The sequence below is a fragment of the Haliotis rufescens genome, unplaced genomic scaffold, assembly GCF_023055435.1.
Source record: "Haliotis rufescens isolate VD_foot unplaced genomic scaffold, xgHalRufe1.0.p SCAF_18, whole genome shotgun sequence".
Lineage (NCBI taxonomy): Eukaryota > Metazoa > Mollusca > Gastropoda > Lepetellida > Haliotidae > Haliotis > Haliotis rufescens.
The window spans coordinates 26,518,167-26,662,345 of NW_025963868.1; the positions used below are offsets into that span (position 1 = coordinate 26,518,167).

The following is a 144,179-nucleotide window of genomic DNA, read 5'->3' on the forward strand; positions in this document are numbered from 1 at the left end:
TTCATATATTCAGGGGGTATACCATCCTCACCGGCTGCTTTACCCACTTTTAACCCATTTAAAGCTTGTTTAATTTCATTTTCAGTAATTTCACCTGATAAGAGCTGGTCAGTAAAAGGCATATAATTACAATGTTGACATGAATGGGAATCTAAAAAATCCTGAACTGATTTATCAAATTCATTTACATCTCTGTTAAAATCTGGATTTAATAAATTCTTAAAATATCTAAACCAAGTGTCAGGGGTTATATCACCTTGTCGTGCGTTACTTCTCAAATAGTGCTTTATAGTATTCCAGAACTCTTTACAATCACTCATATGTGCAGCCTCGGTTAATTTTTTACTCATATGTATTTTATACTCATTTTGTTTAGTTTTACACTTTTTTCTGAATTCAGTTTTTGCACATAAATAGTCTTTTAAGTTTGAGTCACACTTGAATGATCTGAAACGATTTAGTAGCATGTATTTCCTAGAGTTAAGTTGACAGCACTCTGCATCAAACCATAACGGTTGCTCTTCAGAGGTTTTATTTCTAGACCATCTACAGACTGCCCCCGCCTTTTCCCCACAGTAGATAAGTATATCAGCTAATTTCCTGACTGCAGTATTTATGTCAGTTTGCAAAACAGAAATAAAATCGTCAAACATTCGACTACTTTCTCTGCTAAAAACATATTCTTGATATGCTGGTATTCTGTCTATAGGAAGCCTATATTTAGGAACAGGAGTGAGGGTAATACCAACAGTGTTCTCTGTAACTTGCTTACTCTGTAAATCTGACGTGAAGACATGTTCCATACTACATAGAACCGACTATGCTTGTCGTAAGAGGCGACTAAATGGATCGGATGGTCAAGCTCGCTGACTTGGTTGATGCATGTCATCAATCCCATTTGCGTGGATCGATGCTCATGATGTCAGTAACTAAAATGTCTGGTCCAGACTCGATTATTTACAGACCGCCATCATGTATCTGGAATATTGCTGAGTGCTGCGTTAAACAAAAACAACAAAAACAAAAAAAAACAAAAAAAAAAACATAAGCATTTTTTTAGAATATTGATTTTTACTTTTTTGTAAGGTGACTTTCAGATTTTATCCTGGTATTTGTTTCCAATACAAGGTTGTTTTGAACGCCGATATGAGCAGGTGGTGCATGTAATTACACGTCTGGATTTCTTTTCCGTTGTGGCAGATGTCACAGCTAACAGAGCGCTTGTCACCAGCCTACATACGAAAGGTATAGCGATTACCGGGCACTTCTTTCTACAGTTGTTCACGTTAGATGAGGCAATGCATTTCATTATTCTAATTTCTCACGATACAAATAATGTCCCGTTCATTCGTTTCACGTCTGTACATTAACAAATGTCATTCACAATAGTCTTGTTTTAGTTCTGTATTACGTACTTTTTCCACTATCAATCAAGTTTATTCGTAATTCACGCCGCATTGCCCACAGTACAGTTTTAAGATAAATAACATTTTAGGATACATGTCCAGAGTATTACATCTGTTGATCTCATTTTAGATAATTTACATAAATATAAAGCTGTCAAGCGTAGTACATTATTATCACATGATTTAAATAAATTTTAAACGTAATATTACCTTTATAATATTTCTGTAATGAGCTAAAAAATTATTTCTCAAATAATATATTTCGTACATACACAAAAGCATGGTTTTCATCCTCTACTACATGAAAGTCACATTCTTTACACATATATTATGTATGAGGTATATTTAACAATGACCTTTTAAAAATAATGTAGACTCGAAAGTTGTGAAGAGATATTCGAAATTTTCACATTGCTGTAACTGATCGTTTGCCCTGAGCACTGTTATGTATAATTTGGGTTGCAGAAGAGATTTTATATTAGCATAATAATATCACAGGTTTCACTAAGAAGTAGACGACTCTGATACCTTGATGTAAGGCGTCTTCTAAATGCGGATAAAAATATGTTCTTATCACAACATCTTGGAATAACCACACATACGATACGCTATTAAATAACATTTGCCTCACATACGATGCCAAATTGACTTTTCCATTCTCTTTTATCGATTTCCATTGACTTTTGAATAAGGAAACTTTTGTAGCAATACCAGGTCGATGAAAGCGACAATATTTCAAGGAAGCAGGCAATGTAAATCTGTTGTAGCAGATGTCTCACTGATGAGGGACTGAAACTAGCACACATAATCAAGCTGAACCGACAACCACGACAACTATTTTTACAGCTGACGTTGACGTTTTCTGGCGTCTTGTGAAGCATGTGTTCATGTTTCATCCTCGGAATCTGCATACATTACCCTGCGGAGATCAGTGTCAGAGGTGGAATTCAGCAACACCCGACATTGTCATTGAGGCGACTTACGGGATCGGGGGTCCGGCTTGCTGATTGGGATGATGCATGTCATCATATCCTATAGGTAAATCGATGCTCATGATGTTAATCACTGGATTGTCCTGACCAGATTTGATTATATACAGACCTCCGTCCTGCAGCTGGAATATTGCTGAGTGCGCTTACGTTGTACCCCAACGTACAGTTTTTTGTTTGTTGTTTAGCTCTGTAGTAACTGTTCTGTTTCACCTATTGCAATAGTGTGTGAATAATTGAATAATAGACCAGACACACCAGTCGCTGATATTTTGAGCAGGGTACCATGAACCAAAGTCAACCCAGCCTGTCCCCCAACGCGGTCCTATGTCGACCTTGTACGACATGCATACATTACTCACACACCTCATTCACACACTCACACACAAACATGCACACACATACATAAACGTACACACAAACTCACACAAACACACATATACACAGACTAACACAAATACTCGCATACACACACAAACATAAACACACACAAATTCACACAAACACACACAGAGTAACATTCACACTGAAACTCACATAAAAACTTGCGCACACAAACTCAAGAACAGACACACGCACGCACGTACGTACGCACGCACGCACGCACGCATATTTATGTTGGCCATTTTAAAAGACATTTGGTATTTGGTATTCCTCGTGTCATGTTACAAATTCAAATGCAATAGTATAACAATTGTCTGCTTGAAAGTCATCAAGGATGCATCATACATTATAAATTAAACCAACATTTATATGTCGGTGCAATACTTTCAGTTGTGATACGTGTACATGTACATAAAAACAAAATCTGAAATCAAAATCTAAAAGCAGGTTGTTTTTCCTTATTGTGATGAGAGGTTATATAGAGAATCGTCATTTTTTCATAACAGCTCTGACTGTTTTAATATGCAACCCGGAAACAAAAAATTTCCACTCAACTCTGTTTCGTTTTCATCGAGAAATGTATAAAGCATTTGACCCACACGAGGAAGGCATATAACAAACGCTCAGTTGAAGTAGGTCTTCATTAGTTCATTAGGACATCGTTTCAGTAGTTACTGTGTTTGCTTCAGTCGTCAGTTCTGACACCAACATGAAGCCTTCTATGTTCGGGACCATAAGTGTCTGTATTGTATATTCGTTTCATTTTGGAATATTTCATAATTCGGAAGGTGAGTACTTGTGCAGCATATCATTATAAGCATTCATAATAGCGAAACCTCGTTTACTCATGGTGGACAAGTTAAACGTTAGTATAGATTCTCCTAGGCATTCGCCAAGGAACATCGTTTAAAGGCATATGAAATTTATGCAGTTGGAATTCACTAGATTTCCCTGAATGTCATATCAAGGGGGCACTGATCTAGCACACATTTTCCACACAAGGTGAGGGATATGAGGTCTGTAGTTTCATTTAATTACCAACATGTAGAAGGAAATAAGTATTTTCTCGTATTAATAGTTATCGTTTTTGTCAATATTATCGAACATAACTATACATATTCATTTTATCACAGGACGGTAGTTTGCTGGTTTTTCGAAAACTGTGGTTTGACAAAATTTGGACAGATAGAATATTGATTGTGTGAACGTCCAGAAAGCTAAAGCCGTTGATAAAATAAATATCAGATAAGATTTGTTATGAAACGACATATTTATCGAATGAATCGTATAATCTTGAACTGGATTAGTAAACTTTGACAACTGATAATTTTGTTTCAGCAACATCAACTGTATATGGTCGCCAAGGTCATAGCGTGACCTTGTCATGGACTCAGCACCCGCCAGGTGTCCGAAAATTCACCGTCAAGGATGAGTCCCTGAACAAACATTTACTTACCGTTACTGATTACACAACGTTAGAACACAACTTTGGAAAGAGGATACAATTCACTGGTAACCTAACGTCACAGGGAGTTGGAGTGTTCAGGTTCATTCTACATGATGTTCAGCTGACCGATGCTGGGAAGTACAGATGCTTCGGAAGTGGCTCAGGCAGAAACTGGATTCCCGAGTGTGGAGTGAATCTTGATGTCATACGTAAGCACCAGACATTAAAACAAATGATTATTTTTAACACGTTCTTGAATTACGTATATAAGCTGTATGCTATAGGACATTGTTAACAGTACATTCAGACATTCACAATTGGTTATTTTAATCACATGTCTTACCTGTTGCGATCTGAATGTTTATCTGAGATCTATAAAGGATTATAGTAAATTATATTAATTATACCGGTTGCGAAATCAAATTCTAATCTCATTCAAATCCATATGTGGAGTTCCGAGCAAGAATGGATTCCTGCACCTAAGTGGTTGTCAGAAATTGATCGGGTGGTAAGGCGGGTGGTTAGGGTGGTTAATTGTGTGTCATTGCACCCAGCCAGCGTTTCCGTTGCCCCCCATATCAATTACTGGGTTGTCTCCCAGATATAATTAATGACACTGACTGACTGAGTATGGTTTTACGCCGCTTTTAGCAATATTCCAGCAATTTCACGGCGGGGGACATCAGAAATGGGCTTCACACATTGTACCCATGTCGGGAATCGAACCCGGGTCTTCGGCGTGACGAGCGAACGCTTTAACCACTAGGCTACCCGACCGCCCCTTAATTAATGACAGGCAGATATAATAAAGCTACACTTTTGCCGATTGCGGCGTAAGTTACACCACCATTTCAATCCATTAAATAGATAATGTCAACGCAGGTTATCCGACGAAAGGACTTCCATAGGACGGTACAGGCAAAAGGATGAAAGTGATATGACTGGGTTTCTGAAAATCAGTGATGACACCAGGTGATCGCGGGCGCATGAATCTGAGCTTATGCTGACATGTCTATTCTGTCTTTCCAGAGGTTCACACACATTTCATGGTGGTCCCGGACACAGTGGCGCCAGGAAGCAGCAGTGTTCGTCTGTCATGTTACACATCCATCCTACCAAAGTACCTGCATCCAGAGATAACATTCACCTGGCGGGAGAACGAAGTAGCACTGGTGGAAGGCGAGAGGTATAAAATGGCCGCAAATATGATGATTTGGAACACATGGAAATATTTCTACAGTAATCTGACCATCACCGGTGTCGAGAAGAAGGACTGCGGACAACGATACTCGTGTCAAGCTGTATTTGAGGGTCAGATAAGGTCCAGCTGGAGCGAGGAATACGTCTTGGGAAAGGACTGTAAGTAGCTGGTTGTCGCATGCACGTGTACATAGTGTTCATTATGCTGATGTCATTAAATAAATTAGATTGAAGTGGAATTGAAAGGTAACACAACGCCCCGTTCGGCTTTGTGATTTTCTATGAAGTATTGCCTGGACAATAAGCAAATTTTTACCGCATTCACACCATTAAACTAAGTGCACCTTATTTAGAAATAATCAGCTGTGTGAGTGAATACGGTTGTACGCCGCTTTTAGACATATTTCTGCAATACACCGGAGGGGGACATCAGGGAAATCGGTGTACCAATGCAAGAATTCGAAGCCGGGCCTTTGGCGTGAAGAGCAAAGGCCAAAACCTTTGGACAAACTCACCGCCCCTGCAATTTACGGAGGCTTGAATAATAATTGTATCATTCAATGTACAGTAAACTACGTTTATGACGAACACGCTTATAACGAACTGACCGATATAACGAACTTTATTCCCGGCCATTTGTTGTATATATGTTGTGTATGTACACACATATATATATATATGAACATATATATGAATATAACGAACTACGGTTATTACGAACTAAAATTAGTGATCCTTTTGTGTTCGTTATAACCGTAGCTTACTGTATTTGATAACTAGCTATTTGTGATTTGTTGCAAATTATTGCCCTTTACCCTACATCTTTTATGTAGTTATCTACAAGAAATGAATGCATACATGTATATCCATAACAATGTCCACAATGTTAACGGTTTAAACTGGAGGTTGTTTAGCATGTACATTAATTAGTGCTTTATAGATTCCAGATCAGAGCACAAGGACGTCACATATGCTCGCGAGGGAACTAACGCCGTGATGACCTGGAACATGCCCCTGATTGTGTCAGATGTGAATATCAAGTCTCCTGCTGATGAAACCGTCATCCGTGTGAACCCTTCCAAAATCTACGCTTGGCGCAGTGACACCCTGAGATGGAGGATTGCACAAGTTGTCGCCTCCTCGTCATCTACCACCGCCCACATTGTGCTGAACAATGTTACATCCACCTACGTAGGCATGTACTACTGTACCAAGGCAGATGGAAGTCGAGTTTCTGGTTGCGGACATCGCCTCGACCTTGTTAGCACAGGTGCGTCAAAAACACAAGGGTATCCCAACTAAAACAACAATTAATTTGTAACTTCTGCTCATGATGTCAACCACTATTGGAGACTGGATAATGTACAGTATGTCGTCCTTGATTTACCTAGAATATTTCTAAGGGCATTAGTGAACATGCATTTATTCAGCTTTCAATTCAAAATTCGTGTCAAATGTCCAGGCAAAGCATAATAGTTCACTACACGTTTTTAACAGTAAATTTCGTGTCACAGCTGCTCTTTGATTCAATTCTTGCACACTATGGTTAATAAACAATACCATATCAGCTTGCTTCTCACAACCATAATGTGTGAAGCTGAAATAAAAGAGAAATGTTGTGATCTCAATGAATACATTCATGTCTACACCCAACTGTTACTTACAGAAATGTCATGGACAAACAACATCGATGATGGAAATCAGACCTGCAGCTTGAACAAAGAACCAGCTGCGAACCCTCCCAACACTGTATCACCTGCAGGTCCGTTAAACTGTAATCGTGAAGAGTATACTTTATTATATACTTCAGAGAGAAAGAGGGAGCACAGGTAAACCGGTCGTCTAAGGCGCCGCGATTCGCTGTGCAGAGTTGCGTCCCTTGGGCACGCCAGAAACCTATGATTGTGGGTTCGAATCCCGGTTCGCCCCGATTATGTTTCTAGGTTTGTCAGCACCATACCCGTGCTCATGGGTTTCACCGAAGTGGTACACGTCTCAGACCTGCATCACTTCGGGCTTTCCTCCCACATTAATCTGACACGCCGTGATATGACTTGAATACTGTTAAAAGCAGCGTTAAACCCAACTCACTCACTCACTCAGAGTGAAAGACTGAGTTTTCTGAAGTTAAGAAAAAAAAAAATTTTCATTGCAGTGAACATAACACTTGATATTCCACTGCAGTGAAAATAAGACTTTGAGGGAACTATTGTCATACAAGAGTTACCTCCCCGTTAATTGTCTCCCTTTATCGTAAGTGTCTTGCCCGTACACTCACCGTTGACGTCCTTTTGACGTTAGTTTCACGTTGACATCGCAAAATAATGACAGATGGCCATTTATGGAGTAAATATCACTTCTTTCCGTTTGTGATTCTCTCGAAAATGTGTCGTCATCAACTGTTAATTTCTCACTTAAATCGGGGGCACGTGTGGCCCAGTCGTCTAAGGCGCCGCGATTCGATGTGCAGAGTTGCGTCCCTTGGACACGCCAGAAACCTATGATTGTGGGTTCGAATCCCGGTTCGCCCCGATTATATTTCTAGGTTTGTCAGCACCATACCCGTGCTCGTGGGTTTCACCGAAGTGGTAAACGTCTGAGACCTGCATCACTCGGGCTTTCCTCCCACATTAAGCTGACACGCCGTGATATAACTGGAATACTGTTTAAAACGGCGTAAAACCCAACTCACTCACTCACTCTCACTTAACTCGTCAATCGAGACTGCAAAGCGCCATTTTTGTACGGTCTTCTAGTTTTAAAGAATATATTTTGAAGAATATACTACACGTATATTTCATCACAAATAGTTTGTTTGACCCTACATATTACATTTATAATGAAATACTTAATTTTACGGAGAGAACTAAACAAAAAGTATATAAGTAAGAGGATATTTCATGTGTGGAGTGAAATATAATGTTTTTCTCATCTCGTGACAGAGAAAAGGAAGATATTTTCATGAGTGGCGTAGCGTACACGCACTGTGTTGTTTTACCTTTGAAATATAACATGGATTTTATAGTATCTGCATAATGTGTACTATTACGTAATACGTCTTTACATGTAAGTAAAGGGTTAACGATGAAGGTGTCAGTTTCATGTTAATATTTTTTGTCTTTTTATGTTTCAGATGGACGCGTGATCTCAGTCTCAGTGTTTGTCGGATGCGGGGTTGTAACCATGTTTTCCTCCTGTGTGCTGTAAACAAAACGAACGCGCGGACACATTATGAATTCATTTTCTGTTATACTTTCCACCATGGCTGAATCATTAGAACTAAATAATGCCTAATACTGTAATACTGACTATCGAGCTATGATGATTATGTTTCATGCTGGCGTCTTGAAATCGGGAAGCAAAGACAATTGGAGTCAATTTGTTTCAGGACAGAATATAAACACATGTTCGCGTTAATCAAACTTGATAACAATATGAAGTTTTAATCTTCCAAAACAAGAAATTATGTGTTCAACAAATGTGATGTGAATACTTCCTTCTGTGCTCTATGGTGACCGCCTTGAATCAGCTAAATCGGTTCGTGTTTTACTGCACATGGCATAGTTACATATAAAACATACAAAGCCTTTGTATTTCCTTGTAACTAAACATTGGTTCCTTTTGGTTTTCTAATCCGATTTCATTTTCCGGCTTACTATAGAATCTCAGTGAATAGATCGTTAGACAACTAATGTAAAATTCGATGAATATGACTTTCACCAAATGCATTTAAATGCATCCGTTCTTGTCACACTACGTGTATATTTACAATACTATGGAATGTGCATCTTGCAAATAGAAAGGTACATATCTGCCCAAATGAACTGATTTGAATATTAGTGTCAGTCAGATCAGGGTGAGGTGAGGTGAAATTGGGTTTAACGTCGCGTCCAAGATTATTACACTTATATAGCGACGTGCATGCACGTGTGTGTGTGTGTGTGTGTGTGTGTGGCTGCTTGTACTAGTCCGGACTGATGCCGATTTATAGTGCTAGCTCACTGAGATACCATGCCGCAGTTTAACATGAATACCCCACTCAGACACAGTATACTGACTCCGAGCCGACCAGTCCTTGTTTTAGCCCCTTAATGTCGAGCGTCAGACATGGTAACAACAAGTACCATCTTTTAACGTCTTTTGGTATGACGCGGCCGGGGATCGAACCCCGGACCTTCCGCTCTCCGGGCGGACGCTCTACCACAAGACCACGGAGGCGGCGTCAGGTCAGGGGCCAGTTCTGACACGATTCAAGTTGTACAGGAATTGTTATAGTACAGTGAGTGAGTGAGTATTGTTTTACGCCGCTTTTAGCAATATTCCAGCAATATCAAGGCGGGGGACACCAGAAAGGAGCTTCTCACATTGTACCCATGTCGGGAATCGAACCCGGGTCTTTGGCGTGACGAGCGAACGCTTTAACCACTAGGCTACCCCACCGCCCCTACTGGGTAACAGATGATGTAATCAAGGGATATGTGTGTTCTTCCCAGGGATGGTCAGCACAAGTAAAGGGCGTACATGTACACGGTTTATTGATCAAGAGACGAAGAACCTCATATTAAAAAGCCAACTAGCGGAGCCCATTGTACAATTCCAACTAGATATTGAGCATGCGTTGACGAATCACTATCACATGGTGATGATATGTGTTTCGAGAAAAGCGCATCTTGCCTCACCGGTGCAAAGGCACATCCGAATGCAAGTCATGATCACTTGTTCACCTGCGAGTATGTGTGTGCGAGAGAGAGAGAGAGAGAGAACGAGAGAGAGAGAGTGAGAGAGAGAGAGAAAGAGAGAGAGAGAGAGAGAGAGAGATTATCGGGGATGTTCAGCCTTAGAGCAACCAGGAAATGAAGACGGACGGACGAGTGACTTCCTTCCATTGCTTTAATTAGGCTGTGTTTGATTTTGGTTGAATCATGGATATTCTGTTTCGTATCTCTGTGGCATATGTACAAGACTAAATATTGCAAGAAACGTAAAGAACGAAATGCCTGTGTTCGACTATTTTTTCTACTCATATAATGCCATTGCAACTAGCTGTATATATGCTCAGTAGTGACATGAATTCCATGTATAGAATAAAGTAATACTTCCTCCTTTGAAGTCTTTGTTAAACGTTTACTTCCTGATTGTGAGTAAACGCGTCTGTTAGGTTTAACGCCGCTTTGCAGAGTATTTCTGTTATATCAAGGCGTGTCTGTTTGATGTGGGAGGAAATCCCGATGTGATGAAGGAAGTGCGGGTGTTTTGCTGAAACACCGTGACAACATGATCAGGGCGAACAGGTGACTGACATCAAGAGCATCGATCTTCGCAGTTGGTATGCGTTAACATGCTTCAACCAAGTCAGCGATCCTGGCCACCCGATCCCGATAGTCTTACAAGTATTGGTTGATGATGACCAATTCTAACCCGGGTCTTCACGGTGAAGCGGAGGGTATGACCAACTAGAGGAAACACTTCATTCCTTGATCCATGGGGCTTTTGTTACAAAATGTGGTGACCGTAGATAAAGTTACATATCTTTCTTCAGAGGTTCAGGATAATATGTCAAAAATGAAAGCAAATGCCATCTGCAGGCTACTGAGAAAACAATATCGAAAAGCTAGTCTTTCTCATTGATAATATCTATGTAACCTTTGGGGGTAAGACATTTAGGCAAGACGTAGGCATCCCCATGGGTACCAATTGCGCTCCCCTTATCGCTGATCTGTTTCTTTCGGTAGATCATTGGTACAGACCAAGCATATATCAGGCTAAGCAGGTATTATTTGGTATATTTAGGTCACATTCGTTTCCTTTTGACTTGATCTTTAAGATATTTTTCCTATTTAATAATACGGTGCGGAAATATGGGGACTGAATGTTGTTAAGGAAATAGAAATTGTACATTTAGCAGCTTTGAACGATATTTAGGTATTTATTCTCTGTGCCAGCGCATGTTGTGCGAGGCGAATGTTGAAGATATCCATTGCATATTTATATCATCCATAGGTCTATGAAATATTGGTGTAAAGTATTGAAAATGTCAAATGAGCGTTTTGTCAAGAAATGTTATAAACTTATTGTACTAATGGAAAGTAGTTGTTGTAAAAGCTGGGCATCTGGCATTAAAAACACATTACAGCTCTGTGGATTCGGATTTGTTTGGCAAGAACAGATGGTTCGAAATTAAGTTTTATATAGACTAAAAGTTTCGAATCAACAAGCCTGACATTCTGCATTAGTGAAAGGCACACAGACATTTTGATACTCCTTGTTCAAAGCCATGTGTTGAACCATCGTTGTCAACTATTTGAAACTTGCTCAGTTGTTTAGATTGGGTTCTCATAAACTACGAGTAGAAACTGGTCGGTATATTGGAAAACTGGAAATGAGAGATTGTGCAATATATATATATATATTGCCATATACAGAATATGAATATCACTTCTTACTCATTTCTATAAAAATATAAAGCATTGCGACATTCATTTACAATTTTATGAGTATCCAGCAAATCTAATATGCTTATTATTATGCTATCATCAAATGCAACAACCATTTTAAAACATTTATATATATTGATAAATGTTTTAAAATGGTTGTTGCATTTGATGATAGCATATATATAAATTTATGTTAGGTAGGCAATCTTCATTGTAATTTACTTTCTCGGGATTTCTGCTCGGATCGGCAAAGTCAAAACTAATGATTTGGCCAAGTTAAACTTAAGCTCCAGGTATGTTGATCTGATACCGTTCAATGATCATCAAATAGCCAATTCTCTTCCACTGATTTACCCACCTGAACTAGAAATACAGAAGAACAGTGAGACCGCCTCATCTGTTTCATATTTAGATTATTGCATACAGATTCAGAGTGACAAAACACTACCCACTGCATGACAACAAGGATGACTTTCGCATCAGTGACAAAAATGATGTGCAGTTCTGGTGTTCACCTAAATGTGTGTGTGTGTGTGTGTGTCTGTGTGTGTGCGTGTGCGTGTGCGTGTGTGTGCGTGTGCGTGTGTGTGCGTGTGTGCGTGTGTGCGTGTGTATATATATACTCATATATATATATATATATGACAAAGGCGTTGATTGACAGAATGCTACATTTTATCACCTGAGTTGCTCTTAACATGTTATCATTTCTTCGCAGATTCTGAAGTTATAAATTGAGTAATGACATGACGTTTTTGTCTTAAAATATACCCTTTATATCTGAAAATAAATAAAAACATGGTTGTGAAGCTCATAAAAAAACTTTCACTAGATAATTATGTAATTTAATATGACAATAATTCATTCTCTATATATGTTATGGGTCATTGAAACATCAGGCGATGTCTTTTTACTATTGTGTTTCTGCTAGTGGATTTATTTCAGCTGTCAACGTTAATAAATACTTCCTAATCAGTTCAAACTTGTTTGCTCTAAAAAATATATCCTACTTGGACATGCAAATCACTCTTGCAAATATCGACTTCCTTTTTTATGTCATATGTGAGACATGTTAAGTGACAGGCGTCGGAATGAACCATTACTGGATACTGTTTTTGGGCATAACAACTGCGTGTGATATTCTATCAAGGGCTGTTGCGTGTAAGTTTAATAGTGTGTTGACAGTATTAATAGCATGTACAGATATCATTCTGTTCCCGATCCGGAGTCATAAATGATTGAGTATCATACACTGTTTCACAACATAAAGTTCGTGGAATCTACATTATATGTGGCTACACATTGGAGACTTGGCAGCCCACATAAGTAGTTCGTAGATTCGAGCTATTACTAAAGCGTCATCGGCTAAGTCGGACGCATGTTAATATATACTGATTCGTTGGCTTTCCTAATAGCCCACGCGTATCTGGAGTCACATATAGTACATACACGTATAGGTAGAGCTGGATGATCGATAAAAACACAACACAAGATTATGTTTTCAATGATAGTGTAATCTAAAGAGTGGCAACATATGATCATTGATTCACATCCTGAATGAAATAATGCCAACACACGTCATATAATTGCAAGTTGAACAATGGTGGAGTACACATTTTCAGTTTTCAACAGTCATTCGGGTTTGTCAGAATCACTACACGTTCATTCTCGACACAGTTGTCCTTCTCATTGAGAGTATAACCTCCACGTTCATCAAAACATAGTGCTGACTTCAGAATTGAAACAATAATTTAACCCAGAAACTTTTACGTAAAAGAATTCAGCGTGAAACCAACAAATAAAAAGAAAATGGTAAAAATCAACAATTGTATTATAAAATTAAATAGTCTTACAAATCAATAAAAAATACTGCACAGCAATAATAATAGCAGTACACAATAGAAGGGCAGTATGACATACAAAAACAATGGTGATAGTAATTAAGTCAGTGATAATGATATTAACCAGTATAGTTGTTTTTGCTTGTCACTGAAAATATGAATTATTTCATGTGTGCGTCTACTTTGATCAGGTTCTTGTTTTATATCATGTGACAGGAACTTTTGTTGCAGTGTATATGTATTTCTAGTATGTGCTTCGATATATATATTTTTATGCTAGACACCACACTTTTTCATTTCATGAGGCATTAGCAATTTCTTTCGGAATGTGATAATATTTGTCTTTAACATTTGTTTCCATTTGAAAACATTTTGAAACATGTTACAGCGTCCTCTTTACCTCACAAAGTAGCTCGTTCAGGGACCGGTGTAACACTCTAGATCTCCACCAGCTGCGGGAGGGAACTAACGTCTGCGAGGTCGCCTTACGGAAGGGTAATATTTAAGATGCATCATTCAATGGTCAACGGTAAAAAAAATGTACCAACGATTAAAGTTAGCGAAGTATAATATCATCTGCAAAAACTACAATCAACTTTGTAATTGTCAAGTTAAGTCAATATTACAGTCCCAGACAATCTCTCATCATATTTGGAAAGAACTTCTGATCACTTGACATGTCTGTCTCCTTTAGGCGACTATATTCTTCTACTTTTAAGCTGAAAATGCATAAAGTATGTCGGCTCCTCTGTTTCTAAGAAAGGAGGTTTTTTCAAACCCGGAAGATGTTATCCAACTTTCCAAATGAAACAACGGGCAGGGGAGTGTCCATTCTGGTACTTGTAAATAACGAGAAGTACAATGTTTCATTCATATTTAGACATCAGATGGTGCTCACAATATCGATCATTGGTCTGAGTAGTCAAGACTAAGTTTTGTACAGGCCGACGTTATGTAGCTAGAATACTGCTGATTGGGGCTTTGAACAACAATGTAAGATTATTGTCACCTTCTGGATGTTCATGTAAACACATACTTCTTACAAGCATCCCTGTTTTGTTCATAAGTTATATAAGTTATACGGAGCAGAACGATTTGTTTTGTCATTTTGTTATGTGTTAGTTAACAATACTATTTTGTTGTATTATGACAGCCTTTCACCTTTAACGATCTGCAGTGTCGGTGCTACTCTCATTTTCATCATCATGGACTTGTTCAAACTTACTAAATATGCACATTAATTCACGCCTTAAATGAAAAGGATACAACAGACCTACCACAACTCTGACAAGGCTTCAGATGCACAATACGGCAGAAAGGATGCAATGCGGAAGATAATGATTGTGAATTCACCGAACTGACTATTTGAGATAGCTAATACCTAACTCATGCAAGCTCTTTTTATAACAAAATATGTCCGGCTCACTTTGAAAAGTATGTCCTGCTGAATAACACTCGCAAATGTGATCGACTTTTGCCATATGGGAGATTATTTGGGAGCTAACAGACGTTAGGATGTATATTTGCTGGACACTGATATCTTGCTCAACAGCTTTATGCGGTGTTCTATCCAATCCTGCTGCATGTAAGTAGAATAACGTCTTCATAGAACATAGATAATTGATTCTGTCTGATACATGGCTGAGGATCATATCATTTTTCACCATAATTTCGTGGAAAAAAACGATGTCATGGCTAAAAATTGGAGACAAGGAAGTGCACATAAGTACTTCGTATTTGTTATTAGATATTCGAGTGTCGTCAGCAACATCAAACACATGTTACTATATCCTGGCGTTCCCTTAGCACGCACGTATGTTTTTGTTTATTTTTTTAATTTTCAGGAACATAGTTTTCCTTGACAAAATGGTACACTGACTTGGTTTGCCCTAGCTCACCTTTCCGCGAACATCTAGTATCGTTACTATTTGATAGTAATTCAGAAACATATGCTCATGATACAGTAGGGATCGTACAATCGAATCTGCTTTCAGCAGGGATTACTTTTGGTTTATGTAAAGGTTTACCCGCTTATTTATCTCGGCGTCTGGCCCAATAACTCTTCACTGAACACATCTCAAACGCGGAACTAAAATGGCACCTGAACCCTGAACATGTCCATGATTCCTGATGGAACATCATCTCTGTAATCTGTGTATTGATTGAGAACTAACTAAATTGTAGTATTAGTTAGGATCGTGTTTCCTAGGTAAATCGTGTATATAATTCACTAATGCTTTCAATGTGTTTTCGCATGTAAGGTCGTCTTGTTTTATATTCGTTTTCTTTGGAAGACCTGAGTCTTCTCACTTCTGACAATAATACTCCATAAGAATGATTAAGTATAGCGACCAAACTGACAAGTCAGATGACTCTACGTCAACCAACCTACTGTCATAGTGGTCTGTTGAGGTTTATTTCCCTTTTCCCAGCTCATATGCAGGAACCTTACATCGTTTCCAAACATGGTGTACACGATGGGGATGCTATCCTGACCTGTTATGTGCTTCCAAATGGAGAGTATGTGAATTCCAAGTCCTTCAATATCACGTGGAGGGAAAATGGCAGAGTGCTGAAGAATGGACAGAGGTATAAGATAACTTCAGGTGGTGGGACATTTCGTCAAACGGAATATTTCAACAGTACACTGGCGATCAGAGATGGGAACAGTAGGGAAGCAGGAAACAGATACATGTGTCATGTTGATGTGGGAGTTGGAATGAACATGGAAACCATGAGGAGTGAGGAGTATGTTCTGGGCACTTCGTGTAAGTTGATTACGACATTTTGTATCTATGAGGAGATGAGTAAAATGTGAATACATGCATAATATACATGCATTTAAGTGACAATCATCTTTATTATATCACATGTATAGTATTAACATGTAAATTAATACATAATTATAATTTATGAAATGGCACGATCTATATTTATTATTGCCCAAATTTGAAGCATCTTTCACGGCAGTATTACCTGTATGACATTGGCATTGGCAGAGGGGTCGGTCGGGTAGCCTAGTGGTTAAAGCGTTCGCTCGTCACGCTGAAGACCCGGGTTCGATTCCCGACATGGGTACAATGTGTGAAGCCCATTTCTGGTGTCCCCCGCCGTGATGTTGCTGGAGTATTGCTAAAAGCGGCGTAAAACCATACTCACTCATTTTCAGGGACAACGTTATATGTGCTATAAACGAGAACTTGAAGGTTAATAAGGCTCGAGACAAACTAGTATCAATTAATTTCATTTGATTTATATCGGGCATGTACACTTAGGCTACATTAACACGGAAGGTTATCTGTTTTACTGAACATGTAGTCAGGGAACTATAAATGGCATTACCTCTCATTTAATATGTAAACCAGAGGTAGTATTTGTCTTTTAAAAAGTCTCTGCCATTGATTAATTTGTTAAACGTGTTGCAGCGCCCCCTCCATCTTACAAAGTGGCTCGTTCGAGCGCCAGTGTTGCACTGTCCATCAGCTGTGGGAAGGAACCAACGTCTGCGAGGTCGCCTTACGGAAGGGTCATATTTAAGACGCACCATTCAATGGTTTACGTTCAACAAGAGAATCTATCAAAGATTAAAATTGGCAGTGTATTAATATCATCTGCAAAAACCACAGTTAACTTTGTAATTCACAACACAAGTGATGAGGATGCTGGTCAATATTACTGTGGTATGAACAATCCGGGACAATCTCTCATCATATTTGGTAAGACCCTGTTGATGTCTGTCTCCTTTTGGTGACTATATTCTTCTGTTTTTGACAGTAAATGCATTAAGCATGTCGGCGGGTCTTTATTCGGGATAGTAAATATTTTCTAACTATAGGTCATTTTGACAACAAAACTGATGATTTAGTCCATTTTTCCCACTGACGAGGGGATGGGTAAGTTTCTGCTTAGCTGGTGGTGCTTATAACGTGCGCGTGAAATTTACTGTTTACTACTGAGGCAAATAAAGATATAATTCAAGATCTTGACACAATACTTTATTGCATTTAACATTGCACAATGTTTGAACTACGTACGGAGACAACGTTCATCTATAAGAGACAATCTAGCATGACGCCAATTAGATCCGTGAAGATTCGGAATAAAATTGGTCTTAGCAACCCATGCTTGTCATAAGAGTCGACTAACGGGATCGGGTGGTCAGACTCGCTGACTTGGTTGATGCATGTCATCGTATCATGTTGCGTGGATTGATGCTCATGATGTCAATCACTGAATTGTCAGGTCTAGTTTCGATTATTTACAGTCCGCCGTCATATAGCTGGAATATTGCTGAGTGCTGCGTTAAACAACAAACAAACTAATTCGTCACTGTATGAGGTCAGGTATAGTGACAAAACAGCTAAAAGAACGATGCTACTTACATTCATTACTAGCGTACGCGAATCATGCCCTGTCGTGAATTCAATTTATTCACTTGTTTGTACATATCGCCAACTTTCGCCAATTTTTTATGTCTGTTATTCACGGCTTAAACTCTTCCAGTAGCCATCCTTAAGACTGTCTGTATACATTCCTATTGATACAGATCTTCAGAATCCTTACATCGTCTCTCAGCATCATGGTAAACACGATGCTAATCTGACATGTTTGGCCTACCCCCGGATCTTTCCAGATGTCCCGTTCCTGAACATATCCATGACATGGAGGACAAGTGACACCACCATTGAAAGACAAGCAAACCTTTCGGTCACATCACGATCACGTGAGGACTGGTTATCGAACGGTGTTACAATACGTAAGGAACAAACACTGTTTAGAGATACATTTTCCTGTCGAGTAGAAGTGGAACATGGTCTTCTATCAGAATGGAGTGAACCATACATTTTGAACACCAATTGTAAGTAACTCCATCCTTCGTGTTAGATTGCGCTTTGACATAAAAACGTTCACCTGATCAGTATAATGCCAGCTTTGTTTGTCCGACACAGTGCATTCTTTAATGCTTTGGTTGGCGATGCTTAAATCAAATAATGCGAAAAATGAGGTGTAATGTGTGTAATTCTTTTGATTCTTCTTTGTTTCAGTTTCAACCAAAGAGTCATCCACGGCAAGTGGAGGGCATGAAGTGGAAATAAGATGGAAACTGCCTCCTTTGCGTGACGCTGTCCAATTGATTAAGAATTCCTTTGGTCAAGAAATAGTTGTCATTGAGGATGTAAGAGTTAAGGTCTCATCTCAGTATGTCGCACGGATTAGGCTTTGGCCTATCATTTCCTTCTCTAAGTATGATATACTGAGTTTTACTTTGTATAACATCACAGCAGCTGAGGCCGGGACGATGACTTGTTACATAACGAGTCTTTTGTCAACTGACAATGTATCATACAGCGATGGATATCTACTGGTTTTGTTCGGTATGTATTATCACTAACCCCCATGAGGATTCCATGTTAGAATAGGTTTCTGCCAACCATGCTGGTTGTAAGAGGCGACCAAATGTATCAGGGGAAATGGGGTCAAGTTTCAATGACATGATAGATCGCGTGGCGTCGTATCCCGACTGCGTGGGTCGTTTTTTACAGCATCACTGACTCCATTATTCACAGGAGGCCCTCACAAAGCAGGGAATTATGCCGAGTGTGGCATTAGACAACAAACACAAATAAGAAAAGGATTGTCAGTTACATCTCCTTTCCTGGGCCCACTTGCACAAAGCGATCCTAGCGCTAAGACTTTCGTAAGCCTAGGTTAAAGTATGGGATCATCTTAGCGCTAAGATCGCTTTGTGCAAGTGGGCCCTGATATGTCTGACTGTTGAACTATGTTTATATTTGCAACCTTACAACATAATGCATGGACACAATTTATTTCAAGTCTGCCAATACCTAGGTATGCATGACATTTCCCTCTAGACGAATTCAAGTCTTATTTATCATCATAATATTATGTACGTTATTATGAATGCTTTCCGTTCTTCTCCTTATAGCTACAGCAGGTCAAATGGTAGCAACAACAAATGGAACAATCATTGTCACTAATACAGAGCCACAAGGTATAAATGTGTGAGTGTGTGTGTGAGTGTGAGTGATTGTGTGTGTGTGTGTGTGTGCAAACATGCATGTCAATGGGAACACAGGTCTCATAAAAGTGTCACTGAGAGTGTCAGCCTTTTCGACTTATGTTTACTAAAAATATACCTGATGGACGTATTAATTCTACAATTCTATATTATGTTGATAATACATATTAAATTTGAAAACGTTGATCACAACCTCTAAAATGAAATTAAATATACAACATTTAAACATTATAACGATAACATTATAATAATTATTTTTTATTCTTTTTTTTCAGATGGCTATGCACTCCCAGTCGTCACTGGGGTATCGGTTGTGTCTTTGGTGATCGTCATTGGAATATCCCTGTCTGTGTTCAATGTGCGACGACGAAATGCGGAAAATCGGAACACGGTGTATTACAATGGTCGTATTTACTTCGTTTAAACACTTACATATTGTGATAGATACGATATTTCAAGTAACAAGCTGTGTCCATTTAGAAAAGGGGGCACGGGTGGCCCAGTCGTCTAAGGCGCCGCGATTCGCTTTGCAGAGTTGCGGCCCTTGGGCACGCCAGAAACCTATGATTGTGGGCTCGAATCCCGGTTCACCCCAATTATGTTTCTAGGTTTGTCAGCACCATACCCGTGCTCGTGGGTTTCACCGAAGTGGTAAACGTCTGAGACCTGCATCACTTCGGGCTTTCCACCCACATGAAGCTGACACGCCGTGATATGACTGGACTACTGTTAAAAGCGGCGTTAAACCCAACTCACTCGCTCCATTTAGAAAAAGCAGAATGATTTTCAAACGTTAACATCATCGTTTATATTGTATATACACTATGAAATGTATATTTGTCATGTGTCACTTACTTAATGATGTATCAAATGTTAAATTGAAACACGTACAGCCAATATACTATATTAGCCTCAGGAACGGAAACCATTCTCCGTTTTACATCGTTTACAAAAGACTAAAGTCTAAATCTCAAGAATACATATCAATGAAGAACATTCAAGAATACCTGGTGTCTCAAGTCAATGATGGGGGATAATTATCAATTTTAATGCATTTATGTCTAATTGCTGACTTTCACAAAAGTATGGTTAATGTCATATAAAGTGTACTTTGATTTTTTGGTGTATTCTGTTAATAAATAACAAGTTCAATATCCATTGTAATATGTACAGTTAGTATTCTACGTTCGCCTCAGAGGAAACCATTCTCTGATAAAAACATAGAAATTTAGATCTGCGTTTGTACATAATAAGTTACATTTTCTTAACTAATGCTTGACAACTGTATACTGTACTAAAGGTATTAAAGACGTGTGCTTTTTCCTATCTACAAAGGGAGGTCGGTGGTTCGAGCCCCCTGGCAGCCTCGAACCAAAAGACGTTAAAAGATGGTCTTGATTTTATCTTGCCAGGCGCGCGGCGTTACTGGGGTCAAATGTACTGGTCAGCTTGGAGTGAGTACAATGTGTATGGATGGGGTATCCATAATTGCGGCACTACCAGCACAATAAAATCGGTATATATATTACAAGTACAAGAAGCCACACACACGTGCATCCACGTCCGTAGTTAGATGCCACTACGAAGTTTATATCACGTATATACCTATATACAATCAACTGATGTCAATAGATCAATTGATGTTCACAATCACTATTTGACAATCACCTTACTCCAAATTGGCACTTCTGCCGTCGCAGTGTATCACTGTTACCCTATTTGGCATCCCACTCTTCAAGGTCATGATAAAGCTTTTAATGGCTTCTCCTCTTCAATCCAATTGATGTCTATGTTCCGATCACATAAACAGATAAACTATCCCTAAAATACTGCCGGGCAAACAAAAAACATACACATCGATGTTTGATGGTGGCTAAAACTAAAACAAACACGATGTAATAATTCGACGGTGAGGTATTTCATACGAGTATCAACCGTGTTGTTTTGACCCTTACGTTTGCAGTGTTTCGGTGACTGTTTTCAGCCTCGTAGCGCTTTCTAACCTTTCTTACTGTTCGGTCAAATCCTATTTTCAAGTGTATGCTTTCCTTTGCCCTGCAGGGGCGGTCGGGTAGCCTAGTGGTTAAAGCGTTCGCTCGTAACGCCGAAGACCCGGGTTCGAATCCCGACATGGGTACAATGTGTGAAGCCCATTTCTTGTGTCCCCCGCCGTGATATTGCTGGAATATTGCTAAAAGCGGCGTAAAACCAAAACTCACTCACTCACTCACTCCTTTGCCCTGAAGTTTAGTAACATGAATTTCAGTCACTGAATTGATGACAGATTAGACGTCGTCTCCAAATGCCGTCAGAAACAGTGTACTTTTTATCTAACAGTTTCATGACTTCATACCTTACCTGACAATCAACGACTGAATAGCGTATGAATATATGCCAATTCCTTCGCCATCTTTACCTACGACTGTTATTTTTATAACGTCAAATCCAGGTAAAGATCAGCCTCCAATATCTGCCGAAAAACTACAAGTTTCTCTGTGATGACACCATATGAAAAACTACAAGTTTCTCTGTGATGACACCATATGAAAAACTACAAGTTTCTCTGTGATGACACCATACGATAAACTACAAGTTTCTCTTTGATGACACCATATGAAAAACTACAAGTTTCTCTGTGATGACACCATATGAAAAACTACAAGTTTCTCTGTGATGACACCATATGAAAAACTACAAGTTTCTCTGTGATGACACCATATGAAAAACTACACGTTTCTCTGTGATGACACATATGAAAAACTACGCGTTTCTCTGTGATGACACCCTATGAAAAACTACAAGTTTCTCTGTGATGACACCATACGATAAACTACAAGTTTCTCTTTGATGACACCATATGAAAAACTACAAGTTTCTCTGTGATGACACCTTATGAAAAACTAACAGTTTCTCTGTGATGACACCATATGAAAAACTACAAGTTTCTCTGTGATGACACCATATGAAAAACTACAAGTTTCTCTGTGATGACACCATATGAAAAACTACAAGTTTCTCCGTGATGACACCATATGAAAAACTACAAGTTTCTCTGTGATCAAACATGTGTATTTCTAGACAACAGAAAACATTATTTTCTTGCATTACAGAAAATGTTGAAATTGCAGACATAAATGGTGAGACAATAGGGTAAGTAAAAATATTTATGATTGCTGTCCATCTCAAACTGATGTTCATCAAGCAATAGGACATACTGAGCATACGATTTGCTCATCTGGTAATGACAAACCAAGCTTACCCTATAGTGTACTGACATAACACATCCATATATAAGCTTTGGAATGATTATGATCAGTGAGGCACTACTCATTAAACTCATTTTCAAAGTTTAAATTTGTCTGTTTCACATTACTTCCATCTGAATAAAAAACTTCATCGATATTGTTGTGGTGTTCAGTTGCATTATTTTCTTCACAAATAAGCATACCCTTGGCTTCATTCCACGGCAAGTAACCAGCTGCGTCTGTTTGAGGGCGTTTTGTATTCTCTGAAGCATTGTAATATGTATGCGCTTGAGGAGTGAGGGGATCCCTAATAACTGTGATTGACCCGGAAGTGAAATCCGCCTCATTAAGGTCCATGACGTCACAAATGTGTGAGTAGTTTGGTCCACCATTTTCCTCACGTATAAGCAGCCCCTTAGCTTCATTCCACGGTAAGTAACCCGCTGCATCTGTTTGGGGGCGCCTGTCCTTCACAGACGTGGTGTAGTAGACATGTGATTGAGACATCGATGGATCATCAATAACTCTATCAAGGGAATCGCCTTGTCCGCCGTCATCAGATGACGGTTCCTTTTGGTCAGAGCTGCCCACATCAGACTGATTTGGGATGGGAGTGATTTGATCAACACGACTTCCTACATCGATCATTTCATAGGTATTGACTTCAACATCGTCGACAGAAATCCCCGTGTCTGCCACAGGTGTTATGTAATTATCAACAGATCTGAAAATGCAACGAATCAATATTTAACACAAATGTACACAAATATAAATCATTTATATCTAATTTCAAGATCTACGTAGTTCCAAATCATAACTACAGTCTGTTTGGTTCCAATAAAAACGATGAATTGCAACATTACTCAAAATTGGAAATAGTCTATTAAATACCAGTACGGCACACTGGCAGCGTTAACGTTACAAATATCGTCAACGACATATTCAAGATACTGGTCACGTGATGGACTTCAGCAAGCAACAGTCCCAACAACGGTTGTGACCATCACTGCTGGGAATAAAAATAACAAATAGCCGATATTGTTGGGTATCGCACTGGCATTCAATATTCTATTCCCGATTATCAGTTATGTTGCAATTCGTCGTTCTCATTTGGAGCCAAACAAACTGTAGGCGACACTAGGTTACCTCAGTTCAAGAACTGGACTTTTCCAGGTATAAAAGTCCAAGTACAAATGTCTAAACATTTCTTCGTTCACTTAATTTGACTTCAATTCATAAACAGGCTTCATTCATGTGTATGTTGTTACCTTTCGGGACATTGGCGTATTGAGGAATGTGTCCTGCTACTGAATTATTACAGTTTCAACCAAGAGTGTTTCAAGGATTACTTACAAAGATGCATGAACACAAATCATTTGCTTTGTCTATGATACTTATTAATAAAGCACTGTGTTACGTACTAACTGCGCGATAAGGAAAATGTTATTCTATTCAAGTAAGTCAATATATGTCATGAAGTAAGACGAGTTCTATGGATGAACAACTTCTTTATTACAATTAGTGCGACGTTCCGGTGTAGATCCTGACACCTTCATCAATCACTTGCTTGATAAAGGTGTTAGGATCTACACCGAAACGTCGCACTAATTGTAATAAAGAAGTTGTTCATCCATAAAACTCGTCTTACTTCATCACACCAACTTCTAAATGCCACTGAAAGAAAATATATGTCATGACAAAGCAATCAAACCTTAGTAAAAAATATTGCCCAAATACGTTTACGTTTTAAATCTTGGCAAAGGAACAGCACCCTATAAGGTAGTCAAAATCTACTACTTATTGACATCTGTCAGAGAATCAGTCTTGGAGATACGACATGTGCCTAATGTTCTCAAAGTCCAGAGTGTGGAAACAGTGTGGAAACAGTGTGGAAATACTTACGTTGAGTGAAAGGAGTCTGCAAAATGGTGAAACAAAACATTATTTGTTTTTACCAAAAGATGCACAATGCGATGTAATTGTGAGAAAAAAACACACATTCATGTAAATTGTATTTGCATATTGACGCATGCTAAAAACATATTTACGTCCTGCTTACGCCCTGTCCACAATTAAAACAAAGTTCTAAGTTACAATTAGCTCTCTTTTTGCAAATGTGCACTTTTGTCAATATATATCCTATAATAATAACCCCGAGGCAACTGTCTTACCTTTTAGTACGTTGTAAGCATGGCAAAAGGTGGCAACAGTGACTGTGACAAGCACCAGCACGGCAACACAGGAGCCTAATATCACAAATATCACCGTTGCTCCTGTATCTGTTGAGGAATAATGAACTCGAGTGATTAAGGTGTAAGCAAACACAAGGTAGCAACCGATCATTTGTGAATGAATGAAGTTTATCGTTTAATACCCCAAATATATCACAATGTCCTGTAAACACACGTGTCTTGGCTAATTGTGGCCATCTTGAGATGATAACACACGATTGGCTTGGCCAAACATTATAACGACGTTTGTTAATACTACCCACACTTTGTGACACTCGTATGTGTCAGACTAACTGATCAATTCTTAATTGACCGAGTGTGACCGAGTCATTTGTGAATGTTTATCATGTTTTAAAACACACTTTGTCATCCAATGGGTGAAACAATTTTGTCTCCAAAGAGGGACACGTCGATTCATGTTTATATGAGCGACAGACTATGGAAATTCTGAAGTGTGGTGAAATGCGGTTTTACGTTGCGTTCGCAAATATTGCTCTCATATGTTCCATGTCTGTTTGGTTGATTGTGCTGGTCCGGACTTCTGCCGGTGTTCGTTGCAGAGTTGCGTCCTTTGGGCACGCCAGAAACCTATGATTGTGGGTTCGAATTTCGGTTCGCCCCGATTATGTCTCTAGGTTTGTGAGCACCATACCCGTGCTCGTGGGTTTCACCGGTGGTAAACGTCTGAGAACTGCATCACTTTGGGCTTTCCTCCCACTTTAAGCTGACACGCCGTGATATAAATGGAACACTGTTAAAAGCGGCGTTAGACCCAACTTACTCACTCACTCTGCCGGTGTTATAGTGCTAGCCCACTCAGATACCATGCCCAGATCTAGATGTACATAGATACCCCATAGATTCAGACACAGTATACTGCCGCCCAACCGCCCACTAGTTCTTGTTTTATCCCCTTAATGCCGTGAACCAGGCAGGGTAAAGAAGACAAGTACATGAGGTGAGGTGAGATGAAATGGGGTTTAACGTCGCGTCCAAGATTATTGCACTTATATAGCGACGTGAATGCACGTGTGTGTGTGGCTGCTTGTACTAGTCCGGACTGATGCCGATTTATAGTGCTAGCTCACTGAGATACCATGCCGCAGTTTAACATGAATACCCCACTCAGACACAGTATACTGACTCCGAGCCGACGAGTCCTTGTTTTGGACACTTAATGCCGAGCGCCAGAGAGAACCATCTTTTAACGTATTTTGGTATGACGCTCTACCACTAGACCACGGAGGCGGTCAGGCGTCAGTAAGAACGGGAAATAAATGTATACATACAAGTTTCTTCCACGGCGTATTCAGCGCTCCAGTTTGAAACCTCATCCAAATCGTTGGCCTGGCACGAGTACCTGCCTCTGTAGTGCCATTCGTCCTGGAAAGCGCCGATGATGAGAGTAGAACCTGTATAATGGTATTTGTTTGTACTTTCGAGCAGGAGGCTGTTTCTCCTCCAAGTGTAAGACATTCTTTGACCATGATCCACTGGCAGACTCTTTGATAGCGTTGAACACATCAACATCAGCGGTTTCCCTGCGATCACAGATCCACTGCTGTATATATGCGGGTCCTCTGGCTTACCTGTAATGGTTGTATATTATACATATGTTTCTATTATGAAGGCAAAACATTTTGCTTGGATGGGTTAAAGAACTGGAAATAGAGAAAAACAACATTTATGGAGTCGTTTATACCCAAAAGAAAGTGTTTCAGCAGATATTCGGGACGGATTTTTTTCAGGCGTTCACTTTAAACTTTACACCTAAGGGACAACAAGAAATCCATAAACTGTTTTTGCCACGTACTAGGTTGTTGTGTGATGTGTAAACTAGAAACGTAGCGCTAACACAAAGAATCTCTCAAATAACCATACTATATTTGCCAACATTTTCACCAGTAACATAACACACCCGTGAGCATCCGGGGAGGATTGGGCCTCAGCAACCCATGCTTGTCATAAAAAAGGCGACTGTGCTTGTCGTATGAGGCGACTTACATGATCGGGCGGTCAGGCTCGCTGACTTTGTTGATGCATCTCATTGTATCCGAATTATGTGGATCGATGCTCATGATGTCAATCACTGGATTGTCTGGTCCAGACTCGACTATATAGAACGCAGTAGTTGGTACGTGACTACAGGGCTACTTTTGACATTTTACCTCTGATGACGTCATCAGGTCACGACCTCAAGGTCACTTCCGGTTCCGGTGGCGTGCCTCCAACATTGCGTCACGTCCGGTTCCGGTGGTGCGTGCGCATTTAAGATCGCGGCATGTCCGTTTCGGGGAGGCGTGCGCAGCTCCAAGAGGGCGGCCCATCCGTTTCCTGGGAGGAGGGGGACCCTAAGAAGCGCTCGTACAATAAGAAAATATCAAAATTGAAAGAAGCGCCTGTAAAATACAAAAAAAAAGAAGAAAAGAAGTGGTGGTGGTGGTGGTGAAGGTGGTGGTGGTGGAGGGAGTTGGAGGTGGTGGTGGTTGTGGTGGTGGTGGGTTCTTTGTTTTAGTTTGAGGGTCCAATCAGAACCCTGGGTTTTCGACCAATCAGAGGCCGCATTTGCCATGGGCAGCCCTCTGATTGGTCGAAACGAGGTTGTGCTTTTCTCTCCCATGGTAAAATCCATTTCCTATGGAAAAGACACACAAGGGTCGGTCCAGTTTGGAAAAATTGAGGCTCAGACCAGGGACCGGTACGGACCAATCAGGAAGCAAGGTGTCAGTGTCTTAAAACTGACAGACGCTCTCCGGTCATCACTTTTCACTGAACGGTCCAAGCAACAACATCGTCCCTCTGATTGATGTTCCTCACGTTGTGTTGCCTGTTGGCGTTTTTATCTGGAAGAAACACGTGTTTGGAGAGAGTACCATCAAGTGTTGACATTCATCCGTGAAGACTTGGAAAGAAACAACGAACAGAAAATCCGGACAACATCATGTCGAAACTAATGAATGCACGGAGCGACATAAAGGGAAAGGGTGGTAAAGGGAGTGGAGATGGGAACGGTGAAATGACCACTGAACTGTGGGGTGAAATGTACGACGTGAAGTGTGCGAAGATAAAGGCCGACGACGTGTACGCCAAGTTACGTGCGAAGGCCGACGAAGTGATGTGCGACATGATACGTTCGAAGATGAGGAAACTGACTGAACCCAAGAAAGTAGCACCGAAGAAGACGATAAAGAAGACCCAGAAGAAAAAAACAAACAAACCAGCAGCAGTATCAACAACAGCAGCAGCAGCAACCACAGCAGCTGCCACCACCGCAGCTGCCACCACAGCAGCAGCCACCACCACAGCAACAGACAACGAAACGAAAGAGACATCCTTTTTGAAACTTGCAACACCTGCAAAAAGACGACCACGAAGAAATTGTCTCTGAAGACAGCTGTAAGTACCATGCTATTCTTTGGGATGTGTATGCCGTTATGATGATGATGATAGCGCAGTCCGTGTTAGAACAGTGGTGGGAACAAATCCCTCGGGAGCCAACCTATTCGCCGATGGCGCCTGTGATGATGACCAGTGACGGTGATGATCATGAAGCGCTCAAGCTGACAGCCCTCCCTTCCATGGATCTTGACACACCCTGCCTGCTTGATGCTTCTTGGTCACCAGCATCACCAGAGGATGTCTTCTTCTCAGGTATGCCCATAGTTTGCAACGATGACGACAACGATGGCCAGGATCCTTATGGAGAAGCTCAACTCACTTCACTACAACGTGAATGTAGTGCCTGTCGGCACAACAATATACTGAGATACATAAGCTGCAACAGTGGTCAAGTGATGTGTCATGTCTGTTTCAGGGAGGCCATAGACTTTACCTGTGTTACTGATGGGTCCCTAACATGGTTGGGACCTGTTTGGGACAGTATGATGGAGGACCACATCTTATGGTGACCCCATCTTCACTCGAAGAGCTTGAAGATGGAAGATGTAAAGATTTCGCGTTGTTGTTGTTGCGACATGCAAAGCAGTCCCTCCTCAGTTGCCTTTTCATATTTCCTATGTATCTGGTTGTTGTTGTTGTTGATTGAACTGACTCTTTGTGTCTTGATTGATCTCAACTCCAATAGGGTGCCGGACACCGTCACCTATGAGACCTGTGACATCACCGCCACCACCTCCACCCCCGCCGCTGCCGTGTGTCAGTCACACCGAACACAGGATGACGTCACATGGTGATGATGATGATGATGATGACGAAGATGATGAAGAGGTCGTGACCTCCCCTTTGACCCTACGTCATCGTTTTTCGATGTTCATTGTGGGACCCACGGGATCAGGAAAAAGTTCCTTTGTGAAATCATGTATGGAGCAGATGCATTGCCCCGAGGTGTTGGATACGCCACCCCATCGCATCGTGTGGGTGTACAGCGAATGACAACCTCTTCATAATGAGCTGGAAGTGATGGCAGACAGCTTAGGGGTCGCTCTTGAGTTTGTGCACAGCATGAAAGAAGCGGATCGTGCCTTGCCCGAAAAAGGGGTGGCCCCGCATTGGCTGGTCATCAATGATTTGCTGGGGGACAATACGAAAGAAGAAGAAACGGAAGTGCTGCGATGGTTCACCAAGAAAAGTCATCACCGAAGTACATCCTTGCTGTATCTCACTCAGAACTTGTTTGCTCAATCGCCGCAATATCGCACTATCAGTCTGAATGCTCACTACATGGTCCTCTTTAAAAATCCGAGAGATGCATCGCAGATCGACAGTCTGGCTCGCCAGGTGTTTCCAGGCAAAGTTCCTTTTCGTCGTGAAGCCTACGAAGACGCTACCCGAGAGCCTTACACTTACCTGTTCTTGGACTTGAAGCCCACCACATTGCAAGACCATCGCGTACGCGCCCGCCTGTTTTCGAGATCCGAATTACCCCTCGTGTATGTGTCGATCCTATGGGATGGAGAGACTTTCATAAAAGCAGGCGAACCCCCAGACCTTCCTTCAGTTGAGCCACAGTCATCATAGGACAAAGACGATCTATGAATGCCATGCCATCATCCCGAGATGTCCCCGATACCAAGGGGGTGTCTGAAAAGGTGAGAGAAGAAGCAAGAAAACGCAAACTCTTTATGGAGGACACACTCTTGATGGACGACACATGGCGAATCAGTGACATTCTGGAGGGACCTTTTCCTTCTTACACCTTGTGTCATCCTTCTCATCCTAACTATGATTCATTTCAAGAACGTCTGAGGTCTTTTCAAACGTGGCCTAAACAGATGACCCAGACCCCTTATGACATGGTCATGGCTGGCTATTTCTATCAAGGACGAAGTGACCGTGTTATCTGTTATTGCTGCGGTGTGAAACGCCAAAGTCCCCTGCGAATACTTGTGTGTGTTTTGTCCTGATGGAGAAGTGAACGAAAAATACAGACGTTTGGTGTCCCAAGAAGCACGGAAGAGAAGAGTCGAATTTTTTGTTCACCCCTAGTGACAAAGTTTCTTTTTTCCAAAGTTTACAGACGTTCATACCCTCGTGGTCACCCTAGTGTTCACAAAAATCACAGGGACGCCCCTAATCCTGTGACTTTTGTTTTGTTGTGTTGGTTCATGAGAGCGGGGGAATTAAAAAGTTGAACAAACATAAATGTAATGTTGTCTGTAGGATAGAGAAAAAACAAAACAGGGTCGAAAGGCACACACACACCCCAAAAAACAGATCGAAATCTGACCAATCAGAAGCCTGGGTTTTTGACCAATGAGAGGCCTACTTTGCCCTGGGCAGACCAGGCGCCGGAACGAACCAATCGGGGGCGCTGCGTGGCCAATCAATCAGGAAGCAGGGTGTCAGTCCCTTTCCTATAAAAACAAGAGCGAACTCACACACCTTGCATTCTATGAAATCAACCATGTCGTCTCGATACAGCTGCATGAAGTGTCAGACCGACAGTCATAGTTACCTGTACTTCCCTGAAGTGACATGTACCGAGTGCCACAATCAAGGTCTCCGCCACTATGTCTGTCCGAAGATAAGCAATCAAGATAAGTAGAAGTCTCCCCAGGGCCCATGTTCAAACTGTCAAGTCGTGGGTCATTTCGCTGCAGATTGTCCAGAACCCAGTCGAAAGAAAACTTCAGCAGCGCCGTCCATGTCGACACCAGTGACACCAGTGACACCAGTGACAAAAGTGCTTCATCTCATAGCCATGCATATCGAAGTCTGTGCCATAAAAGCATGCATCACACAACTCCATGCGGGCAACACACCACGTATAGGGAAAAGAAAATGGGACAGAAGCCCCTCAAGAAAACACCCTTCAAAGCGTCGACGACGTCATCAGTCCGAGGAAGAGGAGGAGGAAGAAGATGAAGACAGATCATCTGGGCAAAGTGACTAACGCATCGGACATGCTGCTCCATTGTTTTTCCAGTTTCCAGTTTTTCCAGTGTTCCTACAGTATCCTGTCGTTTCCAGTTTCCAGTTTGTTTCTGAACGGCCCTTTTCAGGGCCACCCATCTCTCCCGAAAGAATGCTTTCATCCATGGCTTTGACGACCCTCAAACCAAAACAAAGAACCTACCACCACCACCACCGCGGAAACGAACATGCCGCCATCTTGGATGCGCACGCCACCGGAAACGAATGTGCCGCCATCTTCGATGCGCACGCACCATCGGAACCGGACGTGACGCCATGTTGGAGGCACGCCACCGGAAACGGAAGTGACCTTGAGGTCGTGACCTGATGACGCCATCAGAGGTCAAAGGTCAAAAGTGGTCCTGTAGTCATGCTACCAACTACTGACCGCCGTCATAATGCTCGAATATTGTTGAGTGCGGCGTTTAACAACTAAACAAACAAACAAACAAACTAGAAAAATAGATTGTAGTGTTTAAATCTGTACATAGTGTGAACGAGTGAATTAGATTGCAGTGAACACATGTTCGAGACATGATGATTATGCTTAAACAGGTTCTGAGTGATTGAATTTGGTCTAATTTCGCTTTTGAAAAAGTACTTCAGTCATGTCCTGGCGCGTCCTCATAATGTGGAAGGAAAGCCCGAAGCAGGACTCATACATTTTCCGCTATCATAAGACAAAAGACAAAGTGTATGGTGGGGAGAAACCTCGAAACATAATCAGGGATTCGAACTCACGCACATTGGTTTCTTGTACGTTTAAGGGACGTTGTTCACCATGCAAAACTGCGGTGCCTTAGGCACCTTGGCCACAAATGTCCATAAATTATACCTACGTGCGAGAATCAGCATGTGGTGCCAGTCTGGAAGAATGTGCCACTCTTTGTGGTATACCCTGCAGTCAAGCTTGCCGGCATCAGATGATGTAACGTTGTAAAGAGTAAACTGCACAATGAGAGAATGCGATGTAGTCGATACGTCTGATATCTTGATTCGCGACCAATATTTGTCCATAATATAAATCATAGTCTCGTTCACGTGCAATATAAGATCCCCGGAGTGATGGCAGACATAGAAATCGTAGTCGTGTCTGGGAATGTTCCAAGTTACATTGACGTTATCCGTTTCCTTCATCACTGTGGTGCTTGGAAAATCAGTCAGGGCCGCTGAAATAGATCAACATAATTAAGGCAATATGCAATTGCAAAACAAAAGAGGTGTTGTGATATTCATATAATGAAAGGAAGAGAAGGACACAGCGAGAGCTTGCTCGTTTGTTGACGGCGGTCTGTAAATAATCGAGTCTGGGCCAGACAATTAGGTGATTGACATCATGAGCATCGATCTACGCATTTGGGATATGATGACAAAATTGAAAAAGTCAACGAACCTGACCACCCGATCCCGTTAGTCGCCTTTTACAAGGAGAATGGGTTGCTGAAGACCTATTCGCAATCCGGATCTTAGACACAACGAGAGAGAGAGAGAGAGAGGGAGAGAGAGAGAGAGGGGGGGGGGGGGGGGGGGGGGGGGGGGCTAAGGTAGTCACAGATAAGAGTGGGGAAGCGGCAACAGGGAGACAGAAATACAGAGACAGATTGAGAGAGCGGAGAGGGAGAAAGAGGGGGGTGGGGGGAGAGATGCACGGAGACAAACGCAGATGTTGAGGGAAAAGAAAGAGAGTCAGAGAGACAAACAGGGAAACACTTCCGTGTTGAATGAGAGTGAGTTTCAATTATAATAAGGCGTGTCAGCTGGGAGTAACGTACGATGTTATATGTTGAGAGAAAGAGAGCGTGATGAACAGAGAGATAAAGAGGGATATGACTGTAATACTACTCACGGGTCGTCCGGAAGGTTTTCTCCTCACTCAGTACAGTCACCATCAACTTGTCGACTGTAGCTTGACACAAGTATCTGTCTCCCATCTCGCTCTCCCTCACGTCGCGGACAGCAAGTGTACTGACATGATAGTATTCCCAGTTGTACGATCTACCATCATATGACGTGATGTCATACTTCCTTCCACTCTCCAACGGCAAATTGTTCTTCCGCCAACTATGGGACGTGGTCAGGGAACCCTCGCCGCTCATGACTGTGAAGGAGTAGCAGGTAAGACTCCTTCTGTATTGAACAGTATCTGTTGCCACTATATACGGGTCCACGACATCTGTGAACATATAGGAAGCAATAACATTCATCAAACAACAGTAAGGATTCAGTTATTCGATTTGTTTGTTTGTTGTTTAACGCCACACTCAGCAATATTCCAGCCATATGACGGAGGTCCGTAAAAAATGGAATCTAGACCTGGCAATCCAGTGATTGATATCATGAGCATCGATCTACGCAATTGGGATACGATGACATACGTCAACAAAGTCAACGAACCTGATCACCCGATCCCGTTAGTCGCCTCTTACGACAAGTATAGTCGCCTGTTACGGCAAGCAAGGGTTGGCAGTAATACGAATAGCAACCGTGACGTTTATGAGATAGAGATATTTTAAGGAAATGCAAAATTGAGAACCTCTTTGATCAGCATTTAGAAGTTGGAGTACTAAGTAAGGATAGGATTTATGGATGAACAACTTCTTTATTACAATTACGAGCGACGTTTTGGTGTAGGTTCTAACACCGTTATCAAACAAGCGATCCAAGGTGAAGGACTTGGTCTTGCGATGGTGGCGTATCCGTTCTATGACGAGATGTTGTGAGGCTTTCTGGAGGATGGTGCGTGCTGCTGGTGAGTTGACAGGGCTTCTCAGCTGTAGGCCTTTAAGAACGAGAGATTGTTACCCCGCTGAGAAAAGGAGTCATGTGAATTCTATTAAGTCTGTCCATAGAATATTTTGATCAGCGAAGAGCTACGTGACATTAATAAAAATACGAACATGACACAAACATGAAACTGAATAAGTACTCACGCGTGACAACAAGTGGACAACTCTGAACCTCTCTACCGGCAGTGTTTGGTGAGCCGGTGAACACGCTGTAGGTACCTCCATCAGACATACCGATATCCGTTAAAAGGAAGGAAAACACTCTTTCTGATCCTCCCATAACCGCGACATCACGTATTCGACTCTCATAGGTCTCATTAACAAGTGTTGGTTGGGAAAAGGTAATTACGTGTTGTCTCTGCATCGCATCAAGAACGTAAGGTGGTTGGATGAGTGGATGTACTTGTCCACAATGCAGCTGAGTCGGTTGATGGTCGAGATTGCCACGTCTCCATGAAGACGACAAATAACTTCTTTGATAGGCATTTAGAAGTGAGACCCTCGATAACGGTGTTAGAACCTACACCGAAACGTCGCTCCTAATTGTAATAAAGACGTTGTTCATCCATAAATCCTATCCTAACAAAATTGAGATGACTCGTCAGACCCTTGGTCAGTTCTATCTGGATTCACATTCGTAAATATCATTGTCAATGCAAGAGAATAATCAGTCCAGATTATCCGCCGAAACAAATTCCATTTGGCGTAAAGGACAAAATTGATTTGTAAATTATATGGATGGACCACTGAAAATCAGTGATGACACCAGGTGTTCGCGAAGAGGGTAGGTCCTGCCCTGCCAGTAGCACCGGTAAAACAACTGTGTCAGGAATACGATTTGGAGAAACTATGTAAAGTGGTGCAGTTTTAGTTTGTCTTTCTCAAATATGCAAAATAATATACTTGTCGACCAAACGTGAGGACAACTTTTGTTTCATGAATCGTCTTACAAAATATTCACCCTTACTCAGTTACCTTGCACTCGTTGCGTGTTGTAAGATGCGACTAAATTGGATTGTGTGATCAGGCTCGGTGACATTGGGTTGATTTTGTAGACTCATACCTCGACGGCGCTATGTTGGTTATTTGGTTGGTTGTTTAACGCCGCACTCAGCAATATTCCAGCTATATGACGGCGGTCTGTAAATAATCGAGTCTGGACCAGACAATCCAGTGATTGACATCATGAGCATCGAGCCACGCAATTGGGATCGATGACATGCATCAACCAAGTCAGGGAGCCTGATCACCCGATCCCGTTAGTCGCCTTTTTACGACAAGCACAGTCACCTTTACGGCAAGCATGGGTTCCTGAAGACCAATTCTACCCCGGAATCTTCACGGGTCCGACGTTATGAAGTAAATCACAGGTTTGTCCTGTCGCCAGGTATTACATGCTTATAGTTGGAATATTGATGTGTAAAACAATAATCTCTAATATATAATTCCAAATGTCTTCTACTTAGATTGTTACCACGCTGAGAAAAGGAGTCATGTGAATTCTATTAGGTCTGTCCATAGAATATTTTGATCAGCGAAGAGCTACGTGACATTAATACAAATACGAACATGACACAAACATGAAACTGAAAAAGTACTCACGCGTGACAACAAGTGGACAACTCTGAACCTCTCTACCGGCAGTGTTTGGTGAGCCGGTGAACACGCTGTAGGTACCTCCATCAGACATACTGACATCCGTTAATAGGAAGGAAAACACTCTTTCTGATCCTCCCATAACCGTGACATCATGCACTCGACTCCCATAGGTCTCATTAACAAGTGTTGGTTGGGAAAAGTTAATTACGTGAAATATACTGTTGAACATGGAAGGACCCCTTACTGTGAACTCATTCGATAACACTAGGGGTAAGTTCCAGAACAAAGTGATATTCCCTCCATCCCGTACGTATTTAGTATCTGAAAGAAATTTAAATGGCCATTCGTCACTGTGCAGAATTATATATAAGGCGGTTGAACAGGCCAGTGGTTCAAGTCGTTGCTCGTCACAAAAATCCGGGTTCGTTGGTCAACTTAGGCTCAATGTGGTCACGTAATCCTGGTGCCCCATCTCATAAGGGATGAAGGGATATTAATATTGACGTAAGTTAGCAAATAATCGAGCCTGGACCGCAAAATCCAGTGACTGACGTCATGAGCATCGATGACATGGGGTACGATGACATGCATCAATCAAGTTCCGCTGATCCCTTCAGTCGCCTCTTACGACAAGCATGTGTTGCTGATGGCCGATTCTAGCCCGGTTCTCGTTTATTTCAATCGCAGCCACTATAAAACATTTCTGAATTCTTTCTTTTGCCTGTCACGTTACAGAGATAGTCGGAAACAATACTATTAAATCTGTTCTGTAATGTGTGTGTTCACAGGATAGATTAATTTACAGCTAAATTATTATTATATATATAGCCAATCAAGTACTAAAGCAGATGTTATGTAGGGCGGAATGTACGAGTAACTCTTCATTGCTTAAAAATAATGGAATTGAGAGTTCTGAGGATATCCCCTACTTAAAACACATCCCTACTTTTACGCTTTGATAAAACATTCTAAAGAACCATCAAACATGTGTTGTAAAGATCAGCTCGCGAAGGAGCACGAGCAACAGCGGTAGAGAACACAATCAACTCTCCATTCATTAAAAACACACCTTCCCGAGGCACGAGAGTTAACTGACTTCAAAAGTTCAGTTTCCGACCTTGCCGAAGTAGACTGGTATTATGGAGCTACATTTTGGTTGGGCTAACGAGTCTATGCATAGTCCAATCAAAATCGCACAACGAAATCGAAATCCGGTTCGTAAAATGTCGTGCAGATTTCGGTTGATTGCAGGATTTGCAAAGCATGTGTACCGCCAACTCTTTGTCAACAGACATTTTTCAAATCTTTTCATGATTTTAAACAAGGTGCTCACGTGATTTGATGCACTTTGCGATGTAAGACCCGTTTTATCACAATATAGATCTTGATTATCGCCTTGACTGGGCGCCGCTAATTTGTTTGAATCAAATGCCAGTGATACAGAGAGTAGGAATCTGATTGGTCCAGAGGAGAGGTTTAGAAGGGACATAAATCGTAATAACCACTGGTGGCGCTACGATCGAGGCCAGGAATTCCAGCCTCGGCAAGGGTGGAAACTGGACTTTTAAAGTCAGTTCACTCTCTTTCCTCGGAAAGATTTTAAAAACATAGAGCGCTCACTCAATAGAATGACGTCACAGATGAGTTTTAATTGCAGTAAAACATTGAGAGTTTAAGATGGCAGAGAAATTATCACGATCCGTTTTTGTTACTGAGGTCTTTTGTTCTGCAAGTTAGGGATTTTGCTTCACTGACTTTCAGTATTATCCCTTCAATATATCATGAGATGGTACACCAGGAGTAAGTTCATCACATTTTAGCAATATTCTAACTATATCACGGTGGGTGACCCAGCCAAAGGCTTCACACATGATACCCATGTGGCGAATCGAACCCGGGCCTTTGCCGTGACGAGTGAACGCTTCAACCACTAGGCTACCCTACTGCCCCTTTTTCACAGAACAGACTGGGAATATGAACATGAAATTTACGGATACCATCATACTAGAACTGACGTTTGTTCATTAAATACACTTAACAACTAAACAGAAATATATATGAAATTGAAAAATAATTGTCATCTCTAAAAGTACATGTTCTCATTAGCTTTAAGAGGTTATTTACAACTAAAACAACATAGAATATTAGTACAGCTAACTGATATGCCGAGGCTAACATTATTTACTGGAGTGAATGAGTGATCACATAAGCATGATCTATAATTCTACAATGGGTTTGTGATTAATAATGTTACTGGGTGAGGTGAAATTAGGTTTAACGTCGCGTCCAAGATTATTGCACTTATGTAGCGACGCGCATGCACGACTGATGCCGTGTTATAGTGCTAGCCCTCTGAGATACCATGCCACAGTTTAACATGAATACCCCACTCAGACACAGTATACTGACTCCCAGCCGTTCAGTCCTTGTTTTAGCCCCTTAATGCCGAGCTCCAGACAGGGTAACAACAAATACCATCTTTTAACGTTTTTTGGTATTACGCGGCCGGGGATCGAACCCCGGACCTTCCTCTCTCCGGGCGGACGCTCTACCTCTAGACCACGAAGGCGGTGTAATTATGTTACTGTATATGCTTTCATTACTCCCAAGAAGTCCAGTCCCCTTTAACGCGTTGAGAACGCGTGTAACACGCACGTGATACGGGTGCTCAACGGGTTGCACACAAGTTGAGCACTCGTTGAACAAGCGTGTGCAGCGCGTTTGGAACCCGTTAATCACGCGTGTGCAGTGCGTGTATTGCGGGACCAGGTTTGGTTGAATTTGACAAATAGATCAAATGAATAGTGAACAGAACAATGAGTTAATGAGCGTCCATTGACCTGTGTTCACCAGACCATAAACACAGTTTCGGCACGTCTTATTTAGCGTTCGGTTGCTGGACTTATATGCGTGAGGCGTTGCACTAGGGTCCAGTCTGACCATTGTGACCAGCCGTACATTACTGTGTTATTACTCAGGACTAGTATACGTTTGCAGGTTCTGTCTAACAGTTGACGGCCTCCGTGGTCTTGTGGTAGAGCGTCCGCCCGGAGAGCGGAAGGTCCAGGGTTCGATCCCGGGCCGCGTCATACAAAAAGACGTTAAAAGATGGTACTTGTTGTTACCCTGTCTGGCGCTCGGCATTAAGGGGCTAAAACAAGGACTGGTCGGCTCGGAATCAGTATACTGTGTCTGAGTGGGGTATTCATGTTAAACTGCGGCATGGTATCTCAGTGAGCTAGCACTATAAATCGGCAACAGTCCGGACTAGTACAAGCAGCCACACACACACATACACGTGCATGCACGTCGCTATATAAGTGCAATAATCTTGGACGCGACGTTAAACCCAATTTCACCTCACCTCACCTCTGTATAACAGTTAAATATGCCTGAGTGCAATTGATTTGTTAATCACTTACCTTGAAGGGGTGGATATCCCTGCGACTGTACAATATGTACAATACTTAGCATCCAACATAATATCGTGCTTGTTGTAACGTCCATTGTCCCGCGCTATCAAAGTGGACTTGAGAAAGGCCACAGCTAGGCTTATATCATCCTGTTTCCGATGAACAGATCCGGTGGTGGAGTAAGTCGTACCACCCTTGTCACTGAGTTAGTCACAGGAGTCATGATCACGAGTTAATCTGTACTGCAGATGTGACGGTGTGTTGTGTCATTGTGAACTTAAATAACTTATCACTAGATATATAGACATGTTTATTTACAAGGATAACGAGGCATGCGAGTTTGACGGAGCAGAGTCACGTGATTAGGCCTGGCAGAAACCAGTGATCGTGGGTTCGAATAATAATAATAATAATAATAATAATAATAATAATAATAATAATAATAATAATAATAATACATTATCGTAAGCAACATGATGGGGTGGCTCGATCATTTTATTACCGTCTTCGACATGCTTGTGGTTTTGTCACAGGGGTCCACCCATGGTACAACCCTGATTATGATAAGGGCGTCATGGAAAATTTAAAATACAAAATGCAAAATCCTTTGGAATAGGCCCGTATACAGCCTTAGACATATCCAGGCCAACAAACCTGATCTTGTCCCTTTTGATAAACCGAATGAAATCATTTATAATCATTGAATTTTCTGTCCCTTTTGACAGCAATGTGATTGACAAGATTGAGGAAAAACATGGTAAATATGCAGACCTCGCTTTCGAAATGTCACGCTTGCATCCCAAGTACCAAGTTGTCCGACTCCCCATTGTTCTCGGTGCCTTCGGTTTGGTACCACCCAAATTGTTGACTGACATTGGGAGAGTACCCGGGTTTGCTACCAGGATACAGCCCTTCTGACAATCTGGGTACTGCAGAAGGCTGCATTGTTGGGGAGTTTTCACATTCTCGAAAAAGTTCTGGGTGGATTTGACTAGGCAGCACTACCTGGGAGAAGTCCCATTCGCTGTCTGGGCTGCGTGTAGAGGGGCCAAGGGCCCTGAGCTGATGATGAGCCTAACCAGCCTGACTGTGCCAGGATCACCCAAACCCTCTTTGCTTCATGTTTTAAATTTTAATCTGTAAATAATAAAAATAATAAAAATAATAATAATAATAATAATAATAATAGGTCATTATGTTGCGCACATTTCCACTCAGGGGCATGCTCAAGGCGCCATTATTATCCCTGTCACTGGATCAGTGTGCACTCAAGACTCATTCTCAGCTCCATATGGAGTATACAACCCAGGCTGCCGTTTTGGTGCTAGAAAGTTAAGAAATTATGATATTAACATATTATGTCTTGTGCATTGTCAGTATCACAGTGACGGATCTGAAAGTGAGAGGGTTGCATCATTTAATTGAAACGCCTCCGTGGTTAAGTGTAGGTCCGGGTTCGATACCCGTAAGCGTGATACCAAAAGACGTTACAATATGGTACTTTGTGTTTCCCTGTCTGGCGCTCATCATTAAGAGGCTGAAAAAGGACTGGTCGGCTCGGAGTCAGTATACTGTGTCTGAGTCGGACGTTCATGTTAAACGTCGCTATATCAGTGCAATAATCTTGGACATGACGTTAAACTCGAATTCACCTCACCTAATTTAATTCAACCTGTTGTACATGTGTATGCTGCAATACAAGTCTCTATATGCATGATTTATCACTGCATTAGGCTTCATTACACATTCAGGGTCTGTAGTGGTAAGTGGTTACTTCCTGGTTCTAATAAGGCGTGGTTTAAACCGGAAAAAGTGCAAGATCCGCGTTATAGCGAGTGCGCTATAAGGAGGCAGAAGGGCATGAGTCCGGGTAAGACTTGATCATTCATCTTTCAAACTTTACTTTTGGGAGATTTAAGCGTGAACGCTCTAAACCGCTTCCTGCTTCTCACTTCCGAAATTAATTGTTTTAGATGGAAGTTTTTATGCTTTGATATATAGCTCACTTGCAGTATCGGCAATCAATAGATTACCCTTTATGTAAAACAGAATACAAATTTCCGAACAAACCTAGTCCTAAAACGGGTAAATAAACAATTAATTCATGTGCGCTATACCACTTTTTCTGTATCTGTTTTTGGCGGATGATCTTTACGTACTGGACAAAAACACATCCATCTGACTGTGTGTCATTAGTCAAAATAATATATTAACGTTGATATCCCCATAAGCGTGATACCAAAAGACGTTACAAAATGGTACTTGGTGTTACCCTGTCTGGCGCTCGTTATACTGTGTGGGGTATTCATCTTAAATTGCGGCATGGTATCTCAGTGAGCTAGCAATATAAAATCGACATAAGTCCGGACTCGTACAAGCAGCCACACACACACACACACACACACACACACACACACACACACACACACACACACACACACACACACACACACACACACACACGTCGCTATATCAGTGCAATAATCTTGGACATCAATCTTAGTAATCAAGGGGCGCACGGGTTGCCCAGTCGTCTAAGGCGCCGTGATTCGCTGTGCAGAGTTGCGTCCCTTGGGCACGCCAGAAACCTATGATTGTTGGCTCGAATCCCGATTCGCCCCGATTATGTTTCTAGGTTTGTCAGCACCATACCCGTCCTCGTGGGTTTCATCGAAGTGGTAAGCGTCCGAGACCTGCATCACTTCGGGTTTTCCTCCGACATTAAGCTGACAGGCCGCGATATAAAAGTGGCGTTAAACCCAACTCACTCACTCATTCATACTTATCAAAGTCTAGTCCCTGTCTTCCCTTGAAAAATATGAAAAATATATTTTCCTTGGTGACCCCAGGGACACCTTCTGTGAGAGCCTTTTTCAACCGAGTATCCACACAAGGGTAACTTACAACTTACTGCTTGCGAGTCATCATCTTGAACATCCTTGAGAATAACAGGCACGACCTCATGTTTGTGTCCTTGAATAGACTCCACCAACGCTGATGTGATGTGACATAACGATATTAATCCTGTAGTTGCAATCCCTTTAGTTGTTACCACAGATCGTAAATTGGTCGTTATTATAAATATTCTCATTTTTACATTTTGTTTTCCCAGGTGTGGATTATCCTTTCTTTCCGCCTCTTCTGCTACATGGACGTATCTGACTTCTCCTGGCTATCCTTCGAACTATTTCAAGAAGGTACCTACACTCTTAACAGATCAGTAATGGTTAGCCAGTTAGCACTACTCAATTAACAAGTAGTACTCGACACGTGACTTGAATTAACACTGCACACGTGACAGTGAAGTAGCACTACACACATGACTGGTTATGTCATGTCATGTCATGTCATGTCATGTCATGTCATGTCATGTCATGTTACTTGTAAGCTTGGACACTATTTTCTTACCAACTGACCTGTGTTGGTGTCTGATCAATATATGTTTTTTAAGTTTTCACCATGAATCTGAAATAATTCGTGTTCACTGTATTTACGTTTACACCCCAAAACATACGACATCAGCAAGCCTATGACCATAGTGCAGACTATTTAAGCGCCTCAGCTGCTATTAGATACAATGACAGCTCGTGTAAGAAGGGATCATGAGTGACTAACACATAATATATTTATTCAAGGTTACTTTTGATTTATTTCTGATCATTCATCAGTATTATAAGCCTCAAGTTGTCTTGAATACTAACATGTATACATGAAAGTGTATGCCTCTAAACCGACAACATGAGTGGGTAAATATATTTATTCAATGTTATACTGAAAAAATATAACATTCTTTTTTGTTTTTTTGTTTATATAGAGAGAACAAATGTGCTTAACTGTGGAAGTTAACTGGAGATATTTGTCTCCTGGCTATCCCTACAACGACTGCAACAAGTACATCGATGCAACATATTTGGTTCATGCGCCTTATTGATTAATGGCAGGTTAATATTATGACACCTTCTTGCCACAAAGTGTTCGATACTTAAAACTACCCTTCCTTCCAGGAGGGGGCGAGGCCATGACACAATAGCCTTATTGGCGTTGCAGTTCTGGATCGTGCCTGGATCCTATGATCGTGTTTTCAAATCCTAGATTCTCCCTGCCCATTATCCTAGACTTTTCTTATCACAATCGTGCCCGTAGGTGTAAACGATGCACATCATTTAGAGACTTTGCCTCGCATTTAAGGAAACCATCGAGCTACACCCTTAGGCTGGAGTGAGTGAGCGAGTATGGTTTTACGCAGCTTTTAGCAATATTCCAGCAATATGACGGCGGGGGACACCAGAAATGTCTTAGGCTGGAAAGCCTAGCATAACACATGACCATAATACATAAGCACACCTTGGCAATAACGTGACTCTCTCCACCAATATGTACGGGTAAGTAATCGAAATCATTGAGAAATTATAGCTTGTGGTTTAAGTAGCGTGGAACATCCTCATTCAGTAACGACTACGTGGCTCATCAACTGCGTTTCAAATACCAGATACTGTTACTGCCTTGGGCGGTAGGGCAGTGAGTAAGTTGCCGTCGCCTTCAGCAATATTCATACAAAATCACAGTAAACAGTCGTTCTAAGTGTAATCCAAATATGAAGCACATACATCGAAGTGTTCTGATTACTAATGCAATATATTTCGTGTCGTTGTACTTATTTCAGAAAAAAAACCATTTGACTATTAAGAGTAAGCGATTTAGTGAATGTTTTTTTCTACATCCGTCAGCAACATCCCAACAACAACACCACCATATCCTGCACATGTTGGCGACATGTCGATGGATGACAGCAAGGGCGAGGTCGGGACACGATGACACACAACGAACCAGTGTAACCGTCTTGATCTCAGTGGTCACTGGTACAACAAACATGAGGTCCTGGAACTCATTCTGCCCTGAAATACCGACACATCCTATCATTATGATACTATTATTCCAATATATCTTTGCATACATCATCCTACATGTAACATGTTTATGATTATTATCAAATGAAACATGTTAGCGTACAGTTTCCCCTGTCACGTCACAGCTGTTATTGCCCGTTCCTGCAGACCCAGCAAACGTAATGAGGACAAATAGAGGAATACGTCCATGCTGTGATCAAACCAAAATGACCAAGTGGCATTTAGAAGCTGCATTATCCACGTTGTATTGATATACAAAGACATCGAAATGCATGTCAATGTTGTCAGAATTGAAGCAATGTGTGTATAGTGGCTGCACAAATTATTCTGTGTCTTGAAAACTAGAGATAGATTACTTGTAGATTTAACCTCGCTAAATTGAATTTGGAACAGACAAGGTTGCGTGAGATTTCAAATATTAAATTTAGCGAGGTTAAATCTGCAGGTAGCCTAGCTCTACATTGAAAACACATAATGTTTATCTACCTTCTACCATGACTAAATAAAACGGAAACTCTTGGTGTTAGAAAAATATATTGATCGAAGCGGCATGGGTTGGATCTATTGTTTTGAGTCGGTTGTTGGTCGGAATTACATGAATCACTGTCAACAGCCTTTAAACAAAACATGGCACTCGTTTTGCTCTCGCAGTTTGTTTTAAACGTAATATACTTCAATCTAACTTAAGACAGGCATTGAAAGCATGTAGCTAGCACGTCAACTTCGTAAGCTACAATGAAGAGGGCACCCCCAAAGAAAACTATGCAAACCGTGCTAAGGTTTCGTTCCACACCATTTTCCGTCATCATTTGGATATTGTTGTAGCAGCAACTGTGCATTTTGTAGCCTATAATTGTACACATAATTATTTGAATATGCCCACTGACAATGACTGTACGAGAAGTATTATTCTTAAAATATTAGGTTCACCGGTGACGCGGCTGTCAAGTCAACTGTTTCACTCAGTTTATTATGATTTGAAACCTCTGATTGACCGATCAAAATCGAGTATTTTCCCAATTCCTGGGAGAATACAGAATGTTACTCGTATAACCCCTGTTTGGTGAAAAAGCAGCTATGACTAGTGAGACGATGATTTATTTCTGTCAGAGATAATAGATGTCGCGGTATGTGGTAGAACACATTAATGTCCACACATTTATGTTTTTAGGGCATGTATGGTCAAATGGACCGTGGCGCCGATAATATCAGTTCCCCGTTCCGTCCCTTGGCTGTCCGTATCAGCTCATTATGGGTTCGACTACATGTTGCATGTTAGTAATGCTATTGGGTCGGTGAGCACCTGGTGTTCCTGTGTCTGTTACGGTTGTCTTGATTTTGTATTGAGCTTGAGATTACAACATAACACTGAACACAGATGTTGTTTACTTTGATGGAATCCACGAGTATAGGTTTTCAAGAATCAAATTCATGGCAAATATTCTGCTGAAGGTTTCGCTGGATCTCCCATTGTCATTGACTGCATGGAAGAAATACCACGGTATACATAGAAATGGTTTTGATGTTCCGACCGTTGACATCCGAGCACATACTGAACAACACAGCTTGCTACAACAACTTCAGGTTCCTGGCTTCCCTCCTGGGCATCTGTATCTCTTTTTATGGACATAGAAGATTATCAATGTGAGTTAGTCCTCAGAGACAATATATTCATTTCACGAAGGCGAGACAACAGTTGGCATGTTGTGTTCTTTGCATATTGCAGGTGAGATTAGTTGAAATGGGGTTTAACGTCGCGTCCAAGTTTTATTGCCCTTATGCACGCATGCACGTGTGTGTGTGTGTGTGTGGCTGCTTGTACTAGTCCGGACTATTGCCGTTTTAATAGTGCTGGCCCACTGACATACCAAGTCGCAGTTTAGGATTATTACACTTATGTACACATGCACTTGTATGTGTTAGTGGCTGCTTGTACTAGTTCGGACTATTGCCGTTTTAATAGTGCTGGCCCACTGACATACCAAGTCGCAGTTTAGGATTATTACACTTATGTATACATGCACTTGTATGTGTGTGTGTGGCTGCTTGTACTAGTCCGGACTATTGCCGTTTTTAATAGTGCTGGCCCACTGACATACCATGTCGCAGTCTAGGATTATTACATTTATGTACGCATGCACGTGTGTGTGTGTGTGTGTGGCTGCTTGTACTAGTCCGGACTATTGCCGTTTTAATAGTGCTGGCTCACTGACATACCAAGTCGCAGTTTAGGATTATTACACTTATGTATACATGCACTTGTATGTGTTAGTGGCTGCTTGTACTAGTTCGGACTATTGCCGTTTTAATAGTGCTGGCCCACTGACATACCAAGTCGCAGTTTAGGATTATTACACTTATGTACGCATGCACTTGTATGTGATAGTGGCTGCTTGTACTAGTCCGGATTATTGCCGTTTTAATAGTGCTGGCCCACTGACATACAATGTCGCAGTCCAGGATTATTACACCTATGTACGCATGCACGTGTGTGTGTGTGTGTGTGTGCGTGTGGCTGCTTGTACTAGTCCGGACTATTGCCGTTTTAGTAGTGCTGGCCCACTGACATACCAAGTCGCAGTTTAGGATTATTACACTTATGTACGCATGCACTTGTATGTGTTAGTGGCTGCTTGTACTAGTCCGGACTATTGCCGTTTTAATAGTGCTGGCCCACTGACATACCAAGTCGCAGTTTAGGATTATTACACTTATGTATACATGCACTTGTATGTGTGTGTGTGGCTGCTTGTACTAGTCCGGACTATTGCCGTTTTTAATAGTGCTGGCCCACTGACATACCATGTCGCAGTCTAGGATTATTACATTTATGTACGCATGCACGTGTGTGTGTGTGTATGTGGCTGCTTGTACTAGTCCGGACTATTGCCGTTTTAATAGTGCTGGCTCACTGACATACCAAGTCGCAGTTTAGGATTATTACACTTATGTATACATGCACTTGTATGTGTTAGTGGCTGCTTGTACTAGTTCGGACTATTGCCGTTTTAATAGTGCTGGCCCACTGACATACCAAGTCGCAGTTTAGGATTATTACACTTATGTACGCATGCACTTGTATGTGATAGTGGCTGCTTGTACTAGTCCGGATTATTGCCGTTTTAATAGTGCTGGCCCACTGACATACAATGTCGCAGTCCAGGATTATTACACCTATGTACGCATGCACGTGTGTGTGTGTGTGTGTGTGTGTGTGGCTGCTTGTACTAGTCCGGACTATTGCCGTTTTAATAGTGCTGGCCCACTGACATACTAAGTCGCGGTTTAGGATTATTACACTTATGTACACATGCACTTGTATGTGTTAGTGGCTGCTTGTACTAGTCCGGACTATTGCCGTTTTAATAGTGCTGGCCCACTGACATACCAAGTCACAGTTTAGGATTATTACACTTATGTACACATGCACTTGTATGTGTTAGTGGCTGCTTGTACTAGTCCGGACTATTGCCGTTTTAATAGTGCAGGCCCACTGACAAACCAAGTCGCAGTTTAGGATTATTACACTTATGTATGCATGCACGTGTGTGTGTGTGTGTGTGTGGCTGCTTGTACTAGTCCGGACTATTGCCGTTTTAATAGTGCTGGCCCACTGACATACCAAGTCGCAGTTTCGGATTATTACACTTATGTAAGCATGCACTTGTATGTGTTAGTGGCTGCTTGTACTAGTCCGGACTATTGCCGTTTTAATAGTGCAGGCCCACTGACAAACCAAGTCGCAGTTTAGGATTATTACACTTATGTATGCATGCACGTGTGTGTGTGTGTGTGTGTGGCTGCTTGTACTAGTCCGGACTATTGCCGTTTTAATAGTGCTGGCCCACTGACATACCATGTCGCAGTCTAGGATTATTACACCTATGTACGCATGCACGTGTGTGTGTGTGTGTGTGTGTGTGTGTGTGTGTGTGTGGCTGCTTGTACTAGTCCGGATTATTGCCGTTTTAATAGTGCTGGCCCACTGACATACCAAGTCGCAGTTTAGGATTATTACACTTATGTATACATGCACTTGTATGTGATAGTGGCTGCTTGTACTAGTTCGGACTATTGCCGTTTTAATAGTGCAGGCCCACTGACATACAATGTCGCAGTCCAGGATTATTACACTTATGTACGCATGCACGTGTGTGTGTGTGTGTGTGTGTGTGCGTGTGTGTGTGGCTGCTTGTACTAGTCCGGACTATTGCCGTACTAATAGTGCTGGATCATTGACATACCAAGTCGCAGTTTAGGATTATTACACTTATGTACACATGCACTTGTGTGTGTGTGTGGCTGCTTGTACTAGCCCGGATTATTGCCGTTTTAATAGTGCTGGCCCACTGACATACCAAGTCGCAGTTTAGGATTATTACACTTATGTACACATGCACTTGTGTGTGTGTGTGGCTGCTTGTACTAGTACGGATTATTGCCGTTTTAATAGTGCTGGCCCACTGACATACCAAGTCGGAGTCTAGGATTATTACACCTATGTACGCATGCACGTGTGTGTGTGTGTGTGTGTGTCTGTTGCTGCTTGTACTAGTCCGGATCATTGCCGTTTTAATAGTGCTGGCCCACTGACATACCAAGTCGCAGTTTAGGATTATGACACTTATGTACGCATGCACTTGTATGTGTTAGTGGCTGCTTGTACTAGTCCGGACTATTGCCGTTTTAATAGTGCTGGCCCACTGACATACCATGTCGCAGTTTAGGATTTCTACACTTATGTACGCATGCACGTGTGTGTGTGTGTGTGTGTGTGTGTGTGTGTGGCTGCTTGTACTAGTCCTGACTATTGCTGTTTTAATAGTGCTGGCCCACTGACATAACATGTCGCAGTCTAGGTTTATTACACCTATGTACGCATGCACGTGTTTGTGTGTATGGCTGCTTGTACTAGTCCGGACTATTGCCGTTTTAATAGTGCTGGCTCACTGACATACCAAGTCGCAGTTTAGAATTATTACACTTATGTACGCATGCACTTGTATGTGTTAGTGGCTGCTTGTACTAGTCCGGACTATTGCCGTTTTAATAGTGCTGGCCCACTGACATACCATGTCGCAGTCTAGGATTATTACACCTATGTACGCATGCACGTGTATGTGTTTATGGCTGCTTGTACTAGTCCGGACTATTGCCGTTTTAATAGTGCTGGCCCACTGACATACCAAGTCGCAGTTTAGGATTATTACACTTATGTATACATGCACTTGTATGTGTGTGTGGCTGCTTGTACTAGTCCGGACTATTGCCGTTTTTAATAGTGCTGGCCCACTGACATACCAAGTCGCAGTTTCGGATTATTACACTTATGTAAGCATGCACTTGTATGTGTTAGTGGCTGCTTGTACTAGTCCGGACTATTGCCGTTTTAATAGTGCTGGCCCACTGACATACCATGTCGCAGTCTAGGATTATTACACCTATGTACGCATGCACGTGTGTGTGTGTGTGTGTGTGTGTGTGTGTGGCTGCTTGTACTAGTCCGGATTATTGCCGTTTTAATAGTGCTGGCCCATTGACATACCAAGTCGCAGTTTAGGATTATTACACTTATGTATACATGCACTTGTATGTGTGTTTGTGGCTGCTTGTACTAGTCCGGACTATTGCCGTTTTTAATAGTGCTGGCCCACTGACATACCAAGTCGCAGTCTAGGATTATTACACTTATGTACGCATGCACGTGTGTGTGTGTGTGTGTGTGTGTGTGTGTGTGTGTGTGTGTGTGTGTGTGTGTGTGTGTGTGTGTGTGTGGCTGCTTGTACTAGTCCCGACTATTGTCGTTTTAATAGTGCTGGCTCACTGACATAACATGTCGCAGTCTAGGATTATTACACCTATGTACGCATGCACTTGTATGTGTTTATGGCTGCTTGTACTAGTCCGGACTATTGCCGTTTTAATAGTGCTGGCCCACTGACATACCAAGTCGCAGTTTAGAATTATTACACTTATGTACGCATGCACTTGTATGTGCTATTGGCTGCTTGTACTAGTCCAGACTATTGCCGTTTTAATAGTGCTTGCCCACTGACATACCAAGTCGCAGTTTAGGATTATTACACTTATGTATACATGCACTTGTATGTGTGTGTGTGGCTGCTTGTACTAGTCCGGACTATTGCCGTTTTTAATAGTGCTGGCCCACTGACATACCATGTCGCAGTCTAGGATTATTACACTCATGTATACATGCACTTGTATGTGTTAGTGGCTGCTTGTACTAGTCCGGACTATTGCCGTTTTAATAGTGCTGGCTCACTGACATACCAAGTCGCAGTTTAGGATTATTACACTTATGTATACATGCACTTGTATGTGTTAGTGGCTGCTTGTACTAGTTCGGACTATTGCCGTTTTAATAGTGCTGGCACACTGACATACCAAGTCGCAGTTTAGGATTATTACACTTATGTACGCATGCACTTGTGTGTGATAGTGGCTGCTTGTACTAGTTCGGACTATTGCCGTTTTAATAGTGCAGGCCCACTGACATACAATGTCGCAGTCCAGGATTATTACACCTATGTACGCATGCACGTGTGTGTGTGTGTGTGTGTGCGTGTGTGTGTGGCTGCTTGTACTAGTCCGGACTATTGCCGTACTAATAGTGCTGGACCACTGACATACCAAGTCGCAGTTTAGGATTATTACACCTATTTACACATGCACTTGTGTGTGTGTGTGGCTGCTTGTACTAGCCCGGATTATTGCCGTTTTAATAGTGCTGGCCCACTGACATACCAAGTCGCAATTTAGGATTATTACACTTATGTACGCATGCACTTGTATGTGTTAGTGGCTGCTTGTACTAGTCCGGACTATTGCCGTTTTAATAGTGCTGGCCCACTGACATACCATGTCGCAGTTTAGGATTTCTACACTTATGTACGCATGCACGTGTGTGTGTGTGTGTGTGTGTGTGTGGCTGCTTGTACTAGTCCTGACTATTGCTGTTTTAATAGTGCTGGCCCACTGACATAACATGTCGCAGTCTAGGATTATTACACCTATGTACGCATGCACGTGTTTGTGTGTATGGCTGCCTGTACTAGTCCGGACTATTGCCGTTTTAATAGTGCTGGCCCACTGACATACCAAGTCGCAGTTTAGAATTATTACACTTATGTACGCATGCACTTGTATGTGTTAGTGGCTGCTTGTACTAGTCCGGACTATTGCCTTTTAATAGTGCTGGCCCACTGACATACCAAGTCGCAGTTTAGGATTATTACACCTATGTACGCATGCACTTGTATGTGTGTATGGCTGCTTGTACTAGTCCGGACTATTGCCGTTTTAATAGTGCTGGCCCACTGACATACCAAGTCGCAGTTTAGGATTATTACACTTATGTATACATGCACTTGTATGTGTGTGTGGCTGCTTGTACTAGTCCGGACTATTGCCGTTTTTAATAGTGCTGGCCCACTGACATACCAAGTCGCAGTTTAGGATTATTACACTTATGTAAGCATGCACTTGTATGTGTTAGTGGCTGCTTGTACTAGTCCGGACTATTGCCGTTTTAATAGTGCTGGCCCACTGACATACCATGTCGCAGTCTAGGATTATTACACCTATGTACGCATGCACGTGTGTGTGTGTGTGTGTGTGTGTGTGTGTGTGTGTGTGTGTGTGTATGGCTGCTTGTACTAGTCCGGATTATTGCCGTTTTAATAGTGCTGGCCCACTGACATACCAAGTCGCAGTTTAGGATTATTACACTTATGTATACATGCACTTGTATGTGTGTTTGTGGCTGCTTGTACTAGTCCGGACTATTGCCGTTTTAATAGTGCTGGCTCACTGACATAACATGTCGCAGTCTAGGATTATTACACCTATGTACGCATGCACGTGTATGTGTTTATGGCTGCTTGTACTAGTCCGGACTATTGCCGTTTTAATAGTGCTGGCCCACTGACATACCAAGTCGCAGTTTAGAATTATTACACTTATGTACGCATGCACTTGTATGTGTTATTGGCTGCTTGTACCAGTCCAGACTATTGCCGTTTTAATAGTGCTTGCCCACTGACATACCAAGTCGCAGTTTAGGATTATTACACTTATGTATACATGCACTTGTATGTGTGTGTGTGGCTGCTTGTACTAGTCCGGACTATTGCCGTTTTTAATAGTGCTGGCCCACTGACATACCAAGTCGCAGTTTAGGATTATTACACTTATGTACGCATGCACTTGTATGTGTTAGTGGCTGCTTGTACTAGTCCGGACTATTGCCGTTTTAATAGTGCTGGCCCACTGACATACCATGTCGCAGTCTAGGATTATTACACCTATGTACGCATGCACGTGTGTGTGTGTGTGTGTGTGTTGCTGCTTGTACTAGTCCGGACTATTGCCGTTTTAATAGTGCTGGCCCACTGACATACCATGTCGTAGTCTAGGATTATTACACCTATGTACGCATGCACGTGTGTGTGTGTGTGTGTGTGTGTGGCTGCTTGTACTAGTCCTGATTATTGCCGTTTTAATAGTGCTGGCCCACTGACATACCAAGTCGCAGTTTAGGATTATTACACTTATGTACGCATGCACTTGTATGTGTGTGTGGCTGCTTGTACTACTCGGGACTATTGCCGTTTTAATAGTGCTGGCCCACTGACATACCAAGTCGCAGTTTAGGATTATTACACCTATGTACGCATGCACGTGTGTGTGTGTGTGTGTGTGTGGCTGCTTGTACTAGTCCGGACTATTGCCGTTTTAATAGTGTTGGCCCACTGACATACCATGTCGCAGTTTAGGATTATTACACCTATGTACGGATGCACGTGTGTGTGTGTGTGTGTGTGTGTGTGTGTGGCTGCTTGTACTAGTCCGGACTATTGCCGTTTTAATAGTGTTGGCCCACTGACATACCATATCGCAGTTTAGGATTATTACACTTATGTACGTATGCACTTGTGTATGTGTATGTGGCTGCTTGTGCTTGTCTGAACTAATGCTGTTTTAATAGTGGTAGGCTACTGAGATACCATGTCACAGTTTAAGATGAATATCCAACTCAGTGTTTTGGTCTTACGCGGCATACAATTGAAAGCCCAACCTTCCGCTCTCCGGGCGGACGATCTACCTGTAGACCACTCTATGGAGGCGGGCGGATATTACAGAAGAAGCCATGGTTCTTTTACGACAGAGCCTGAAATGTTTTGAATCCGATGGATGGTATACATTCGTATTTTATCTTTAACTTACTAAATTTAAACGAGAGTGGGTGGCATTGGGTTGAACAAGGTACCTGCAATATTTTCGTTCCTCATGTTCCACGATTGGTATGGTGCTCGCCAACCCAATAGCATTACCCAGATGCAACCTGCAGTCGAACCCATAATGAGCCGATACCGGAACCCAGTGACGGAACGGAGAACTGATATTATCGGCGCCACGGTCCATCTGACCATACATGCCCTGACAAAACCATAAAGATATGGACATTGATATAATAGACCCAAACCATGTCGCTTCGATCAATATATTTCTCTAACACTAAAGAGTTTCCAGTTTTTTTAGTCATGGTAGAAGGGAGATACGCATAATGTGTTTTCAATGTAGAGCTAGGCTACCGGCAGATTTAACCTCGTTCAATTTAAGATTTGAAATCTCATACAACGCATGCGGTTCCAAATTCAATTTAGCGAGGTGAAATCTACAAGTAACCTGTCTCCAGTTTTGAAGACACAGAGTGTTTATCTTCTAATTTATGCATTCGCTAAACACACATTGCTTCAATTCAGACACCACTGGGTTTGGATCTTTTTGGATAATCAGCACATTTTGTCCGTGAATAATGAAGCTTCTAAATGCCAGTTTACGATTTATAACAGCATAAAGGTTTTCAGTTTGTAGATGAGTCATTGATTATTGTCTTTTCAGTTAATAGATACATGTATGGTTAACGGGGATTACCTCCCTTAGACCGTTACTCTCACCGTCGTGCGCTGGTAAATCGTATTATCTAACTTTGTATTGGAGTCATTGATTATCGTCTTTTCAGGTAACAGATACATGTATGGTTAACGGGGATTGCCTCCCTTAGACCGTTACGCGCTCGTCTCTTCGCCATGCGCTGGTAAATCGTATTATCTGACTTTGCTGCAACTTTATACACATGGTATTTAATTAAAGATGTGATTTAGATGTGGTCGTGAATTGTGATATATATTGGATGCACTGGATTCTATGACGAAATATGTACAATTTTAGATAAATCCCATATTTAGGTTTCTAATACAGTTCTTAGACAGAAAATACAGAACCTTCTGTGAAAAAAATATAGACTTAGATATACAGTGATATTGTTTACACATAATGTTTTGCAGTCGTTACATGTAAACACATATATCATCAGTCTAATAACAGTTCTTGCTGGCACATGTAAGACATGGAGTATCACCTGCTGGAGCACTGGAGTGGCACCTGGGTTGCCAGGAACGATTCGGCTTGACCATGCGTTCAGCCGGAGTAAGATGACCATTTGCTGGCCTTTATCGCTGGATTTGATTGTTCAGTTCAATGGTCATTAGCTGACAAGCTGAGCCTCGGAAACATATTCTATGTCGTCAGGTTGCAACCATGTGGCCATTTCAGTTGTCTGGTTTGTGGGAGAATATGATGCAATAAGATCGTTTTCAGACGTTTTCAGTTTTTCGAGAAGTTATCTTTGTAGGGATTTGAATGAAGTCCAACTTTGGCTTGATTGTTTGATACCAAAAAAGTGGCGGCAGGTTTTTCTCAATTGTATAAAACCAAGTCCAAGAGGCCAGTCAGTAGAATCATGGTCTCCTATTTTAATTTTAGAAGTGTGAACTGTGCTCGACAAGCAGCACTAATGCTGATAGACATGCAGTCCAAGGTATGGATGTGCAGGATGTCCATTACTATTTAAAACTCAAAGATGATAAAGTACTATCCGAGTCAGGGATGTCCTTGAATTTTATATTGTAACAGTCACAATGTTTTATTTGAACGATTTCATAATGTTTAAAGAAGTTATTCCTAGATCGACGAATGTGACCTTATCTGCGAAACAACTGTCGTTCTATCACTGCAATGACTCACCGTAAAACAAAACGTTATCTAAGCCGGTAACGCCGGGTTGTACGGGTTGACACAGTCGTTCCAAGGCGCGGGAATGCAGTTTGCGGAGTTGCACCCCTACAATGTTAGGTTAAACATGGCATATATTCCTGAAATAGGGGCATTTACATATTGCGTCACAATGTTAGTGATTTTCCTTTGAGTGTGCTGCCGAGAAACATTCCCATTTTATCATACCTACTTATATCAGTTATATTGCTTTGTATAAAAAATACATCTTTGTATATAACACAACATGAATAGGTGCACAACACAGACCGAACACTGATGTCATGGGCGTGACAGTGTATTGACAATGCACTCGTTTATCAAACAGGACTTATCACACTACCTGGTAAGCGTATCCAGGTGTCGCTGGGGACTATTACAGTCGAGGCCTTATCTTTATGTTGAAATAGGTCACATTGGGACGTGTATGTTGCAATGAATTGATAGTCTTTTCATGCAAGTGTCGCCATACACTCCAGGCAGACCACCGTGTACACAGGGCTGAGCTATTTCTCAATCTTGTGGTGCAGGTACATTGTGGTGGGATATAGTAATAACTGTCTTCAGGGAGAGCGGTTGGCGACGACAGGACGCCATTATGATCATTTCTTGTTTTATTGGAGTATGTGTGCTGTTGTTTGGGCCGCTGGTCTCAAGTGAGTGTTACATATATTGGTCATAACATAGTGTTTATGTGTGAAATTGTAACTTGTAAAATGCATTTAAACAGGTTGTACATATAAACAGTATTGATTCCGTTACTTAGCACAAATTACATTGTTGTTCTGTCAATCGCATCAATGTAGTGTTTATATTTAGTATCATAATTTGCACGTACCATCAGTTCGGGTGATGTGATTATTTAAATCATAATAAGACACACCGTATGTATCTTCAGTTGGTGAATGTTTCTGAAAATGCATTGTATGCGATAGTCTCCTCTGTTCACTATCGGGTTTGTAAGCTGCATATCGGAGACACGGCCGGTCGGCTGTTTAAACAAGATGGCGGACTCCGCTATTGCGTAATGTTTACTTCCAACCCCCTAGCTGCAAGTTTTATTCTAATCTGTAAATAATAAACATAATAAACACAATAAACATAATAATAATATTTTATTTGTTTATGTTAATATGAATAACTACTACTACTACTACTACTACTACTACTACTACTACTACTACTAATACTACTAATACTACTTCTACCATTACCACCACCACCACTACTACTACTACTACAACTATTGCTACTACTACTACTACTACTACAACTACTACTACTACTACTACTACTACTAATGATAATAATAAATGCCGAATCATTGTGGATGTTATTCCTCCAAAGTCGTAAGAAAGCAAATAACACCTAATATTTAATTAACACCAGCCACTATATAAATAAAAAGAAATGAATACTGTGATATACGTTTCTTACAAAGAACATCGTGGTAAACCCTATCGTCAGTGCGTGCTCACTGGTGAGACAGGAATGCGTTAAACAATAATCCCAGGTGGTGTAAGGTAATGTGTTTCTTGGCATACATCCTTCGTAACTCTCATAAAGATTATCAGTGCAGCCACCATGTTCGACCTCGTGATCAGAACAAGTCACAACTAAATCCTGCAAACTATGACCTCAGTTGATAAAGACAGATTACAGAATGGGCTCAGGATGTATATTTGCTTTTGATTGATGTTGTTGACGTGTGCACTTGTCGAGTAATAAATACCGTTGTTAAGCAAACAACAATCCCAGGGTCGCGTACATGTGTTGAAAGGAGATTTCAACAGCGTTACCCATCCTGTTAGCGTCGGCGGCTTCCCGGTTGCATGACAGACAGACGGACGGACGGACGGACGGACAGACAGACTTATCACAACACTGTTACATAATAAAATACCTATATGAGATTCTTCTAAAAGATATTCACATTTTAAGCATAGATAATAAGGACAGAAGCTGACTAGGATTTTTCCTTTTTTTGTAAAATGCCATTGCAGGTTTAGGCGGTAAGAGGACACATAATATTATATTTTGTACGTCACACTTTTTTAAGAGACTACGTCGCTCAACATTATACACAGGACAATTTAAAATGACATTGCATTCATTTTCAACAACGTCAAGGCACTGAACGGCATGTTAATATACCGTCCTAATTCAATTTGGATAGGAGCTGTGTCACATTAAAATTTAGCCAAAGCGCTTCTGTGGGCACGGGGTATAGGGCGGATGACATACTCATCAGCAGTATAGTCATGCTTTAAACAATAGGTATAATCTAAGTTTATAACCTCCCGTGCGCGATGGACCAACAGGGTGTCAAATGGCTTTTTTCCATTAAATTGTATGTGAATTAAAAACCAATCGTTTAACAATAAACCCTGATCTAAACAATTGCCTGGGGGAATAAAATGTCCCAAGTCCAGATCTATTAGTTAACAATGGGTGCGGAAGTAAAGATTCTTCTTTATTCTGGTTGCTCCGAGATTACTCCATAGACATATTTTAAGAACGATACGATCTTGGTTTATATTGCAAAGACGTTTCTATTGTCGAACCACACTTCCCCATTGGCGTACTACTGGTGGGGTCCATGCCTTGCCGCCGCTTACACCTAAGTTTGGGACATACTTTGTCACACCTAGACCAGAACGCATTGCACGATTCTGTACAGCATTAATATACGGCATATCATTCATTCCCCATATACAAGATCCATATTCTAAAACCGAGCACACATCGTGTCATTTAACGTTGTAAATGTATGGTGTTGCATAATACCATTTATTTACGAAGTAAGGAAAATAATTTATGGATGAAAAACTTCTTTATTACAATTAAGAGCAACGTTTCGGTGTAGGCTCTAACACTGTTATCAAGTAAGTGAGTATCACAACTGTCACTTGTTTGATAACGGTGTAAGAACCTACACCGAAACGTCGCTCTTAATAGTAATAAAGAAGTTGTTCATCCATAAATTATTATCCTTACTTTGTACTCCAACTTCTAAATGCCTATCAAAGAAGATATATTTGATAGTTTGAGATCAGTCAACCAAGCGCTCTGCTAGCTGAGCTAGCAGCTGCTTTGCCATACGTGTATGGTCCAGATATTCTGTCAACAATACCCCTAAATAGAAGTAACTTTCCAATATGTGTAAAATCTGTAAAAGTAAATGCGGAGTTCGTCTTCAAGACTGATTGCGGTCTAAAATGTATGTTCTTTGACTACAAATATTTTTGTTTTGTTATTACACCAGTCACCAAGACAGTCAAGCATAATGTTAATGTAATAAAATTATGACTGATCGTTTGTTGGTACATGGCTCGCCTGTTACGGGATTATCGAATTGCCAAGAACGCTTGTTCAGTTGACTCATGAACATGTCCTAAAGCTTCATTGTACATGGGTGACATTTCAAACAACATGTATCCGACAGAATGTGTATTTTGTTTCCATTTGCATACAGGTAATATCAGTATGATGTGAATTATGTCACTATAATCTCATAGAAAGCAGATCCATTACAACGGATATTTTTTGTCACACATAAGAAAACTTGCAAAAAATTTTCCATGCACTTCTTACTGTCGACATGTAGAGGCACGCAACTATGAAGAAAACGTTGTTCCAATTCTATACAGTACTGCACATCTGATCTCAGTTTGAATGGTTTTATATAAAACAATCAACTTTATATCTGTAAGAGTATTATTAATTTACCTTAACCGTTTTTCACTGCTTTCTTTAATAACACATACTGCATTATCAAAGGGACCAGTGTCAAGTAAGGAAATCTCTCATTACAATCCTACCATGTTCTTGAACTAGAGTGATGATAAAAATAATGTATACAATTGCATATATATAAACGGTAAACGTTTCCTTACAGGCGCGTGTAACGTTACGCTCTACGCTCAAGGGGAACCGCTGAATTTCACATCTCCTAACTACCCAGGCAACTACACGAGGTATGTAACGGGATATTCCTGTTCAATATAATTGTTATTCTTGATACGTCAGAATTAAATACAAACAGGTTGATGTTGCGTTGGTTCCAAACAAGCATTCTGTTTTTTTTCTGCAGCAATGACAACTGCTATTGGGACATCTACCCTCAAACAAGAGGGTACAGCGTTATACTCGACATGGTGTTCTCCGATATCGAAAGCTCATCCCGATCCAACTGTCCATATGACGCCCTTACCATATACGTAAAAAATAATGGTAAAATAGTTAGTTTGTACATTGAAAACCTCATTTGTCTTAAATTGTCTCAGAAATAATTATTATTGTTATAAGTAACTATGTTCAAGAATAAAAGCAATAAGAATCGTTTGATTATATGTGGATTGGTGAAAAATGCTTTGAAAAAGTCAATCGCCTATTGGTTATTACATGTCATTGCAATAGTTTTTCATCAATCGTTTTCTGCTTATGTTTTCTTAATTTGTTAGTTACTCCGTCAAAGTACAACATTAACGCGTTCTTGTTTCATGATGTCTGTAGGACATTTAGGAAGGCAGCTCATTGATATTCGCCCAATGTTGATTTTGTCATTCCACGTTTTGTTAATTTGCAATTCTATTTGAACTATTTCCAAGCATACTAAAATACATTAATGTTCGTAACTAGAAATTACTGATTATTGACAAATAATTTTTTTCCACCCTAGGTGATCAAAGAATAGGCGAGTCAAAAAGAATTTGTGGACAAAGCAGATTAAATATTATTACCCGTGAAGACCAACATATTCATGCAGTATTCGAGACTGATGGCAGTGTAACCAGAGGCGGTTTCCTTATTAGATATTATGAAACAGACGGTGAGTAAAACCATGACCTTGTTTGTAGCTCCGGTAACCATATGACCATCATGTTTCATTCATACCATGATAGCTCAGGAAGAGGCTTTCGCTTGCAGGACTCATCTGGAGTATATTTCGTGCAAATAATTTTGATATTTTACAAAAGTCAACATGTTGGTGTTTCATGTTGGTCAAATTCTAGTTCTTGTCCTCCTTAAAGTTTGAAAAATATATTTTCCTTGATGACCGCAAAGACCCATTCTGTGAGAGACTTTTTCCTTATTTAACAGGGTACCCACCACGGAGTAACTTACACCTTACAATTTGTCAGGCATCAGATTAAACATCCTTGAGAATAACAGGCACGATCTCATCTGTGTTTGCGTAAACAGACTTCACAAGCCGTAATGGGATTTTTACGACGAACGACGTTAATCCCCTCAGTTTTAATCACTGTAGCTGTCAAATCGTCAAATTCTCGTTTTGTTTAATTCTGAATTATTTTAAATATGCTCGTTATTACATTTTGTTTTCCTTTATGTTAATGGAAGGTCACTCTTGTGGATTATCAGATCTTTCCGCCTCTTCTGTTGCATGGACGAACTTGACTTCTCCTGGCTATCCTTCAAACTATTCCAAGTAGGTACCTACTCGCGTAACAAATGAGTAATAATTAGTCAGTCAGTTAGTATCTCTACTCAACTGACAAATAACACTGCAAGGGTGGCAAATAGCACCATACATGTAACGTGAAGGTAGCACTACACATTTGGCAAGTTAGTAGCACCACACACGTGACGTGAAGGTAGCACTAGACACGTAACCTGAAGGTAGCACTACACATGTGTCAAGTAAGTAGCACCACACACGTGACCTAAAGGTAGCGCTACACATGTGACAAGTACGAAGCACCACACATGTGACGTGAAGGTACCACTGCACATGTGACACGTAAGTAGGACTACACAAGCGACTTGAACGTAGCACTGCGCACGTGACAGGGAAGTAGCAATCTACACATAAATTGTAAGCTAGAATAAAAAGTGTGTGTGTGTGTGTCTGTGTGTGTGTGTGTGTGTGTGTGTGTGTGTGTGTGTGTGTGTGTGTGTGTGTGTGTGTGTGTGTGTGTGTGTGTGTGTGTGTGTGTGTGTGTGTGTGTGTGTGTGTGTGTGTGTGTGTGTGTGTGTGTGTGTTTTGTGTTTGTATGTATGTATGTAAAGCTGAATGTAGCTAGTTCTATTTGCAGCAACCTGAACTGCCAATGGACAATTTCTGCATCGGTTGGATATGAAATTAAAGTCGAAGTTGTGTACTTTAATGTGGAATACTCGACAGCTTGTTCAAGTGATTACCTTCTCTTCAGTGACGGTTAGCATACTGTACATATTTTTTAAAAATATTTCAAGTATATATAATCATAACTGTGTATTGCTGTATTGGTGTTTAACAAGTTCTGATCAATATCTGTAATATCAGTCCAAATTACACGAATCCGAAATAATTCAAGTTCACTTAATTTACGCTTATGCCACAAACCATACGACATGAGCAAGCCTATGCTCATCGTAAGGACAACTTAAGCCCCTCAGCTGGTTTCAGATACAAGGATTCATAATTATTAGTGTAATAAGTACTCATGAGAGATGATTGGCACAGAATATATTTATTCAAGGTTACGTTTGTATTGAGTTTTGATCAATAACTTATAATATTAGCCTCAAGATGATTCGATTACTAAGATGTAATATAAGTGTCTAAATCGATGACATGAGTGAGTAAATATATTGATTTATTTATTCAAGGTTCCACGTCTTTCGCTGCTCAGTTGGGAAAATATTGTGGTCGTAGTTACATCACCAGGGTAGTCGTTAGTTCCAGAAACTACATGACCATCACCTTCCACACCGACGACTCTGACACAGCACTAGGATTTAATCTGAAATACAAAGCTGGAACGTTCCTAACTACTACTACAGGTACAAGTATTGTGTGTTGACGACCGGCTAATAAATAATCGGAGTCATGGTGTAAGGGATGTGGGGATGGTAGAATTAGATTATTTACTAGGCCACTGCTTCTAGACACACTTGAATCACATGGGACACAGCATAGTGTTACGTCTACAATGGGTGTTTGTGAAAACAATATAATTGATATTTGTATAAATATAACGATACATTTAGTGACAAAAAATAAACCTTTTCTCGTTTCTAAACTATGATGTCGTCATTAAAGTTTACATAATGTTTGCTGACTAGTTATATATGTGAATTTAGAAGAACAACAGGTTAATTTACTTTTTCAATTGAAATATGTTCTACCGCTTTATAACCTTTAAAAAAAGAACAATTGTCCTTTCACTCTAGCTGTCTTTTTTGTTTCTATAGAAATAACAAATGGGCTTAATTGTGGCAGTCGTTTGCTCAGAGCCTCTACGTCCACCTGGGGACATTTGTCGTCTCCTGGTTACCCCAACCACAACTACAGGGAGTAAGTACATGCATATATGGACATCTTTCGTTGAAACCCCTTATTGATAAATGACATGTTAATATAATGACACCTTCGTGCCATAAGCTGACCAATACATTCAACTACCCTTCCAACCACGATTTTTTCCCGGTGTAATTTCCTGTACAGAGTTGCGGACCTACAAAAGCATGCCTGGATCCTATGATGGTAGTTTCAAATCCTAGATTCTCCCTGACTATTATCCTTGATTTGTCCGCATCATAATCGTGCCTGTGAGTGTAACCTTGTGGTAAAAGTCTTAGATGCACATTATTTAAATCTTTCGCCTGGCATTTGAGGAAGCAGCCGACCTATATCCTAAGGCCGGAAGGCCTAACATAAAACATGACCATAATACATCACAACTGAACTGCACACATTGATAATATCCTGTAGTGTTTAAGAGCACCTCACCGAAGGACGTTAAATTGAACAATACTGCATTGAGATTAAGCAGCGTTTGTACATAACGCTTGATGGCTACCTTTAACTTACCTTCATCGCCGAAGATAAGGTGGTATTGTGTTAACCGTGAAAGACTGGAACAGATATGTTTAGTTTTGATGATGATATTTACCTTGGTGATTTCTATTTGCCCCCAGAATACATCCAAAGAAATGTTGTTGTTTTTGGAATTAGAGAGACCACTGATTGAAGGGTTTTCAATTTCCGAAAACTATTTTCAAAGGTGATTTTAATACCCGAACCAGTAGCCTATTTGACTACTGTATTTTGGATCTGCATATCGGGAATAAACTGTCTAATGACTTTAACCCAGATACTGTACTTATGAAACTAAACTTACCATTATAGCGAACTTATGAAGCTGAAAAAAGTGTCAATAATTACGGATATAATTTGATTTATATGTGTACATAAAATAATGTATTCATTTCTGCCGGCTTTCTGGGAAATGATCTACATTTTGGTCAATTCACATGCAAAGATTTGAGAGAGATTGATTATGTTCGCAGTCAGTTTTCTGTGTCTGAAGTGGGGTATTCGTGTTAAACTGCGGCATGGAATCTCAGTGGCCTCGCACTCTAAAATTGGCATTCTTCAGGACAAGTTCAGGCAGCCACACATGGTGGATGCACGTCGCTATATAAGTGCAATAATCTTGACTGCATCCGGTCATTGCACGCTACGGTTTTAAGGTGCCATCAAGCAGACACCTTGAAATGATGATGAACTATTGTTGAGACAATACCATCACATTTTATTCCTTTTTGGACAAAGATCCTGCATAATTTGAACCTCTACCCTTGCAGATACCTGTTCCCTGGTCAGAGATGGCTTCGAAATTTCCACACTTTGAATCACGTTCAGGTCACTTTCGTTTTCGCTTGAAGACTGCTTTGAATAATTGGGAGCATCATCACGATAAACACCAGCCATACGGTGGACAAGGGATGCATTCATAATCTTCTCTTAGGAGAAACGTTACATTGATTTGGTGTTTTGCTCTGGTCATGTTCATGGCTTCAAAATGTCAAAATAATTACACATAATTACCAGGAAGAACCACGTTGCTACGGACGGAAGAGTGGTGTCAAGGAAATTGCTTTCCAGATAGCCCAGACTTATATTGCTGTCTAAGGTTTTCGTGTCTTATTCTATTGTGCGTTTATGCGTTTGATCTGATTTGTACGTTTAATGATTACAATACATATTTCTTTGTAGCAACATGGACTGCAGGTGGACAGTTTCTGCACCTGCTGGATATAAAATAAAAGTTGAAATTATAGTGCTTTCTGTGGAATTTGAAGCCACCTGTGCATTTGACTATCTCCTCTTCAGTGACGGTAAGCAAAATGTTCAACGTTGTAAAAGTGCTTAAACATCATCATATTGCACTTTGTGTTGAATTGGTTTGCAAGTAATATGCTCATTAATAAGTATCATTAGACTCAAGTTGACTTCATTACAGTATGTTAACGTGTATGTCTTTATTCTTTATTAATATATTTATTCAAGGCTCATCGTCTTTCGCTACTCGGTTGGGTAAATACTGTTATGGCACCAGAAACGTGGTCAGCTCCAGCAACGCCATGACCATCACCTTCCACACTGACGGTTCTAGAACGGACAGAGGATTTTCTTTGAAATACATGGCGAGGACGTCAGGTACCTATCTATATTGTTGTTTAAATGATTCCTCTATAACATTCAACTGACACTTCATAAAACACAAATTAACTCTCTTGTTTTGAAATTGACTATAAAGGTTCCAAACACGCTGAAATATAATTTGGTTCCTGTCAAGGTTTACAAAACAATGGTGGATATGTTGGATGTCCTGAGCAAAATATGAGTGAAAAAGGAAACTGATTTTCTCCCTCTAACCAAATGATAAATGTTGAAGCAATCACTGTCTCTGATAAAATCCCCGTATATTTCTTGTTTTATATGCATACGTTTTAGGCTTTCGTTTTGTGTAGCCTAAACAGGAAACCAGCAAGGGATAATAACACAGTCAACCTACCATGTGTATTCATGACTACAATGTGTGTGGGGTTGGGGTGTTTGTTGGGGTGGGACTGTTTTGGGCATGGCCATATCAAATGGTGCTTTGGGCTGGAATTGATGGTAGAGATAGATTATTTACTTAGCCCCTACGTCTACAATGATTGCTGCGAAACAACACAAAATCACATTGTTATACATTTAGTGACACGAGTAAACCATTTCACGTTTCTAAATTATTCAGATGCCGTGGGTTTAACACGGCCCTCGGAATGGATCGATTTTGAATAAAGATTAAATGTATTTATTGCAGTAAACAGTAAACTACGGTTATAACGAACTCAAGCGGACCACACATTTAGTTCGGTAGACCCGTAGTTCGTTATAAACATATATACAACAAATGGCCAGGACAAAAAAAAACAGTTCGTTATATCCGCCAGTTCGTTATAAGCGTGTTCGTTATAAACGTAGTTTAGTGTAGTTGCATAAGTGAACTTAAATGAACAACAGGTTGATTAATTTTTCCAGTATAATATGTTCTACCGCTTACAGGGGCGGTCAGGGTAGCCTAGTGGTTAATGCGTTCGCTCTTCACGCCGAAGGTCAAGGTTCCATTCCCGACATGTGTACAATGTATGAAGCCCATTTCTGGTGTCCCCCGCAATGGTGCGGCAATATTGCAATGGTGCTGCAATATTGCTAAAAGCGGCGTAAAACCATACTCACTCACACACTCTACCGCTTATAACCTTGAAACGATTTAACAATTATCTTTTCACTGTTGCTTTCTATCCCTTTATATAGGTGCGAGTGGGGTTAATTGTGGAAGTTCTTTGCTCAGCGCCTCTACGTCCACCTGGACATATTTGTCGTCTCCTGGCTACCCCAACTACAACAAGTTAGTACATATATACATCTTGGTTGATGCCCCTTATTGATAAATGGCATGTTAATATAACATAATGACATCTTCGTGCTGCAAGGCGACCAATACATTCAACTACCCTTCCTACCACGAGGGATCGAACGCGTGACCCAATAGTTTTTGTCGTTGCAATTTGCTGTGCAGAAAAACATGCCTGAATCCTATGATCGTGGTTTTAAATCCTAGATTTTCCATGACTATTATCCTTGACTTGACTGGCCTAACATAACACATGACCATAATACATCACAAATGAATTGCACACATCAATAGTATCATGTAGTGTTTATACACCTCACCGAAGGACGCTTAATCAGGAGAATACTCTGTTGATATTAAGCAGCGCTTGTATATATCTTGATGGCTACCTTTAAGCTTGCACAGCATGGCTCTCTCCAACTACATGTACGGTAAGTAAACATATTCATAGGTCATGTTGGCAGTAAAGTATTACTCGAATGTAGACTTGTCAATATGTTGGGATTTCGTGTTCATGATGCAAAGAGGTGTACATCGAATAGCATGTCCTATGATCGTAGGTCATTAATTCACCGTTGTCAGGAAGCTGAGTTTCTACGACTAGGTTGTTAATAAAAGTAAATATCGAAATGAGAGACAATAGATTGGATAATATTATTAACCCATCACAAGCATAGTTAATGTTTTGGTAAATATTAAGATATCAGATCATTTTCCGAGTTATACTGCGTTCGATAAGTGGAAAATATATCCCGATATAATTTCTCAATTCATCTAAATGATCATGAGACATTTCTAAATGAATGGCAGTGTAATAGCTGTTGATTAGTTAACGATGATAATACTTTTCTATATGTTAAATTATTTCTTCTGCTTTATGGTGATGATACTGTACTTTTCTGCGAAAGTTTTATTCCTTGCAATCTATAAAAGTATATTAAACATGAAAGATTATGCAAGCTCGCAAAATATGCAACCGTATACTAGATATGATGACTAAATAAATAACACTCTAACAGCACACACTGACAGCTGTCATGGGGGTTTAATTAATTCTGCACTTTTACATGAGTGAGTAACCTAGGCTTGAAATGGACACTGTGGACCTGTGCCTAAGATATATATGTCTCGTGGAAACGAAATGATAGGAGAATATGCTCAAATAAAGATATCAGGTCTTAAAGACAAAGGTGCCCTGGACTAAAAAGGAAATACTTGACTTCCAGAATATACCAGTACATGAACTTCAGAACTTCTTGAGTTTCAACAATAAATAGGTGCTTGACCCAAGCTACAGAACCCCGAGGAAATTAGTTTTCTTGCTTGCCTCAATGATGTCATTATTGGCATACGTGATTATAATTTTAGGAGACAAGTAGTGCATCCAATAAAATAGATGCCCTTGCCTGTTGATGTTTGAGTGCGGAGGGTGTTCCCATTGCATAGACACGTGTGTTGTTTCAGGATCCAGTATGTGCATCCCTGATCATCACCGGCTATTCCGGATAACGAAAATTATCTCTGTCCTCAAAAACAACAGTGACTTGACTGCATCCAGTCACTGCACACTAAGATTGTAAGGTGCTATCCACAGCAGACACCTGAAATGATGATGAATTATTGTTGAGAGACTACATGACATATTGTACACTGTTTGAACATTTCATATTGGGACAGAGATTCTGCATCGTTTGAACCTCTACCCTAGCATTCTACCTCTTCCTTAGTCATTGATGCCTTCAGGTAATCCAAACTTTAAGTATTGCAGCTTTTGAATAATTGGGAACACCTTCACGATAAAGGAATGTAATTCTTTACCTTCCCTGGGGAGAAACGTTATGTTGGTTTCATATTTTGCTCTGGTCATATTCATGGTTTCAAAATATCAAGGTGACATACAATTATCAACATTTTATATTCATTCCCTTTGAATCTCATCTGTGCTTGCGTTTAAAGAGTACACCACATCATTCTTTGTAGCAATATGGATTGCAAGTGGACAATTTCTGCACCTGCTGGATATAAAATAAAAGCCGAAATTATAGCTCTTTCTTTGGAATATGAAGCCACCTGTGCAAGAGACTATCTCCTCTTCAGTGACGGTAAGCACAATTTTCAATTTTATGAAAGTGCTTTAATGAATGAAGTCATATTGCTCTTTTTGTTGATTTAGTTTGCAAAAATATGCCTAATAATTAATTTATTAACCTCAACTTGACTTCAACTCTCGTATCTTAACGTTTATGCCTGGACGACATGGGTTATTCAATGTATATATTCAAGGCTCCTCGCCTTACGACACTAAGCTGGGTAAATACTGTACTGGCACCAGGGACGTGGTCAGCTCCAGTAACGCCATGACTATCACCTTCCACACTGACGGCTCTGTGACAGGAAGAGGATTTTCTTTGAAATACATGGCCCGGACGTCAGGTACTTTCTGTCTCTGATTAAAATGACGATTATCTTGTCCCACTGGTTAACCGCATGAGTTATCCATATGTCCTAGCATTAAAACTGCAACATCATTTATAATAATAACAGAACCAAGGAGGGTGGTACAAGAAGACGCATTGTTGCTCTGTTAAAATGCCAGATAAAGTTAATGTTATGTTTTCAACATGGAGTTATTGAAAAGAACAAAACTCTAATTATCTTTCTTGTTAACACATTTCACCACGTCGATAACGTTGATGAAGGTATTTCATATTTGTAAAACATAAGCGGTAATACTTAACAGCTATGGAAAGTCATAGCCTCATCCCTTCTTTGTTTTGCCTCTCAATGTGAACAGTCCTGTTTCTCCTTGGACATCCTCATCATCAAACAATCAAAACTCTACTCATGAATCAATCCAATGCTGTGTAACTATTCAAAGTTTCAGGTTGTGGCACAGACGAAGAGATAAACGAATATGAAACGAAATATATTGAATCACCCAATTACCCTCTGCAGTATCCAAGGTGAGTATACACAACGCGGATTACGATTATCACGGCCACAAAGAGGTACATCAAAATTCCCCGAGCAGTAGGTCAACTACGAATTTATCTCAGCACCGTGTTTATCATTTACTACAATTTTAAACATGCGATACGAATCTCTAGTCTACATGGAAATGAATCCAAATGTCACCGACCAATAGAATTCAAGTATTCTACGTGTAAAGCAACATAAGGTAAAGCTGATTGAAGGCATATCATTGGAGAAACACAGCTGAGTTAGAAGCTCAGATGGTGTCTTTTGTATAGTTTGCACAGTTTACCATTTCTTTAGACATATTTCTCACAAAAACAAACCGACTACCGAATATTTCCGTTGTTTGGTTTAAGTCAGGCATGTTTCATAGCAAGTGATGGATATGCAACATAGGTAGACCCATGTCTGCACCTTACCTGCGAAGATCCGGGGTAGAATAGGTCTTCAGCAACCCATGCTTGCCGCAAAAGGTGATAGGCTCGCTGACTTGGTTGATGCTTGTCATCGCACCCCAATTGCGTTGATCCATGCTCATGATGTTGGTCGCAGGGTTGTCTGGTCGAGACTCGATTATTTTCAGTGCGGCTTTAAACAACGAACAAACAAACATGCCTGCACCACAAGAAATGAATGTGAAATAAACCACGCCTGTACTTCCTTCTTCTTTGCAATGTATGTCGCGGCTATCTTATAATCATAATAGCTCAGATTGTAAGTTTGGTAATCTGAATGTGCAAAAAGATCATCAATATTGATAGCGTTTTACATTAGCTACTCGAAATAGGGTTGGAACAAACATTAATAATATACCGTCGGAAAAGAAATAAACTGATTTTTGTCCTTTTTAATATAGAGTTTACAAAACATGTTTTTTTATCATTAATTATACAACAAAAGTTGCAGTACCTATGGTTTTAACTGCATCGATATAGGCAACGGGAAAACGGGGGAATTTAAAGTAGGATTGTGGGTTCCAACTGGATAAACCTGCAAAAATTCTAACACAAAACAAACGAGATAAGTTCACCAAGGTATGTGAAATATGTTTTATTTTTAACCCACATGAATTAACGTAATGACGTTTGTCATGTTCCACTGTTTTAACGGCATGAATTATCCATATGTCCCAACATTCACAAAACTTCTGCTAAGACTCGTTTCATGAGTACAGATTGATGTATATAGGTATTTAGTGTTCAAGAGTGACTTGGGATGGGCTCAAGTTAACGACGACATGGTATTAACCGTACCAGGAAATCAATATATCACCAGTTAAGCACTGACACTCTATTCGCAAATAAAACAAACCAATTTGGGTCCTTGTAAACAGCAAAACTTTGGAGAAACCATTAAACTTGACCCTCCTTTTCTTGCATTTCAATTGCATTTTTACCATATGTGTATTGACTTATAACATAGTATTATGCATGGAGACTTCTCACCTCAACCCCATGATAATCATTTTCGCCATTCATAATATTGTATTCAGCAGTGTGACACCTGGTATAGAATTAACCAAATCTGTTGTTATCGCAAAAGATTGTCAGTCGTTCTTGAACCTATATATTCGACAATTTAACATATGGCCAGCAAACAAAACGTAAATAAGAGCATAGTATTTGTTCATTGAATGTAGTGATCTTTAAGAAAGTCAACAGAAACAACAGAAACTTCCATGAGGGTTGTGTTGCAATTCACGTAATACTGTGGCGAATTTGCAAAACTGTGGCGTTGCGTCATGAACAACACACAGATCTTGCTACAATTCGAATTTTGTAAAATATTGTACAATATATAATGTATTATTTAATTTTAGCAATGCAAATTGTTCATGGACAATCAGCAACCGCCTTGAAGGATATGTAATCCATGTCCAAGTGGTGGATTTCAACCTGGAGCCACACAACCCGTGTTCCTATGATTATGTGCAGCTCTATGACGGTAATGACTTTATGACTTACACCAATTTAGGGTTTTCCTAGAATTGAGTAAGAGAGACAGTATGTGTTATGCACACGAAATAGCGTCTCTATGTCGACGAGTGTAAATGTTTTTGTAAGACAAGTGTCATTTTATCATTGCAATAAAACGATGTTAATCCAGGTTATACCTTGTCGTTTGAACTGCAGATTAGGCCATGTCATCGACCAGAATCACATAGGGTTTTTACTACCACTTTACACTAAAAATTAAAATAAAATGGTCATGTGGAATAATTGAATATCATTCCCAAATATATGTTAAAAATAATGCCTGTCTTAACACAGCTATCGTCCTAGCATGTGTATGTGATTTGTTGTCAGTATAACAATATCTTCATAATATCACACACATGTTCTATTCTTGCAATAGTCACTGGCACATATGAACGCTCGCTTGGTCGATGGTGTGGATTGAATGGACCAGATACACAGAGTACAGGGATGAGTATGAAGGTTCGATTCCTCTCCGATAGTTCGAACACCTTAACAGGATTTAAATTGGCCTTCACGGCTGTCGAGCCAACATCTTCCTGTAAGTTTTTAAGTTGTATGCATTCATTTCAAAATACATCGAATCTGTTAAGACAGGACGAATAAGATGCATCAGTCGGCACCCCTGCTATAACGTAGGGGTCTCAGTCATTGTACTTTTCCATTGTATACGTGTTGATTAACATCTGCAGCGTATTTTGCACCAAACAGTATATCAACTACCTTGAGCAGAACATTTGGGCTTTGGGTGTTTAGATGACTAAGGAATATCTTGAGGGTAGGGGTTGACCATGGAGGTGGAGGGGCGGGGCACGGTGGCCAGGATGACTAAACTGTCACTTATTCGCCCTGGTTATGTTTACGAGACCAGCGTCCATTCATTTCACATTGCATCAAGATGCCTAATCTGCACATGGCTGAACTAGTTACAGAGCGGCCTTAATCTAAACAGTTATAAACTGTTTCATCGTTTGTGAATAATGTGTCACGGGTTGTAGAGGGGGTAGTTGTCTATTAATTATTATTGCCCTTTGTAGTTGAACAATTGGCAGTTGACACCTATACCATGCTGGTATCAATGGCTCGATAAATGTAATACAATGACAAATATGCGTGTATTATTACCTTCTGTGCAAACGTTTCCCCAGCATAAGAACCAGCAAGAAAAACATGAGAACCGCTAGATCTCCCTTTAACATTAACTTCTCAAGCAATCTAGAACCTTGGAAACATCAGACAGGTTAGGTTTGACATTATGAGGACGCTGTTGGAAGGTATAGATGCGTGGCATGCTGTAACAGAACGCAATAGAATTATGAAACCACAATACTTTTGCAATAATGTAATTGTTGTAAAACGTTCAGGAATCTATTTCAAAACAATATTTAACGCACATTCTACCAGAGTTCTTATAAAGTCATGTAATACACATGTCTGTGACAGTCGTTCTTTCGGCAAGCTATAATATAAAAAAATCACCTTGAACGAGAATATAATTATCATTCAGCTTCTGTGTCCAGAAACTTTGGAACAATACCATTCAATGAACTTGATAAGTTCGATACTCGTCTTTATTGTAAAGTTCCTTTTCGTGTTGTTTATTTTGCACAGCGTCTGTTTCACCGAACCTTGGAGGCATAATTGGAGGGGTATTCGGCGGCATTGTGGGCGTTGCAATTGTAACGTGTTGCTGCTGTGGAATTTGCTCCAGGAAAAAATCCACAACCAATGATCAGTCGCAAGGGAACATATCACGTGAAGTCAACCTGAACACCGTCTACACTGTCCGAGTCTCAAACTACCCACCAACTACGGCAACTACCCTGCCGGCCATGTTTACTCCACCTCCAGCTTACAGTGAAGTCGTGAAGGACGACCCTCCACCCTACTGTCAGGCAGTGCCACTATCAGATATACTACCTGTTGTGACGTCGTCCTCTAATGGCGCATCTTCATATCAAGGGATAGATAACCCAGCAGGCCCTAGTTGAGTGACAGCTGCACATGATGTCCACGTTTTGTATTGCTGGAGTAAATAGAAAGGACACATACATGGATACTCCTTCACACAAATTAGCGTCTTCATCCATTTTAACATATTTGATTAAGAAAAATCTAATCTCCCTCCACAGCAAATAATAGCAACGTTAACAAATGTCCTGAAAACAAACCAAAGAGGTATAATTTGTATCATATTTTAAAAAAATGCAATTACCTGTATTCTCACATTATCTACTTCCCGATTTTTTGGGGTCATGTGTGATGTTGATTGTTCAACTGTGCATAACCAAGGATCAGAAGTCGCGTTTTACAAGTTAACGAACATTCATCAACTGATCGATTTTACATATGCCCACCAGTTGAGTGACAGTTTCACATGATGTACATGTTTTTGCATTGCTGGACACATACATTGATACTCCTTCACACAAAACAACATATATTTTAATGAAATCCCTAAACTCCCTCGACAGCAAAAACTGTTCCAAAGAGGTATAATTTATATCATCGAAGGCCATAAGAAAACGCAGTTACCTGTGTTCTTACATTATCTTGTTTCCCATCTATTTGGGTCATGTGTGATGTTGATTGTTGAGCTGTGGATAACCAAGGTACGGATGTCATGTTTTACGAGGGAAAGAACATTCACCAACTGATCAGTATTCAAGAAAGACTATCACACTCATGCCACAAGCATGTCACAGTTATGAATGGAAGATAACACAATGACCACGATGAGAAACTTTGGAAATTCATCTTTGTTGTCGCAGAATATACTTTTAATTGTTTTTGTTTTTTGTTATAAAATTTTTAATTTTGTATATCAAATGATGCTTAGTGTTGATGTTATGTTTATGTTAATTAGAACATGAAAGCTTGTTACAAATCATATACATATTTTACAGTCAACGTGCATGTGCGCGTGCGTGTGCGTGTTCCTGTATCTGTCATGGGTGTATGTGCATATTGAACACAGATGTTTTTCACTTTCATGGAATCCACGAGAACAGGTATTCAAGAATCGAATTCATGGCAAATATTTGGCTAAAGGTTTCGCTGGATCACCCATTGTCATCGATTGCATGGAAGAACTACCGCGGAGTAACACAGAAGTGGTTTTGCTGTTCCGACCGTTGACATCCGACCACGTATTGAACAACACATCTTGCTCCAACAACGACAGGTTCCTGGATTCCCTGGTGGGCATCAGCATGTCCATCTGCATCTCTTTATTATAGAGATTTGTTGTTTAATGTCATTTTGGAATCATCTTATTTCCCTGAATCATGGAGTACAGGTACCATAATCCCTTTGTATAAGTCAGGTGACAAATCTGATGCTCATAATTATAGAGTTACATGTATTTCCCTTTTAAGCACTTGAAGTAAACTTTATACATTAGTTCTTAATGCAAGATTAGTATTTTGGGCAAATTCGTACGACAAATTAGCGAGTCGCAAGCGGGATTTCGAAAAGGATATAGCACAACAGATAATATTTTCATTTTACATCTATTATTCGACACTACCTTTCAAAAAAGCGTGGTAAGGTTTATGTCGACTTTTTCAAACAGATCTAAATTATGGTTTATATTAAAAAACAGGGGAGTTTCATCCAAGATGTTGAATGCACTTGAATCTAACTATAGTTGTGTGAATTGGTGTGTTAATTCAAATAACATATTATCTGAAAGTTTCGATTGCCCTTCAGGCTTCAGGCAAGGCTGCGTGTTGAGCCCCTTTTTGTTTTCTATTTTTATAAATGAACTTGCTTAACAAATAGATCTTCATGTGCGCCAGGGGTGCAGCTTCATCCTGATATCATACAGGTATTTTTGCTGTAATTTGCAGATGATATCGTTCTTTTTGCAGATACTGTCTATGGGCTACAAAATCGAATTAATGTTTTATGTTGTTTTTGTGATAAATACCACTTGTCTGTTAACTCATCTAAAACTAAAACCGTTGTTTTTAAAAATGGTATAAATTAATCAAGAGTCGAAAAGTGGTATTTTAACTTGAATGTGTTTCGTGTTACAAATACTTGGGATTATTATTCTCCAGATCACTACTGTGTTCTGCTCATGTTAATAGTTAATCAACTTAGGCAAAAGAGGTTCGGTGTGGAATTATTAAAACAGTATATATGTTAAATCCATCACCTCATGATCTATTTTTAAAAATCTTTGATTCCCAAATCAGCCCAATTCTATTGTATGGCTCTGAAGTTTGGGGTGTTCATAATTACGAAGAAATAGAAGTTGTACAAGTGTTTGCCTGTAAGAGATGTTTATGTGTTAAGCAGTCACCCGCAAACCACGTTGTTAGAGGAGAATACCCAATATACCCAATATACATATTTGCATTTAGACGTGTTGTTAAGTATTGGTGGAAAATAATTAGTATGCCTGAATCACGTTTGGTAAAGAAATGTTATAACTTATTATTGTTAGGCTGTAGTAATGGTAAAACTAACTGGGCATCAAAAGTAAAACACATCCTATTCTCTGCTGGTTTTTGTTACATATGGGACCAACAATTCATAAGTAATATCTCCAGCTTCTGCCGGAAATTTTACTCTGTCTAAAATTATCTTATGAACAAATTGGCACGCAGCTCTTTCATCAAGCTCAAAATCAACTCTTTACAGTTTATTCAAAATAAATATCGGCTTAGAAACATATTTAAAAGAATTACCACTTGTTAAATACAGACGTGCCCTTGCGCTACGTAGATGCTGTTTCCATCAGCTCCGAATTGAGACTTGGAGGTAAAAAAAAAGAGTTAAAATCTGAAAGGTTGTGTCTGGCTTGCACTCAAAATCAAATTGAAGATGAATTTCATTTTATAATAATTTGTGATCCATATGTACATTTAAGACGAAAATGTATACCCAAAATGTTTTACCTGTACCCCTCCATACATACGTTTAACATTTTAATGGCATCAAATGATGTATTAATCATTCAAAATCTATCCTATTCATCTACAAAGCAATGAAACTACGTCTTGTACAAATCACCTAAAATTTACTTTTGTATTATAATGTTTCTCTCTCACTGTATACTCTGTAATGTATAATGGTCATCTGGCCTAAAATACCTAATGAATAAAGACTATATAATATAGAGATGGAAGGTTATCAATGTGAGTTAGTCCTCAGAGAAAATATATTCATTTAACGAGAGCAAAACAACGGCAGGCATGTTGTGTTCTTTGCATGTGAGAACAGATGAAATGGGGTTTAACGTCGCGTCGAAGATTATTGCACTTATGTACCCATGCACTTGTATGTGTATGGGGCTGCTTGTACTAGTCCGGACTGTTGCCGCTTTGATAGTGCTGGCCTACTGAGGTACCATGTCTCAGTTTAAGATAAATACCCCACTCAGTGTTTGGGTCTTACGCCTGGATACAATTGAAAGCCCTACCTTCCGCTCTCCGGGCGGACGATCTACCTGAAGACCACTCTATGAAGGCGGCCGGGTATTACAGAAGAAGACTTGGTTCTTTTACGACATAGCCCGAAATATTTTGAAACTGATGGATGGTATACATTCGGTTTTTTATCTTTAACGTTCTAGATTTAAGCGAGAGTGAGTGGCATTGGGTTGAACACGGCTTCTTGCCCAACCCAATAGCATTACCAAGATGCAACCTGCTGTCGAGCCCATAATGAGCTGATGCGGGCAGCCAAGGGACGGAAGGAAGAACTGATATTATCGGCGCCACGGTCAATCTGACCATACATGCCCTGACAAAACCATAAAGATGTGGACATTGACATATTCTACCTCCTCCCGAGACATCTATCATCTCAGACAGAAATCAATCAACGTCTCACTAGTCATAGCTGTTTTATCACCAAACAGTGGTGAGGTGAGGTGAAATGGGGTTTAACGTCGCGTCAAAGGTTATTGCACTTATATAGCGATATAGTGCATGTGTGTGTGTGTGTGTGTGTGTGTGTGTGTGTGTGTGTGTGTGTGTGTGTGTGTGTGTGTGTGTGTGTGACTCCGAGCCGACCAGTCCTTGTTTTGGCCCCTTAATGCTGAGCGCCAGACAGTGTAACCAAACAGTGGTAGTACGAGTAACATTCTGAATTCCCCCAGGCATGTGGAAAATACTCGATTTTGATCGGTCAATCAAAGGTTTCAAATCATAATAAACTAAGTGAAACAGCCGATTTGACAGCCGGGTCACTGGGGAACCTGATACTTTTAGAATAATTCTTCGCTATACACATATTGCTTTAATTCAGACAGCACTGGGTTTGGATCTCTTTGGATAATCAATGCATTTTGTCCGTGGATAATGCAGCTTCTAAATGCCAGTTTACGATTTTGGTTTTATCACAGCATAAAGGATTTCCTCTATTTGTCCTCATTACGTTTGCCGGGTCTGCAGGACATGTCACAGCTGTAACATGAAAGGAGAAGATGTGTACGGCTAACATATTTCATTTCATTATATCATACGTTTGCTACATGTAGGATGTATGCAAAGATATATTGGAATAATATTATCATAATGATAGGCTGTGTCGGATGATAGAGCAGAATCAGGTCCAGGACCTCGTGTTTGTTGTACCAGTGACCACTGAGATCAAGATGTTACTGTGGTGGCTCACCTTGTCCCGACCTAATTCTTGCTGTCATCCGTCGATGTGAAGCCAATAGTGATATAGCTGGGCTATAGCTGACATAGTTTTAAAACAACATTCACTCATTCACTCACTCACTCTAAATAGTTATAAGTCAAATGGTTGCCTGAAATAAATAAAAATTCACTTTTAATATATTGCATCAGTAATTAGGAACAGCTCGATGTATATGCTTCGAATTACGATTACACTCAGAACGGTTGTTTAATCCCGAAGTCCAATATAAACACAAGGCAGTAAGGTTGATTCAAGTGCGTTGCTTCACTACATTGTGGGGCGGTCGGGTAGCCTAGTGGTTTAAGCGTTCGCTCGTCACGCCAAAGACCCAGGTTCCATTCCCGACATGGGTACAATGTGTAAAGCCCATTTCTGGTGTCCCCCGCCGTGATATTGCTGGAATATTACTAAGAGCGGCGTAAAATCATACTCACTCACTCACTGTACTCATTGAGTATGGATGTATGTATGTATGTATGTATGTATGTATGTATGTATGTATGTATGTATGTATGTATGTATGTATGTATGTATGTATGTATCTATGTATGTATGTATTCGCGATACATGTATGAAAAACAGTTTCTAGATGTGTCATTGATTATAGTCTCTTCCGTTAACAGATACATGTATGGTTAGCGAGGGTTGCCTCCCTTAGACCGTTAAACGTTACTCTCGTCGTCATGCGCTGGTAAATCGTATTATCAAAACTTGTTGGGACTGTATACACATGGTATTTCATTATAGATGTGATTTAAATGTGGTCGTGAATTGTGATATATATTGGATGCACTGGATTCCATGACGAAATGTGTACAATTTTAGATAAATCCCATATTTAGGTTTCTTATACAGTTCTGTTACAGAAAATATAGAATCTACTGTGAACAATTGTAGACTTAGATATACAGTGATATTGTTTACACATAATCTTTTGCAGTCATTAAATGTAAATACATATATTATCAGTCTAAATTTTAACAGTTCTTGCTGGCACATGTAAGACATGGGGGTTGTCAGGAACGACTACGCTTGACCATGCGTTCATTCTGTGCAAGTTGACCATTTGCTGGTATTTTTCGCTGGACTTGGATGTTCAGTTCAATGGTCCTTAGCTGACAAGCTGAGTCTCGGAAACGTATTCGATCTCGTCAGATTGCAACCATGTGGCCATTTCAGTTGTCTAGTTTGTGGGAGAATAGGCTGCAATAAAATCGTTTTGAGACACCATTCTCTCGAGAAGTGATCTTGGTAGGGATTTGGACGAAGTCCAACTTTGGCTTCAGTACCAAAAAAGGCGTTGTATGGTGATTGTTTGATACCAAAAAAGTGGCTGGAGGTTTTTCTTAATTGTATAAAACCAAGTCCCAGAGGCCAGTCAGTTGAATCATTATCTCTTATTTTAATTTTAGAAGTGTGAACTGTGCATGAACAAGCAGCACTACTGTTGATAGACATGCAGTCCAGGGTGAGGATGCGCAGGATGTCCATGTCTATTTACAACTCCAAGATGGTAAAGCACTATCCGAGTCAGGGATGTCCTGGAATATTATACTGTAACAGCCACAATGTTTTATTTGAACGATTTCATAATGTTTAAACAAGTTATTCCCAGATCGGCAAATGTGACCTTATTTGCCAAACAACTGTCGTTCTGTTACTGCAATGACACACCGTAAATCCGAACGTTATTTTAGCCCGTTAAGCCGGGTTGTACGGTTGACTAGGCACAGGTTAAACATTGCTCATTTACCCGGAATATGGGCATTAACATATTGCGTCACAATGTCAGTGATTTTCCTTTCGGTGTGTCCTGCCGAGAAACATTCCCATTTTATCATACATACTTCTATCAGTTATATTGCTTTGTATAAAAAATACATCTTTGTATATAACACAACATGAATAGGTGCACAACACAGACCGAACACTGATGTCATGGGCGTGACAGTGTGGTGACAGTGAACTCGTTTATCAAACAGGATTCATCACATTACCCGGTAAGCGTATCCGGGAGTCGATGGGGATTATTACAGTCGAGGCCTTATTTTGATGTTGAAATGAGTCACATCGGGACCTGTATGTTGCAATAAATTGATATTCTTTTCATACGAGTGTCGCTGAACACTCCAGGCAGAACACCGTGTACACAGGGCTGAGGTATTTCTGAATCTTGTGGTGCAGGTACATTGTGGTGGGATATAGTAATCACTGTCTTCAGGGAGAGCGGTTGGCGACGACAGGACGCCATTATGATCATTTCTTGTTTCATTGGAGTATGTGTGCTGTTGTTTGGGCCGCTGGTCTCAAGTGAGTGTTACATATATTGGTCATAACATAGTGTTTATGTGTGAAATTGTAACTTGTAAAATGCATTTAAACAGGTTGTACATATAATTCTAGCATTGATTCCGTTACTTAGCACAAATTACATTGTTGTTCTGCCAATCGCATCAATGTAGTGTTTATATTTAGTATCAAAATTTGCACGTACCATCAATTCGGGTGATCTGATTATTTAAATCATAATAAGACACACCGTATATATCTTCAATTTGTGAATGTGTCTGAAAATGTTTTGTATGCGATAGTCTCCTCTGTTCACTATCGGGTTTGGAAGCTGCATATCGGAGACACGGCCGGTCGGCTGTTTAAACAAGATGGCGGACTCCGCTATTGCGTAATGTTTACTTCCAGACCTGGACCAGGTGTCCAGGCTCAGTCAACATAAACACCTAAAAAATGTAAAATGACATGGCACAAAGCAACCATCGCCTTACATCTACGTGTATATAGATATATATAGGCAACAGTGCAGTTTACCAGGCGCAGCCCAAGCTCTACCCTCCAGTCAAATACAGCGCTATAGTGCTACTGCTGTCTCGCTATACCGTTACCGTGCTTCACGATCCAACACCCGTTTTCGGTCTTAGGGACCTTACACGTCTTTACGATCCAGCACCCGGTTTCGGTCTTAGGGAAACTTACACGTCTTTACGATCCAACACCCGTTTTCGCTCTTAGCGAAACTTACACGTCTTAACGATCTAACACCCGTTTTCGCTCTTAGGGAAACGTACACGTTTTTACGATCCAACACCCGTTTTCGCTCTAAGGGACCTTACACGTCTTTACGATCCAATACCCGTTTTCGGTCTTAGGGAAACTTACACGTCTTTACGATCCAACACCCGTTTTCGCTCTTAGCGAAACTTACACGTCTTTACGATCCAACACCCGTTTTCGGGCCTTAGGGTTAGCTTGCTTTGGGCAAGGGTAAGCCATAATGTCTTACCTTTTCAAGCGTTATTCCAGTTAATCCGATTGGTGGGTCATGTTGACATAAACAATGGCGGGTGTGGTTTCAAGAAAAGATGAATGGGAGAGCGGACGGTGACGTCACACGCATGCGCAATTCATTGTTTTCCGAATTACGCATGCTTGTATGACCGATTAAACGAGCACTGATTACATGTGATAGCGCTCGTGGTCAATTGGTAGAGCCGGCGAAGCGCGTTCGAGCCCCTACAGCGCTAGTTGGATCTGGAAAAGTGCCCCTGGTAAAGTGCGCTACTCCCAATAATAATAATATATATGAATGAATGCCCAGCTTTGGCACAGACACAGTATCTTAAGCGACATGATGGGGTGGCTCGATCATTTTATTACCGTTTTTGCCATGCTTGTGGTTTTGACACAGAGGTCCATCCATGGTACGACCCGGAATATGTAGAGGGCGTCATAGAAAATGATCAATACAAAATCCTTTGGAATAGGCCCGTATACAGCCTAAGACATATCCAGGCCAACAACCCTGACCATGTCCCTTTTGATAAATCCAATGAACTCATTTATATCAGTGAATTGTCGGCCCCTTTTGACAGTAAGGCGAAACCGCATTATCAGTGGTTCATATTGGGAAAGGGAGGTCACTCTAATTTCAAACGGGAGCTATCTCCGTTGTTTTCGTATTTGCGAGAAATGGCGTCACCCACGCTGCACGTTGTTGGTCCAGCTATTAAATGCCCAGCTTATTAAAACGTAAGGTAATTAAATGTTTGAATGCATTATATATTTATGTTTCCATCAGTACATCTTCTAAGATTGGTTTAGTGGTGATAACCATTTTCCAAAATGTGGGCCCACATTTTTCCCGTCATCTATGGTGATCGAAACAAGTGGGCCCACATTTGTATTTCGCCTAGCTTCGTGAGGTTGTTTCGTTAGTTCTGATAATCAATCCCTAAATGTTGGCAGACGTTCTTCCGTCATATTGATTGCAACAGGAGGGACCTCATTTATTAATCGCGAAATTCTACTTAAATATTGATAATCATTTTCTCAAATGTGGGCCCACATTGTTCCCGTCATATATGGTGATCGAAACAAGTGGGCCCACATTTGTATATCGCCTAGTGGGTAGACGTTCTTCCGTCATAGTGATTGCAAAAGGAGGGACCACATTAAAAAAATCGCTAGCTTCATTAGCTTTGCTTACTTATAACCATTTTCTAAAATGTGGGCCCACATTGTTCCCGTCTTATAGTGATCGAAACAGGTGGGCCCACATTTTTAAATCGCTGGGTTTCTTAAGGTTGACGAAGTCATTTAGGCTATTGGGCTCACGTTTGTCATTATGTGACATTTTATATTATTCATATTTTGTAATATTGATGGGAAATATCTTTATAAATCATTTCGTGTGACATTAATTCCATAAAAGGCACAAAAGTCTTTGAAGTTTGAATAACTGCGTCATAGCTGACCACACTAGTTTTACAAAAATAGCTACCAAGCAAGAAACATAAATCTACTTCAAATTAAAATTACAGAGGCAATACCACTCATTCTACCTTTTCCAGTATAACACATCAATCTAATCATAAGTATTGGTGGCGATATAAGCCTGAACATATGTCTACACTTGAATTGATCTCGGACATGATACAAGCCTCAGACGTTTCCGAGAACTTGTTCCATAAAAGGAATAACTCATGAATATTAATAACCCCACGACCTAGTTTGGCGATGTTCGTAGAAGTGAGTTCTGCTGTATTGCCATCTTATTTGTACATTTTAATCCAATTATATTTTAAATAGACAAATTATGAGTTCGTTATGCGGGTTTGTTTACGTAGTATATATTCTCAACAACAAGTGCGTTTAGTTTCGAATGTGGGCCCACCTCGAACATTCGATTAGGCAAACGGAGTTAGCTCCCTTCTCGAACCACCGATAATGCGGTCTTGTGATTGACAAGATTGAGGAAAAACCTGGCAAATATGCAGACCCCGCTTTCGAAATGTCACGCTTGCATCCCAAGTACCACGTTGTCCCATTGTTCTCGGTGCCTTAGATGTGGTACCTCCCAATCTGTTGACTGACATTGGGAGAGCACCCGGGTTTGCAACCAGGAATACAGCCCTTCCGGCAATCTGGGTAATGCAGAAGGCTGCAGTGTTGGGGAGTCTTCACATTCTCCGAAAAAGTTACCTGGAAGAAGTCCCATTCGGTGTCTGGGCTGCGTGTAGAGGGGGCAAGGGCCCTGAGCTGACGATGAGCCTAACCAGCCTCACTGTGCCAGGATCACCCAAACCCACATAGCTGCAACTTTTATGTTAATCTGTAAATAATAATAATAATGATAATAATAATATTTTATTTGTTTATGTTAATATGAATAACTCTACTACTACTACTACTACTACTACTACTACTACTACTACTACTACTACTACTACAATTACGACTTCTACTACTATTACTACCACCACCACTACTACTGCTACTACTACTACTACTACTACTACTACTACTACTACTGCTGCTGCTGCTGCTGCTGCTACTACTACTACTACTACTACTACTACTACTACTACTACTAATGACAATAATAAATGCCGAATCAGTGTGGATGTTATTCCTCCAAAGTCGTAAGAAAGCAAATAACACCTAATGTTTAATTAACACCAGCCACTATATAAATAAAAAGAAATGAGTACTGTGATAAACGTTTCTTACAAAGAACATCGTTGTAAACCCTACCGTCAGTGCGTGCTCACTGGTGAGACAAGAATGCGTTAAACAATAATCCCAGGTGGTGTAAGGTAATGTGTTTCTTGGCATACATCCTTCTTTCCACTGGAAGTAACTCTCATAAAGATTATCAGTGCAGCCACCATGTTCGACCTCGTGATCAGAACAAGTCACAACTAAATCTTGCAAACTATGACCTCAGTTGATAAAGACAGATTACAGAATGGGCTCAGGATGTAAATTTGCTTTTGATTGATGTTGTTGACGTGTGCACTTGTCGAGTAATAAATACCGTTGTTAAGCAAACAACCATCCCAGGGTCGCGTACATGTGTTGAAAGGAGATTTCAACAGCGTTACCCATCCTGTTAGCGTCGGCGGCTTCCCGGTTGCATGACAGACAGACGGACGGACGGACGGACGGAGGGACGGACGGACGGACGGACGGACACACAGACCGACAGACAGACTTATCACAACACTGTTACATAATAAAATACCTATATGAGATTCTTCTAAAAGATATTCACATTTTAAGCACAGATAATAAGGACAGAAGCTGACTAGGATTTTTCCTTTTTTGTAAAATGCCATTGCAGGTTTTGGCGGTAACAGAACACATAATATTATATTTTGTACGTCACACTTGTTTAGGAGACTACGTCGCTCAACATTATACACAGGACAATTTAAAATGACATTGCATTCATTTTCAACAACGGCAAGACACTGAAAACACTTCCTGTCTTCTAACGGCATGTTAATATACCGTCCTAATTCAATTTGGATAGGCGCGGTGGCACATTAAAATTTAGCCAAAGCGCTTCTGTGGGCACGGGGCATAGGGCGGATGACATACTCATCAGCAGTATAGTCATGCTTTGAGCAATAGGTATAATCTAAGTTTATAACCTCCCGTGCGCGATGGACCAACAGGGTGTCAAATGGCATTTTTCCATTAAATTTTATGTGAATCAAAAACCAAACGTTTAACAATAAACCCTGATCTAAAACAATTGCCTGGGGGAATAAAATCTCCCAAGTCCAGATCTATTAATTTACAATGGGTGCGGAAGTAAAGATTCTTCTTTATTCTGGTTGCTCCGAGATTACTCCATAGACATATTTTACGAACGATACGAACTTGGTTTATATTGCAAAGACGTTTCTATTGTCGAACCACACTTCCCCATTGGCGTACTACTGGTGGGGTCCATGCCATGACGCTGCTTACACCTACGTTTGGGACATACTTTGTCACAGCGAGAACAGAACGCATTGCACGATTCTGTACAGCATTAATATACGGCATATCATTCATTCCCCATATACAAGATCCATATTCTAAAACCGAGCACACATCGTGTCATTTAACGTTGTAAATGTACGGTATTGCATAACACCATTTTTTTACGAAGTAACGGAAAGAATTTATGGATGAACAACTTCTTTAGTACTATTAAGAGCGACGTTTCGGTGTAGGCTCTAACACTGTTATCAAGTAAGTGAGTATCACAAGTGTCACTTGTTTAATAACGGTGTAAGAACCTACACCGAAACGTCGCTCTTAATAGTACTAAAGAAGTTGTTCATCCATAAATTCTTATCCTTTCTTTGTACTCCAACTTCTAAATGCCTATCAAAGAAGATATATTTGATAGTTTGAGATCAGTTAACCAAACGCTCTGCTTTGCCATACGTGTATGGTCCAGATATTCTGTTAACAATACCCCTAAATAGAAGTAACTTTCCAATATGTGTAAAATCTGTTCACCACAAGTAAATGCGGAGTTCGTCTTCAAGACTGATTGCGGTCTAAAATGTATGTTCTTTGACTACAAATATTTTTGTTTTGTTATAACACCAGTCACCAAGATAGTCAAGCATAATGTTAATGTAATAAAAGTATGACTGGTCGTTTGTTGGTACATGGCTCGCCTGTTACGGGATTATCGAATTGCCAAGAACGCTTGTTCAGTTGACTCATGAACATGTCCTAAAGCTTCATTGTACATGGGTGACATTTCAAACAACATGTATCCGACAGAATGTGTATTTTGTTTCCATTTGCATACAGGTAATATCAGTATGATGTGAATTATGTCCCTATAATCTCATTGAAAGCAGATCCTAACAAAGGATATTTTTGGTCACATATCAGAAAACTTGCGAAATAATTCCATGCACTGCTAACTGTCGACATGTAGAGGCACGAAACTGTGAAGAAAACGTTGTTCCAATTCTGTACGGTACTGGTTTTATATACAACTGTCAGCTATATATCTGTAAGAGTATTATTAATTTACCTTAACCGTTTTTCACTGCGTTCTTTAATAACACATACTTCATTATCAAAGGAACCATTGTCAAGTAAGGAAATCTCTCATTACAATCCTTCCATGTTCTTGAACTAGAGTGATGATAAAAATAATGTATACAATTGCATATATATAAACGGTAAACGTTTCCTTACAGGCGCGTGTAACGTTACGCTCTACGCTCAAGGGGAACCGCTGAATTTCACATCTCCTAACTACCCAGGCAACTACATGAGGTATGTAACGGGATATTCCTGTTTAATATAATTGTTATTCTTGATACGTCCGAATTTAATACAAACAGGTTGATGTTGCTTCGGTTCCAAACAAGCATTCTGTTTTTTTCTGCAGCAATGACAACTGCTATTGGGACATCTACCCTCAAACCAGAGGGTACAACGTTATACTCGACATGGTGTTCTCCGATATCCAAGGCTCATCCGGATCCAACTGTCCATATGACGCCCTTACCATATACGTAAAAAATAATGGTAAAATAGTTAGTTTGTACATTGAAAACCTCATTTGTCTTAAATTGTCTCAGAAATACATTATTATTGTTATAAGTAAAAGCAATAAGAATCGTTTGATTATATGTGGATTGGTGAAAGATGCTTTGAAAAAGTCAATCGCCTATTGGTTATTACATGTCATTGCAATAGTTTCTCATCAATCGTTTTCTGCTTATGTTTTCTTAATTTGTTAGTTACTCCGTCAAAGTACAACATTAACACGTTCTTGTTTCATGATGTCTGTAGGACATTTAGGAAGGCAGCTCATTGATATTCGCTAAATTTTTATTTTTGACATTCCACGTTTTGTTAATTTGCAATTTTATTTAAGCTATTTCCAAGCATACTAAGATCCATTAATGTTTGTTACTAGAAATTACTGATAACTGACAATTACATTTTTTCCACCATAGGTGATCAAAGAATAGGCGAGTCAAAAAGAATTTGTGGACAAAGCAGATTAAATCTTTTTACCCGTGAAGACCAACATATTCATGCAATGTTCGAGACTGATAATAGTGTAACCAGAGGCGGTTTCTTAATTAAATATTATGAAACAGACGGTGAGTAAAACCATGACCTTGTTTGTAGCTCCAGTAACCACATGACCATCATGTTTCATTCATACCATAATAGCTCAGGAAGAGGCTTTCGCTTGCAGGACTCATCTGGAGTATATTTCGTGCAAATAATTTTGATATTTTACAAAAGTCAACATGTTGGTGTTTCATGTTGGTCAAATTCTAGTTCTTGTCCTCCTTAAAGTTTGAAAAATATATTTTCCTTGATGACCGCAAAGACCCATTCTATGAGAGACTTTTTCCTTATTTAACAGGGTACCCACCACGGAGTAACTTACACCTTACAATTTGTCAGGCATCAGATTAAACATCCTTGAGAATAACAGGCACGATCTCATCTGTGTTTGCGTAAACAGACTTCACAAACCCCAATGGGATTTTTACGACGAACGACGTTAATCCCCTTAGTTTTATTCACTGTAGCTGTCAAATCGTCAAATTCTCGTTTTGTTTAATTGTGAATTATTTTAAATATGCTCGTTATTACATTTTGTTTTCCTTTATGTTAATTGAAGGTCACTCTTGTGGATTATCAGATCTTTCCGCCTCTTCTGTTGCATGGACGAACTTGACTTCTCCTGGCTATCCTTCAAACTATTCCAAGTAGGTACCTACTCGCGTAACAAATGAGTAATAGTTAGTCAGTGAGTTAGTAGCTCTACTCAATTGACAAATAACACTGCAAGGGTGGCAAATAGCACAATACATGTAACGTGAAGGTAGCACTACACATGTGGCAAATAAATAGCACCACACACGTGACGTGAAGGTAGCACTACACACGTGACCTAAAGGTAGCACCACACATGTGACAAGTAGTAGCACCACACATGTGAAGTGAAGGTACCACTGCCAGGGAAGTAGTAGCATTACACACGCGACTTGAACGTAGCACTGCACACGTGCCAGGGAAGTAGCAATCCACACATAAATTGTAGGTAGAGTGTGTCTGTGTGTGTGTCTGAGTGTGTGTCTGAGTGTGTGTGTGTGTGTGTGTGTTGTGTGTGTTGTGTGTGTTGTGTGTGTGTTGTGTGTGTGTGCGTGTGTGGTTGTATGTATGCATGTAAAGCTGAATGTAGCAAGTTCTATTTGCAGCAACCTGAACTGCCAATGGACAATTTCTGCACCGGTTGGATATGAAATTAAAGTCGAAGTTGTGTACTTTAATGTGGAATACTCGACAGCTTGTTCAAGTGATTACCTTCTCTTCAGTGACGGTAAGCACACTGTACATATTTTTTTTAAATATTTCAAGTATATATAATCATAACTGTGTATTGCTGTATTGGTGTTTAACAAGTTCTGATCAATATCTGTAATATCAGTCCAAATTACACCACGAATCCGAAATAATTCAAGTTCACTTAATTTACGCTTATGCCACAAACCATACGACATGAGCAAGCCTATGCTTATCGTGTGGACAACTTAAGCCCCTCAGCTGGTTTCAGATACAAGGATTCATAATTATTAGTGTAATAAGTACTCATGAGAGATGATTGGCACAGAATATAAATATTCAAGCTTATGTTTGTATTGAGTTTTGATCAATAACTTATAATATTAGCCTCAAGATGATTCGATTACTAAGGTGTAATATAAGTGTCTAAATCGATGACATGAGTGAGTAAATATATTTATTTGTTTATTCAAGGTTCCACGTCTTTAGGAAAATATTGTGGTCGTAGTAACATCACAAGGGTAGACGTCAGTTCCAGAAACTACATGACCATCACCTTCCACACCGACGGCTCTGACACAGCACTAGGATTTAATCTGAAATACAAAGCTGGAACGTTCCTAACTACTACTACAGGTACAAGTATTGTGTGTTGACGGCTGGCTATTTAATAATCGGGGTCATGGTGTAAGGGATGTGGGGATGGTAGAATTAGATTATTTACTTGGTCACTGCTTCTAGACACACTTGAATCACATGGGACACAGCATAGTGTTACGTCTACAATGGGTGTTTGTGAAACAAAATATAATTGATATTTGTATAAATATAACGATACATTTAGTGACAAAAAATAAACCTTTTCTCGTTTCTAAACTATGATGTTGTTATAAAATTTATAAGTATTTGTACATGATGTTTGCTGACTAGTTATATATGTGAATTTAGTAGAAAAACAGGTTAATTTACCTTTTCAATTGAAATATGTTCTACCGCTTTATGACCTTTAAACATGAACAATTGTCCTTTCACTCTAGCTGTCTTTTTTGTTTCTATAGAAATAACAAATGGGCTTAATTGTGGCAGTCCTTTGCTCAGAGCCTCTTCGTCCACCTGGACATATTTGTCGTCTCCTGGCTACCCCAACATCAATTACAACAAGTAAGTACATATATACATCTTGGGTTGATGCCCCTTTTTGATAAATGGCATGTCAATATAATGACACCTTTGTGCCATAAAATGACCAATACATTCAACTACCCTTCCAACCACGATTTTTCCCGTTGTAATTTGCTGTACAGAGTTGGGGACCTACAAAAACATGCTTGGTTCCTATGATCGTGGTTTTAAATCCGAGATACTCTCTGACAATAATCCTTGACTTGTTTGTATCATAATCGTGCCCGTGGGTATTAGTCTTAGATGCACATCATTTAAATCTTTCGCCTCGCATATAAGGAAGCTGCCGATCTACATCCAAAGCCTGGAAGGCCTAACATAACACATGGCCATAATACATCACAACTGAACTGCACACATCAATAGTATCTTACAGTGTTTCAGAGCACCTCACCGAAGGACATTGAATTGAACAATACTGTATTGAGATTAAGCAGCGTTTGTACATAACGCTTGATGGCTACCTTTAACTTACCTTCATCGCCGAAGATAAGGTGGTATTGTGTTAGCCGTGAAATACTGGAACAGATATGTTTAGTTTTGATGATGATATTTACCTTGGTGATTTTTATTTGCCCCCTGAATACATCCAAAGAAATGTTGTTGTTTTTCGAATTAGAGAGACCACTGATTGAAGGGTTTTCAATTTCCGAAAACTATTTTCCAAAGGTGATTTTAATACCCGAACCAGTAGCCTATTTGACTACTGTATTTTGGATCTGCATATCGGGAATGAACTGTCTAATGACTTTAACCCAGATACTGTACTTATGAAACTAAACTAACCATTATCGTGAACTTATGAAGCTGACAAAAGTGTCAATAATTACGAATATAATTTGATTTATATGTGTACATAAAAAAATGTATTCATTTCTGACGGCTTTCTGGGAAATGATCTACATTTTGGTCAATGCACATTCAAAGATTTGAGAGAGATTGATTATGTTCGCAGTCAGTTTTCTGTGTCTGAAGTGGGGTATTCGTGTTAAACTGCGGCATGGAATCTCAGTGGCCTCGCACTCTAAAATTGGCATTCTTCAGGACAAGTTCAGGCAGCCACACATGGTGGATGCACGTCGCTATATAAGTGCAATAATCTTGACTGCATCCGGTCATTGCACACTACGGTGGTTTTAAGGTGCCATCAAGCAGACACCTTGAAATGATGATGAACTATTGTTGAGACACTACCATGACATTTTATTCCTTTTTGGACAAAGATCCTGCATAATTTGAACCTCTACCCTTGTAAATACCTGTTCCCTAGTCACAGATGACTTCGAAATTCCACACTTTGAATCATGTTCAGGTCACTTTCGTTTTCGCTTGAAGGCTGCTTTGAATAATTGGGAGCATCATCACGATAAACACCAGCCATACAGTGGACAAGGGATGCATTAATAATCTTCTCTTAGGAGAAACGTTACATTGATTTGGTGTTTTGCTCTGGTCATGTTCATGGCTTCAAAATGTCAGAATAATTACAGATAATTACCAGGAAGAACCACGTTGCTACGGACGTAAGAGTGGTGTCAAGGAAATTGCTTTCCAGCTAGCCCAGACTTATATTGCTTTCTAAGATTTCGTGTCTTATTCTATTGTGCGTTTATGCGTTTGATCTGATTTGTACGTTTAATGATTACAATACATATTTCTTTGTAGCAACATGGACTGCAGGTGGACAGTTTCTGCACCTGCTGGATATAAAATAAAAGTTGAAATTATAGTGTTTTCTGTGGAATTTGAAGCCACCTGTGCATTTGACTATCTCCTCTTCAGTGACGGTAAGCAAAATGTTCAACGTTATGAAAGTGCTTAAACATCATCATGTTGCACTTTGTGTTTAATTGGTTTGCAAGTGATATGCTCATTAATTTGTTTCATTGGACTCAAGTTGACTTCATTACAGTATGTTAACGTGTATGTCTTTATTCTTTATTAATATATTTATTCAAGGCTCATCGTCTTTCGCTACTCAGTTGGGTAAATACTGTTATGGCCCCAGGAACGTGGTCAGCTCCAGCAGCGCCATGACCATCACCTTCCACACTGACGGCTCTACAACGGACAGAGGATTTTCTTTGAAATACATGGCGAGGACGTCAGGTACTTCTCTATATTGTTGTTTAAATGATTCCTCTATAACATTGAACTTACACTTCATAAAACACAAATTTACTCTCTTGTTTTGAAATTGACTATAAAGGTTCCAAACACGCTGAAATATAATTTGGTTCCTGTCTAGGTTTACAAAACAATGGTGGATATGTTGGATGTCCTGAGCAAAATATGAGTGAAAAAGGAAACTGATTTTCTCCCTCTAACCAAATGATAAATGTTGAAGCAATCACTGTCTCTGATAAAATCCCCGTATATTTCTTGTTTTATATGCATACGTTTTAGGCTTTCGTTTTGTGTAGCCTAAAAAGGAAACCAGCAAGGGATAATAACACAGTCAACCTACCATGTGTATTCATGACTACAATGTGTGTGGGGTTGGGGTGTGTGTGGGGGTGGGACTGTTTTGGGCATGGCCATATTTAATGGTGCTTTGGGCTGGAATTGATGGTAGAGATAGATTATTTACTTAGCCTTACGTCTACAATGATTGCTGCGAAACAACACAAAATCACATTGTTATACATTTAGTGACACGAGTAAACCATTTCACGTTTCTAAATTATTCAGATGCCGTGGGTTTAACACGGCACTCGGAATTGATCGATTTTGAATAAAGATTAAATGTATTTATTGCATGATCTTTACTAACAACAGTAAACTACGGTTATAACGAACTCAAAGGGACCACACATTTAGTTCGGTATACCCGTAGTTTGTTATAAACATATATACAACAAATGGCCAGGACCAAAAAAACAGTTCGTTATATCCGCCAGTTCGTTATAAGCGTGTTCGTTATAAACGTAGTTTAGTGTAGTTGCATAAGTGAACTGAAATGAACAACAGGTTCATTAAATTTTCCAGTATAATATGTTCTACCGCTTATAGGGGCGGTCAGGGTAACCTAGTGGTTAAAGCGTTCGCTCGTCACGCCGAAGGTCAAGGTTCCATTCCCGACATGTGTACAATGTATGAAGCCTATTTCTGGTGTCCCCCGCCGTGATGTTGCTGCAATATTGCTAAAAGCGGCGTAAAACCATACTCACTCACACACTCTACCGCTTATAACCTTGAAAGGTTTTAACAATTATCCTTTCACTGTTGCTTTTCATCCCTTTATATAGGTGCGAATGGGTTTAATTGTGGAAGTTCTTTGCTCAGCGCCTCTACATCCACCTGGAGATATTTGTCGTCTCCTGGCTACCCCAACTACAACTACAACAAGTAAGTACATATATACATCTTTGGTTGATGCCCCTTATTGATAAATGGCATGTTAATATAATATAATGACACCTTCGTGCTGCAAGGCGAACAATACATACAACTACCCTTCCTACCACGAGGGATCGAACGCGTGACCCAATAGGTTTTGTCGTTGCAATTTGCTGTGCAGAAAAACATGCCTGAATCCTATGATCGTGGTTTCAAATCCTAGATTTTCCATGACTATTATCCTTGACTTGACTTGCCTAATATAACACATGACCATAATACATCACAACTGAATTGCACACATCAAAAGTATCATATAGTGTTTATACACCCTAAATCAGGAGAATACTCTGTTGAGATTAAGCAGCGCTTGTATATATCTCGATGGCTACCTTTAAGCTTGCACAGCGTGGCTCTCTCCAACTACATGTAAGGTAAGTAAACATATTCATAGGTCATGTTGACAGTTAAGTATTACTCGAATGTAGACTTGTCAATATGTTGGGATTTCGTGTTCATGATGCAAAGAGGTGTACATCGTATAGCATGTCCTAGGATCGTAGGTCATTAATTCACCGCTGAGATCCTACGACTAGGTTGTTAATAAAAGTAAATATCGAAATGAGAGACAATAGATTGGATAATCTTATTAACCCATCGCAAGTATGGTTAATGTTATGGCTAATGTTAATATATCAGATCATTTTCCGAGTTATACTGCATACGATAAGTGGAAAATATATCCCGATATAATTTCTCAATTTATCTAAATGATCATGAGACATTTCTAAATGAATGGCAGTGTAATGGCTGTTTATTAGTTAACGATGATAATACTTTCCTATATGTTAAATTATTTCTTCTGCTGTATGGTGATGATACTGTACTTTTCTGCGAGAGTCTTGATTCCTTGCAGGTTTCCACTGACGCTATGCACAATTACTGCATTGATCGGAAATTATCAGAGTAATTAGAGTAAAATTGTTATAGTTGGTCAAGGGCTTCTAAATGTAAAATTCTGACATTTGTATGCTGTGAAAACTAATTTAATTCCATCCGCGATTTCAATTACCTTGGAGTTTCGGAGGTTTCACAGGAACCAGCGTCTATTAAGTGCAATTAAAGGTTTGTCAGAAAATGGTTCCAAAGCGATGTCTTCCTTACTCAAAAAAGCAAGAAATATAAATCTACCACAAAACTGTTTGTTTTTAGCCTTCAATGTATTGGTAACACACATTCTCCTCCATGACTGCGAAATATGGGGACACGGATATTCCGAAATGATTGAGAAATTATATCTTTTTTTAAATGACAACAAGTCTTATATCAACAGTGCCCAAAACTTCATGATTCATGGCGAATTTGGAAAATGAGAATTATAAACTCCTGGCATTAAACAGGAACAGGTAATCAGAAGCACTCACACTCCGTTTAAAACTATGTTTATCACGATACAAGAAGTAATGGAAATAATGTAAAACTAATATATTAAACTCTTGTGGTTTATATAACATGATGGATAAACCTTATTCAGTAACGACTAATAAGTGTCTCATATAAACAGTGTTGAAAAAACAGTTTCATCAAGGATGGCGATGCAATATCATATCTAGTTCAAAAGACAATCTATAAAAGTATATTAAACATGAAAGATTTTGCAAGCTCGCTAAACATGCAACCGTATACTAGATATGATGACTATTTATTCTGCACTTTTACATGAGTGAGTAACCTAGGCTTGAAATGGACACTGTGGACCTATGCCTAAGTTATATATGTCTCGTGGAAACGAAATGATAGAAGAATATGTTCAAATAAAGATATCAAGTCTTATAGACGAAGGTGCCCTGGACTAAAAAGTAAATACTTGACTTCCAGAATATAACAGCACATGAACTTCAGAACTTCTTGAGTTTCAACAATAAATAGGTGCTTGACCAAAGCTACAGCACCCCGAGGAAATTAGTTTTCTTGCTTGCCTCAATTCTGTCATTGTTGGCATACGTGATTATAATTTTAGGAGACAAGTTGTGCATCCAATAAAAGAGATGCCCTTGCCTGTTGATGTTTGAGTGCGGAGGGTGTTCCCATTGCATAGACACGTGTGTTGTTTCAGGATCCAGTATGTGCATCCGTGATCATCACCTGCTATTCCGGATAACGAAAATTATCTCTGTCCTCAAAAACAACAGTGACTTGACTGCATCCAGTCACTGCACACTAAGATTGTAAGGTGCCATCCACAGCAGACACCTGAAATGATGATGAATTATTGTTGAGAGACTACATGACATATTGTACACTGTTTGAACATTTCATATTGGGACAGAGATTCTGCATTGTTTGAACCTCTACCCTAGCATTCTACCTCTTCCTTAGTCATTGATGCCTTCGGATAATCCAGACTTTAAATCAGGTTTAGAGGTCTCTCGTTTATGCTTAAAGACTATCTTGCAGCTTTTGAATAATTGGGAACACCATCATGATAAAGGAATGTAATTCTTTACCTTCCCTGGGGAGAGAGGTTATGTTGGTTATATATTTTGCTCTGGTCATATTCATGGTTTAAAGATGTCAAGGTAACATACACTTATCAATATTATATATTCAATCCTTTTGAATCTCATCTGTGCTTACGTTTAAAGAGTACACCACATCATTCTTTGTAGCAATATGGAGTGCAAGTGGACAATTTCTGCACCTGCTGGATATAAAATAAAAGCCGAAATTATAGCTCTTTCTTTGGAATATGAAGCCACCTGTGCAAGAGACTATCTCCTCTTCAGTGACGGTAAGCACAATTTTCAATTTTATGAAAGTGCTTAAGTGAATAAAGTCATATTGCTCTTTTTGTTGATTTAGTTTGCAAAGATATGCCTAATAATTAATTTATTAACCTCAACTTGACTTCAATTCTAGTATCTTAACGTGTATGCCTCGACGACATGGGTTATTCAATGTATATATTTAAGGCTCCTCGTCTTAAGGCACTAAGCTGGGTAAATACTGTAATGGCACCAGGTACGTGGTCAGCTCCAGTAACGCCATGACTATCACCTTCCACACTGACGGCTCTGTGACAGGAAGAGGATTTTCTTTGAAATACATGACCCGAACGTCAGGTACTTTCTGTCTCTGATTGAAATGACGACTGTCTTGTTCCACTGGTTATCCATATGTCCTAGCATTAAAACTGCAACATCAGATAAAGTTAATGTTATGAATGTTTTTTAACATGGATTTATTGAAAAGATTAAAAATCTAATTATCTTTCTTGTTTATACATTTCACCACGTCGATAACGTTTGATGAAGGTATTTCATATTTGTGAAACATAAGCGGTAATACTAGATATTTAACAGCTATGGAAAGTCATTACCGCATCCTTTCTTTGTTGTACCTCTCAATGTGAGCAGTCCCGTTTCTCCTTGGACATCCTCATCATCACACAATCAAAACTCTACTCATGAATCAATCCAATGCTGTGTAACTATTCAAAATTTCAGGTTGTGGCACAGACGAAGAGATAAACGAATATGAAACGAAATATATTGAATCACCCAATTACCCTCTGCAGTATCCAAGGTAAGTATACACAGCGCGGGTTACGATTATCACGGCCACAAAGAGGTACATCACAATTCCCCGAGCGATAGGTCAAATACGAATTTATCTCAGCACCGTGTTTATCATTTACTACAATTTTAAACATGCTATACGAATCTGTAGCCTACATGGAAATGAATCCAAACGTCACTGACCAATAAAATTCAAGACCAAAGAACAAACGAGATTAGTTCACCAAGATATGTGAAATACGTTTTATTTTTAACCCACATGAATTAACGTAACGGCGATTGTCATGTTCCACTGTCGTAACCGCATGAATTATCCATATGTCCCAACATTCACAAAACACTTTGCTATGACTTGTTTCATGAGTACAGATTAATGTATATAGGTACTTAGTGTCCGAGAGTGACTTGGGAAGGGCTCAAGTTAACGACGACATGGTATTAACCGTACCAGGAAATCAGTATAGCACCAGTAAAGCACTGACACTCTATTCGCAAATGAAACAAACCAATTTGGGTCCTTGTAAACAGCAAAACTTTGGAGAAACCATTTAACTTGACCCTCCTTTTCGAACCTTTCAATTGCATTTTTACCACATGTGTTTTGACTTATAACATAGTATTATGCATGGAGACTTCTCACCTCAAACCCATGATAATCATTTTCGCCATTCATAATAATGTATTCAGCAGTGTGACACCGGGTATAGAATTAACCATATCTTTAGTTATTGCAAGAGATTGTCAGTCGTTCTTGAACCTATATGTTTGACAATTTAACATATGGTCAACAAACAAAACGTAAATAAGAGCATAGTATTTGTTCATTGAATGTAGTAATCTTTAAGAAAGTCAACGGAAACACCAGAAACTTCCATGAAGGTTGTCTCGCAATTAACCTAATCCTGTGGCGAATTTTCAAAACTGTGGCGTTGCGTCATGAACAACACTCAAATCTTGCTACAATTCGAATTTTGTAAAATATTTTACAATATATAATGTATTATTAAATTTCAGCAATGCAGATTGTTCATGGACAATCAGCACCCGCCTTGAAGGATATGTAATCCATGTTGAAGTGGTTGATTTCTACCTTGAGCGAGACAACACGTGTTCCTATGATTATGTGAAGATCTATGACGGTAATGACTCTATGACTTACACCCATTTGGGGTTTTCCTAGAATTGAGTAGGTAGGACAGTGTGTTATGCACACGGATAAGCGTCTCTATGTCGACGAGTGTTTTTTTAACTCCCACTTTACACTAAAAAAATAAAAATAAAATAGTCATGTGGAATATTTGAATATCATTCTCAAATATATGTTAAAAGTAATGCCTGTCTTAACACAGCTAGCATCCTAGCATGTGTATGTGATTTGTTGTCAGTATAACAATATCTTCATGATATCACACACTTGTTCTATTCTTGCAATAGTCACTGGAACATATGAACGCTCGCTTGGTCGATGGTGTGGATCGGATGGACCAGATACACAGAGTACAGGGATGAGTATGAAGGTTCGATTCCTCTCCGATAGTTCGAACACCTTCAAAGGTTTTAAATTGGCCTTCACTGCCTGCGAGCCAACATCTTCCTGTAAGTTTTTAAGTTGTATGCATTCATTTCAAAATACATCGAATCTGTCAAGACAGGACGAATGAAATGCATCAATCGGCACCCCTACTATAACGTTTATGTCACGTCTCAGTCATTGTACTTTTCCATTGTATGCGTGTTGACTAACACCTGCAGCGCATTTTGCACTATACAGTATACTTGTACCTTGTGCAGAACATTTGGGGTTAAACATTATACATACCACGTGTTTAGATTACTAAGTTATTGTTATACATTTAGTGACACGAGTAAACAATTTCACGTTTCTAAATTATTCAGATGCCGTTGGTTTAACACGCCCCTCGGAATTGATCGATCTTGAATAAAGATTAAAAGTATTCATTGCATGATCTTTACTAACAACAGTAAACTACGGTTATAACGAACTCAAGGGGACCACAAATTTTAGTTTGGTATACCCGTAGTTCTTTATAATCATTTATGCAGCAAATAGCCGGTACCAAAGAAACAGTTCGTTATATCCGCCAGTTCGTTATAAGCGTGTTCGTTATAAACGTACTGTAGTTGCATATGTGAACATATGTGAACAACAGGTTCATTAAATTTTCCATTATAATATATTTCACCGCTTATAGGGGCGGTCAGTTTAGCCTAGTGGTTAAAGCGTTCGCTCGTCACGCCGAAGGTCGAGGTTCCTTTTCCCGACATGTGTATAATGTATGAAGCCAATTTCTGGTGTCCCCCGCCGTGATATTGCTGCAATATTGCTAAAAGCGGCGTAAAACCATTCCACTTACACCCTCTACAGCTTATAACCTTGAAAGGATTTAACAATTATCCTTTCACTGTTGCTTTCTATCCCTTTATAAAGGTGCGAGAGGGCTTAATTGTGGAAGTTCTTTGCCGAGCGCCTCTACATCCACCTGGAGATATTTGTCGTCTCCTGGCTACCCCAACTACAACAAGTAAGTAACTATATACATCTTTGGTTGATGCCCCTTATTGATAAATGGCATGTTAATATAATATAATGACACCTTCGTGCTGCAAGGTGACCAATACATACTACCCTTCCTACCACGAGGGATCGAACGCGTGACCCAATAGTTTTTATCGTTGCAATTTGCTGTGCAGAAAAACATGCCTGAATCCCATGGTCGTGGTTTCAAATCCTAGTTTTTCCATGACTATTATCCTTGACTTGACTGGCCTAACATAACACATTACCATAATACATCACAATTGAATTGCACACATCAATAGTACCATGTAGTGTTTATACACCTCACCGAAGGACGCTTAATCAGGAGAATACTCTGTTGAGATTAAGCAGCGCTTGTATATATCTCGATGGCTACCTTTAAGCTTGCACAGCATGGCTCTCTCCAACTACATGTACGGTAAGTAAACATATTCATAGGTCATGTTGGCAGTAAAGTATTACTCGAATGTAGACTTGTTAATATGTTGGGATTTCGTGTTCATGATGCAAAGAGGTGTACATCGAATAGCATGTCCTATGATCGTAGGTCATTAATTCACCGTTGTCAGGGAGCTGAGTTCCTACGACTAGTTTGTTAATAAAAGTAAATATCGAAATGAGAGACAATAGATTGGATAATCTTATTAACCCATCGCAAGCATGGTTAATGTTATGGCTAATGTTAAGATATCAGATCATTTTCCGAGTTATACTGCATACGATAAGTGGAAAATGTATCCCGATATAATTTCTCAATTTATCTAAATGATCATGAGACATTTCTAAATGAATGGCAGTGTAATGGCTGTTTATTAGTTAACGATGATAATACTTTTCTATATGTTAATTTTGTTCTTCTGCTGTATGGTGATGATACTGTACTTTTCTGCGAGAGTTTTGATTCCATGCTTGTGTCCACTGACGCTGTGCACAATTACTGCATTGATTGGTAATTATCAGTCAAATTAGAGTAAAATTGTTATAGTTGGGTCGAGGGCTTCTAAATGTAAAATTATGACATTTGTATGCGGTGGAAATTAATTTAATTTCATGTCTTCCTCGCTCAAAAAAGCAAGAAATATAAATCTGCCACTAAACTGTTTGTTTTTAGCCTTCAATGTATTGGTAACACACATTCTCCTACATGGCTGCGAAATATGGGGACACGGAAAATTCGAAATGATTGAGAAATTATAACTTTTTTTAAATGACAACAAGACTTATATCAACAGTGCCCAAAACTTCTTGATTCATGGTGAATTTGGAAAATGAGATTTATAAACAACTGGCATAAAACAGGAACAGATAATCAGAAGCACTCACACTCAGATTAGAACTATGTTGATCATGATACAAGAAGTAATGGAAATAATGTATAACTAATATGTTAAACTCTTGTGGTTTATATAACAAGATGGATAATCTTTATTCAGTAACGACTAATAAGTGGCTCATAAACCTTGTTGAAAAAAACCCAGTTTCATCAAGGAAGTCGATGCACTGTCATATCTAGTTCCAAAGGCAATCTATAAAAGTATATTAAACATAAAAGATTATGCAAGCTCGCTAAATATGCAACCGTATACTAGATATGATGACTAAATAAATAACACTCTAACAAAACACAAACAGCTGTCATGGGGGTTTAATTAATAATTCTGCACTTTTACATGAGTGAGTAACCTAGGCTTGAAATGGACACTGTGGACCTATGCCTAAGATATATATGTCTCGTGGAAACTAAATGATAGAAGAATATGCTCAAATAAAGATATTAAGTCTTATAGACAAAAAGCCCTGCTCTAAAAAGGAAATACTTGACTTCCAGAATATACAAGCACATGACCTTCAGAACTTCTTGAGTTTCAACAATAAATAGGTGCTTGACCAAAGCTACAGAACCCCGAGGAAATTAGTTTTCTTGCTTGCCTCAATACTGTCATTATTGGCATTCGTGATTATAATTTTAGGAGACAAGTAGTGCATCCAATAAAATAGATGCCCTTGCCTGTTGATGTTTGAGTGCGGAGGGTGTTTCCCATTGCATAGACACGTGTCTTGTTTCAGGATCCAGTATGTGCATCCGTGACCATCACCTGCTATTCTGGATAACGAAAATTATCTCTGTCCTCAAAAACAACAGTGACTTGACTGCATCCAGTCACTGCACACTAAGATTGTAAGGTGTCATCCACAGCAGACACCTGAAATGATGATGAATTATTGTTGAGAGACTACATGACATTGTACACTGTTTGAACATTTCATATTGGGACAGAGATTCTGCATTGTTTGAACCTCTACCCTAGCATTCTACCTCTTCCTTAGTCATTGATGCCTTCAGATAATCCAAACTTTAAGTATTGCAGCTTTTGAATAATTGGGAACACCTTCACGACAAAGGAATGTAATTCTTTACCTTCCCTGGGGAGAAACGTTATGTTGGTTTTATATTTTGCTCTGGTCATATTCATGGTTTCAAAATGTCAAGGTGACATACAATTATCAACATTTTATATTCATTCCTTTTGAATCTCATCTGTGCTTACGTTTAAAGAGTACACCACATCGTTCTTTGTAGCAATATGGAGTGCAAGTGGACAATTTCTGCACCTGCTGGATATAAAATAAAAGCCGAAATTATAGCTCTTTCTTTGGAATATGAAGCCACCTGTGCAAGAGACTATCTCCGCTTCAGTGACGGTAAGCACAATTTTCAATTTTATGAAAGTGCTTTAATGAATGAAGTCATATTGCTCTTTTTGTTGATTTAGTTTGCAAAAATATGCCTAATAATTAATTTATTAACCTCAACTTGACTTCAACTCTCGTATCTTAACGTTTATGCCTGGACGACATGGGTTATTCAATGTATATATTCAAGGCTCCTCGTCCTACGACACTAAGCTGGGTAAATACTGTAATGGCACCAGGGACGTGGTCAGCTCCAGTAACGTGATGACGATCACCTTCCACACTGACGGCTCTGTGACAGGAAGAGGATTTTCTTTGAAATACATGGCAAGGACGTCAGGTATTTTCTGTCTCTGATTAAAATGACAATTATCTTGTCCCACTGGTTAACTGCATGAGTTATCCATATGTCCTAGCATTAAAACTGCAACATCATTTATAATAATAACTGAACCAAGGAGGGTGGTGAAAGAAGACCCATTGTTGCTCTGTTAAAATGCCAGATAAAGTTAATGTTATGTTTTCAACATGGAGTTATTGAAAAGAACAAAACTCTAATTATCTTTCTTGTTAACACATTTCACCACGTCGATAACGTTGATGAAGGTATTTCATATTTGTAAAACATAAGCGGTAATACTAGATATTTAACAGCTATGGAAAGTCATTGCCTCATCCCTTCATTGTTGTGCCTCTCAATGTGAACAGTCCTGTTTCTCCTTGGACATCCTCATCATCACACAATCTAAACTCTACTCATAAATCAATCCAATGCTGTGTAACTATTCAATGTTTCAGGTTGTGGCACAGACGAAGAGATAAACGAATATGAAACGAATTATATTGAATCACCCAATTACCCTCTGCAGTATCCCAGGTGAGTATACACAACGCGGGTTACGATAATCACGGCCACAAAGAGGTACATCAAAATTCCCCGAGCGATAGGGCAACTACGAATTTACCTCAGCACCGTGTTTATCATTTACTACAATTTTAAACATGCGATACGAATCTGTAGTCTACATGGAAATGAATTCAAGAATTCAAGTATTCTACGTGTAAAGCAACATAAAGTAGAGCTGATTGAAAGCATATCATTGGAGAAACACAGCTGAGTTAGAAGCTCAGGTGGTGTCTTTTGTATAGTTTGCACAGTTGACCATTTCATCTGACATATTTCTCACAAAAACAAACGACTATCGAATATTTCCGTTCTTTGGTTTAAGTCAGGCATGTTTCATAGCAACTGATGGATATGCAACATAGATAGACCCACGTCAACACATTACCTGCAAAGATCCGGGGTAGAATAGGTCTTCAGCAACCCATGCTTGCCGTAAAAGGCGACAGGCTCGCTGACTTGGTTAATGCTTGTCATCGCACCCCAATTGCGTTGATCAACGCTCATGATGTTAATCACAGTATTCTCTGGTCGATCCTCGATTATTTTCAGTGCGGCTTTAAACAACGAACAAACAAACAAACATGCCTGCACCACAAGAAATGAATGTGAAATAAACCACGCCTGTACTTTATTGTTCTTTGCAATTTATGTCGTGGCTATCTTATATTCACAATAGCTCAGATTGTAAGTTTGGTAATCTGAATGTGCAAAAAGATCATCAATATTGAAAGCGTTTTACATAAGATACTCGAAATAGAGTTGGAACAAATATTGATAATATACTGTCGGAAAAAGAAATAAGCTGATTTTTGCCCTTTTTAATATTGATTTTACAAAACATGTTTTTTTATCATTAATTATACAACAAAAGTTGCAGTACCTATGGTTTTAACTGCATCGATATAGGCAACGGGAAAACGGGGAAATTTAAAGTAGGATTGTGGGTTCCAATTGGATTACCTGCAAAAAATTTCTAGCAAAAAACAAACGAGATTAGTTCACAAAGATATGTGAAATATGTTTTATTTTTAACCCACATGAATTAACGTAATGGCGATTGTCATGTTCCATTTTTATAACGGCATGACTTATCCATATGTCCCAACATTCACAAAACACTTAGCTAAGACTCGTTTCATGAGTACAGATTGATGTATATAGGTATTTAGTGTTCGAGAGTGACTTGGGATGGGCTCAAGTTAACGACGACATGGTATTAACAGCACCAGGAAATCAGAATAGCACCAGTAAAGCACGTACACTCTATTCGCAAATAAAACAAATCAATTTGGGTCCTTGTAAACAGCAAAATTTCGGAGAAACCATTAAACTTGACCCGCCTTTTCGTACATTTCAATTGCCTTTTTTTCCATATGTGTATTAACTTATAACATAGTATTATGCATGGAGACTTCTAACCTCAACCTCATGCTAATCATTTTCGCCATTCATAATATTGTATTCAGCAGTGTGACACTGGGCATAGAGTTAACCATATCTTTTGTTATCGCGAAAGATTGTCAGTCGTTCTTGAACCTATATGTTCGACAATTTAACATATGGTCAACAAACAAAACGTAAATAAGAGCATAGTATTTGTTCATTAAATGTAGTACTCTTTAAGAAAGTCAACAGAAACACCAGAAACTTCCATGAGGGTTGTGTTGCAATTCACGGAATACTGTGGCGAATTTGCAAAACTGTGGCGTTGCGTCATGAACAACACACAGATCTTGCTACAATTCGAATTTTGTAAAATATTTTACAATAGATAATTTATTTTTAATTTTAGCAATGCAGATTGTTCATGGACAATTAGCACCCGCCTTGAAGGATATGTAATCCATGTCGAAGTGGTGGATTTCTACCTGGAGCCACACAGCTCGTGTTCCTATGATTATGTGCAGCTCTATGACGGTAATGACTTTATGACTTACACCCATTTAGGGTTTTCCTAGAATTGAGTAAGAGAGACAGAGTGTTATGCACACGAATAAGCGTCTCTATGTCGATGCGTGTAACTGTTTTTGTAAGACAAGTGTCATTTTTTCATTGCAATAAATTGATGTTAATCCTGGTTATACCTCGTCGTTTGAGTTGCAGAGTAGAAAATGTCATCCACAAGAATCACATCGGGTTTTTACTCCCACTTTACACTAAAAAATGAAAATAAAATAGTCATGTGGAATAATTGAATATCATTCCCAAATATATGTTAAAAGTAATGCCTGTCTTAACACAGCTAGCATCCTAGCATGTGTATGTGATTTGTTGTCAGTATAACAATATCTTCATGATATCACATACATGTTCTATTCTTGCAATAGTCACTGGAACAGATGAACGCTCGCTTGGTCGATGGTGTGGATCGAATGGACCAGATACACAGAGTACAGGGATGAGTATGAAGGTTCGATTCCTCTCCGATAGTTCGAACACCTTGAAAGGATTTAAATTGGCCTTCACTGCTGTCGAGCCAACATCTTCCCGTAAGTTTTTAAGTTGTATGCATTCGTTTTAAAAAACATCATCAAATCTGTTAAGACAGGACGAATGAGATGCATCTATCGGCACTCCTACTATAACGTTTATGTCACGTCTCAGTCATTGTACATTTCCATTGTATCCGTGTTGATTAACACCTGCAGCGTATTATGCACCATACAGTATACTAAGTACCTTGTGCAGAAAATTTTGGGTTAAACATTATACATACCACGTGTTTAGATGTCTAAGGAGTATCTTGAGGGTAGGGGTTGACTATGGAAGTGGAGGGGCGGGGCACGGTGGTCAGGATGACCACACTGTCACATATTCGCCCTGGTTATGTTTACGAGACCAGTGTCCATTCATTTCACATTGCATCAAGATGCCTAATCTGTACATGGCTAAACTAGTTACAAAAGGGCCTTAATCTAAACAGTTATAAACTGTTTCATCGTTTGTGAATAATGTGTCACGGGTTGATGATAACGTTTGATGAAGGTATTTCATATTTGTGAAACATAAGCGGTAATACTAGATATTTAACAGCTATGGAAAGTCATTACCGCATCCTTTCTTTGTTGTGCCTCTCAATGTGAACAGTCCTGTTTCTCCTTGGACATCCTCATCATCAAACAATCAAAACTCTACTCATGAATCAATCCAATGCTGTGTAACTATTCAACGTTTCAGGTTGTGGCACAGACGAAAAGATAAACGAATATGAAACGAAATATATTGAATCACCCAATTACCCTCTGCAGTATCCCAGGTGAGAATACACAACGCGGGTTACGATTATCACGGCCACAAAGAGGTACATCAAAATTCCCCGAGCGATAGGGCAACTACGAATTTATCTCAGCACCGTGTTTATCATTTACTACAATTTTAAACATGCGATACGAATCTGTAGTATACATGGAAATGAATCCAAACGTCACTGACCAATAGAATTCAAGTATTCTACGTGTAAAGCAACATCAGGTTAAGCTGATTGAAAGCTTATCGTTGGAGATACACAGATGAGTTAGAAGCTCAGATGGTGTCTTTTGTATAGTTTGCGCAGTTTACCATTTCATCTGACATATTTCTTACAAAAACAAACGACTACCGAATATTTCCGTTCTTTGGTTTAAGTCAGGCATGTTTCATAGCAACTGATGGATATGCAACATAGGTAGACCCATGTCTACACCTTACCTGCAAAGATCCGGGGTAGAATAGGTCTTCAGCAACCCATGCTTGCCGTAAAAGGCGACAGGCTCGCTGACTTGGTTGATGCTTGTCATGGCACCCCAATTGCGTTGATCGATGCTCATGATGTTAATCACAGGATTGTCTGGTCGAGACTCGATTATTTTTTAGTGCGGGTTTAAACAACGAACAAACAAACAAACACACCTGCACCACAAGAAATGAATGTGAAATAAACCACGCCTGTACTTCCTGGTTCTTTGCAATTTATGTCGCGGCTGGCTTATATTCATAATAGCTCAGATTGTAAGTTTAGTAATCTGAATGTGCAAAAAGATCATCAGTATTGATAGCGTTTAACATTAGCTACTCGAAATAGGGTTGGAACAAACATTAATAATATACTGTCGGAAATAGAAATAAACTGATTTTTGTCCTTTTTTATATAGATTTTACAAAACATGTTTTTTTTATCATTAATTATACAAACACGTCCAATTTTAATTCTGGAAACACAAAAGTCCAGAAACTCTACGGTCTTTGCCCAGTCTCGGTTAAAGGTATTTACAAAATTAAACATGCCGTTTTCATGGGAACATACCAAGGAAGAAAAAATGAAAAAAAAATTGTTTAGAAACTCAATATTTAGACTATGTCGCCCATGGGCGAAGTCTGGCCCATGGGTAGGCCCATGGGCAGGCCCATGGGCGAGAATATGTTCCTTGTCTTAAAACTCATGTTTTTGTTTCGCAAATACATTTAATGTATTCATCCAAGTATCATGACACAAAATTTAATTCATTTTAACTTAATTCAACGATTTTATAACGATATTGAAATATTTCGCCCATGGGCGAGAAAAAGGTTTGGCCCATGGGCGAGAATATGTTCCTTTACTTAAAACTCATGTTTTTGTTTCGCAAATACATTTAATGTATTCATTCAAGTATCATGACACAAAATTTACCTCATTTTAACTTAATTCAACGATTTTATAGCGATATTGAAATATTTCGCCCATGGGCGAGAAAAAGGTTTGGCCCATGGGTAGGCCCATGGGCAGGCCCATGGGCGAGAATATGTTCCTTTACTTAAAACTCATGTTTTTGTTTCGCAAATACATTTAATGTATTCATTCAAGTATCATGACACAAAATTTAACTCATTTTAACTTAATTCAACGATTTTATAGCGATGTTGAAATATTTCGCCCATGGGCGAGAAAAAGGTTTGGCCCATGGGCGAGAATATATGTTCCTTTACTTAAAACTCATGATTTTGTTTCGCAAATACATTAAATGTATTTATTGAAGTATCATGACACAAAATTTACCTCATTTTAACTTATTTCAACTATTTTATAGCGATATTGAAATATTTCGCCCATGGGCGAGAAAAAGGTTTGGCCCATGGGTAGGCCCATGGGCAGGCCCATGGGCGAGAATATGTTCCTTTACTTAAAACTCATGTTTTTGTTTCGCAAATACATTTAATGTATTCATTCAAGTATCATGACACAAAATTTAACTCATTTTAACTTAATTCAACGATTTTATAGCGATATTGAAATATTTCGCCCATGGGCGAGAAAAAGGTTTGGCCCATGGGCGAGTATATGTTCCTTTACTCAAAACTCATGTTTTTGTTTAGCAAATACATTAAATGTACTTATTCAAGTATCATGACACAAAATTTAACTAATTTTTACTTAATTCAACTATTTTACGGCGTTATTAAAATATTTCGCCCATGTTTTCGTCAGTCCCTTTCAAGCATCAACTAACTGTTTGCAAAGTATATTGTATCATGTGAAATATACTTTATATTATATCATTACATTACTATTTAAAAAGGGCATTTGGTTGGATGTTTCCTTTAGTTCTACAAATTTCACCTGTTTTACATATTGTAGCGATCTTTAATGAACCCGGCCTTACCTCTTAAAACGTTTTGACAGTTTATCATACGGATTCATGTGCGTGTACTCCAATTCATTGGAGTTATTTTCCACAACATTAAATTTTAGTTAGTTTCTATTTCATTTCCCATTTAATGTCCCGTTGATACATCACACTGGGCAATTACGTGTCACCAGGTATGCAATATACAGGTACGCGTGCGCGTATTTTAATGAAAAAAACTATTCGTCTTTTATTGCATAACGTTTGGCTGAATATCTTACATTCTAGCGAAATCTCGAAATAATTATTTAATTACATGCGGTTTCGAACTGACCAGTAGGAATTATGTTTCAATGCGATTGAGGAAAACGTGAGTGAATATTGTGACACTTAAGCAACTTTTAACTGCATTGTCACTTTTGGTATGAAAATGGTAACAGTTCAGAAAAAACAACAGCCTTCTTATGATAATTCTCATTAGTACGTTGTATCTAATTACAGTGTCGGCCTTATTTACAGGTGATTTTACAATACCTGCTCTCGGTCAATTACGATCTACCACCCCACCCACGCGTGAATAAACAGTTATGCAGGTGTTGCTGTGGGCAAATACCTAGCCTGAAAATGTTTTTTTTTTTTAGGATACATGTTTTACAAATGTTCGTTGATATGTGGATATATTAAGCACAAAGACATAAAAATGTTTATGAAAGATGAATTAGTGCCTTGATATATTCATCGAGATGTGTATCATCGTTTAATGGGGTCATTCAATAAACGTATGTTTGGAGGAGATATCAAAGGAGCCGCCCAATATACACAGTGTCGTCCGGTGAACTACCACCCCACCCTGTCCATTAGAGTTATGTAATCGGTACACAAATATATTTGATGCGGTGTCAGTGCGGAAGGAGTTACGTCCGCCAGTTGTCACAGAAATCCTCAAAGTATAGAAACAATAAACAAGGTCAATCCGTACTAATTACCTAGTGACGCACGTAACAACGACTGTCAATAGGGAAAATGGTGAAAACAAATTGAAATAGATTTTAATAAAACATCATTGTACTACATAACTCGCAAAAGCGGTGCCTAAAATTGTTTGACCGTGTTATGTGTGTTGTACACTGACGAATAGCAAGTAATTGTCATGCTGTACGCATGGTTCCATATACAAATTCAGTTATACAACCGGTATGAAACTGAGAACTGAGATACCAAGTACAACCTGCATTCACACACGGAAGCAATATACTAGTGTGTATGCCCTCTCCTCTAAAAAATGTATCACTAAAGTATTTGCATTGTAATAAATATAGTAATGATAAAACTTGGTAATATTTGGTAGGTCTCCAACAGATATGATTTTCAGTTTTTTTACACCTTTGATTGATACGGATTACGTACCTGTAGTCTAGTCACTGTCTCTAATGTATCTGCTTGTTAGAAATTTCAAATGTCTTGTTATAGCACTGTTCCTAAAATAAGGCAGTTGCTTTTATCGGGTATAAATAGTTGATTCGTCTTGTCACGCAGTCATTTTTACTTGATCGAATGATTTCCACAAAAAATACGGCAGAGAGTTTTGTATTTTATTATATTTTTAGAAGATTTTAGAAGATGCTTACTTCACTGTATCTCAGAACGTAAAACTGATAACATTCAAACATGTAATTAGTACACAGTTAATTGTTACATATAATTTCCTGCATATTCCTTTTTGAACAAAAAGCCTACATGTATACTGATATCGGTGTCCACTGTTTAAAGGGTATTAGTGCAGTCAGCCATGGTAAATGGAGAGACAATAATAAGGTGATTAATTATAGTCTGTTGCAGAATATGCGGTATAAGTGTAGTCATTGATACATATACACATTACACATATACAGATGAAATACACGATATGATGCAGTGCAAGAACAAATTAAGATACGGTTTCTATTAAAAATAATTATACGATTTTGGATTTAATTAGCATGTTTAAATTTTCAGGCCAACATGGCTGAGATACAGCATCGGCATACTCAACTGGAGTTGTTTTCTGCCGGTCGTAAGTTCATTGTTTGACTGAGCACACTCGTGTCGGGGTTGCGATATTTTCTTCTCTTTGTTGGAAGCCTGCCACCGGTCTGAATTTTGAGAAAGGTCTCAGCATGGGACTGTTAATTACTTCTTAATGATGTCTACAAGCTTACAAACTTGTAGATGTTTGGTGCGGTTAGGACCAAACTTTTTCAGCTCAGAGTGTTAGTGGTCCTGGAACCCATAGTGTCAAACAGGTTCTGCACAAAACGTCCATCAGATTCTACTGTTCAGCAACATTGTCACTGAATTTCAGAACTCTGGCATGATATAATAATCAAGGATTTCGAAGGTGAACGAGGGGAAAGGCAGACGCACGTGGATTTACCCTCAGGTTATTATTGTCTGGAGTTCACATTTTGGGGCATTTCATATACTAATTGAACAGAGTTCACCTGCACATGTCCACTTTAGTGATACAGACTGTAACCAAAAATGCAATGAGCCGTAGCTCTTAATCCCTTATAACAACGGTAACAACAACCAGGGTGAGGACACAGTAAGGTTAAACCGTGTCCAACAGACAATCTGAGGTGGCTATCTCCCATCAAGTCAGCTCTGTTTTTAAGCGCATAGTTATGTTTTTACATATTGAAATAAAAGGAATTTAAAAAATTATATTTAACAAACCTACACATTACCAAATAGAAAACTTTATAACCCTCTCTAGACTTCGTGCCAATTAACCTGGATCATTCAACACGCTCGCGAAGGTCGTATGCGACTTTAAAGTGAATACGTCTACAGTGTACAAGTAACTTTTAACTGTATCATATATACTCATGATAAGCAATTATTTTCGTTCCTTATTCGAATGAGCACATTCCGAGGCTAAATCTGCAAAAGGACAGATAAAATATTTCTTTGTACAATGCAAACGATACAAACGTAGCGGCTGATAATAGAGACAATGATTTAAAAATCTGCAATATATCAAGTGTTCTCGTTCAATCTATTGTACATATTAAAGTGATTGTAAAGTTTCAAGGAGTACTAAAATGTTGTGGTATTATGAATGTATTTAGAATATGAATAGCGAAAAACAGTCACCATATCGGATGTACATGTATAACTTGTCTTCCAACACCACGCTTGTGCCGAGGCCCATGGTCATAAAACTAATCGGTCCCAGATACTTCTTGCTATGGTTCACTCACAATTGTCAGACGACCTAATCATCGGTCAGACCAGTCAAGTGTGACCAGCGTACCTGCCTGGTTTTGGCTCCTAATTACTGAACTGTCCAATACTTTCATACTGTGGGCAAAGTAAGCGGCCTCGTTGAGTGATACAGACTAACCAGATTATGATTGTGTTTGTAAGTTGCGTTTAATCTGTGTCGGGCTGCAGTTGTTTTATTAGTCAAGACGAGGGGTAGTTTTTTCAATGAAACCTTTTAGCCGTTGAGTTTGTTTTGTATTCATTTCATTAAATACATTGTTAGGTAGAATAATAACACGTTATATGGATAAAACATCTCCCTAATCTGAGTATAATCTCACATGTACTCTAAGTACCGTACTATATTACTTTGCGGAGACACTGAGTATACTTTTTTAGTTGGCATTGTATGCTGTCTGAATGACTTTACACAAATCCCTGCATTCAATAGACCCGTGAAGATCTTCAACAAACCATTCTTGGCGTAAAAGGGCGACAACACTTGTCGTAAGAAGCGACTACCGGGATCGGGTGGTCAGGCTCGCTGACTTGGTTGATGCATGTCATCGTATCCCAATTGCGTGGATCGATGCACATGATGTCAATCACTGGATTGTCTGGTCCAGACTCGATTATTTACAGACCGCCGTCATACAGCTGAAATATTGCTAAGTGTGGCGTTATACAACTAACAAACAAACAAAACACAAAAAGAGAAAGTGTATGAGTACTAAAACTTGCAATAGATATGCGTACCCTACGTACACACATGAGTCCCATTCGACAGTCTACAACACACGAATAACTGTCAAATAAGTTTGGGTACCCCTTCTGTTCAGGCAAGTTATTTAGTTCGATAATTTTGTATTAAAATCCTTTTCAATTTGTTTTCATCCTTTTTCCCTATTCCATGCATGTTTATGTTGCTACATCTTATTGCTCATGTTTCCAAGTATTGTAAAACACTTTAATGTTTCTCCTGCTTAATCTAACGTTATAACATTTCCGGTCATTGCCATCATCTAATACACAAGAGATGATACCAAGACATATTTTATTCGGTTTTGTGGTCTATGCGGTCTTACAATTGATTTTATTAGTCTTTAAATCTTATGTCTAGTAAATATTTTCACAAACAGGGCTGTTAACTGATAAAAGGGATGTAACATCCAGTTGAGGACTGAATACGACGTACGTTAGTCTGGTAACGACATTTCTACAATTAATATTTTGAATAAGCCGTTAATACGCCAGTTGTGACAGGGATGATGGTATGGTAGATGTAGCAGACATATTGACAGCCGTTGTTACGCGAGTCACTAGGTTATTAGTACGGCATTGGCCTTGTTGATTGGTACTATACTTTCTGTGGCCACTGGCGGACGTAATTCAAACTCCTTCCACACTGACATCGCACCAAATATATTTGTGTACCGATTACATAACTCTTACTGACAGGGTAGGGTGGTAGTTCACGCGAAACGGACGACGCTGTGTATATTGAGCGGCTCCTTTGATATCGCCTCACAACATACTTTTAATGAATGACCAATTAAACGATGATACACATCAGGATCGCGGAGAAAATACAAGCTTCGTTCGCGTTGAATATATATATCAAGGCACAAATTCATCTTTCATAAACTTTTTGTGTCTTGGTGCTTAATATATCCACATATCAACGAAAATATGTAATACATGTATCCACAAAAATATACATGTACAGGCTAGGTATTTGCCCACAGCAACACCTGCATAACTGTTTATTCACGCGTGGTGTGGCAGATTGTAATTGACCGACAACAAGTATTGTAGAATCACCTGTAAATAAGGCCGACACTGTAATTAGACACAACGTACTAATGAGAATTATCATAAGAAGGCTGTTGTTTTTTCTGGACTGTTACCATTTTCATACCAAAAGTGACAATGCAGTTAAAAGTTGCTTTAGTGTCACAATATTCACTCACGTTTTCCTCAATCGCATTGAAACATAATTCCTACTGGTCAGTTCGACACTGCTTGTAATTAAATAATTATTTCGAGATTTCGTTAGAATGTAAGATATTCAGCCAAACGTTATGCAATAAAAGACGAATAGTTTCTTTCCATTAAAATACGCGCACGCGTACCTGTCACGTAATTGCACAGTGGGATGTATCAACGGGTCATAAAATGGGAAATGAAATAGAAACTAACTAAAATCTAATGTTGTACACGCACATGAATTCGTATGATAAACTGCCAAAACGTTTTGAGAGATAAGGCCGGGTTCATTGAAGATGTTGGGTGCGGTTAGGACCAAACTTTTTCAGCTCAGAGTGTTAGTGGTCCTGGAACCCATAGTGTCAAACAGGTTCTGCACAATACGTCAATCAGATTCTACAGCATTGTCACTGAATTTCAGAACTCTGGCATGATATAATAATCAAGGATTTCGAAGGCAAAACCTTTTCTCGCCCATGGGCGAAATATTTCAATAAATCTGTAAAATAGCTGAATTGAGTAAAATTGAGTTACATTATGTGCCATGAAAATAGTAAGAACACCTGCATGTATTTGCGAAACAAAAACATAAGTTTTAAGTAAAGGAAAATATTCTCGCCCATGGGCCAAACCTTTTTCTCGCCCATGGGCGAAATATGTCAATATCGCTATAAAATCGTTGAATTAAGTTAAAATGAGTTACATTTTGTGTCATGATACTTAAATAAATACATTTAATGTATTCGCGAAACAAAAACATGAGTTTTAAGTAAAGGAACATATTCTCGCCCATGGGCCTGCCCATGGGCCTACCCATGGGCCAAACCTTTTTCTCGCCCATGGGCGAAATATGTCAATATCGCTATAAAATCGTTGAATTAAGTTAAAAAGAGGTAAATTTTGTGTCATGATACTTAAATGAATACATTAAATGTATTTGCGAAACAAAAACATGAGTTTTAAGTAAAGGAACATATTCTCGCCCATGGGCCTGCCCATGGGCCAAACCTTTTTCTCGCCCATGGGCGAAATATTTCAATATCGCTATAAAATCGTTGAATTAAGTTAAAATGAGTTAAATTTTGTGTCATGATACTTGAATGAATACATTAAATGTATTTGCGAAACAAAAACATGAGTTTTAAGTAAAGGAACATATTCTCGCCCATGGGCCAAACCTTTTTCTCGCCCATGGGCGAAATATTTCAATATCGCTATAAAATCGTTGAATTAAGTTAAAATGAGTTAAATTTTGTGTCATGATACTTGAATGAATACATTAAATGTATTTGCGAAACAAAATCATGAGTTTTAAGTACAGGAACATATTCTCGCCCACGGGCCAAACCTTTTTCTCGCCCATGGGCGAAATATTTCAATATCGCTATAAAATCGTTGAATTAAGTTAAAATGAGTTAAATATTGTGTTATGATACTTGAATGAATACATTAAATGTGTTTGCGAAACAAAAACATGAGTTTTAAGTAAAGGAACATATTCTCGCCCATGGGCCTGCCCATGGGCCTACCCATGGGCCACACTTCGCCCATGGGCAGGCCCATGGGCGACATAGTCTAAATATTGAGTTTTTAAACAATTTTTTTTTATTTTTTTATTCCTTGGTATGTTCCCATGAAAACGGCATGTTTAATTTTGTAAATACCTTTAACCGAGACTGGGCAAAGAGCGTAGAGTTTCTGGACTTTTGGGTTTCCAGAATTAAAATGGGACGTGTTTACAACAATAGTTGCAGTACCTATGGTTTTAACTGCATCGATATAGGCAACGGGAAAACGGGGGAATTGAAAGTATGATTGTGGGTTCCAACTGGATTACCTGCAAAAATTCTAACACAAAACAAACGAGATAAGTTCTCCAAGATATGTGAAATAAGTTTAATTTTTAACCAACATGAATTAATGTAATGACGATTGTCATGTTTTACTGTTTTAACCGCATGAATTATCCATATGTCCCAACATTCACAAAACACTTTGCTATGACTCGTTTCATGAGTACAGATTGATGTATATAGGTATAAAGTGTTCGAGAGTGACTTGTGAAGAGCTCAAGTTAACGACGACATGGTTTTAACCGTACCAGTATAGCACCAGTAAAGCACTGGCACTCTATTCGCAAATACAACAAACCAATTTGGGTCCTTGTAAACAGCAAAACTTTGGAGAAACCATTAAACGTGACCCTCCTTTACGTGCATTTCAATTGCATTTTTACCATATGTGTATTGACTTATAACATAGTATTATGCATGGAGACTTCTTACCTCAACCTCATGCTAATCATTTTCGTCATTCATAATATTGTATTCAGCAGTGTGACACCGGGTATAGAATTAACAATATCTTTATTTATCGCAAGAGATTGTCAGTCGTTCTTGAACCTATATGTTCGACAATTTAACATATGGTCAACAAACAAAACGTAAATAAGAGCATAGTATTTGTTCATTGAATGTAGTAATCTTGAAGAAAGTCAACAGAAACACCAGAAACTTCCATGAGGGTTGTGTTCCAATTAACGTCATCCTGTGGCGAATTGCAAATCTGTGGCGTTGCGTCATGAACAACACTCAGATCTTGCTACAATTTGAATATTGTAAAATATTTTACAACATATAATGTATTTTTTTAATTTTAGCAATGCAAATTGTTCATGGACAATCAGCACCCGCCTTGAAGGATATGTAATCCAGGTCCAAGTGGTGGATTTCTACCTGGAGCCACACAGCTCGTGTTTCTATGATTATGTGCAGCTCTATTACGGTAATGACTTTATGATTTACAACCATTAAGGGCTTTCCTATAATTGAGTAAGAGAGACAGTGTGTTATGCACACGAATAAGCGTCTCTATGTTGACGAGTGTAACTGTTTTTGTAAGAGAAGTGTCATTTTATCATTGCAATAAAACGATGTTAATCCAGGTTATACCTCGTCGTTTGAGCTGCAGAGTAGGAAATGTCATCGACAAGAATCACATCGGGTTTTAACTCCCACTTTATACTGAAAAATAAACATAAAATCATGTGGAATAATTGAATATCATTCCCAAATATATGTTAAAAGTAATGCCTGTCTTAACACAGCTAGCATCCTAGCATGTGTATGTGATTCGTTGTCAGTATAACAATATCTTCATAATATCATACACATGTTCTATTCTTGCAATAGTCACTGGAACATATGAACGCTCGCTTGGTCGATGGTGTGGATTGGATGGACCAGATCCACAGAGTGCAGGGATGAGTATGAAGGTTCGATTCCACTCCGATAGTTCGAGCACCTTCAAAGGATTTAAATTGGCCTTCACTGCCTGCGAGCCAACATCTTCCTGTAAGTTTTTAAGTTGTATGCATTCATTTCAAAATACATCGAATCTGTTAAGACAGGACGAATAAGATGCATCGATCGGCACCCCTACTATAATGTTTATGTCACGTCTCTGTCATTGTACTTTTCCATTGTATCCGTGTTGATTAACATCTGCAGCGTATTTTGCACCATACAGTATATTAACTACCTTGAGCAGAACATTTGGGCTTAAACCGTGATTATACATACCACGTGTTTAGATGACTAAGGAATATCTTGAGGGTAGGGGTTGACCATGGAGGTGGAGGGAGGGGGCACAGTGGCCAGGATGACTAAACTGTCACTTATTCACACTTTTTATGTTTACGAGACCAGCGTCCATTCATTTCACATTGCATCAAGATGCCTAATCTGTACATGGCTAAACTAGTTACAGAGCGGCCTTAATCTAAACAGTTATAAACTGTTTCATCGTTTGTGAATAATGTGTCACGGGTTGTAGAGGGGGTAGTTGTCTATTAATTATTATTGCCCTTTGTAGTTGAACAATTGGCAGTTGACACCTATGCCATGCTGTTATCAATGGCTCGATAAATGTAATACAATGACAAATATGCGTGTATTATTACCTTCTGTGAAAACGTTTCCCCAGCATAAGAACCAGCAAGAAAAACATGAGAACCGCTAGATCTCCCTTTAACATTAACTTCTCAAGCAATCTAGAACCTTGGAAACATCAGACAGGTTATGTTTGACATTATGAGGACGCTGTTGGAAGGTATAGATGCGTGGCATGCTGTAACAGAACGCAATAGAGTTATGAAACCACAATACTTTTGCAATAATTTAATTGTTGTGAAACGTTCAGGAATCTATTTCAAAACAATATTTAACGCACATTCTACCAGAGTTCTTATAAAGTCATGTAATACACATGTCTGTGACAGTCGTTCTTTCGGCAAGCTATAATATAAAAAATCACCTTAAACGAGAATATAATTATTATTCAGCTTCTGTGTCCAGAAACTTTGGAACAATACCATTCAATGAACTTAATAAGTGCGATACTCGTCTTTTTATAAAGTTCCTTTTCGTGTTGTTTATTTTGTACAGCGTCTGTTTCACCGAACCTTGGAGGCATAATTGGAGGGGTATTCGGCGGCATTGTGGGCGTTGCAATTGTAACGTGTTGCTGCTGTGGAATTTGCTCCAGGAAAAAATCCACAACCAATGACCAGTCGCAAGGGAACAGATCACGTGAAGTCAACCTGAACACCGTCTACACTGTCCCAGTCTCAAACTACCCACCAACTACGGCAACTACCCAGCCGGCCATGTTTACTCCACCTCCAGCTTACAGTGAAGTCGTGAAGGACGACCCTCCACCGTACTGTCAGGCAGTTCCACTATCAGATATACTACCTCTTGTGACGTCGTCCCCTAATGGCGCATCTTCATATCAAGGGACAGATAACCCAGCAGGCCCTAGTTGAGTGACAGCTGCACATGATGTCCACGTTTTGAATTGCTGGAGTAAATAGAAAATGACACATACATGGATACTCCTTCACACAAATTAGCGTCTTCATCCATTTTAGCATATTTATTATGACAAATCAAATTATGACAAATGACAGCAAATAATAGCAACTTTAACAATTGTTCTGAAAACAAACCTAAGAGGTATACTTTCTATTATATCTGGTTTTTAATGCAATTACCTGTATTTTCACATTATCTACATCCCGATCTATTTGGGTCATGTGGGATGTTGATTGTAGAACTGTGCATAACCAAGGATCAGAAGTCAACTGATCGGTATTCAATAAAGACTATCACAATCATGCAACAAGCATGTCACAATTATGAATGGATGATAACACAATTACCACGATGAGAAACGTCTTGGTCGCGCAGCATATACTTGTAATTGTTTTTGTTTTTTTGTTATTAAACTATTTTGTATATCAAATGATGCTTGGTGTTAGTGTTAAGTTTATGTTAATTTGAACATGAAAGCTTGTTACAAATCATATACATATTTTACATATGGGCATGAAGTCCACGTGCATATGCGCGTGCGTGTGCGCGTTCCTATGTCTGTCACAGGTGTCTTAATACAGTATTGAACCTGAAAGTACAACATAACACTGAACACAGATGGAATCCACGATCATAGGTAATCAAGAATCAAATTAAATGGCGAATCTTTTCCAAAAGGGACGCTGGATCTGCCATTGTCAATGAAAGCATGGACCCCGTGAGGGCCCGGGGTAGAATGTGCCCCCCTGTACCCCATTGGTGATCGTAAGAGGCGACCAAATTGGTCAACTTGTTTGACATGTGTTGCGTGCCTATTTAGGCAGAGGAAGGGAGTCTGGTGGCTGAGGGCGTTGGGCTGTCAATTTGTGTTTCTCAGTCCAAAGCACCACTTCGACCCTAACTTTGCCTAGACGGGTGTAGAATTGGCACGATTATATCAATCAATATATCAATGTTCATACTCTATTTCCCACAAACGTTTGATATTGTAACATAAATTTATTCTAAATGTCTATTATATATGTATCAGTCTATGAACTTGCTTAGAGCCCTTGGACCAGAAGTGACTCAAAGGCCAACCTGGTGATGTTGAACTCCGAATTCTGTACGTCTCCAATTAAATTTCATGGCCCGAACCAGCCTGCCCTTAAGTTTGGTAGATAGCTATAGCTCTCGTGGCAAATTCGATGGAGCAAAACACCGCCTTATCCTCGCTCTTTGCAGCTTGGAGATCTGCTGCAGCATAAGACTGTCCTTGTTGACATCCATGGTGGGTGGGAGAGGGGCGCTGAACCATTTCTCTTTCGACATGGCTTCCCTTCACCTGGTGCAAAACGAAGATATATAGAATCTGACCATTCATCTGGCGAACATACCCCCAACAAATCCGACTTTTGGACACGTTCTTTTATTATTCTCATGTAATAATTGTCCGCGACAGAGTTCGCTGCCTGTCCAGCATGACCGAAGATGGAATAGTCCAAGAACATGTCCAGCAGTCTGTCAGGATGCTTTGGTTGAACACATACGTCTTCACTGTTACCCTTTCGATAATTCCACTATCTATCAAAGGTGGTTATTGTAGCACTGGAATGGAGGTGTACATCCCCAATCCGGTGCTACACCTGCCAGGCATTTAGACATGGATCCAAGTCCTGCCATGCCCCTTCTGTTTGTTACCACTGCGGTGACAAGCACGAGAACACTGACTGCAGGAACTTCATTGGTAACCACATGTCCTCTTCTAAATCCTGCCCTGTGTGGCAACGTGAATTACAGATAACGAAAATCAATATTGAACTAAATCTCTCCTACCATGAAACTAAGAAGAGATTGTAGGTTTTACTGCAACCACCTCTACCATTTCATACTCTGCTGCCTGCACCTCCTGTAGCCAGCGCCACTATCGACTGCCAGACTGATTTGACATGGGCAAGTATGTTCAATTTCTTCCCCCTGATTTACTGCAAAAATAAGATGCGACACCTTCGTCAGTGACACCTCCAAACAAAAACTGTTAAAAGATTCGAGTCTCAGACTCCTAAATCAGCAAGTGAACCAGGAACAGAAATTGTTGATCTTTCAAAGAAAGAACGAAAATTATTAAAGCAAAATCAGCAAACAATCCTGTAAATCCTGTGGGGTACCATGCAGGAAGCAGATGTCCCGTAAGTCATCATGCTCCCTACAATGGTGGCCTAACTATGGTTGCTGGTGATCCATTTGTATGGTAACATACTAGTTTTAAATCTATCTCTGTGAAAATCTAGTGCTGTAACTTTCCTTCATCGACAGGTGTTATAGTCTATAATTATCTGTTACTACTATACAACTCGATATAGTCACGATATGGCTGAAATATTGCCAATGTGACTATAAATCTTAACTCACTTACTCACACACTCCACACGATCGCGTGACATGTCTCCTGTGGAAGCACCACCATGAATCCACAAAACATAACATTGGAATTGCAGAGGTCTTACGAAGACGTTTAATGAAATACAGCTTTTAATTCATGATTTTAAACCGTCAGCTTTTCGTCTCCAAGAAACGTACTTAGAGAACACAGATCAATTTGATATCCGTCAATACAGTTCTGTCCACTCATGTTCCCCTCCTGGTGATAAAGCTAAAGAAGGTTCTTCTATCCAGGCGATGCAAGGCATAATCCATACACTAATCTTCAAACTGTTGCTGTCTGTGTTACATTGTGGTCAGTGTGTCTTCCACCTTCCTCAACTGTCCGCCACTCAGATCTTCAAACTTTGTATGATCAGCTCCCGAACACTGTATCATCATGGGTGATTTAAACGGTACTGATACAAATAGCAAGGGAAGAGTCCCTGAAGACTTTATTATCTCAAGCAATGATCTATGCATCTTCAATGATGGATCTAAAACTGCATCCTACCCCTGGCACATACTCTGCCCTTGACATTTCACTGACAGATTCAAATATTTTAAACGAATTTGAATGGTCCGTCAATGATGGCCTTTGTGGAAGTGACCACTTTCCAACACTACTTACAACTATCACTCCCGCTGACGAACCACCTTAAAAAGGTGGAAGTTGGCAAAAATCTAACACCTGACAATTTCAGGAATGTTCCTGATCATACACAACTATATTCATATCAATTAAATGCCACTGGAGACGAAATCATTCCTAAGTCCTCTTCAAACAGTCATAAACGTAAACCATGGTTTGAAAATGATTGTAAAAAAGCTAGTTAACCTAAAAAATAATGTTACAATCATGAGCGCCAAAGCGAGAGATACTTTTAAACAGAATAAATGTCAATCCAGGAGGAACTAAGTATCTAAAATCAGTTCCTGCATACACATGTGTATCATATGGAACATGATTTAAAAGATTAAGGGCAAAGGGTCAAAATCTCGAGTTCACATCTCAAAGATGATAAGACACTATTCACAACTAAATCTGAAATTGCACACTTGGTGAAACTTCGGCAAATCATTCCTCCTCTTCAAATTATAACTCTCAATTTCAGAGGTTTTAAAATACAACAGGAAAACAAAAAAAAGTAAATTGTTACTCTGATAATGATGAGAACTACAATGAAACACTTTCACTCTGTGAATTGCATACTGCCCAGGGGAAAGCTCATGACACTACAGCAGGAGTTGACAACATTCATTATCACCTCCTGAAACACATGCCCAGTTCATGTTTGGAAACTCTACTTAATATATTTGATGAAATATGGACAACCGGAAATTACCCTCCTTCGTGGCACAATGCTGTTATTATTCCTATACCAAAGCCTCTGGCCAGGATCATACAGATATATCCAATTACAGTTCAGTATTATTAACTAGCTGTGTTTGTTCATGCCTGTCTGATCATTTCGATCAAGATCAGGGCGTCCCTCAAGGCAGCATCCCATCTGTCACACGTTTTCACATCAAAATTAACAGTCTCACAAAGACCTTAAACAATAGTGTTGATGGTTCACACTTTGTGGACGATTTCAACATTTATTGTTGTGGTAAGAATTTGCATACAAATAGGCCTAAGACTCTGTGTTGGAGCTTTTTAGACCTCGTCTCGTGGACAGCTTGTATGTGGAAGCTGATGAACCTTCCCACGAACAAAGCTCCATTGAACTATCACTGATATACATCTCTAAATTGCAATAAAATCAAACAAACCCAGCATGCAATTGTGTTTTCAACCCTCGGAGTGAAAACCTATTTCGATATTTGTCCAACCTGGTTCCACCACTTGGAAATAGAATTCAACCACACATAACGGCAGCTCAAATATATCCAAATATCATATCTCCATACTGACATCTGTCTACTCTTCCCTGGCAGATGGTGAAGCCAGAGGTAGACCTCACTCTAACCCAGCTAAAAAACTGAAACAAATCCTTTGGTTTATCAACAAGCATATAACCAATTACGAACAAAATATAATACTCACAGATCTATTTTTGCAGACGGGTCCATGGATAGTGGCACGATGCCAGTGCAACCATCAGTGGATCCAGAACTGTATTCTCAAGAATCCCAGGTAATAGTTCAATCTTCATTGCTGGGGTCAAAGCTATCTTAAGAGCTTTGGCCCATATTAAACAACAAAACCAATCTAAAAATGTTATCATCATCTCAGATTCTTTGTCTTGCCTTCAGGCACTGTAAAGTGTCTTCTCAAATCATCATATACTCCTAGACATTTTAGAACTTTTCAATGATCATTCTACTGACCAATGTGACATCGTCTTTAGCTGGTTGCCAAGTCACGTAGGCATAACAAGTAATTCAAAAGCCGATGCTGCAGCTAAAGCAGCTCGTGACAAACCGTTGTCTCCACTACATATCCCGTACAGTGATTCCAAAACATTGATCAATTCTCGGGATCTCATGCAAAAAAGAATGGACAACCTTTTCGGAATCAATAAAATACATGAATTTAAACCAACAATCGGTCATACCTACCTGGGTTGTCAGTCAAGACATGCTGAGGTCGTTTTACGATTATAGCCACAGTAGGTTCACCCACGGATATCTGCTTAAAACAGATGAGGACGAACCTGGTTAGTGTATTCCTTGTGATGAAGGTTCACCGTCAAGCATATATCAATATGCTGCTTCGATAAATATATTTTTCTAGCACTAAAAAACTCAGGCATGGCAGAATAGAGATAAACCTACTGTGTTTTCAATGTAGAACTAGAATACCTGCTACGTATACCTCGCTAAATTTAATGTTTGAAATATCACGCAACGCGTTCTGTCTAAATTCGAATAAGGGAGTTTAAATCTACAAGTAACCTATCTCTAGTTTTGAAGACACAGTATAATTTGTGCAACCACTATACATATATTGCTTCTATTCTGACAACATTGACATGCATTGTATAATCAATACATTCGTGGATAATGCAGCTTCTAAATGCCACTTGGTCATTTTGGTTTTATCACAGCATGGACGTATTCCTCTATTTGTCCGGGGCCTGCAGGAACGAACAATAACAGCTGTGATGTGACAGGGGATACTGTACGGCTACATGTTTTATTTCATAATTATCATAAACATGTTACATGTAGGATGATGTATGCGGCGATATATTGGAATAATATCATCATAATGATTGGCTGTGTCGGTATTTCGGGGCAGAATCAGTTCCAGAATCTCATGTTTGTTGTACCAGTAACCACTGAGATCAAGACGGTTACATTGGTTCGTTGTGTATCATCGTGTCCCGACCTCGCCCTTGCTGTCATCCGTCGACATGTCGCCAACATGTGCAGGATATGGTGGTGGTGTTGGGATGTTGCTGACAGAGGCATAACAACATTCACTAAATCACTTACTCCTGATAGTCAAATGGTTTTCTGAAGTAAGTACAAAGACACGAAATATATTGCATTAGTAATCAGGAACACTTCGATGTATATGCATCAAGATATGATCACACTCACAACGTCTGTTTAATCTCAAAGTTTTATGTAAACATAAGGGAGTGAGCTTCATTTAAGTGCGTTTCTTCATTGGAGTATGGAGGTTTAATTGAGTGAAATGTGGTCAGTTGAAGAATGTGTACCCTTATTGTGTTTTGTTAAAAGAGATTAAGTTAAGGAATCTTATTCATTTCAGTCAATCTGTCTAAAATCTCCTTTCTCAGGCAACAGTGTATAGACTGAAAATTTAAGTGAGTATGTACATTGCATGCTCATTACTCTCAACAAATCAAAGTATAACCAGAAGGAGTGTCACACTGACTGGCGATACTGAGAGTAGTTAACAGGTAGGGTATCACATTCCCTGCCATTACTCTAGCGATGCAAACTCAATGCAATAACAACCAGTGAAATGCATTTGGCCGCGGACTCCCCGCCAATTTATACAATAAAAAACACCTGTGATGATGTCAGAATGAAACAAAATACTTATATGTATAAAGCATTACCCAAACCAGGTAATCTGCAGCTGCTGACCTGAAATGTTCATCCTTATATCTGGTTGCCACACCGAGCCCCAGTGGGTTTTGCTGTACAAGTCAGAATGTCATTGTATATACCTCCGCACACATCCTGCTATCCCTTTTACATCGCTTTGATAGACCTGATACACAATAATCGTTGGCAACAGAGATGGTCATCAGGACCGCGTTGAAACGTAAATAAAATACAGAAAGCAATAATGCTAGATAATGCAAGATAATCATCAACTAATATCAGCGTGGGCGGGTGGGAATTGAATTGTACTTAGCACAGTGACAACATCGGCAAGAAGAGACAAAACCGCAGCCTGAATGCTTATATGTAGTCATTGTTACCAAAGAAGGGTGTTTCACAGGCCTCAGTATAAGTTGTAGCAGAATCACGAAGATCACATTGGGTTTAATCGTCCCGCGTTAGGTTTTATTACACAAGCCGGAGTGATCCTGCTACAACGGATTATCATGTTGTTTTATTAAAAATGTTCCTTCTTGTTTGTGAATTCATCTTCACTCAAACTACCCATATATCAATATCTGGAGTATAATACTGAATTTGGAAGCATACCTTCCTGACACCCGGTTTTAAGATGATGAAAGATTGAACAGAAAGTCTTACACTGCTACCATTCGTTATTTGAAGGATTAATGAGCCACCTCCATTTATGTTTAGGGGCAGTATACATGTATCATATACACGTGTTTTTTGCCTGACATCATTTTTTAAAACCATGTGTCATAAAATAAATGACTGCTATGTACAACTTTACAATTGTATAATCTGTAACAATTATTGAGTAAGTAGGTTTAACGACCCTGGAAGGTTCCAGCATTATCAGGGCTTCACACATCGCACTCATAAATTGAGCATAGCGAGTGAGCGTTTTCACCACTAGCATACTCTTCTGTCCCAAGTAACAAGCTACATCATGATCAGGTGTTAAGTACTGTCAGTGGGGAATGGTGGGGTAGCTCGGCGGCGAAAGCTTTCTCTCGTCATGCTGAAGACCTGGGTTCGATTCTCAACATTGGTACAATTTGAGAAGCCCATTTCTCGTGTACCGTGATTTTGATGGAATATTGGTGAAGGCGACGGCAAACCAAACTTACTCACTGCCCTACCGCTCCAAGGCAGTAACAGTGTCTGTTATTTGAAACGCGGTTGATGAGCCACGTAGTCGTTACTGAATAAGGATTCTCCAAGCTACATAAACCACAAGCTATAATTTCCCAATGATTTCGATAACTAACCGGTACATGTAGGTGGAGAGAGCCACGTTATTTCCAAGGTTTGCTTAAATCATAATTTTGGCGAGTTTTGTCCTGTTTTAGCGTCCTTCAGGGAGGTGATTATCAACAATATGTATGTATGATATCATTGATGTATGCAATTCAGTTGTCATGTATTATGGTCATGTGTTATGCCTGGCCTTCCAGGCGATCCAGAACTGCAACGCCAATAAGGCTATTGTGTCATGGCCTCGCCCACTCCTGGTAGGAAGGGTAGTTTTAAGTATCGAACACTTTGTGGCAGGAAGGTGTCATAATATTAGCCTGCCATTAATCAATAAGGCGCATGAACCAAAGATGTTGCATCGATTTACTTACTTGATGTAGTCGGTATGGTATAGCCAGGAGACGACAAATATCTCCAGGTGGACGTTGAGGCGTTGAGCAATTGCAATGAACTTCCACAGTTGAGCACATTTGTTCTCTCTATATAAACCCAAAAGAGATATTTTGCTTCGCAACATCCATTGTGAACGTAAGGCAAATTAAACTGTGTGTCTTGAAGCAGGACCAAGTAAATATCTCCACCGTCAATACCAGACCAAAGCACATTCATTGCAATAATACCTAACCGTAACTGAATGCCCCCAACCACAACACCAAGCCCATCCCAACCCGATTATTAAATGGCCATTGGAGACGGAATCATTCCTAAGTCCTCTTCAAACAGTCATAAACGTAAACCATGGTTTGATAATGATTGTAAAAAAGCTGAATAATGTTTCAATCACTAGCGCCAAAGCGAGAGGTACTTTTAAACAAAATAAACGTCAATCCAGGAGGAACTAGGTATCTAAAATCAATTCCCGCATACACATGTGAATCATGTGGAACATGATTTAAAAGATTAAGGGCAAAGGGTCAAAATCTGGAGTTCACATCTCAAAGATGATAAGACACTATTAACAACTAAATCTGAAATTCCACACTTGGTAAATCATTACTCCTTTTCAAATTATAACTCTCAATTTCAGAGGTTTCAAATTACAACAGGAAAAGAAAAAAAGTAAATTGTTACTCTGATAATGGTGACAACTACAATGAAACACTCTCACTCTGTAAATTGCATACTGCCCAGGGGAAAGCTCATGACACCGCAGCTGACAACATTCATTATCACCAATAAGGCTATTGAAGTCATGGCCTCGCCCACTCCTGGTAGGAAGGGTAGTTTTAAGTATCGAACACTTTGTGGCACTTTGATGTAGTCGGTATGGTATAGCCAGGAGACGACAAATATATCCAGGTGGACGTTGAGGCGTTGAGCAATGAACTTCCACAGTTAAGCACATTTGTTCTCTCTATATAGCCCTTAACAGACACTCATTGTACCTGTAGTAGTTGTTAAGAAAGTTCCAGCTTTGTGTTTCAGATTAAATCCTAGTGCTGTGTCAGAGCTGTCGGTGTTGAAGGTGAAGGCCATGTAGCCCTGGAGCTAATGACTTCCCTGTTGTTGTAACTACGACCACAATATTTACACAGCCCAGCAGCGTATGACGTGGAACCTTGAAAAAATCTATTTAACCACTGATGTCGTCGGTTTAGAGGCATACTCTTGCATGTAAACATGTTAGTATTCAAGACAACTTGAGGCTAATAATACTGATGATTGATCAGAAATAAATCAAAAGTAATCTTGAATAAATATGTTATGTGCTCGTCACTCGTGATCCCTTCTTAAACTAGCTGTCATTGTATCTAATAGCAGCTGAGTCGCTTAAGTAGTCTGCACCTTGGTCATAGGCTTGCTGATGTCGTATGTTTTGGGGTGTAAGCGTAAATACAGTGAACATGAATTATTTCAGATTCATGGTGAAAACTATTAAAACATACATGTATATTGAAATAGAACTTGCTCCATCAGGTTAACACACAGACACACACACACAGACACACACAGACACAGATACACACACACACACAAGCACGCACGCACGCACGCACGCACACACACACACACACACACATTGCGACAGTTAACAGTTTGCAAGGGTGTATGAAGAACGCCCCAAACCAGGTCGCCCCGAATAGCATTCTTGGGTAGTCAGCACCATACCGTGCTCGTTGGTTTCACCAAAGTGGACCTGCATCACTTAGGGCCTTCCTACTTCATCAAGTTCAAATTGCTTTCTTAAGCTCGGTTTTAAACAGTTATTCCATGACATTGCGGGTGTGTGGTGTGTGTGTGTGTGTCATGATTGCATGTTGAATTTTGTCACCATAAGGGGCAATTTAACAGGGTACATCCGGGACGTTTTCAGGCCAGTGACTTCACACACACACACATTGCGACAGTTAACAGTTTGCAAGGGTGTATGAAGCACGCCCCAAACCAGTTCGCCCCGAATAGCATTCTTGGGTAGTCAGCACCATACCGTGCTCGTTGGTTTCACCAAAGTGGACCTGCATCACTTAGGGCCTTCCTACTTCATCAAGTTCAAATTGCTTTCTTAAGCTCGGTTTTAAACAGTTATTCCATGACATTGCGGGTGTGTGGTGTGTGTGTGTGTGTGTCATGATTGCATGTTGAATTTTGTCACCATAAGGGGCAATTTAACAGGGTACATCCGGGACGTTTTCAGGCCAGTGACTTCACACACACACACATTGCGACAGTTAACAGTTTGCAAGGGTGTATGAAGCACGCCCCAAACCAGGTCGCCCCGAATAGCATTCTTGGGTAGTCAGCACCATACCGTGCTCGTTGGTTTCACCAAAGTGGACCTGCATCACTTAGGGCCTTCCTACTTCATCAGGTTCAAATTGCTTTCTTAAGCTCGGTTTTAAACAGTTATTCCATGACATTGCGGGTGTGTGGTGTGTGTGTGTGTGTCATGATTGCATGTTGAATTTTGTACATCCGGGACGTTTTCAGGCCAGTCGTCGTTCCTCATTTTGACAACCACCCTCTTGCTACTCGACCTCTATACATGGATGACAATGCCAGGCCTCATCGTTCGCATGCAATCGTGGATTACATGCAGATGCGTGCGTGATAACATGATGTTCATCAAGATGGCGTGCGTGCGTGCGTGCGTGCGTGCGTGCGTGCGTGTGTGAATATATACAGATGCGTGCGTGATAACATGATGTTCATCCATATGGTGTGCGTGCGTGCGTGTGTGCGTGCATGCGTGCGACGCATGGAGATTTGTGTCTTTGAATACCGGTGTGTGTGTTAGAGACATTATAAATGTGCGTAGATGTACATTTCCCGTTTCTCTCAATCAAACACTTACACACATACGTCTTACTGCAGCAGGGGCGGTCGGATAGCCTAGTGTTTGAAGCGTTCGCTCGTCACGCCGAAGACCCGGGTTCGATTCTCGACATGGGTACAATGTGTGAAGCCCATTTCTGGTGTCCCCCGCCGTGATATTGCTGGAATATTGCTAAAAGCGGCGTAAAACCAAAACTCACTCACTCACTTACTGCAGCAGCTTTAAGAAACAATCTATTGAATTCTGTACGTTGAAAAAATATCATACCTATTTTGAAACAGAGTTGATTCCCCTGGCCTGTGCGCGCTGATGATATATAACAAAAACAACGGGTTAAATGTGGACATGTGAGTAACGTCCCCCTCACAATGAAACGCAAAAGAAAAAACGAAACACGTTTCTAACATTAGTTAATCCGGAAATAAATCCTCTTTCATTCACAATATTGATACGACTCAGTTTCCGTTTTGCTTTAAAATATTCAGACGTCCTATATTTAATATTTAGCCATTTGGGTTGCTTTTTCGATGCAGTTTAGTTTTCACGTCAGCACCGTTAACCTCATGTCTCCTGTAGCTACAATAGCTTGAATACAGGTGATATTGTAGGACTTTCAGCACTTCGTACGAATTGTATGTGTATAATACGTATTTATTCGAGTGATGTACAGTTTTTGAATAGTGAGGGGCGGTCGGGTAGGATGGTAATTAAAGCGTTCGCTTGTCACGTCGAAGACTTGGGTTCGATTCCCGACATGGGTACAATGTGTGAAGCCCATTTCTGGTGTCCCCCGCCGTGATATTGCTGGAAGATTGCTAAAAGCGGCGTAAAACCATACTCACTCACTCACTTTAAATGCCGAGGTTACCACAACTTTGAAAACGTGCGAGTTTCGTTGTCTTGTTGTTAAGAATAGTTGGTTGTGCGGTCGTGCGTTCCGAGAGTCTCCTATTACGATCCTTTGCGTGGCATCCATATTGTCATACAGCTACCTTTTCGTAGATACCTTTACACCTAATACAGATCACATAATTTAGTACGTACTTCTGTAAATTCACTCACTATCATGTATAAAACTGTACCACCCTCCGTGTTATGAAGACACGCTTTACAGAAAAACTTAGTACTTATGTCTCATACGCGATTCCCTGTCGCCAGTTAGGAGGTGATTGTTCCTTACTTAATACTTATATATGACGATCCCCTTACAATCAATTAGTCAGTGACAATTGCATGGCTCGGTGCTCATGATGTCAACCACTGGACTTTCTGGTCCAGACCCGATTATTTACAAATCGACGTCATATTGCTAGAATATTGCTGACAGTGGCGTTAAATAGCAAATAAACAAACAAAGCGAAAGAATATATACTTCACAGGCATAATATCGTGTAGGGGTAGCCTGGTGGTTAAAGCCCCACTCTGACTATAAATAACCCGCAAGGTGACGGTGTTTCAGTTTCGAACAGTGACTGACAATGTAAACACAACCGAGTGTCGGGAGAAGCTGTTTGAAAACAGTACGCAAACAAGATTACCATCGACCGTCAAACTTCGTATCAACTTGAATGACAAACCCTGGATATCACAAATGGCTCCATATCTAGATATAAGTCAATACATGTTCTGCAGTTTTATCATAAAAAATCGAATCGATCGTGTTTGGCGTCTCGGTATTAGAAATATCCATCTATCAATTTGACAAAATAACTTTAATTTTCTTTCGAAACGACACAAACGAGAAAAAGTAAGGGATAGTCAAGGATGTAGTTTCTCGCTCCTAACGTCCACGTTTTACGCGTGTTTATCAAGTTTATATTTCTCGAAACTGCCTTTACAATATATTATCGTATGTTTTCTCTCAGATCTCATTCAAAATATTGAAAATTGATTTCCAGGATCAATGTCCGCAAAAGTAGCGCACTGGTTTTAGCGTTAGCTCGTCCCCCCACATGGCTACAACAGATGGGTGCTTTATCCCCTGATATGAAATTTTGAAATACTTCGAACAATTTGACGTTGGTAAAGCTATTCGATATTTTACTACCTAAAAGCAGGTAATATCCAACAATGACAAGTAGTACGTTGTAACACTAGTACTGTCCTGTGACGATGTGTAACGGCGTTGTCGCCAACATGCTCCTGCCAGCGACTACCATCAGTAAACCACCGCATACCTATAATTCTTGCAGACAATGACGCCGGTGTTGCGATGATTGTCACGTGTTCACACGGAAATCGTTTCAATGACACCAGGCGGTCGCTCAGTTTGTTTTCATGTCCTGCCTCCCGAAATTACTGTGAATATGTTAAAAAAATTGTGTTTTAATCACACCAAGTCACCCATACCCCATCCCAAAGCTTTTATAACGCGTCAAGTTCACCTCAGACGTGTTATGTAAATAGGCCAGAAGTCACTACATCGTCATGTTTCATATGATAATTTCCGCATAGGAAATATTCGTGGTGAAGGCAGATATGTATTTGAAACATTTGCATTTAAACAATCATTTCGAATTTGTGCAAATGAACAGAAATCGTTTTTTGTGTGTCCGTAGCACGCAAATCATTACTATCACTATTGTTATAAAAGTAATCTGCAAACTTGGTAATTCCACAGTTAGCACTCTTTTTATGTAAACGTAGCTACTCAATGTGCGTTAGCTATGGTTAGGCCATGCAGTTGTGACACATCTACTTATCATCTGACTTCCATATGTAAATACAGAGGCCGGATACTGGAGTATAACGAGGCAAAATCATCAACGGATAATGACGGCCACAGTTACTCAAAGTAAAATACATACCCATATATTTATATTTATTTTACTCATAAAAAATACATATAAGTAAGAGACACATACAAACTTTATAGGAAAGCAAGTTTTGAACAATATGTACATAAACATTTGCAGATATAAATTGATAACGAGTAAATTAGATGATTATTCAATACAGTTTGACCCTTTAATATCAGCTAAAACGTTAAAAGCATGAGCAGGTTTTGAATAACTGAGACATACAATGTTTTCTTGTCGGAAGCCTTATGGTAAAGAGTGAGTGAGTGAGTATGGTTTTAAGCCGCTTTTAGCAATATTCCAGCATTACAACGGCGGGGGACACCAGAAATGGGCTTCACACAATGTATCCATGTCGGGAATCGAACCCAGGTCTTCGGCATGACGAGCGAACGCTTTAACTACTAGGCTACCCGACCGACCCTTTATGGTAATGAGGGCCCCGAGTACGAACCAGTACATGGGTATTGGTGTCTCCTTTCGTCATATTTCTGGAGTATTGTCACAATCGGCGTTAAACATTATTCTTCCACATTACTGGGGTAGCTTGTCATCATCCTGAGACTACAAAGGACTCCCTGTCTCTTCCACAGTGGCACACATGTTCTGATTCTGAGTGCTGGTTTCATCTTTCTCAATTTCCCCATTCCTTGAATGTGACTCCCCTGCCGGTGATGGTTTCATCGGTGTGACCTCTTCATAGTCAGTGCAATTAGGATTACTGGAAGCACCATTGTTCTTTCTGGACGTCATACCGTCATACACAAGACGAGAGTTATTGAAGTCATGATAACCATCTGTGCAGGCAGTGACGTAATAGTGTTGTCTGTATTCTAAAAGTCTTGAATCTTCAATGTCAGAATACCCTTGATCAGTCCGCCGCGTTGCAGTTTCGAGAGACGCGTTTGTATGTTCTGTCATGGCTGTAGTGAACCTGGAAAGGATAACAACTTTTGCAAACTGGAGCATCCAATGTGGTGCTTTAAATATTCTTTATAAAGAAATGTGACATCGTTCATAAACATGTGTGGAGATACAGCATATATTTGTATTAAAACACAAATACTTAATTAATCGAGAATCATTATTCTCTGGTGTTGACTCTTTGAATTAACATCGAAGGCAATATCAACCGACATACAAACCAAGCACTGAGTCTTACCTGGAAGCCCGGGTATCTGAAACAAGACACAAAACTGCCTTATTAAAACAAGGGAATATAGGATGTGATATGTAATTGGAACTCAACAACTCAAGTGAACAAATATAACGGATATAACGAACTTACTTTTTTGGTCCCGACTATTTGCTGTAGTTATGCTGTATATATGCTTATAACGAACTACGGTTATAACGAACTAAAATTAGTGGTCCCTTTGAGTTCGTTATAACCGTAGTTCGTAATTCAATCACTTGATTTGTCTCTAATTCTTATTTGATAACAAGCAACAGTTAAAACTGGGAAATACAGGATGTTATATGTAATTGGAATACATCAACTTAAGTGAACCAATATGTAAACATTTAATTTACTCACTCGACATGTCTCTAATTCGTATTTGGTAACAAGCAACAACCGCAATGATGGCGACCGGAATGGTAACGGAATTGGAAATGGATGTCGTAGAATCTGGAAAAAAATATTTTAAATTATGTGGAAGATACATACAGTTACACTATATATGTGATCGTGACAGATATACATCCGATCATATTGTTGATGGTTTGAAAACAAATGATTTAAACAATTGACACAAAAGAGGCCCTCGAACTTGAAAAGTAATCGTCCGTGTAATAATTGTTTATAAATCATATAAAAGACTTATTCGCATTCAGGTACCTTCCATGTAGCATAGGGGCGGTCGGATAGCCTTGTGGTTAAAGCGTTCGCTCGTCACGCCGAAGATCTGGGTTCGATTTCCGACATGGGTACAATGTGTGAAGCCCATTTCTGGTGTCCCCCGCCGTGATATTGCTGGAATATTGCTAAAAGCGGCGTAAAACCATACTCACTCACTCACTTCATGTAGCATAGCTAGCTAATATATAGCTGATATATACCTCCTGGCAAGGAAACGCTGATGTCGACGTCAGTTGTTTCCTCCCCACATCTCACGTTAAATGTGTAGATACCAAAATCTTCTTGTGTAATGTTATTAATAGTAAACGTGAACTCCGTGACGTTGTCTGTTATTCCCGTGGAGGAGAGACTGTACTTCGTGTCTCCTGTTACATCTCGGCGCTTTCCTTCTTTGACAAAATACCATTTACTGATGGTAGGCGACGGGTAGTAGTAAACAGTGAAGGAAACATTGGCAGAAGGAGGTTTTCCGCTGATAACTATAATGCCATCTGTATGTGACAGATACTGTCTTTGCTTGGCTGAAATAGATAAGAGATTAAAAATCTAGTTTTCAGGGTATAGTTCATATATATTTTATTGTTATAAAAGTATCATACTAAGTAAGCGTTAACGGAGTCCAAAAGCAACAACACTTCGTGATGTTCATTTGCAAATCATTTCCTAGATCACTTCTCTTTAAAATACAAATGTGACATGAGTGAAAAGGAACGTAACGGTTCAGCACATTAAATAAGAAGTTCTTAACGTTGGGGCATTTAGATTATCGTTATTACTCAGATTCAGGCGGAAGTTCAGAGCTAAAACAATGGTGTCTGTTAGGTACAGAGTAAGAACGTACCCATCACTTCAACATGTAAAGGGCTACTCCACTCTGATGTTAACCCCTCCTCTTCAGCCTGACAGGAGTAATTTCCCTCATCACTTCTTCTAACATGTCGAAAGTTCAAACATTTGGTATTTGTACCAGTTTCCACTTGGTTTCTATTTTTCCTTCAGACGTAGGACATGGACAGGTTATTGTGTTCCGGGAGACTCTTGGAGGTTGCAGAACATGTCAGGGTTAACGTGTGCCCTTCTTCTACTGTAGCAGGGGTTTGTAATTTTGGTTTTGCTGGTTCTCCTGACAATTGTTGATAAGGTAAATGTATCATGCAATATGAAAAACCAACAAAGAGTCAAACACACATACACCATTCTTATATAGGTTTAATTGCAATGAAGTCATACATGCAGACAACTTTGGGAAACCTTTGATAGACACTTTTTTAGCTTTCACAGGTTTTTGATAGTTTTGCATCAATCACGTTTATTCTATTCGTCCTATAAGTTATCAAAGGCTCACTTACATGAAATAAACAACAATAAAACTCAATTGTGTACCCGTTATACTTTTTAATTTAGGGTTTCTATAACATGATTTATTATAGCCACTTAAAATTAAAAATAATGATTCACGTGGATTTCATAGCTTAGAAAATCACTATGGTACTTACGTAAGACTATAAGAAGATGATTACATTCACGCCTGAAAGATCCCACGCTACAGTAGTAATCGCCTGCATCAGCAGCTGTTACATTGTAGAGAAGGAAGCTGAGAGTGTCAAGGGTGAGTGATCTGATCTTCACCCTTAACCAGTAGCTTTCATATATGTAGATTTTGCCAGAGAAGTCCAGGGCCAATACGTCTTGATCTTTTGGAGATTTAACGTAGAATATCTGATCAAGGTGAGGTACCTTCAGTGTCATAGGGTTGCTCTCTCTTTGACGGACTATGGTGTACGTCTTGTTCTCATCTTGCTGCCCTGAGTGATGGATAAACACATTGCATCTTAGTTGATGTTTATTGCAACCAATCTCCTGGTCGTCTCTGATAATATACTTTACAATTATGTTTATCTAATATGTTAATCCTATTTCGTAGAAACTTCAGACTAGCATGCCTCCAGTGTTTCCGGTCAACAATCATTAATATGTTATTTTACTTTTATGTTTGAGGATGTAACCTTAACCTACATACGATTTATCCAAAGATGATATTCCTCACTCCAGTCAGATTTGATTCCCTCCAGGTCGACCTGACACGTGTACCTGTCTGTTCCTCGGATTGCATCTGTAAGAGTAAGTTCGCTGGTTTGGTATATCCATGCACTCCATTGTCCACGACGTTCAGTCATGTTGTATGTGCCTTTATTTTCCAGTTTGATGTCATTCCTCATCCAAGTAAAAGATACATTCATGTCGCCAGGAGTAGCCGGTTTTATGATGGTGAAGCATTTCAATTTGGACGAATTTTGTCCTTCTTTTTCTTGGGCTGAGATCAAGGGATTCTGGATATCTGTGAAGAAAAATTTGAGAATGCATGTTAAAACAAATATGAGCAAAGCCATTGTTCTGGTCCGTTGTACACAACACATTAATGAATATTAATGAATGATCTGCTTGTGGGTGACCGCTGTTTTTTATGTAAACATATTTAGTAATTAAATGCTCCTCTACGACCGTGTGGCGTTACTTTACATGCATTACAGAGAACGTCATCAGTACATCACATGTATTGAAAACCAAAGAAATGGACGTTTCAGGATGCCATGTGTACAGTCAATATGAGACAGGAGGCGTCTGATACCAATTCTTGCAACTGTAGTATTTTTTGCGTTTACGTAGTACGACAATATGCAATGCTAGGCTTTAACGTTCATCTTGGACTAGTATCTGATACATTAAGATGATGAAATGTTTAAAATAGTTTCTGATGATCTTACACGTCACAACAAGCTCCTGCTCACATCCAGGTATTTCTGAGCCAACTGAATCTGGCGATCCACTGTAACACTTATACAGGCCAGCATCTTCAATGGTGACGTTACACACTTCGGCAACGACCCCAGCAGATCCGGTAGGGATTTTGTCGTTGAGGATAACAGTTCTCGATTTATAAGGACCAAGGATTCTTATGTCAGTGTAGTTTACCACATGTATCACGTTAATCCTATTTGACGATGTCCTTATAGTAGTCTCTTCTATTCCTGGCGGAAACCCGTTCCACATCAGCGTCACACAACCTCCATAACGAGCCTGAACAGAGGCACCTGTTGAAATTAACTCTCAAATACTAGTAGGCCATGCATATACATTATTGCAGAAAATCAAAACCGTACAGCTTGCATTACCTGAAAATATTTGGACCTTGTATTGTGCAGGACAAATGGGTAACTCTTTTTTCCTTTGGAATAAAAGGCACAAATGTTATAATTACAGTTTTCATTAATAACACCTGTAAGTCTATTAGTGCATGGATCAATACATGTGTGTGTGGGCGTGTGTGTGGGCGTGTGTGTGTGTGTGTGTGTGTGTGTTTATGTAAATACACATAACGATATACGATGATAAAGATCGTGATGATTCGAAACAGCTATTTAAATTGCAATTGAATGATGTGGATATATAGTACAAAAACTACCATCACGATATTATATCGTAGTAGAATGGACATAGAAATAATTTCCCTCTTCAAAATAAATCAGTCAGACTTGTCTTTGAAGTAGCAGTCGAATCACTGACGGATGACTCATGTGTTTGTTTCCTTTGTGAATTATGCATGTTACTAATATGCATGTTACTAATATTCCTAACAGATACTGCTAGTGAAAATAAAAACTAGCAACAAACGAGCCCCTCACATGCCCCCAAATGTGTCCACGTGCTATGAATAACCGACATTGATATTCGACAACAAAGGAACTTTTCCACTTACTAATCCGTCAGAGTTATATACTGTTTGAAACAGATAGATAAATCGATAAATACTAGAGTTTATCGCTGCAAGTATAAAAAATGTAAAATGTCTTCCTATTCTTAATGAGAACAATCAGTGTAACATTGATATAATATTCACTACGATCAAACATCACTTTCTTCACAACTACTGTTGGAATCGCCTATTTAACCTCAGGGAAATGATTTTTTTTATTCGAAATGATTCGACAAATCGGGTATTTGTTTATCCCAATGTTTTCACTGCGAAATGCACCATCTGTATCAACGGGGTTCCGCTGTATATTCATTTATCAATGATGCACTCTAGAAACACATTTCAAAGCAGCTTACCGTCAGTATGTGGGGGTTGTCAAATTACCATACAGGAGATAATACACACACTTAGCATTCCAAGACAAGTGTCACGTCCCCTCCTGCTCTTCATCATGCTGATCAACGTCATCTGCAGCATGTCTAGGTGTCCCAGAGGTGACTGTGAGTCCGATGTGCTGACATGATCATATCAATCCAACACACAGGAATGATCCATCATGATGTGTCATTTATTTCCGGGTAACATTTATTTGGACAACTCTTTTTCTTGCAGATATAATTTCCTGCTTGTAGGTAGCGTTGGTGTGGATGCACAGAAATATGTTTACATGGCAAAACTGATTAACAAAGGAGTAACAGGAAACTGCCTTTTGCAAAATGCCACACCATGTGCGAGAAACTTGAACGACAGACATGTCATTTGACCCCACCTCCCACCTCCCATCTCCCCCACACGGCCACCCACATACATCCAGGCACCCATAAACCCAAGACCACAAACCCCCAGCTGCTAAACTTGCGGGTTGATTACCTGCATGTAAACAACTCTGTGCGGTTTACGATTTATGTATTTTGTGCAAATAAGTTTCATACATCAATCAGTGAACAACTCAGCAACACGGCACACATACTACACGAACAAATTGCGGTTTGTAGCCGTGCTATTTAGTTTGATTTTGAAACATTATGTGGTGTGTTTATTTACTTGTATCATGTTTAGTATGTTTGTTCCAATGGTGCCCCCCCCCCCCCCGCCAATCACTGGACCAGATAATCTAGTGACCATCATGAGCATCGATCCAAGGTAATGGACTTGCATCAACCAAGTAAGCGAACCTAACCCCCCAATCCCGATACTCGCCTCTTACGACAAGCATGGGTTGCTTAAGACCTATTCTAACCCGGATCGTCAAGGATGCCAAGCGTGGTAGTATGCTTGGTCCCGTCTATCAAAGTTAGCTTCGGCGGATGCGCATTTCGAACGTAGAAGTAGTTCATGAGTTAGATTTGTCACCGGAATGCTGATACCGGAAGTAGCGCTTCGCAATACTTACGGATCCCACCGCTCGTCCTCATTACGATTCTTTGGACAAACAGACGCGCGCGTCCGTGGCGAAAATGACTCTTGGCGAAGTGAATGTAAAGCTAAGAGAAAATATACATCAGTATATTATGGCCATTTAGATGAAATACTGTGATAATCTAAACACATAAAATCGATGTTGGAATTTTTGACGCAATTACTTTCAGTATACTTGATTGATTTAACGCTAAGTCAGGCAAAGCCTATGAAACAATGCATTATAAATGGAAAGTAAAGCTTTTCTTGTCGCATAGCATGTATATCTCTTGTCATGTGCTACTAATAAAGACTTTGTTTTTCAGATCATCAGATCAAATAAACATATTCCAGGTCAGCCACTTCTGTGTTTACCAGAAAGCCACATAATCTACTCAGTAGGACTTGGGCACAAGTTCAGTGAAAATGGAAACCAAAGGACAAACTTAATCCTATGACGAGGGCACACATCCATAATGAGCCAATTCAATTGTCGGGTCGACGTTTTACTTTACAACGTTTCTCGGTAACGTCCATCCTCCCGAGGCAAGTGAGTTAACTGACTATAAAAGTCCAGTTTCCACCCTTGCCGAACTAGGCTGGTATTTTGGAGTTACATTTTGGCTGGACTAACGAGTCTATGCATAGTCCAATCAAAATCGCGCACCGAAATCGAAATCCGGTTCGTAAAGTGTCATGCAGATTTCGGTCGACTGCAGGATTCGCAAAGCATGTGCACCGCTAACTCGTTGTCAACAGATATTTTCTAAATCTTTTCATGCTTTTAATCAAGGTGCTCACGTGATTTGATGCACTTCGCGATGTAAGACTCGTTTTATCACAATATAGATTTTGATTATCAAACAGATCGTATTGACTGGGCACCACCGTTTTGTTTGGAGCAAATGCAAGTGATACGAGAGGTAGAATCTGATTGGTCAATAGGAGAGGCATAGAAAGGTCATAACTCGTAATAGCCACTGGTGGCGCTACGATCGAGCCCAGAAATTCCAGCCTAGTTCGGCAAGGGTGGAAACTTGACTTTTAAAGTCAATTAACTCTCTTGCCTCGGGAAGATGGGTAACGTCACGCTGGTAGACCTTCGACATTATATCAGTTCTACTGGTAAACCAAATTCCTGTCTAATGATAGTTCTTTTTCTTTTTTTTCTTCCAGTCTTCTAGATGACCTCGGCTCGCAACGAATTCGCCATGATTAGGAATATTTGTTCGGAAAATGTAGCTGATGGTATACGTTTGTGCCTTGTTTTTGTGAGCAAGTGCGTTGGGTTTTATATTCCAGTTTATGGCGTGTCAGCTTAATGTGAGAGATGAGTCCGAAGTTATGTGAAACCAACGACCACGGGTATTGAGCTGACAAACCTAGAAACATATTCGGGGCGAACCAGGATTTGAACTAACAATTATATGTTTCTGGCTTGCCCAAGAGACACAACAATTGTGACACCTTAGACGACTCGGCCACCATTGGATTATTGTAAGGGAAATTCTCGTGATCTCACATTCTCGTGTTGTGGGTACATAGCACTTTTTGTCAAAAGTCGACAACGTAGAATGCGACATTTGGACATGATGCAAAATCTCGCAATCTCGCAATCTCACAATCTCGACTTGTGAAATGAGGGCCAGGAAAACAGGAAATCCCGAGAACGCGAGAATGGAACATGTATTTTTTTGTTTTTTTATTTATTTTTTTATTTATTTTTTTGTAAATTGATAATTAAATGAAATATACAATACATTGTTAACATTAACAGCTGCGCACTCGTTGCCGTCAAGAGAAAAATGTACCAAACGCGCGAAATGGACAAGTAGCCGGTCGAATCCCCTTTCCTGATGGGGACAAACAACTTAAAATATTTTCACAAGCTATTACGACGTATTTTGACCCATGATAACTAACATAGGCTTCAGTAAGACCAAAATGTAATCCTGTCTGAACGTGATGATTCACACAAAATGTTTATAAAGGTGGTATCGTCAACTGAAGAGTAGTGAACCTTAAACAATACATTACAATATAATACAAAAGCTAAGCCCAATACATATTAAGGAAAACGTAAGTGGCGTGCTTTCCACATCCCGGCGTCAGTTTATGTAGTGAAAAAATAGCCGATCCAAAACATGAATATGTTTGTGTGAAGTTATACAGTTAAGTGTCGATTTTCGCAGGCGCAGTTGTTAGGGTTTGAATACTTCAGGAAATATTTAACACATTTAGTTCAATGCGTAATGACCTTCCCCGAAAGTACGCGACAATACGGAAATAGAGAGGCAATGTGTTAGTTTCCTTGACAGCCAATGTGAAAGCGATACCAGGTCATAGCTAGTGCATGCACCTGGTACGTTCTTCTTTTTAAAATATTCAGTTTGCATAATATGTATTTATGAAAAAATCAGAACAGTGGGTGGTTGGGTGAGTGAGTGAGTGAGTGAGTGAGTGTTTGGGTTGGTGAGTTAGTGAGTGAGTGAGTGAGTGAGCTAGCTCACATCAGTATTTCAGTTACAGCGCGGCTGATCAGATTCGGGAAGTTGTCAACGGGTGAGTGAGTGAGTGAGTGACTGGCAACCAACCATTTAATATTTAGGAGGAGACAACGTTCATTGTCCCTAATACTGCTCTCATAAACGCCTCTTTGTTAAACGCCGCTTTAAAAAGTGTCGGCACTTTGCAAACCTGGGCCAGAAGTGTCACACCGAATGTCTCATGAATTACATATCACTGGCATACCATGTCCGACAAAGCGAGTGAGTTGGGTCTAACGCCGCTGTTAACAGTATTCCAGTTATATCACGGCGTGTCTGCTTAATGTGGGAGGAAAGCCCGAAATGATGCAGGTGCTGACAAACCTAGAAACATAATCGGGGCGAACCAGGATTGGAACCCACAATCATAGGTTTCTGGCGTGCTTAAAGGACGCAACTCTGCACAGCGAATCGCGGCACCTAAGACGACTGGGCCTGTGCCCCTCTCACCCAACAGTGAATGGGTGCCCGGTAGGATGAGATGGCAGTGTGTCACACCGAATGTCTCATGAATGACATATCACTCGCAAACCATGTCCGACAAAGGTGTGATCAGAAATTAAATTAAAAACATAAAGGTAAAGGAACGAAGATGACAAGTAAATCCACATACAGCCTTTAATTCAAATGCAGTTCATATCAATGACAGATGTCAGCAATACAATGCTATATATGTATAGACCACCTTCTTTATTCTAACAAGATGTAAGCTTGATATGTCATGTACTTTCTGTTTCCGTGATCACCGAATCACCACTACACCATTCAGATCTCTTTTTTTTTAAATAATAATAATAATAACAACAACAACAACAACAATAATAATAATAATAATAATAATAATACAGATCACTTAAGGACTGATGAATCAATATTTATTACACGAATCCTGCTCAGAGGAAACGAATGTAATAATACTGGAAAACATTAATCTGTTTATAGACAATGAAGAATGTACAACGGACGTAAGCAACTTGATCACTATCTACAGTATCCACGAAAATGATAAACCTCAAGCTCGACATAATAATGGTTAAAACAATAATAGCAAACATAAATTTATACAGGACTTTGCGCGTTGACTGTGTACTTCTCAAAGCGTATATGAATGAGTTTCGTTGAACAAACTGGATCTCGAATGAGTCACTTTTTATGCAAGTATACTGTCGAGTTCCTCACAAATCCAACATCATAATGATGATGCATCGAGAATTCGAGGCCACTTCCAAACGAACACTGTTGCCAAGAGATACAACTGTAGCATGTTAAACGATTCATTATTTAACGCCAACACCATAGAATAAAAAGCTTTGATTATCTGCAGGAACCGATTTCTTTGAGCGTAGAAGGCAAAATGGTAGTGAAATTTAATTGAAAGGATCACTGAAAATGACTGATGACACCAGGTGTCCTTGGAAAGAGTTAGCAAGTCCTGCCCCACCGGAAGACACGTTTCACAGCACTACAGCGAGCCGACAATTTAGAGCCATGGTTCATCATAATGATTCACGGTGGACACTGACCGTAAACTACAGCAGTCCTCCATGTTAGTTCCGGTCATGCGCATCACGCTGTCTTTCTTAAGTCGTAAGTGTCGGAGCTCGTGGTAACCGCAACTATTCACATAATCGCGTCTGAGATTGACTCCTTCCTCCCTTCTCTGACTGGAGTCTTGCTGCGGTGGCCGGATATCTTCAATTTCGAAGTAGATGCGGTTGTCGGCCTGAGCGAGAGCAGGGGGCCTGTGACAATGGGGTAAATGTGGATGTACATCATTAAGCTGACATTCATAGGAAGTACATCTACATTCTAAGCATCGAAATACATATGTATATGGTAATATCATTTAAGTCTCTGGGTAACACTATTCTATGAGTGAGTGAGTGAGTGAGTGAGTGAGTGAGTGAGTGAGTGAGTGAGTGAGTGAGTGAGTGAGTGAGTGAGTGAGTGAGTGAGTGAGTGAGTGAGTGAGTGAGTGAGTGAGTGAGTGAGGTTTTACGCCGCTTTTAACAATATTCCAGCAATATCACGGCGGGGGACACCAGAAATGGGCTTCACACATTTTACCCATGTCAGGAATCGAACCCGGGTCTTCGGCGTGACGAGCGAACGCTTTAACCACTAGGCTACCCGACCGCCCCCCTATTCTATTAAGCCCAGTCAAAGCAAATTCTCTAAAATACATGTGAGTATTTCAGGGCTTGTCTATAAAGAAATCTGACGGTTAAATGTTTCAGCCGACATCTTGTTTGTTTGTTTGTTTGTTTGTTTGTTTGTTTGTTTATGTTTAACACCGCATTCAGCACTATTCTAGCTATATTACGGCGGACCGGGCCAGACAGTCCAGTGGTTGACATCATGAGTATCAACCCACGCAATACGGATACGATGACATGCTTCAACCAAGTTAGCGAGCCTGACCACCCGATCTCGTTAGTCGCCTCTGACGACAAGCATAGTGGCCAGGCGACATCTCAGTATTTTGGCAACCCTAGTCATGGACACCTTTGTAAACCAACACCTGCATG

General features: G+C 39.8%; 4 protein-coding genes across 15 annotated transcripts in view; 2 read left to right on the forward strand and 2 right to left on the reverse strand.

Moving 5' to 3' along the window:
• Positions 1 to 3,414: 3,414 nt before the first annotated feature.
• On the forward strand, positions 3,415 to 9,047 carry LOC124122910. Its single transcript, XM_046486107.2, has 6 exons — positions 3,415 to 3,567; positions 4,118 to 4,435; positions 5,256 to 5,585; positions 6,367 to 6,696; positions 7,093 to 7,188; positions 8,560 to 9,047. The coding sequence occupies exons 1-6, from the start codon at positions 3,489 to 3,491 to the stop codon at positions 8,631 to 8,633; spliced, it is 1,227 nt and encodes a 408-aa protein (XP_046342063.2). The 5' UTR covers positions 3,415 to 3,488; the 3' UTR covers positions 8,634 to 9,047.
• Positions 9,048 to 22,788: 13,741 nt separating this feature from the next.
• Positions 22,789 to 34,654, reverse strand: LOC124122906. Of its 2 annotated transcripts, XM_046486100.2 has the most exons (8): positions 34,520 to 34,654; positions 33,436 to 33,762; positions 32,429 to 32,758; positions 26,507 to 26,806; positions 25,158 to 25,265; positions 24,889 to 24,904; positions 23,316 to 23,710; positions 22,789 to 23,279 (listed from the first exon to the last, which is right to left on the reverse strand). In XM_046486100.2, exons 1-8 carry the CDS (start codon positions 34,605 to 34,607, stop codon positions 23,065 to 23,067), a joined length of 1,779 nt encoding a protein of 592 aa, XP_046342056.2. In that variant the 5' UTR covers positions 34,608 to 34,654; the 3' UTR covers positions 22,789 to 23,064. The 2 variants fall into 2 exon arrangements, with proteins under 2 accessions (XP_046342056.2, XP_046342055.2); XM_046486099.2 differs by having other exon boundaries at positions 22,789 to 23,710.
• Positions 34,655 to 55,797: 21,143 nt separating this feature from the next.
• Positions 55,798 to 118,747, forward strand: LOC124128570 (cubilin-like). Of its 11 annotated transcripts, none has more exons than XM_048398493.1 (26): positions 55,798 to 56,086; positions 59,329 to 59,407; positions 59,524 to 59,663; positions 60,112 to 60,261; positions 60,795 to 60,882; positions 61,490 to 61,611; positions 62,046 to 62,219; positions 62,631 to 62,733; positions 64,438 to 64,559; positions 64,732 to 64,881; positions 66,028 to 66,121; positions 68,108 to 68,229; positions 68,411 to 68,560; positions 69,006 to 69,090; positions 70,923 to 71,047; positions 97,899 to 98,060; positions 98,914 to 99,007; positions 101,606 to 101,727; positions 101,909 to 102,058; positions 102,517 to 102,595; positions 104,418 to 104,542; positions 104,953 to 105,114; positions 105,803 to 105,881; positions 116,099 to 116,223; positions 116,631 to 116,792; positions 117,885 to 118,747. In XM_048398493.1, the coding sequence occupies exons 1-26, from the start codon at positions 56,029 to 56,031 to the stop codon at positions 118,262 to 118,264; spliced, it is 3,402 nt and encodes a 1,133-aa protein (XP_048254450.1). In that variant the 5' UTR covers positions 55,798 to 56,028; the 3' UTR covers positions 118,265 to 118,747. The 11 variants fall into 11 exon arrangements, with proteins under 11 accessions (XP_048254450.1, XP_048254451.1, XP_048254456.1 ...); XM_048398494.1 differs by lacking the exons at positions 97,899 to 98,060; positions 98,914 to 99,007; positions 101,606 to 101,727 and adding exons at positions 71,459 to 71,620; positions 92,796 to 92,895; positions 95,556 to 95,677 and having other exon boundaries at positions 66,052 to 66,121; XM_048398491.1 differs by lacking the exons at positions 97,899 to 98,060; positions 98,914 to 99,007; positions 101,606 to 101,727 and adding exons at positions 71,459 to 71,620; positions 92,796 to 92,895; positions 95,556 to 95,677 and having other exon boundaries at positions 55,799 to 56,086.
• Positions 118,748 to 142,271: 23,524 nt separating this feature from the next.
• Positions 142,272 to 144,179, reverse strand: part of LOC124120357 — a 31,234-nt gene continuing 29,326 nt past the window's right edge. The window contains exon 23 of the mRNA XM_048398513.1: positions 142,272 to 143,393. Within this exon, the coding sequence (XP_048254470.1) occupies positions 143,132 to 143,393 (262 nt within the window). The 3' untranslated portion in view covers positions 142,272 to 143,131. The remainder of the gene's footprint in view (positions 143,394 to 144,179) is intronic.

Coding starts and splice junctions, on each gene's coding strand:
- LOC124122910 (XM_046486107.2), top strand. CDS start 3,489: ATGAAGCCTTCTATGTTCGGGACCATAAGTGTCTGTATTGTATATTCG. Junction 3,568..4,117: donor AATATTTCATAATTCGGAAG/GTGAGTACTTGT, acceptor ATTTTGTTTCAG/CAACATCAACTGTATATGGT. Junction 5,586..6,366: donor ATACGTCTTGGGAAAGGACT/GTAAGTAGCTGG, acceptor AGTGCTTTATAG/ATTCCAGATCAGAGCACAAG.
- LOC124122906 (XM_046486099.2), bottom strand. CDS start 34,607: ATGTCTGATGGAGGTACCTACAGCGTGTTCACCGGCTCACCAAACACT. Junction 33,763..34,519: donor TTGTCCACTTGTTGTCACGC/GTGAGTACTTAT, acceptor ATATGTTCACAG/ATGTCGTGGACCCGTATATA. Junction 32,759..33,435: donor GAAAACCTTCCGGACGACCC/GTGAGTAGTATT, acceptor GATCTATTTCAG/CGGCCCTGACTGATTTTCCA.
- LOC124128570 (XM_048398491.1), top strand. CDS start 56,029: ATGATCATTTCTTGTTTTATTGGAGTATGTGTGCTGTTGTTTGGGCCG. Junction 61,612..62,045: donor TTACCTTCTCTTCAGTGACG/GTTAGCATACTG, acceptor TATTTATTCAAG/GTTCCACGTCTTTCGCTGCT. Junction 116,793..117,884: donor CTGCGAGCCAACATCTTCCT/GTAAGTTTTTAA, acceptor TATTTTGTACAG/CGTCTGTTTCACCGAACCTT.